This window comes from Aedes albopictus, chromosome 2, assembly GCF_035046485.1.
Source record: "Aedes albopictus strain Foshan chromosome 2, AalbF5, whole genome shotgun sequence".
NCBI lineage: Eukaryota > Metazoa > Arthropoda > Insecta > Diptera > Culicidae > Aedes > Aedes albopictus.
This window is the reverse complement of record NC_085137.1, coordinates 364,369,807-364,477,661: the sequence shown is the minus strand read 5'-3', so window position 1 is coordinate 364,477,661 and position 107,855 is coordinate 364,369,807. Positions and strand designations below refer to the sequence as shown.

The 107,855-nt window shown below is 40.3% G+C and overlaps 6 protein-coding genes across 7 annotated transcripts; 4 read left to right on the top strand and 2 right to left on the bottom strand.

Annotated features, from left to right (window-relative positions):
- The first annotated feature begins 4,256 nt into the window (after positions 1 to 4,256).
- Positions 4,257 to 9,394, top strand: LOC134286771 (uncharacterized). Its single transcript, XM_062848442.1, has 4 exons — positions 4,257 to 5,205; positions 5,667 to 6,051; positions 6,107 to 7,834; positions 9,310 to 9,394. Exons 1-4 carry the CDS (start codon positions 4,257 to 4,259, stop codon positions 9,392 to 9,394), a joined length of 3,147 nt encoding a protein of 1,048 aa, XP_062704426.1.
- On the top strand, positions 8,949 to 67,890 carry LOC134288341 (uncharacterized). The gene is made up of 3 exons (XM_062852922.1): positions 8,949 to 11,188; positions 62,882 to 64,377; positions 64,489 to 67,890. Exon 3 carries the CDS (start codon positions 65,722 to 65,724, stop codon positions 67,588 to 67,590), a length of 1,869 nt encoding a protein of 622 aa, XP_062708906.1. The 5' UTR covers positions 8,949 to 11,188; positions 62,882 to 64,377; positions 64,489 to 65,721; the 3' UTR covers positions 67,591 to 67,890.
- Positions 24,026 to 34,264, bottom strand: LOC109622801 (uncharacterized). 2 transcript variants are annotated; one of them, XM_062852902.1, is made up of 3 exons: positions 30,789 to 34,264; positions 30,649 to 30,733; positions 24,026 to 30,585 (listed from the first exon to the last, which is right to left on the bottom strand). In XM_062852902.1, the coding sequence occupies exon 3, from the start codon at positions 29,365 to 29,367 to the stop codon at positions 27,388 to 27,390; it is 1,980 nt and encodes a 659-aa protein (XP_062708886.1). In that variant the 5' UTR covers positions 29,368 to 30,585; positions 30,649 to 30,733; positions 30,789 to 34,264; the 3' UTR covers positions 24,026 to 27,387. The 2 variants fall into 2 exon arrangements, with proteins under 2 accessions (XP_062708886.1, XP_062708885.1); XM_062852901.1 differs by having other exon boundaries at positions 30,649 to 34,264.
- Positions 67,891 to 71,209: 3,319 nt separating the features above from the next.
- Positions 71,210 to 90,717, top strand: LOC109422842 (chymotrypsin-like elastase family member 2A). Its single transcript, XM_062852923.1, has 6 exons — positions 71,210 to 72,183; positions 72,295 to 87,726; positions 87,790 to 87,848; positions 87,907 to 88,118; positions 88,177 to 88,217; positions 88,279 to 90,717. Exons 2-6 carry the CDS (start codon positions 86,727 to 86,729, stop codon positions 88,503 to 88,505), a joined length of 1,539 nt encoding a protein of 512 aa, XP_062708907.1. The 5' UTR covers positions 71,210 to 72,183; positions 72,295 to 86,726; the 3' UTR covers positions 88,506 to 90,717.
- A 1,377-nt stretch (positions 90,718 to 92,094) lies between these two features.
- On the bottom strand, positions 92,095 to 101,982 carry LOC134288342 (uncharacterized). The gene is made up of 2 exons (XM_062852924.1): positions 94,136 to 101,982; positions 92,095 to 94,075 (listed from the first exon to the last, which is right to left on the bottom strand). The coding sequence occupies exons 1-2, from the start codon at positions 94,165 to 94,167 to the stop codon at positions 92,848 to 92,850; spliced, it is 1,260 nt and encodes a 419-aa protein (XP_062708908.1). The 5' UTR covers positions 94,168 to 101,982; the 3' UTR covers positions 92,095 to 92,847.
- A 610-nt stretch (positions 101,983 to 102,592) lies between these two features.
- LOC115254775 (protein artichoke) lies at positions 102,593 to 104,588 on the top strand. Its single transcript, XM_029852448.2, has 2 exons — positions 102,593 to 102,868; positions 102,932 to 104,588. The coding sequence occupies exons 1-2, from the start codon at positions 102,837 to 102,839 to the stop codon at positions 104,406 to 104,408; spliced, it is 1,509 nt and encodes a 502-aa protein (XP_029708308.2). The 5' UTR covers positions 102,593 to 102,836; the 3' UTR covers positions 104,409 to 104,588.
- The last annotated feature ends 3,267 nt before the right edge of the window (positions 104,589 to 107,855 follow it).

Sequence of the window (107,855 nt, the reverse complement as noted above, 5' to 3'; positions counted from 1 at the left end):
ATTATTTATAAATAAATAATATTGGAAAAATCTCACCAATTGTTGTGGGGTTATTGTGGTTCAATGCCGATCATCTAATTGTCTTTGTAGTTGAGTAGGCCCACTGTGCACACTACCACTATTACGGATGATGAAGTAGACCTACCTTGCATAACCTACCGTGGTCAGCATAGCTGTCACTGATAGGTATGAATGAGGACAAAACAAAACAGAAAGACAGATAGGGATCAAAAACGATCCAACGAATTAAAACGTGGTTGATATTTCTATTGCTAAACTAAAATACGTTAAAAACACTCGAAATAAACTTAGTTTCTAGTTGTTTATTGAACTCGTAAGTACACGACACAGAATTACACCTAAATTACATAAAATATATTAATGAAATGAATTGTACTACACAGAAACACATAATTTGTTAAACATAGTTGCGGACATTGAACAAACAGGTTAAACAGGAGGGGCTAAATACGTAAGTAAATTTGTTTGTTAACACGATTATATAATAATTATAAATAAAACTCCGCAGCTTAAAGCATTCTCAACCCGCAAAAACCGAGTTTGCTAAAAAGGCTTCCCGAAAAACCACTGTTGTTCACTAACCGTAACAAACTTTAAGGTATTTACCTCGAAGTGGAACGCATTAGCGTTCGGAATGTCGGTCTCTAATAATACAACGAACAAGCGCCGCGGCGTCATCCGACAGCTGACGGACGAAGAGAGCTCCGTTGCCGCCCGTTGTCCTTCATGCGATTGGCCAGATGTGGCTGATAGATGGATGGTCCAATGTGATCTATGCCAAAGATGGTTTCACTTCTCCTGTGCGAGAGTCGATGAGAGTGTGCGAGACCGCAGTTTTGCATGTGGCACCTGCGCACTTCAACAAGGGTTGGAATCCGCTAGATCGACCACATCCAGCACAAATTCGGCGAGAAGACGGCTCGAGCTCCTCCGGTTAGAAGAGGAAAAGGAACTTCAGGAGAAACTGCTAGCGGAACAAGTCGAAGAGGAGGCGGCTCTGCAAAGGAAGATAGTGGAAGAAGAACGGGAACGTCGAAAGAGGATCATGCAGGAGAAGCTGGATATTGCCAAGCGGTATATCAACAAGAAGTACGAGGTGCTGCAGGAGGAGGAACGATCAAATCATGGTGGGAGTCGGAAAAGTCATTCCAGCACTCGAAGCAAACTGAGCGACGTTGAGAAGTGGGTGAATAACCAAAATTTGGCCTTGGTAACTGGATCCGGGACGAGTCAAGCCCCCATCGGTGCCACGCCAGTTGTCGAAATTGACCCCAAAACAACAGCTAGTAGTTCGTGTGGCGGTGCAGTTCCGATCGTTTCCGCGCAGGCTGGTGTTCCCAATACATCTGTAGCAGCTACCGGTCCGTACAACCTTAACAATATCGCTTCTTGGGGAATACTGGTACCCCGGTTGGGTCAGGGCCCAGCGAATTCAGCTTCGGTTCCCCCTCCATCGCTACCGACAACGTCCAGTACTCCGGTGCAGGAAAAGCAGATTCCTCGTAGCAGCAATCACGTAGCAGCTGACATTTCTCCCCCCGCGACGACGCAGCAAGTTGGGCCAGCAGTGTACGATATGGACATTTCTCCACCTCACGTCGGCGAACGGTCTAGAGCGGATCTAGAGCGAGAACTGCAGGAACTGCAGCAACAGTTAGCCAACCTCAAACGAAGTTCGTCCAGTCAGTATCACTGTCCAGCTCCTGGTGGCATCAGCAACGTTTCAGTTCCAGTAACTAGCCTAAGTAACATGGCAGATACAGGTACGTCAAACTTGCATGTTTTGTTTCAAGCGACTCAAGATGAAGGTAGACAGGCGCAGTTTCCGCGCAGTTACCCAGTAGGGACTCAGGCAAATGTTAGATTCGCTACACAATGTACCATACAGAACACGGTTCCAAACACTAGCTTTCTTCCTCGCTGGAACCCGATGGTTTCATCAAGTCGCTTAACGTCAAACCCACCAGGGGTTCCCAATCCGAGTTTTTACAACGATCCCAATGTTCTCGCTGATAACTTGTTCCAGCAGTATGAACCAAGAATTTCCAATCCTAATACCCGATCAACTTTGACGGCAGAAGCACCTTCCTATCCTTTTATCGCGAGTGAAAGAAGTGCTCCGAATCAGATAAGTCAGCCAGTCGCTTTTCCGGTTGATATTATCTCCCGCCCTTTCGTCGCGAGTGTGCCGAGTGTCCCTAATCCAATCGTTACGCCAGTAGTGTCACAACGAGCGGTTCCTGATCCATCGGCCAGGCATTGTGGACCGAGTTCGCAGCAAATCGCCGCGAGGCACGTCGTGCCCAAGGAGCTTCCGGAGTTCGCAGGTGATCCCATAGAGTGGCCATTGTTCGTGAGCAGTTACAACAACTCGACTCGAATGTGTGGATATACCGACGACGAAAATCTTATGCGACTACAACGCAGCCTGAAGGGGAATGCGAAGGAAGCAGTTCGGGGGCATCTCTACCATCCGTCATCCGTGCCACAGATTATGACCACCTTGGAAACCCTATACGGACGCCCGGAATTAATAGTAAAGTGCTTGACGAGCAAAGTGTATTCTACTCCGGCGCCAAAAGCAGATAAACTGGAAAGTCTCATCAGTTTCGGACTCGTTGTGCAGAACCTCTGTAGCCAGCTGCAGTCTATGGGTATGGAAACCCATTTGGCCAATCCCTCACTACTCCAGGATCTGGTAGACAAGCTGCCAGCTAACATTAAACTGGACTGGGCTATGTATCAGCGCCACGTTCCAGTAGTGGACTTGCGTGCTTTCGGCACCTATATGACCACAATTGTATCTGCCGCTAGCAAGGTCACGCTGTGGAGCCTCGTAGCCGTGCGGTTAGGGTCACCAAGCTTATAATCGCACCATGCTATGGGGTGAGGGTTCGATTCCCGCTTCGGGCGTTGAAACTTTTCGTGAGAATAGTTTCTTCCCCGTTTCCACTGGTGCATGCTCCGTTGTCCGTTGTCTAATGTTAAGTTTAAAACAGTCTGTACAGCCGAAAGCTGAAGACGTTGTCCGTGTCTTTTTTTACGCAGAGCCGTCTACAAAGCCAGAGAAGCCTAAAGGGAAGGAAAAAGGTTTCGTCAACGCCCATTCAACGGAACCCAATAGACACAACGATCGCGACAAGAAGGAGGAGACAAGCGGCGTGAGTGTAGGCTATCAACCAAAGCCGTGTCTGTTGTGTAAGACGGAGGGGCATAAAGTGAAGGATTGCGAGGGATTCAAACAATTAACGTTGGCGAATCGATGGAAAACTGCTCATCAGCTGAGCCTTTGTCGTCGCTGTCTGATTCCACACGGAAAGTGGCCATGCAAGGCCACAGTTTGTGGAGTAGGTAACTGCGAAGCGCGTCATCACAAGTTGTTACATCCTGGAGATCCCCAGTCGTCGGTTATCGAAGGTACAACACCGGCATTAAACCAGCCCGCATCGTCAGCGACCGTGAATGTGCATCGACAGCATCCGTGTCCGGTACTCTTCCGAATACTGCCAGTTACACTTTACGGGAAAAGTGCATCAGTCAACACGCTAGCGTTTCTCGACGATGGATCATCGCACACGCTTATCGAGAAGGAGTTGGCCGACGAACTAGGCGTTGAAGGCGAAGTGGAACCCCTGTGCCTACAGTGGACAGGCAATATACGACGAACAGAAAGTGAATCCCAGAACGTTCGGCTTGCAGTTTCGGCGATTGGTAACGATCGGAAGCATTCTTTGGATCATGTGCGTACGGTGGAGAACTTGGATCTTCCTCCACAATCGTTGCAGTACGAAGAAATGGCGCGCAAATTCGACTATCTGAAGGGTATTCCTGTGAACAGTTATTCTAGTGCTGCACCTCGTATCCTGATCGGCGCCGACAATGCCAAGTTGTTGCTGACATTGAAGAAGCGAGAAGGAAAGTACTGCGAACCAGTTGCGGCGAAGACTAGATTAGGTTGGACCGTCTACGGGAAAGCCGAAGGCCTTAACGACTCGCCCGAACATCGTCTACTTCACATTTGTGGCCGGTCGTCTGATCAACAGCTACACGATGCAGTGAAGAGCTTTTTTTAGATCGAAAACGTAGGTGTAGCCCTTGTCCCGCAAGTCGAAGCCGACGAAGATCGCAGGGCACGCGAAATTCTGGAAAAGACAACCATTCGCACAGCAACCGGAAGATTTCAAACAGGTCTGCTATGGAAGTTTGATTGTGTCGAGTTTCCAGAAAACCGATTCATGGCAGAACGACGATTGACTTGTCTGGAACGAAGCCTCTCAAAGAAACCGGAATTATACGCGAACGTCCGTCAACAGATACTCGACTATCAAGCAAAGGGTTACGCGCACAAGCTAACCGATGAAGAAACTAACCGCAGTGAACCAAAAAAGGTGTGGTATTTGCCGCTAGGAGTCGTGCAGAACCCGAACAAACCCGGAAAAGTTCGGGTCATATGGGATGCTGCCGCCAAAACTGGTGGTGTTTCACTGAACTCAATGCTTCTGCCGGGCCCGGATCTTCTCACTTCGCTTCCATCTGTATTGTTCCGCTTTCGCCAACGAGAGGTTGCCGTCACAGGCGACATTAAGGAAATGTTCCACCAGATTATCATTCGTCCGGAAGATCGACAGGCCCAGCGTTTCCTGTGGCGGGACAGTCAGGAAGACCCGATTCAGGAATACGTCATGGACGTAGCCACGTTTGGGTCTACATGTTCGCCATGTTCTGCCCAATACGTAAAGAACAAAAACGCTGAGGAATGGAAGCAGAGATATCCCGAAGCAGCTGCTGCAATAGTAGAGAATACCTATGTAGATGATTATGCAAACAGTGCAGATACGGTTGAAGAAGCAGTTCGCGTAGCACTCGAAGTGAAGAAGATTCATGCTAGCGCGGGCTTTGTAATTCGGAATTGGCTCTCGAATTCCGGACAAGTTCTTCGACGGGTCGGGGAACAAGGTTCAGAAACCACGAAAACCTTTTCAGTGGGAAAGTCAGCCGATGCAGAACGAGTTCTGGGTATAACCTGGCTTCCAGAATATGACAGCCTCATGTTCGCCGCCAAGTTTCGCCCTGATATTCAACATCTACTAGACGAAGACATGATTCCAACCAAGCGTCAGGTGCTCAGGGTCGTGATGAATATTTTTGACCCCCTCGGACTGGTGGCGGCCAGTGAAGAGAATTGTCAGACAAAAGAGGCACAAAACAAGCAACAAAGAAGGCGCGACGATTACTCTTTATCCCTACTGGTAACAGATAATGTCATGATCTCGAAATTTTTTGTTGCAGACAAAACGGAATCTGAATTTGTTGCGTACTTTTCAACTCGTGAATAATCAATTATTACTAACCCAAAGTCGAAACTTTTTGATGATAAATCTTCAGCAGAGTTGCAGTGTTTACCGACTCGAAGTTACCGTTCGAAAATCGCAATGGAAGGCTTAAAAATCTCTAAACTCGTGGTGCATGATGCTGATCCTATTATTTTCAAGTTGGGACAAACTTATGTCGCATTGGGTGGATTGTCGCAACAAATACAGGTTGCGACATTGTCATTATTGTCGCGCGATGGTTGAATTTTGATTCACTGGTGGCGGCATTTGTTGTTCACGGCAAGTGCTTGATCCAAGACATTTGGAGAGCAGGCGTCGACTGGGACGACCAGATTCCACCGGAGATAATCGATCAATGGCGGCGATGGGTCGAGGTGCTTCGTAATCTAGACCACGTGGAGATCCCGCGCTGTTACTTCCCTGGATACGACCCACGCAGCCTTCAGAGCCTGGAACTTCATGTTTTTGTCGATGCGAGTGAGGCAGCGTATACGAGTGCCGCATATTTTCGAATCGTCGATCGTGGGCATGTCCGCTGCGCACTTGTTGCTGCCAAAACTAAAGTGGCCCCTCGGTCAGTTCCCCGGCTAGAGTTACAGGCTGCAGTCATTGGAGTAAGATTAATGAAGTCGGTTCAGGAGCATCACACCTTACCGATCAGTCGTCGTGTGATCTGGGGTGACTCGAAAACGGTGCAGTCCTGGATCCGTTCTGACCAACGCAAATACCGGCAATTCGTGGCCTGCCTTTAGGGTCAGCGAGATCCTTAGCGAAACGAGTACAGACGAATGGCGATGGGTTCCGACGCGGCTCAATGTTGCAGATGAGGCCACAAAATGGGGCAAAGGACCATGCTTCCAAACTGACAGTCGGTGGTTTGTTGGCCCTGAATTTCTGTACAAGGACGAATCTGAATGGCCTATACAAGAGTCCTCCCCGCCGGACACTTCGGAAGAAATGCGCGTGGTTCACGCTCACCATCGAGTGGCTCCGGAATCTCTGATTAAATATCACCGGTTTTCCAAATATCAACGGCTGCTGCGGACCGTAGGATTCGTTCTTCGCTTCATTGATTCCTGCCGTAAAAGAATTGATCCCGAACGGCGTCATTCCAGGACATTGTCAAAAGAAGAACTGTTGAAAGCAGAAGTTGTGCTGTGGAAGCTGGTGCAGGCCGAAGAATACTCTGAAGAGCTAACAACATTGCGCAGAAATCATCAGTTGTCACCGGAATGCGGCAAGCGGCTGGAGAAAAGCAGTCCACTGCGAAAGTTGTCAGTATTTTTGGACGAACAAGGAGTCTTGCGGATCGAAGGACGAATTGGTGCGGCCAAATGTGTTCCATACGGGTCCAAGTTTCCCGTGATTCTTCCGAAAAAGCACCGTTTCACCGAGTTACTCGTTGAATTCTTCCATCAGCGCTACGCACACGGATTTGGAGAAACAGTAACGAATGAACTACGACAGAGTTTTCACATCCCAAGTTTGAGAACAGTTGTTGGGAAAGTGGCTAGGAGTTGTCCATGGTGTACCGTATATCGCGCTGTACCGAAGGCACCTCGAATGGCACCTCTTCCAGCAGTACGAGTGACCCCTTATGTCCGGCCATTTACATTCATCGGAATCAACTACTGTGGACCGTTCATGATTCGGATCGGCAGAAGCAGCGTAAAACGTTGGGTTGTGCTCATCACCTGCTTGACGGTACGAGCCGTACACCTAGAAGTCGCCAGCAGCATGTCCAGCGAGTCGTGTAAGATGGCGATCAGGCGGTTTATAGCCAGGAGAGGTGCTCCACAGGAGATTTATAGTGATCAGGGCACGAACTTCATCGGAGCGAGCAGAGTGCTAAAAGCGGAAGTTGCAACGGTGAATCGTGTCTTGGCAGGAAGTTTTACCAACCGTGACACTCAATGGCGGTTCAATCCTCCCGCCGCCCCGCACATGGGTGGCGTGTGGGAACGCCTAGTACGAACCGTGAAGACTTCGTTGGAATCTCTGTCGATCATCAAAACACCGGACGAAGAAACTTTCAACACTCTCCTCATTGAAGTCGAAGGAATCGTCAATTCCAGGCCGTTGACGTTTGTGCCTCTAGAAACGGAAGATGATGAAGCGCTTACGCCCAACCACTTCCTTATGCTGAGCTCAAATGGCGTTTGCCAGCCACCGCAAATGCCAGCAAAGGACAGTGGTCGGTCGCTTCGGGCTAATTGGGACCAGGTGCGATGCTTACTGGATGAATTTTGGAGCAAGTGGATCAAGGGATACCTGCCTACCATCTGCCATCGCACGAAGTGGTTCGACGACACCAAGCCAGTCAACGTTGGAGACCTGGTGTTCATAGTCGATGAAGGTATACGGAACAGCTGGATACGCGGAAAGGTGGTGAAGGTGATCCCTGGCAGCGATGGAAGAGTACGAAGAGTTGATGTGCAGACGAACAACGGAGTGTTGCAGAGACCAGTTACCAGTTGGAGGTACAGCTGAGGATGACCACTAGCAATACGGGTCGGGGAATGTAGTTGAGTAGGCCCACTGTGCACACTACCACTATTACGGATGATGAAGTAGACCTACCTTGCATAACCTACTGTGGTCAGCATAGCTGTCACTGATAGGTATGAATGAGGACAAAACAAAACAGAAAGACAGATAGGGATCAAAAACGATCCAACGAATTAAAACGTGGTTGATTTTTCTATTGCTAAACTAAAATACGTTAAAAACACTCGAAATAAACTTAGTTTCTAGTTGTTTATTGAACTCGTAAGTACACGACACAGAATTACACCTAAATTACATAAAATATACACATAATTTGTTAAACATAGTTGCGGACATTGAACAAACAGGTTAAACAGGAGGGACTAAATACGTAAGTAAATTTGTTTGTTAACACGATTATATAATAATTATAAATAAAACTCCGCAGCTTAAAGCATTCTCAACCCGCAAAAACCGAGTTTGCTAAAAAGGCTTCCCGAAAAACCACTGTTGTTCACTAACCGTAACAGTCTTGATTAATGTTCTTCTCTGTAAAGAACAACACAATACTCAGCAAAGAACAACACAATACTGAACACTAAACACCCGCGCATCTATTGTTTTGATTTTCACTCGAGACAATAGCTAACGTGATCGATTATGCTGCCATACTCACTCTTTACAGGAGCGATGCATGCACAGCAAAGAACAACACAATACTCTTATTTATGTATAAGTAATTATGCTTTAAATCTGCAGATTAACTCAAGTGATTTTTTTTTAACTTTCTGATGAGATGATATTTGGTGCTATGTATGACTACAATTTGGCGTATTTGTTGATCAAGTCAGTTTCAGTTTAAAAGTAACACAGATTATCCGTTTCAAAATTGTATTTGGGAGCACGTGCACTATATTTATCAATCGTTTTCAAGAGACAGAATCTCACACAAACTGTGTCCGTGATTTTCTCTTGTTCGGCATTGTAAACTACACTCCTAGATACAACACTCCGTAAGAAGAGCAAGCACTTGCTGCTATCCACCACGTTCTCTCCGACTTTCCTTGCAATGAAATCGCGCCTCGTAGTTATCCATTCACTAGAGCGGAGAAATCCACCACACACAGAGTCACAGTCTTGGCCATCGTCGTCGTCGTCGACGTCGCGTCGGTGTAGTCAAAATCATTTCTCCAATCGTGTGGGGCCTAGCCGACGTACGGACGGTTGCTTTCGGACCCATCGCTCAGTTACGACCAAGATCTCGCATGAACCGGACGGTTGGCGCAAAAGCGCAAAAAAACGGAAGGGAAGACCAAGTGTGTGCAATGAGAATTACAACAAACCGTACTAAATCTATATCTAATAGCTGCTGCTGTTGCTACTGTTACTACATCTATTGTTACCACTATCACCGTTGTTGTTGCTGCTAGTACTACTGTTCTACTGTTCGTTGTTGTTTCAACTGTAGAGTGATCGTGGACTTGCTAGCCGTAGTTCGGGTCACCGTTGCTGTTGTCCACGTCCTCGCCGTCGTCGTCGTCGCCGTTGATTAAGTAGCACGCCGCGCTATCGTTTTGTTTTTCTGTCCGCTAAGCTGTTCACATTATTTCGGGACCTAGAGAAATTGCTGCGTTTCGTCGACTTCTTGGTGGTCGTAGCCAGAAATAAACAACAAGAAGTGTTGTTGAAAGAGTCGTGCTGTCGTCATCCAAATTGCATTGGTCGTCATCCTCAACCGGGGGTTCAAGAGAGTGTGAGGTGCAGTGATTCAAACCACAATCGTTGGTATAGTGTTCTAAGTAGCGAAGACCGACTTGCTGCGCTATCGTAGTTGTAAGTTGTAAGTAGTGCACTGGGGGTGCGTTGCGGCTGTAGTGTGCGTTCCGGGCAGACCTAGAAAAGGTGCTGACTGCAACGAAGAAAGTTCTGCTCCACGGTGCGTAGTCATGCATTCTTTTGTAGATATGTGCGCAGGTAGAGCAGTGCTTCGATAACTATGCCCGTAGATTACCAGTGTTGTAGATACGTAGACGCGTGTAGCAGAGTAAATCAATACAAAAGAGGCGCTTAGTGAAGGGGGTGTGCAGTTGTCGGAGGCCGCACCGGTGTGTCTGGCGAGGTGTTCTGCCGCATATGGCAGTGAGGCAGTAATTAATATCGAAAACAGAAAGAAGCGAGTGGTGGTGACGGGAACGCTGAAGCGTGCAAAGTGGTTAACTGTGGAGAAAGGGAAATCGCACACTTGTGTGTGCAGTGCAATTGCATTCGAATGCAATCGATTGTTCGGCCGTCGGCGAATAAAGAAGTTCAGTAGGTTTAAGTCGCTTAGTAGAGTGGTAGTGGCGTTTAGTTGTTGAACTCTGGGGCAGTATTTGTGCGGAAGATCTTCTAGATCAAAAGATTGGCGTTTCGGAAACGTCAGCGAAAAATGCGTCCGGCCTAGCAGCCTCAGTAGTATTCCGTCGGAAGATTTGCTCTTTCTGGTGCGCACAGCATTCCCTTCCGAATGATGAGCAATTTGTCTGTGTTTGAAGTTGTATAAAAATAGTGCGTTCTTCGTGTGTTTTGTGGGTCACCATGACGAGCAGCAGCTGAAAGTGGGAGGCCTAAGTGCGTCAGTTTGGATGAAGAAGAAACCAGCAGTGTCATCGCTCCGTCAACTGATTTTCGCGTTCTTTCTTGTCAGCAGCACAGCTACAGGCCGTGACCGAGGTCGACCCCCGTTGGATCGTGCTCAAAGTTAGCGAAAACGAGCTCCCAGGATGTAAATAAATACAACCTCCCTCACACTCTCACTCGACGAATATCTTACACGGTTTGCCCTCGAGTCTAGCGGAGGCGGAAAAAACAAACATCTAGAATCCGAACCCTCCTAAGTGAAGTGTTTGGATGTAAGCGAAGATTTACTACGCCACCTTTCTCCAGGTGCACACATAATAGAGTAGAGTTTACATATGAGCAGTCCATATCGATCAGCTGAAAGTGGTTATCGTTCCCGTGTCTAAGTGGGTGCTTAGTTCGAAGATCTTAATGTTTGTTTTGCCAATCCATCTCCCTTGAGAGCGGCTTTTCCTCCCAGAAATCGCGTAGTGCGTTAGATATCCTTGGCCTAGAAGTGTTAGCCGAGAGTTCGCGTAGAAGTAAAATTCATCAATAATTAGGCACAAAATTGATGGCTTCCAGTGCCACAGCTGCCGCCGCCTAGTTGCTGTGGCTGTTGCTTGCGGATTAAGCTGTGTGGAAAATCGACTTGCGGTTTGAGTCTGGTTCGGAACCCAACCCGAGGAACCGGCGCGGCACCAACAGGAGGGTCGGTGCGAGAAACGCTGCAATTAGCATACTAAAAGGTAAATGCTCGGTGATAGATAGTGGGTAATTGCCGTACGGCAGCAACCTGCACGTCGATGTCGTTGAAGTCGTCATCGTCATCTGCGGCGCTAGTCAAGTGGTTCGCTGTTTGCCTTGTTCTTACGGGCGCAAAGTATACTCAGTACACTGAAATGATATTGGTTTTAAAGCTGATCTTGCTTTTGGCACATTTTAAGCCTTGAAACGAGAGTTGTTTTTTTTTCTGCGACGACGGATTGAAGAACTTTCGGTGGACAAACCTGACATTCAAGTTAGCTGGAGCAACTTGTTGAAGTGATAATTTTGTGATTACTTCGCGGCAGGGCCCCATGCGCTACTAGGTGAAGTGCGATATTAGCGACATGCTTGTTTTCATTATGGGTACTGCTTTAGTCTTGACCTCGTTGTTTCACGGTGACGGTGATTGCAATTACTTCGGCTGATTATATGCTCATAAGATTTACGAAGCAGGACAGGCAAGAAAGGCAGTGGAGTCAGTGCTGAAAAATTCATTTCGGCATATCTAAATTCAATCACCTACAGCTCATTTAAGAAGTTGAACCTGAGAATATGGTATATGAAAAACTTGTACGGCTAAACTTGTTCTGCAAGAAAGTCACGGAAAAAATTCACCGTGAATATCATTGGCGTTTTTCGAAGGTAGTCCGTGACATTTACATTAAATATTCGAAAAATAGTGGTTTTTCAGTGACTTTCTTGCAGAACTGGTCTAGCCGCACAAGTTTTTCATATACCATACTCCCAGGAAGAACGATTCTTAATTTACTTGCTCCCATAAACCGTTCCTTCTTCAGTTTATTTTTTCTTGAGCCATAAAGAAATGAACTAGACAAAAAAAAATAAACAGTTCCTTCGAAGATTTTGGCGGTGCTCTTTCGAGATTTCTGAGAGCTCTTCCCGGGATTTCTTACAGAGGTTTTCCCAATATGATTCCAGCTGGATTCCTCTCGGAGAATTTTTCCAGGTTTATTCAAAGCTCTATCGGGATTTTTTCTTCAGAGGTTTTGTGGGATAGTTTTTCAACAATTTCTTTCGTTTTTTTTTTGCGAGATTCTTGCAGAAGTTCTATCGATTTCGTCCAGAGAGGTTTCCGATATCATGGATTATCCGCAGCATTTTGCTCGTAGTTCTTCCGGGACATCTTTGAGTTCTTTGAATTCCTCATTAAACTTCCTTAATATTTCTTCACGAGGTTACTTCCAGAACATCATTCTCAGATGTCCCAGCTTTTCCCAGAATTTCGTTTGAAGTGCCTCTCGATGCTTCTCCAATAGGGTTTTCTTTCAAAGTATTTCGTAAGCTATTCCACGAAATATTTCAATAAAAACTTACAGATAAATTATGCTAGCGGGGATTTTCGGCTTCCAGTCTCTATGTAATCATAAACGGATATTGGTTCAACACCTGTATCTGTAAGATTATGTAGAATTATGCTTAAAACCTATGTTTAAACCAGTCTTATTTGTGGATCCTTTGAAAAAGGCACAATACAGGGGATGGCCAAAATGTTTGGGATAGGCAACTTTTTTTTCTCTCACAAAAAAGTTTAACATGCTATAACTTTTCATAGAGTGCATAAAAAAATCTTAAATTTTGACTGTTTGTCAACCTATTATATGTGCATCATTGGTACAAATTTGGGCTCGATTGATTAATGTTGCGCAAAGTTAGAACCGTTCGGGTAAAACACCTTTTTTTAGACAACGCATTTTTGAGCTGTCATATCTCGGAAACCAGTGAACCGAATTGAATAAAATTTTGAACGTACACTAACAATATGCAAATGCTTCACAAACTATTTAAACATACGTACTTTTTGAAAGTTGAAAAAAGTTATCATGGATTGACAATTTTTAATTTTTCTCGAAAAAATGTAATTTTTTTACATCATTGTCAATAAATTCTATTGTTGATATACAAAGATTTTCCACTTCTGTTCTTAAGTTATCTCTAATCAGATATATTGGAGCCTATTAAGATTGAAGGAAGAACAAATTTAGAATTTTTTGTGTGGTATTGTAAATTTGACTTATTTTCCTCTATATGGGTAAAAATTCCAACCCGGTATAACTTAATTCGCCGTGAGATAATATTACATTTTATAACGTCGTATTAAGTATCAATATATTGATGATAAACGTTGAAAAATTCATTCAATTCGGTTTACTGGTCTTCGAGGAAGTAACCTTAAATGCTTCTGCAGCATCATGTAAGCGATTACGTGTTGCTGTTAATAGTTGTATACGATGGGTATTCAGTTTGCCAAGATATTCTCATGTAACACATCTACAACGACGACTTTTAGGGTGTTCTTATCAAAATTACTTTAAATAGCGATGCTGTCTTCTTCTATTCAAAATTGTTCACAAGATACAACCTTTCAGGAGCAATCGTGTACGACACTATGTAATTCCTCAGCATTTTTCTTCACACTACGGTGATTCTTTTTTTGTTCGTGCAATAAATATATGTAATCAGCTTCCAACAGACATCCAATCTATTGATTCATACTTAAGATTCCATCGTCAATGCTTGAACTGGTTTAATGAAGAAATATAAGTGAATGGAATGAGCAAACAGATATTTTTTTTTCCTTTTGTTTTGATAGAGTTATAATGATATTTTTTTGTGGAAGTGGTCCGAACAATGAAAAACCGGTTGTAGAATTTAATAAGGATTGAGCCTTACTCTACAAGTTGTAACGCTCTACTTATAACCAACGGACAGAGCGTTGCCTTACTCAGTCCCCGAAGATCATTAAACGAACTAAGTTTCTTTTCGACACCTGCAAACGACTTATGCGCCACTCCAATTGGAGGTCGGAAGCGGATTCTTATTCAGGGAGGCCCGGCCTGAAACTCCCAATCTACGGGCGAGTTTATGAAACTTAACTTCATTCAATATAACGGACGAATATCACGGAAAAATCACTCAAGCTCATTTCAGAGTTCATTTATTTAAACTATAATACTAACGCAAACTACTTTCGTTGAAGTTTGTAGTCTAAGATTAATAAAAAGGAAATCTTTATTCGAAATCGCGATTATCCTATGCATTTAATTTAATGGATCAATCTTAAACCTACGCTTGAGCTCAATTATGCTTATAACTACTTCAGTGATCACTGACCTGTTTTCTTGGACCCTTCACACTTCAGCTATTACCGTACGGCAGAGCATGCGCTGAGCACGCGGCGGCTAAGGACGCGGAGTGCCGCGGAGAGAGTGGCGTGTACACCCGTTAGTTGGTTGCTGTCTAAGCTGCGCGAAAGCTTCGCTTCGCGCGTTACGCCAATCCGACTTCTAAGCGTACTCTCTCGATTGTCGGTGAGAGGTTAGAATCGGAGACGGCCGTCGGAACTCGATTTGTCGCAATTTTCCGACGGGCGGTGGGTGGTAAACCGATGTTCAAGGAGTGAAAGCGTCTCCTTTCGCGTATGGTGCTCGAAATTCGTTTGAATTGGCAACGGTTCGGAAATCGTGTTCGGTTAAGTCGTTTTACCACTGGCGTATCGTCGTTCTTCGCTAGTCGTACCTCACTCTCAAGTCGGAGCCGAAAATCTCACTCCAAACCAAGCTCCCACGTCAATGGGAAACCTATCAACGTGTTTCAGGGTCTTATTACATACAATCAATGTATTTAACTTCACTTGAGCTTACCTAGGTCCGTTTTAATCAATTTGAAAAACTATTCAAGCTTTCCACGTGTGCTTTTTCTGTAGCTAACCGTAATATAACAACTTTCCTTGAAAAGCAATTTACATTAGCATTTTATTTGAATTCCTAATTAGCACACTTACTTTTCTTGCTTTGTTCAAAAATCACCATTAAAATCAAGGCATAGAAAATTCTATAAAAATCACTTGCGAACCGTTCACTGTTAGCACCTCAACAAAAGTGATTTGATTTTCTTTGGATGATCTATTGAAAGCCCCATGGCCTTGGATCAGCCATACAAATTTATTTGCGCCGTATTAAAATAACAATAAAATGGTATCTCTGCCGTGTCCTTGAGTGAGGCAAAAACATCTTCGGGTATCGCGGGAAATTTTAGTATAGTTTCATTTCCTTCTCTCGCATGTAAATCGGAAATTCAATTCGAGCAGTTTGGGATGGAAAGGTAATAGGTAAGTCGAGTAGCTTAAGCCGTTTCCCGTGAAGTGTAACCAAAGGCGAATTCATTTAAATTATTATACGATGTTATAAGGTAAACGTTACATTCGACTATACTATTTTAATAAAAATTTTGAAATTTATAATTTCAAAATTTTTATTAGGGCAGATCTTATAATTTTTTTTTAATTTACTTTTTTTTTCAATTTAAACAAATAATTTTAATTTCAATACCAATCTTAATCAAACAACAATTTATTTACAATATTATAGTCTTAGAGCTCTTATTTTAACTTATTAGCAATTCAATGTTTTACTCAATACTTAAATAAATGTCTATATTTCATCAGATTGCGTAGTAAGATCAGCTTATATTAGCATCCATTGATTAAACCATTCTGTTACACATTTACTCTCTAGACTCATCACTCAATTCAAAATCTAAACTTATTACTCCGTACTTCAACGGAAAAGGTAACTTGATTACTCCGTATACTTACGGAAAATATCATCTTCGAACGTATCTGATTATAACTCCAGTCACTACTGGAAAAATCTTACTATTGTCGAACGAATTCTATACACACACACACTTCATTCATACACGCATTTTTCATTCACGCCCTGTCACTGTCCGATGCCGATTAAGCTTATTCTCCTACGCCTACACTTATGCTACCTACTTCAAACTTATTCATCTTTTCTAACCCTAACGCACTCACTTTCCGACAGGTAACTTTAATCAAGAGTGCGAGATTCTCTCTCACCCTGCTCTCACCTGCTCTAACCTGCTCTTCGAATAGAACTGTCAAAGTTTGTTTATGTTGAATTGAAAATCAGACGCAAAATTTTACTGTATTACTAGTTTTTCTGAAAAATCAATGTTAATTCGAGGATGCTGGACAAATTTACTGCTGCTGTTTAAATCTGGACTAAAGGACGAATTGGATCTACTTGAGGATTAACATTTGGCAAGGAAAACTACTAGTGCAAACATCGATGTGAACCGAACTATGGCGAAGGAAAGTGATTCGTTTTCTTACTTATGTTGCTACCTGCTAATTCGTGATTCCTAAACCTATCCTAATTTACTATTTACAGTGTTATGTACATAAAGTTCGCGAAAAACTTTGGTGGTAATTGACCTACCTATGGGTGTTTTTGTTGCTAGTATCGGAATCTGAGTCTCGACTGCATTTGTTTATGTACATAGCTCTTCAAACCCATTCAAGAAATTAACCATTTTTGCTTTTCAGTTCGACCAAACAACGAGTGGAAACAACTTGTGACGTCACTACGCTGCGGTTATTAGATTTATGAGCTAATTTCCTGAATCTTTTTAGGTTCTAATCAACCTGTGCGGACGATGGGACGGGACAAGTTCGACGTCTACCAAAGTTGCTGAACCGATGCACCTCAATGTCGTACCGCCTGGAATCCATTTCGATTTATCTCAATAAAACTCAAAACTTTGTATTTTTCGATGCTACCGCGTCGAACATGAAACACTGAATGACTCAACCTTTCTTCCAAGAGCCGTGATTGCTTCAGCTCGCCTCGTTTTCCCGCGTTTTTGTCTTCCCGAATCTTTCTCCGTTCCACTCTACACACCATTTTCCTACTCTCATCCTACTCCAACAAACTACCTGCGCATCTTTTTTTTCAATCATTCTAAAAGTCTTGAAGCAGCCTCATTCTCTCTCTTTTCCTCCTTCACATTTTCCGGTGCTCTCGAGCTAGACCCAACTCTACAACCCTCCAAGATCTCGCGCTTTCTCTTTGGCCCACTTCTCGTTTGTCGGAGTCAAAGTCATCGAATATTTTTTGAGCTTCTGTTAGCGTTACACTTGGCGTTACATACATTGCCTTCGACGGGTGCGTAGAGCTTTGTACACGGTTATCTGTTTTTATTGAATAAAATGTTAAGTTTCAACCTCGCTTTACTACAAATCAAAAGAATAAGACTTTTCATTATTTAGTATTTTTCATGTATCCCACAATATTCCCCTCTCCTACTCTTCCATTAATCGATACTGCTGTTATTTATAATAATACTTTCTTTTTTTTTTTACTATTATTTTTTTGTTACTATACTGTTTGTATCGGGTATACCTGGTTTCTAATTTGAATAGTATGAATCTGCATGGGAATTGCAGCGAACTTACGACCCATTGAAATCGAACACCAGATATATTTCTGTATTTCTTTTAACACGCACATCCTGTAAATAACTGATGTGTTAACGTCTTTATTTTTCAAAGCTACATGTCCCTATCTTCATTACACTTCGATATTTTCAGCCTATATTATGCTTGTTTTATACAGCTCCTGGTCAGACATATTCATGATAATTTTTGTGCAACTTAATGTATTTATTTATTTAAAAAAAAACTAGATGTTTAAGTGTCACACATACGTAAACCAACCCCCTGAAGAAAGCGTTAGTTCTTGAAGCCGCCGCCTTTGGTGGGGCGCCACGGGTTTGTTTACGAAATTTCAGTCTGCTGCCCAATCTGCTACGTGCGGAAGCGAACTTTGTCGTGCGAAGATAAATTCGTGATCGAAAAACGATCGTTTCCACATATTGTTCAATGGGTTTAGCGTTCTTTGTTAAATTTACAAGACTCACAAGTATGAAAATACATTTAGCCCATTTAAAACAACACTAAAGTCAATTAAATTTGAATGTCGCACCTGTTCCAACAGAAAAACATCACTGTGTTTTCAGCCTTATGCAACCGCCGATTCAAATCAGCACCACGTCCAGCACCATATTTTTGGCTTCAATCCAGTTGTATGTGGATGACAGCCGTTTCATGGGGTTGACGTAAACTCGATTAATATTATTCTCAGTGTATTTTATGTGTTTTTTTTTTTTTTTGAACACTGCTGGCAACAATGTTTTTTTTTTCGCACGAGAAGGCCCTTTTATTTTACACTTCATTTGACAGTCTTCCCGTTTTGTCTGTCCGTCGATCAGAGGAAATCAGTCAAACGAAAAGAAGAGCCGCAAACTGAAAACGCTCCAACCAAATTTGATTACCGTTTTCGTTCAGAAATTTGATTTCTGCCGCGAAATCCGGTCGCTGAAGGACGCAACCGATTGGCAGTAGGGAGGCCATTATTAGAGGACAAGCGGAATGAAGAAAACAAACACCTTTATTGGACTGCAGCTAGGAAACATTTCGCCGAATTTGTGAAACTTATCCACTAGTTGCTCACATGAACACCATCCCAACAAAGTTCAATGGCATAGAAGATTCAGATTCCGGAACTCCCAGCGCATATTGACTTCCCACGTTCGTTCCCACTCACAAAGTTGGTTCAATGATTGGAAGCAAACTATTTTGCCAGGTAATTTTGTTTATTCTCTTTCTCTTGCTTATCAACAGGTTTTGTTCATTTCGGATTTTTCAAATCTTACTCTACTGGAATATTCTGTAGACAAAATCATCGTTGAATCTCGCAGGCTTTCTAACTTCTCTACGAATCAATCCTGATCGCGTCTGCCTGAAGTTGTGTTCTGGACTTCCCCTCTGTTCGATGACCTTCTCGGTCTCACAATCCTCATCAGAATCCGTTAGATTAGAAGCGTTTGATGTTTGACCACAAGGAACTTTCTTCAGATCGTTGACGCTCCTAGCATATTGCACCCCATTTCCGCTAACTATCACCATCTTAGGACCCTCTTGTGCCACCACAGTGTATCTCTCGGACGAGAACGTTGAGTCAGTTTTGGACTTTTTCTGCTGCTTGACGAAAACAACATCTCCAATACGAATTTTGGATGGTTTAGCCTGTCGTACTCGGTCAGCATGTTTTGAGCTAACGAGTTTTTGCTCCGCGTCGTCCTCTCGAACCTTCATCCGATCCAGCTCTTTCTGATTCCTGTCGCTCCACAAACTTGGGAATGTTCCTCGAAATTTCCATCCGGCAAGAAGTTCAAAAGGTGTTACATTCAAACGGGAATGGGGTATTAGCGTGTTGTGGTTATGCACAAACACATCCAGTTCCCTCCTCCAACTTTTTCCCTCAACTTTTGCAGCAGACAAGGTTTTGATAACTGCCTGGTTTTGCCGTTCTACGAGTCCATTGGACTGAGGGCTCAACGGAATTGACTTGCGCACTTTAACTCCTCTCTCTTGCCAAAAATCGCAAAACCCAGAACTCTGGAACGGTGGACCATTATCGCTTTGAATTACGAGAGGCAGGCCCCACCCTCTGAAGATCTCCTGTAACGCTGCATTCGTAGCTTCAGCGTTGGTACGATGCATCTCAACGACGAAAAGGAACCTCGAGTAGGTGTCCACCACCATGAGAAACTCTCCGGACCCAAATCCTGGGACCATGAGAAAGTCTATCTGGACAATTTCCCACGGCCCCTCAGGAAGTTCGCGAGATGTCAATGGAACTGGAGGGTTCTTTTTTGACAAGAGTGCGCAGGTCTCACAATTCTTGATAAAATTTTCGGTTTCGGTACTCATTCTGGGCCACCAAAAGAAATCTCGCATTATGCGCTTCATAGCTACCTCTCCAATGTGACCGCTATGAGCTGACTTCAAAGCTTTTTCTCTGAGATCTTTAGGTAGGATTATTTTGTCTCCCTTACAAAGCAATGCCCCCAGACTGTGAAGATTTTTCTTGTGAACTTCAAACTTACGTAACTCCTGGGACCACACATCATTCTGCAAGGCAAACCGTAGATCCCGCATCTCCTCGTCTTGTTCTGAGCTTGATTCGATTTCACTTAGGGTGATTTCCATGCAGCCCGCGTCCAAAGAGCACAACACATGGCAATCACTGTCGTCGTCGAAGGGTTCTGGTTTTTGAGAATCGCGAATCAGACGCGATAACGCATCTGCCACGTTGTCTTCTCCCTTGATTCTGTCCAATGTAAAATCATATGGTTGTAGCCTCAATGCGTATCCTTCAGCCCGAGAGAAAGCTCGCTTTCCAATGCGGTAGTTGGAATGATAAATGAATTCATTCGCTGAGGCATCGGTACGTACAACAAAAGGGCGTCCAGTTAGATAAAAAGTAAACCGTTCAATGCCCCATACCACCGCTAAAGCTTCTCTATGTGATTGTGGGTAATTCTTCTCTGTGGCCGTGAGTGCTTTCGATGCGCAAGCGATTATCCTCGGGATCTCTTCCGTATTGTATTGGACTAATACAGCTCCTAGTCCAACGGCAGAAGCGTCAACAAAAAGCTCAGTTTTGTCCGTATTACTGTAGTATCCCAACGTTTTGATTGCTTCGATCGCATCAGTCTGCATTGAGATGAATTCATCCTCCTCCCTGTCTGTCCAGTAGAACCTTGCAGCGTTTGCCAATGCCCTAAGATGTTCGGTCTTTGTTGCGCGATGAACGAGAAACTTGTCAACGAAAGTAATCAATCCGAGGAAGCTCTTTACCTCAGCACAAGTTGAAGGGCGCTTGAAATGTTTAATGGCGTTCATCTTCTCTTGGTCGATTCTCCATCCTTCTGCTGTTAACTCAAATCCAACGAATGTGACCTTTTGGCTACTGAAAACACACTTCGAATAATTGACTTTCACATTGTGGTCTTTCAGCCTTTCCTGAACTACGGCAAGATTCTTATCGTGCTCCTCTTTCGTGGCACCGAAAATTAGAACGTCGTCAAGATAATTGCATACACCTTCGCAATCTTCGAGAATCGTGCGCTCCATTACTTCCTGGAAGATATCAGGAGAGTTGCATAATCCGAAGGGTAGTCGTTTGTATCGGAACATGCCAAATTCAGTCATAAAGTTTGTCAAATGCCGTGAACTTTCGTGGACTTCTATATGAAAAAAGGCACTGGACAAATCTATCGTAGAAAACCATTTGGCACCTTCCAGCTTCGCAAGTATTTTGTCCATACTAGGCATACTATACGGACTACGGAGGATGTAACGATTTGGTCCTCGTAGGTCCACTACGAGTCGGAAGTCGTTCGGTCCTTTTGGTACGATAAGCATGGACGAGCAAAATGAGGTGTCCATACCTTCCGTTACGCGTTCGATGATATCTGCTGAGATCAATTCCTCGAGTCTTTTGTTTACCGCATGTTTCATAGCAGGTGGCACATTCATGTAAATGTTCCTACATGGTGGCTTAGACGAATCATAGCTGATTTTTACGGCCGGAATGTTAAACTTTGGGAATGGCTCTGACGTCGTTATGAACGCAATTTTCTGCCAGTTGCACTTGTCGACCTTTCCGAGATTACAATCAATAAGAGGAACCTTCAAGCCGAGGAGCAGGATGCTGTATCTGGTTGATGTGGACCTGCTCAGTAATGCACGCATTTCTCTGACGACATAAAATTTTTCCAACAATACTGGACGGTCATCCGAGATCTGTAGCAAGGCCTCGAATGTACATAACACCTGTATACCGTCTGATGTAGCGTACGCTTTCAATGGCCGATCACTGCCCGGTTGAATGTTGTGTAGTCCTTTGCAGTACTCCTCATTTGCGATCAACTTTTCGAACATCTGTTGTGTTACAGTGTTTACCTGTGCTCCTGAATCGATCAGGAATTCGCAAGGCATTCCTGCTACCATAGCCTTTATAATTCCACTGTCAACCGGCTCGTGAACTTCAGCAACAGTAGAAACGTCCCGTTCGGAATCAGATTTCTCAGCATTCTCGTCGTCGAGCTTCGTCTCTGGCTTGGTTCCAACCACCTCTACTGTCAACGCCTGTTCCTCAATCTTCCGGTCACCGAGCAGTTGCCGGTTCCTTGCTGCTATTGGCGAAGTGCAGGCTCGCAAAAGATGACCTACGCCACCGCAATTATGGCACGTCATCTTAATAGCAAAACATCTTTCTGCCGAGTGATAAATGCTGTTGCACCGCGTGCATCGCTCTGGAACAGGAGAGCTTGAACCCCGCCATGTCATGCCTCGTGGAGCCCGTTGGCCTCGATTTCCACCGCGAAGATTAGATCGCTGGTACGGAGTCCTACCGTAGGCTGGAGTTGTGTAACTGGCAACATATCGTGATGGTACACCAGTAGCCCGTACTGCATTCACAGAGGCCGCTGACGGTTCTGCTACGGCTTGCTTTTTGGCGACATACTCCTCATTCAAACGTATAGTCTCGATCTCTCGCACCTTGTCGACTAGATCGGCCATCGCTGCCTTCCGGTTCATCATTCTCAGTGCAGCGATTCTTACTTCCTTGTGCTTGGCCTGCTCGGCCACCGTGCTCAAAACTTCTTCGAATTGTTTTCCTTCTGGGTACTCACACTGCCGGGCTGCTATGCCGACTCTTCTGATGAAGGCCAGATCTGATTCATTGGATTGCTGCGTCATAAGCGCAAGCTTCCTGCGTTGGAGCATAACGTCTGAAGTGGATGCGAAGTACGTCTTGAGGCGGAACATTGCGTTGGAGAACGGGTGCATTTCCAAATCCGGGGCTTCGCTGGAAGATTCAGTTGCCCTGAACACTTCAAGAAGCTTCTGACCCGCCTTGACCTTGAATACTGTGAATTGTGTCGCCTCGTCGGTAATTCCTGCCAACGCCAACGAGTTCTTCAAGAGATCTTGCCACGCGTCGAAGTCAAGCCTGGATATGTCTTCACCCTCCATACTCGGCTTACATTCTGGTACGCTTATTGACGACACTGACATCTGGTTCATCGACGACACAAACCGAGATAGTTCGACCGTCGACTCATTCCGACGCTGCGCGATTCGTCGGGTACTGGAGGGCCCTAGCTCGTTTTCAAATTCCGCGCTGTTGACTTCTCCACATTCGCTTCTAGCAGAAGATAGGCTTGTTTGCAAGGAACGGATTGTCTCTTGTGCCTTTTCCAGTTCTTCCGCAAGAAGGGCATTGCTGGAGTTGGCTTCGGACAATTGTCTTATCGCTGCATCCAACTTCGAGCTCTTCTTCTTCCTGTAAGTTCAAATTTCTTGTTGTCAGTTCTATAACTTTCCTTTTTTTTAAATTTGATTTAAAATTAATTCGTGCAACCAATTTTGAAATTTATCAATGGCTTATCTCTCTTATTTTGCCAATTTTCCAACCTGGCTTACCTTTTTTTTTTTGCCAGTGATTTCTCGTTTCTCATGTTTTTCAAACTTTCTCAACTGGGCTCACCTTACTTTTTTGCCAGAGTACTGAAGTTGGCTTATCTTTCATTTTGTTTTGCCAAATTCGGTTATTGGAACGACTTATCATGAATTTTCTGCCGAACCATGTACACAAAATTGGTATGCACGTACCCAGTAGGTTTCATCCTCATTACGACCGTTTTAAACTTACTTGTTGGGAGCGTTAGCTACGCCAATGTCGTACCGCCTGGAATCCATTTCGATTTATCTCAATAAAACTCAAAACTTTGTATTTTTCGATGCTACCGCGTCGAACATGAAACACTGAATGACTCAACCTTTCTTCCAAGAGCCGTGATTGCTTCAGCTCGCCTCGTTTTCCCGCGTTTTTGTCTTCCCGAATCTTTCTCCGTTCCACTCTACACACCATTTTCCTACTCTCATCCTACTCCAACAAACTACCTGCGCATCTTTTTTTTCAATCATTCTAAAAGTCTTGAAGCAGCCTCATTCTCTCTCTTTTCCTCCTTCACATTTTCCGGTGCTCTCGAGCTAGACCCAACTCTACAACCCTCCAAGATCTCGCGCTTTCTCTTATTTTCATTATTTAGTATTTTTCATGTATCCCACACTCAACTGAGTATTTTCTTATTGGAATTTGTTCAATGACTTGTAAATTGCACTTCCCGGCAAGAGTGCAATCATAGCTATGGCAATAAACTTGTTTTTATCCCTTTTTCAAAAACGAACCATGGTACGTTCCCGGTATCCTTCTCCCTTCCATATCCTCGAGAACATATGTGTTTGATCCTACTTTTTTCTTGACCTTGACCTTGGTGAATTTATTTGCGAATTTTCCTACCCAATTTTTCTCCTTTGATGATAAATTAACGTTTTTCTTATATACAATTTCTCCTTCTTCGTATTCTTTTCTTGAATTCGCTTTTAGATTGTATGCTTTAGAGTACTTTTCATACGCTTTTATTATATTTTTGCGAGCTATTTCACAGAGCTCTTTTGATCGATCGCTGAGCTGGTTTGCATCCAGTGTTTCTTCATTTTCGAATTCTCTCAAATACTCGTATTCGCTTCCTAAACTTATCATGTTTTTACTGAAATTAATAAAATATGGGCTAAATCCTGTGCTTTCGTGCACTGATGTACGAATAGCTTTCGCGATAACGTGAATTTCTTTATCCCAATCGCGATGGGACGAGCTTTCATTTAGGGCGCATCGAATGGCCGTTACGATTACTCGATTAACCCTTTCGGTCGGGTTCGGCGCCGGATGATAGACTGATAGATTCCAATGGCTAACGCTGTATTTATCTAAAAGCTTTTTGAACTCGCGGGAAAGAAATACCGTCGCGTTGTCGCTTATACAAATTTAAGGTGCACCGAATAAAAGAAATACCATATTTTCTAAAAACGTGCAAACTGGGCCAGCTGTTGCACTACGCATGCACTGAATAAGAACAAATTTTGAGAAGAAGTCTGATATTACTAGTGCCCATACGTTCCCCTGTTTCGATCGTGGGTACGGACCTAGAAAATCTAGTGAAATCATTTGCCACGGTCTTGAGCATAATTTAGGCTTGCCACAAGGTGGTAAAGGATTAGAGTTATCTACTTTAGATTCTTTGCAAACCTTACATGATGAGCAAAAGTTTCTGATGTCTGTGGACATTTTTGGCCAATAGTTGCGTTCCCTAACTCTAGCTAAAGTCTTGGTGAAACCAAGATGTGCTTCGTTGTGCACTTTTTTGATAATTTCTAGCCTCTCTGGTAGTGGAACAACATATTTCCACTTACATGCAGCATCTTCTAACTGTGAGGTGTTTGATATGTATTTAAATAACCTATCATCTACCATTCGAAAATCTTTGAAATTTTCGGGATGTTTTGTAACTTGTTCTTTTAAAGCAGATGTATATTCGTCTGGTAATAGAGGATCAATGGCATTTACGATTCTCGAGAGTGCATCCGCGGTAACATTCTCCGAGCCTTTTTTATATTGCAAATCAATGTCGTATTTGGACAATTTTAGTGCCCAACGCGCTATTCGAGCGGATTTTGATTCGATCGACATAGTTTTGAGGAATGTTAAACTCATCGCATCCGTTTTCACCACGAATTTAGTACCTTCCACGAATTGTCTAAAATGCTCGATGCTCATTAAAACTCCTAAGCATTCGCGTTCCGTCGCGCTGTATTTTCGCTGCGTGCTTGATAATTTCTTCGAGTAGTACGCAATTATTCTACGTTCGCCGTTTTGATTCTGTATGAGCACTGCCCCTATGGCCTGATCAGAGCTATCGGTTTCTATTTCAAAAGGCAATGAAAAGTTTGGGTTAGAAAGAATGGGGGTCGATACTAAGGCTGATTTAAGCTGCTTGAAGGCATCGTCGGCTTCCTTAGTCCAAACGAATTTTTTCTTTCCTTTTTTCAGGAGGTCTGATATTTTTGCTGTTTTATCTGAGTAGTTGGGAATAAAACGTCTGTAGAACCCTGACAGACCTAACAACCTACGGACATCTTTTACGTTCTGTGGCTGTGGATAATCTAGCACCGGTTTAATTTTTGAACTATCAACGGAGAGACCGTATTCGGAGAGAATGTATCCTAAATATTGTATTTGTTTTTGGCAAAATTTCGATTTGAGAACATTTATTGTTAGATTTGCTTCTCTCAAACGTTGTGCCACAATTTTAATAAGTTTGAGATGTTCTTCTAAGGAATTTGATACAATTACAATATCATCAAGATATACATATACAAACGGCTCTAGGTCGTGGCCTAGCACCTTTGTCATTAATCTTGACATAGTTGCCGGGGCATTTCAAAGCCCAAAGGGCATTACTGTGAATCTGTATAATCCTCGGCTAGTTCTAAATGCCGTTTTGTTTTTGGAACTGTTTTCTAACGGAACTTGGTAGTACGATTCTGATAGATCAATTATACTGAAGTATCTCGATTTTTGTATACGTTGTAGTATTCCTACCATATCCGGAAATGGGAAATCGTCCCGTTTAGTACACGAATTCAACCTTCGGCTATCTAAACAGATTCTCCATTTATTGTTTGGCTTTTTAATAGCAAGAATAGGGTTTAGAAAATCTACAGGACCTTCGCATTCCTCGATCACTCCTAATCGCAGCATTCGTTGAATGTCCTGTTCAATTCCCTCTTCTTTTTGAAGAGACTGTCGATAAATTGGTAACTTTTTTGGTCGTGCATCGGGCAAAAGTTCTATTTTATGTTCGAGTACCTGCGTACGGCCTAGACTATTATCTTCAGTTAATGGAAATTCTTTAATTGCCTCAAACAACAGTTTTTTCTCTTCTGGGAGTAAGGAATGTTCAGTTTTTATATCTTCGGGTGTCTCAATCTTTCCCTCTGGAATTTCAATTGTTGGGATATTCAAACTTTCATCTTCAGTAATTTCTGAGTTGTCTTTCGTTTCTATCATTGACTTTGGTGAAACTGAAAGTGAAAAGACGTCTGTGTTGTTTGCGAAATATTCCTCGGCAAAACCTATCTTTAGATTATCGATTTGTGGGTTTTGATTACTTTCATTTTGATTCCTAGACAGCCTAAACCCAAACGCATGGAGGAAATCAACTCCAAGGATCAATTCTTTCGCTATTTCTGGTACAACTACCGTCGGTATAACATGAGTTATAGAATCTACAGTATAAGGGACATTTATATACCCTAAGCATTTGTAGAACGTTTTATCAGCCGTAGCAACTTTTAAATTTGATTCGTGAATTGCAAGATTCAATTTTTCGATTAATGGAATTGAACTAATGACCGATATGCCGGCACCTGTATCTACTAAGGCTTCTATTTCTGAATCGAGTATTTTTACAGTAAGGTGTGGACAACGCGAAGGAACAATATTGATTTGGAAAACTTGATTGAAGTATGAGAACGAGCCCTGTTCTGGAATCTCAGATAGAGGGGGTTCAAGAGATCGATTCCTATACCTCCGTCCCTTTACAAGTTTTTTGAACCCCGTGCAGAGGTGTTAAAAGGAGGATGTTGTTTGGGACAAGTGGATGTTGTCTTGCCCATCATACCACAAACGTGGCAAAAGATTGTCTTTTGTTGTGAGCAATCTTTCCAAAAGTGGCCATTGTTTCGGCAGTTCCAACAGAAAACTTCAGTAGGTCCCTCTAAATTTTCTAGTTTGTTTTTCGTCTCAGTACTAGACTGCATTTTTCCAAATCGTGTTTTCTGTAGGGCGTTAATTTCTTCATATTCAGAATCCGAATCGTATGCTTCTTCGATGTTGTGTACTTCAAGAGGTTTGTTTCTAGGCGTATACAATGACCCTTCTAACGCATCAAACTTGTAACACATGTTCGCAAGATCCTCGATGGACGCTATTTGGTGGAGAGCTAACCTTCTCTTGTAGGACATTTTCATGTTGTCTACGATTATGTCAAATTTTTCTGCCTCGCTCATTTTATTGATTAGTCTTTGAGCCAGAGATTCAATATCGGTCAAAAAGGCACTGAAGAGTTCATTCTGCTTTTGTTTTCGATTTCGCATTTCCTCTTTGATAAACCTATCGCGATTTGGGTTATCGTACCGTAGGGTAAGGTAATACACCAGACTATCCCAATCTAAAAACTTGTCAACATAGGTTGTGTACCATATGCTTGCATCTCCTGAAAATAACAAGTGGGCATGTTTTATGAGTTCATTTTTATCAATTCCGTATGACCTACACAGTATATCGATGTTTCTCAGAAACGACACTAATGGTACTGAGTTTGAATCCCCATAAAACTTTGGCCACTTTTCAACTATGTTGCACGTTTGATACGGTTGTCTGCGCGTATGAATTGAATCGTTGTTAAGATTGAAAGATCTATTTAGATTACGCAAAGGACTATTTGATGGCGGATTCATTGGCGAACCGGAATTCGGTTGGTAACCGTAATCTGTTGATCGAGGTAATTGCTGAAATTGATGAAAAGTCTCATCATTCAATCTGTAAGGATTTGCCATTTGCCTATTTGTCTGACGCACATTTCCAACCGGGTTGAATGTGACCTGTTGTAAAAAGTTTTTCTTCACCGACTCTGGCATTTCTAAGTTGTTAGGTATAACCGATCTAAATTGCCTCTCTGCTACGGATTCGGAAATTTCCCTGTTATTTCTATCCTGAATTCCTACGGTTTTCAATCTTCTTGTTAAATCTTCAACTCCCGGGTTTCCTAGACCATGTTGCCTCATTTGTTCATTCAGTTTTTGCTGCACACAAGCTGCAACATAACTGTCAATCTCTGAGATATGTACGTATTCACGATTCAAATTGGGATCCTGTGGGGGAAGTGACACGTTTTGGGGTCTTTTTGTTTGCTGAGTGATCATATTTTGAAATTTTGACATGATCGGGTTTCTGTTTAACTGTGGCTCAGGATTTCCAGTAAGATTCCTATTTGATTTTGGCCGTGTTCCAGTTTCACGATCAGGGTGATTAGCCCCTTGGGGTTCCACACTCCTAACCGAGTCACTAGAGCTTTGTCCTCCTACCGCTCCCAACTCGAGCGAGTCCTCAAATGATTCTTCGTTCAAGCTAATATCGCGCCTAAAATAGATTCTGAGCATCTCACATATGACCTCAAGCAGAATAACTTTGTTTCCTCTATCCACATCGTCAGTCTCTTTTGCACGGGCAACTCGTTCGAGGTAGTGATAAAGTCTTGATTCATATGCCGGTTCTGATCTGAGGTTGAGATTTATCTCCATCTGTTCTAGCATTTCTGGTACTATTTCATATTCCTCGCTAACCGTACGAAAGCTCTCAATCTTGGTATTGTTCTTGACCTCACTTCGCATTCTAGCTCGCAACTCTCTTTTCTGAGCATCTATGGATCCTGTTACAGGAATTCCTCTAAGAACTAGTTCGTATGTTAACTCTTCGAATTCAAGGTCATCTAAATTAATTCTGAGATAATTATCCATGGTTCGTATTTACAGTTATTATTTATGTACAATATTATAAAAAGTAAAAATGAAAATGATAAAAAAACACAAAATTCAAATGTAATTTCAACTCTCATTCATTCACTCAAACACAATTTAAGCATACTACCAAATTATCGAATTCAATCCAAACTAAAACTAATCGTACTAACTTAATCACTCATTCACTCACTTGCATGTACTCAATTGTTCTTAAATAATACTATTCAAACTGATCTTACGCAAACTGAACTTTATATGATTTTGAGCTCATTCCAAAAATATTCAACTAAGGACCCATTAAAGTTGGGCGCCAAAATGTAACGCTCTACTTATAACCAACGGACAGAGCGTTGCCTTACTCAGTCCCCGAAGATCATTAAACGAACTAAGTTTCTTTTCGACACCTGCAAACGACTTATGCGCCACTCCAATTGGAGGTCGGAAGCGGATTCTTATTCAGGGAGGCCCGGCCTGAAACTCCCAATCTACGGGCGAGTTTATGAAACTTAACTTCATTCAATATAACGGACGAATATCACGGAAAAATCACTCAAGCTCATTTCAGAGTTCATTTATTTAAACTATAATACTAACGCAAACTACTTTCGTTGAAGTTTGTAGTCTAAGATTAATAAAAAGGAAATCTTTATTCGAAATCGCGATTATCCTATGCATTTAATTTAATGGATCAATCTTAAACCTACGCTTGAGCTCAATTATGCTTATAACTACTTCAGTGATCACTGACCTGTTTTCTTGGACCCTTCACACTTCAGCTATTACCGTACGGCAGAGCATGCGCTGAGCACGCGGCGGCTAAGGACGCGGAGTGCCGCGGAGAGAGTGGCGTGTACACCCGTTAGTTGGTTGCTGTCTAAGCTGCGCGAAAGCTTCGCTTCGCGCGTTACGCCAATCCGACTTCTAAGCGTACTCTCTCGATTGTCGGTGAGAGGTTAGAATCGGAGACGGCCGTCGGAACTCGATTTGTCGCAATTTTCCGACGGGCGGTGGGTGGTAAACCGATGTTCAAGGAGTGAAAGCGTCTCCTTTCGCGTATGGTGCTCGAAATTCGTTTGAATTGGCAACGGTTCGGAAATCGTGTTCGGTTAAGTCGTTTTACCACTGGCGTATCGTCGTTCTTCGCTAGTCGTACCTCACTCTCAAGTCGGAGCCGAAAATCTCACTCCAAACCAAGCTCCCACGTCAATGGGAAACCTATCAACGTGTTTCAGGGTCTTATTACATACAATCAATGTATTTAACTTAACTTGAGCTTACCTAGGTCCGTTTTAATCAATTTGAAAAACTATTCAAGCTTTCCACGTGTGCTTTTTCTGTAGCTAACCGTAATATAACAACTTTCCTTGAAAAGCAATTTACATTAGCATTTTATTTGAATTCCTAATTAGCACACTTACTTTTCTTGCTTTGTTCAAAAATCACCATTAAAATCAAGGCATAGAAAATTCTATAAAAATCACTTGCGAACCGTTCACTGTTAGCACCTCAACAAAAGTGATTTGATTTTCTTTGGATGATCTATTGAAAGCCCCATGGCCTTGGATCAGCCATACAAATTTATTTGCGCCGTATTAAAATAACAATAAAATGGTATCTCTGCCGTGTCCTTGAGTGAGGCAAAAACATCTTCGGGTATCGCGGGAAATTTTAGTATAGTTTCATTTCCTTCTCTCGCATGTAAATCGGAAATTCAATTCGAGCAGTTTGGGATGGAAAGGTAATAGGTAAGTCGAGTAGCTTAAGCCGTTTCCCGTGAAGTGTAACCAAAGGCGAATTCATTTAAATTATTATACGATGTTATAAGGTAAACGTTACAAAGTATAGAAATGAAATAAATGAAATAAATGAAATGAATAAAATAAATGAGATATGACAGCTCAAAAATGAGTTGTTTAAAAAATAGTGTTTTACCCGAACGATTCTAACTTTGCGAAACATTAATCAATCGATCCCAAATTTGTGCCAATGATGCACATATAATAGGTTGATAAACAGTCAAAATTTGAGATTTTTTGATGCACTCTATGAAAAGTTACAGCATGTTGAATTTTTTGTGGGAGAAAAAAAGTTGCCTATCCCAAACATTTTGGCCATCCCCTGTATATGTGACCGAAACGTCAGGTGTTGAACCAATATCCGTTTATGTTTACATAAAGACTGGAAGCCGACAATCCCCACTAGCATAATACCAATCACAGTCGATCCCCTTACATCTTACAGATAAATCCCCGCAAGAGCTCCGGGAGCAACTATTAACCCTTATGTGGCTGACAGGGTACCCGGGTACCCAGCGCTCACGGTGTAGAAAAAGCAAAAAGTTTGTCGGACACATAACGGTTAAAGAAATCCCAGAAGAAGAATCAAAAATCTCGTAACAGTTTCCGGCAGGGATTCAGGGAAAAGTTCTCTAAATAACTACGAGAAAATCTGTGAAAAAATAATCGCATGAAGATCATTGCAGAAAATGGCAGACAATTAAACGTTCCATAATAAATACAAAATTTCCCATAAATAATTCAAAAAGTCCCAGTGAAGAAACAGGGCTGTAAGCAGTAGTAAATAACAAAAGTTCCGTAAACAAATAAAAAAATGCATAAATAATTCAAAAGTTTCAATAAATAATTGATTTTTGAGCAATTAAAAACGTCAAAAATGCAATGAATAAATCAACTGTTGCAATAAAAAAGCCATTTTTCCCACCAAATAACTTCGAATTTTCCATAAATAAATCCGATTTTTCCATAATAAATTAGAAAATTCACAATAAAAAAATATCGAATCAGCAATAAAAAATTCAAAAAATGCAATGAAAAATGACGAAATTACCCATGAAAAACAAATGCAGGAAATTATGAGACAGTGAAATGCTGAATCGCACTTATATGACTGAAACGACTGAAAAGCTTGCGTAACTATGATTGCAATTTATCGAGCAATTGCTTGCTGTCCGAACTCGCTATCGCTCGTCGGACCTAAAAAAGGGATAACATCTATGTTTGCATTACACCGGGCAAATTCTTGGATCTGTGGTTTGCCTAGAACTAAATCGATGCAGTTACGGTGCATCGGATATCGGAAACTTCGGCGGCCTTCTGCCGCCTCAGTTCCTCAATCCTCTATGCGGCTTCGCCGCATGGTCTACTTGATTTTTTGGCTCAAAATGCATTTACGTTTATTGCTCATTTTTTGACATTTATTGATTATTTATTTTTTCGTTTATTGCACTTTTTGAATTATTTATTGCTTTATCGATATTTTTTTATTGTGAATTTTCTAATTTATTATGGAAAAATCGGATTTATTTATGGAAAATTCGAAGTTATTTGGTGGGAAAAATGGCTTTTTTTATTGCAACAGTTGAATTATTCATTGCATTTTTGACGTTTTTAATTGCCCAAAAATCAATTATTTATGGAAACTTTTGATTTATTTATGCATTTTTTATTTGTGTATGGAAATTTTGTTATTTATCACTGCTTGCACCCCTGTTTCTTCACTGGGACTTTTGGAATTATTTATTAAGAATGATGACTTTCTTATGAGTCGTTTATATTTTAGCCGCAGAAAATGCTGTAAATAACTACGAGGAAAAGCCTAGAATAAGCTCTCAAAGAAACCACAGGAAGAACTCCATGAGAAATATCAACAATAGCTTGTTCAGATATCCCAAATGGGAATCCGAAGAAATTCTTTGGAGAAAGTCAGGAAAAACTTTTAGATACATCCCAGAACCAACACCAGAAGGAATCTTTTGAGTGAACCGGGAGAAGCTCCAAGGGAAACGAAGTGAAACTTCAAAAGAAATCACACGAGAACCTTCAGGAAACATCGGAGCTGAAATCCCGGGGGAAACTCTGGAAGAAAGTTCTCGAAAATTTTGAAAATTTCTGGAAAAATTAAAGGAGAGTCTTTAGGTAGAAGCAATCCCGAAAGGAACTCTTGCAGAAAATTCGTGAAAAACGTCCATATAAGTCCATAATCGTCTTATAAGTCCATGTAGGAGCTATAGAAATCGCAGGCATAAGTCTTGCAGAAAGTCTGAGATAGTTCCTCGGGAGTCCCAGAAACAACACCTTAAGGAATCGTTGAAGTCTTCACTGCCCTACAGGATAAAGCGGTCGGAATTCAGGAATTCTGGAAGGTTCTCAATCCTGGAAATAATTGTTCAAAGCTTTTAAGAATACTGATAATCTCCGGGAGCAAATTAAAAAATGGCATTTCTAAAAAAGTTTCAGAAACAAACACAAACGAAATTTCTGAAAAAATACTCATGAAGAATTGTTGGATGGATTTTAACTACCAGATTCATCCATTTTCCTGCATCTTAACAGAATCTTCGGCTTGCCGGAAATATTTGCTTGATCTAGGAATCTTCTTCTTGTAACTCTAGAACGGTTATCCTTATTTCTTTTTTGATTTAACTTGTTCTTTAAAAAAATTATCCAGAGTAATCTTCAGCATATTCACGGAACCACAAGCTTCTGTGTGGCTTCGGGGTCGTGCGGCTTACGTCACCAAGCCTCTAGTCGCATCGTGCTAAGGAGCGCGGGTTCGATTCCCGCCGCAGCTGTCAGGAAAAGTTTTCGGCTGTGCCACTGGGCGTTGCATGTTACTCCGTTGTCTAGTGTCGTGCTTCCTTCAAAGAGCAAATAGCTCACTGGAAGCATTACACGTGTCTGTGTCTTTAAAAAAAAAACAGTATACACTACATTTGTAATCTTGTTTATTCACATCATTAACGTAGTAAACTCTATCGACTTTTCTTCTAAGTAGATCTACATGAATTAAAGTTCGCCACTTAATATAATTTCAAAATATCCTTGAATGTTCTCGGTTTTCTATTTTTTTCTCAGTTAGTAGGCATCCTAAAATCTTAAAATGTAGGAAATATAACTTATTTATAAACTATATAATATATAAACTAGCTGTCTCCAGCAACTTCTTTCTGTAACTTTTGACACAGTGCACAATGGTCCACGAAACAGATTTACGAGGAAAGATGCATTCAGCGCCTTCGAATGATTTTCTAGATTAATATGGTCTTCGACAAAGTTGTTCCTAAAAATAAGGCCTTCTTTTCAATATACATGAAAATTAGGGTGGTTCATATTTTCAAAGAAATTGGGAACCAAACTTTTTTATTTGCAAGAATAACTGTATGCATTCTTCGGGAAAGTTATAGATCTATCAATTTTGAGCAAGTTTGCTGAAGACACTTTTTATGTAGCTTTAAAACTGACCGATTTAGAGGTATTTTTCTGAATAAGCTTATGGTGTTTCAAGAAAAATCGGTTTTCTGGCGTTAACTTTTTCAGTTTCGATTATTCATCAAAGTCTCCCAAGAAACACTTGTAGAGCATTTGAAGACGCGTCGTTTCGTGCGCTGAGATAGTCGTTATCCCTTTTGGTTCAAAAGTTACAGGTATTTTTCTTAAAAAATCATAGTTTTTTTAAACGGTGTTATGACGGGTTTGGGCAAACATAAATAATATCTTTTGCCCGCATTGAAGAGAAGATATGTTGTTATAAAACATATCAAAAAATAAGAGGGGTATTATTTTTGTAACTCAAGTGAAAAATGCTTAAAAAGTACCTATTTTTTTAGAAAATCATCAATATCTTTTGAACGGAATGACGTAGCAACATTCTGCTACACGTGCGTTTTTTAAAGCTCTAAAAATGGTTCTTAGACAACTTTGATGAGAAATTTGAAACAAAAAGATAAAGCATTTAAACTGTTTTGACCAAATTTGGAGCATTTTCTCCCATAGTTTTCATAGGGTGACGCTAGAACAAATCGTTTTATTGCTTTATCTTTTTTGTTTCAAATTTTTCGCCAAAGTCGCCAAAGAACCACTTTTAGAGCTTCCAAAAACGCGCATTTTTGTGCGCTGAGAATGTTGCTACGTCATTCTGTTCAAAAGATATTGATGATTTTCTAGAAAAAATAGGCACTTTTCAAGTATTTTTCACTTGAATTACAAAAATAACACCCCTCTAATTTTTTGATATGTTTTATAACAACATTTCTTCTCTTGAATGCGGGCAAAAGATATTTTGTATGTTTGCCCCAACCCGCCATAACACAGTTTAAAAAAACTATGATTTTTTTTAAGAAAAATGCCTGTAACTTTTGAACCAAAAGAGATAACGACCATCTCAGCGCACGAAACGACGCGTCTTCAAATGCTCTACAAGTGTTTCTTGGGGGACTTTGATGAATAATCGAAACTGAAAAAGTTAACGCCAGAAAACCGGTTTTTCTTGAACCACCCTAAGCTTATTCAGAAAAATTAGAGGTATTTTTAAAGAAAAATTAGAGGTCAATTTTAAAGCTACATAAAAAGTGTCTTCAGCAAACTTGGTCAAAATTATTAGATTTACAACTTTCCCGGAAAATGTATACAGTTATTCTTGCAAATTTAAAAGTTTGATTACCAATTTTTTTGAAAATATGGACCACCCTAATTTCCATGCACATTTTTATGAGGTCCGTATTATTAGGGACAGCTTTGTAGAAGACCATATTTGCCTAAAAACTCATTTGAAGGCGTTGAATGCATATTTCCTCGTAAATCTGGTTCGATGACCACTGTGCAGTGAAACTAACTCAATCAATTCCATACAAATTAAAATACACGTTATTCCATCACGACTGCCAAAATTTCAGCCAAATCGGTTAATTAGAAGCCGAGCCCCATATTGTCAAACTGGGCCATTTCGAATGAAAAAAAAACGGCAGGTGGTCTTATTGTTTTGTCCGACACTAGGGTGGGGCTTATTTTGCATAATCTTTCCGGAACATAATTTCCCAAGCGAAAAGTGAGCTTTTGGTCTAAATAAGTGAGCTGTGCAAAAATAAGTGATTTAAGTTGAAATTTAGGATTTCAAATACCATTTGTATTTGGAGCCCGTAACGTGGGTAGATCACCTTAGAATGGTGCGTTGCGGTGTAAGATCTACCAAATCAAATTTTGATCTTGATATTTACCGTATTTTTAAATATTCCAAGATCAAAGTTTGATGCTCTTTTCCTTGTGTTTAGTAGTATTTGTGTTTCAATGTACTGCTAATTAACATTTTATTTCAGCAGGATTCAGGTACATGTATCGTAAGATATAAATAATATTTTAAAAATATGTAACTGTGGCGAGCGTATCACTAATATGTAGCTTATTTGACGTACGATGTTAATATTATTTTATATTTCAGATTATCAACCGAAGAATCTAGTAATTCAACCAAATGCCAACAATATGACGAGAAAACCAGGATGAATTGGGCATACAACTGATTCGAAGCAGTCTAACAATGGCGTGCCTGAACGTTAACCAAGCGTATCCTTTGGAGTTTACCCTTCCACTAACAGCACCCTAATTCCCGTGACACCTAGGCCTGAGAGATCGTAGAGTTGTCTACATTTTTCATAGGTGTCCAAAGCTAACCATCCTTTCCCATTCCTCAGCAGTCGCAAGGACGCGGCCAGGACAGTGCTCGACCATTGGAGGATTGCGTCAGTCTTGTCTAAGAGTCAGAGATTAGTCCCAAATCTTTGTGCTTTGGTTCGGACGGGAAGGAGGCAACCCTCATAACAGCGGTCTAGGACTGTGCCACCTACGAATTTGTGTGACTCGCTTAATGCTAATGCTAATGCTAATGCTAAATACCATTTGTATTTGTAAAAAAAAAAACGCACACACACACACATATTGACTTTTCAAGCATTATTTCTCTACACTTAAACGGTGATTCTAGAATCCTTAAAAGGCCCATCATACATTAAAACGAAATTTGTTTCGACTTCCCATGAGAGCTTGCACGTTTTCGTCATCATTACCTCCTTGTCTTTCTTTCCTTCAGCGTCGGTCCATAAAGCCGTCCTTGCCCTAAAAAAAAATGAGGGCAAATCGTATGAGAATTGAGCATGCGATGTGGTTAGGTTTTGCTGTAAGCCTCTATACAATTCTAGTAATTTGAAAGCGTTATTTGTTCTACTTTTCAGCAAAGTTGAAGCTATTTTTTTTTATTGTAACTCGCTTAAATAATGTTTTTCAAATGTATGTTTAGGAATATGTTTTCATTTAGGGAGCGTCCATAAACGACGTAGCATTTTTCGGCCGATTTTTTACTCCCCCTCCCCCTCGTAGCATATTTTCCAATACCTAATACATGGTTCGTCACACAATCCCAGACTCCCCTCCGCCCCAAAAAGCTACGTTATTAATGGACGCTCCCTTATATTTTTCTCATGAAAAATCCCCATAGTTTTCGAAAATTTTGGAAAAAATAATTAGATTGTCTCATAAGCTCGCCAATACCAGCCCAGCACTTCCATCGATTAGACGTAAAAACTGTGTTTGGTTGATCGAAATATGTATTCTTTGGAAAATTTCTTGGCTTTTCAGTCCGATAGTGAGATCAAAAACACCCTACTCCTTACTCTTACTCCGACGTTTCGATCCGTATCGGATCTTTTTCAAGGAATCGAGTTTTTGGTCGTTTTTTCGTCATGTAGATTTTTCAATCTTTCAACCGTCATTCGATATTCTAGTTTCCCGTCCGTTTTCATCCGGAAAACCGTAACTTAAATCACTAGGGATCGGGATTCGGACCTCTTTTGCTACTGTATGTCTACGTTTTCAAAATCATTTTGAAAACGTAGACATACAGTAGCGAAAGAGGTCCGAAGCTCTTGGAATCTACGATGTCATTTTGAGACACTATTATTTGGATATTCCAAGTCAGCCAAACTACCTTGAAGTTCAGAACTTCAGGTCTACATTCGTAACAGCATCCATGTATGTATACTGAGTAACGTTGCATAATCAACTGTGGTTATTGGTAAGCATGCTCATATAATACTAAATCAAAACACTTATTTTTCCTTTTGATTTTATAAGTAACTACAGGAATTGTATTTACAGAACTTAAGATGGCCCTGTCCCAAAGATGCGAGATTTGTTCTACGCCACTTTTACGGGGACATCCGTTTTTTTAGAGACTTTACCGCTATGCGGCATTCGTCTCTCGGGCATAAGCTATTTCTTGAGAAAAGATGAAACAAAAACAAAGGAGTATTAGGCTGCGGCCAGAGTGGACGCGTCACGCGGCGCGACGCGGTGCGGCGCGTTTTTGACGCGGTTTCCAACGCGGCTTGATAGCCAGAGTGAACGCGGTGCAACGCGTCTGTTCGTAAAGTAAACTGAAAAGTTTTCATAATTTCCGTCACCTTTGCACATGAGTACATGTTATCTGATGAAAAATTTCCAAGAGATATGTGATTATTGTGCTCAACCTAAAATTAAAAATAAATCATTTATCTAAATTTACCCTCAAATGCTATTTACTTCAGATGATTCAGAAGAGATATACATTTGGGACAATTGTGATTCCCTAACCTCAAATCTACGCGTCCTACAGGTACAAATTTTGAAATTTTATGAACAAGTGAGCTTGTAGTCAGAGTTACTACAGGGTTGTATACGTAAAAAATGGCGCCCCTTGGTTTATTTTTAAACAGCAAGGCAATGGAACAAGTTTGTTAACTCAAAAATAGTGTATTTTTATTTTGAAACTATTTTTTAAGCTTACACCCTAGTAGAATACTTTGAGATAGTAAAATAAACGAGAGGGTATCAACCCTTTTTGTGCATGAAACATGGGTAGGGCTAATGTGAAAGCTCTGCTTGTAATGGGTGTAGAATGACAGAGATTTCGATTATTTCCGTTAAGTCTTTAGTCATAAATTTGAAGAAATTACTGATTTTGTTTCGCATAATAGGTGAAAAGTGAGGTTACGAGACGCCACCGTATAATAAACATGTGGTATTATTCATGTTAATATTTTTTATATTCACTTTTGAATACATTTGAAAAACAATTTCGTAAAATTAACGTCATGGTTTGGTAAAAACGGACGAAATCCACACAAAAATACAAAATTCTCCGCGCGAACCGCGTGACTTCCGCATCAAAAACAGTGCATGCACTGTTTTGTCGTGCGTCGCGCGGCTAAACGCTTTCCGCTTCGCATCGTTCCGCGCGCACTCTGGCATGTTATGATTGTTTTCCTTGTATTCCAATGAACGGAATTCTGCCGCGCGTCGACGCGCGACCTGTCAAATGCCTCTTTGCACCGCGCCGCGCCGCGTGACGCGTCCACTCTGGCCGGCACCTAATATAAATCGAACATCCTTTGATTGTTTAAAGCATTCAAGAGCTTCTACCTGAAAGCAAATACTGATACTAAACGTGTTACAAAGAGACAGTTATAAATAAATGCAAGAATGTAGGAACTTCCATCGCTCGGTTTATTAACGCAAAGATGCGTTTCACGAAATAGTATTATACCCATTTATTGAGTTACATGCTGTGTAATTCCTCATAGATCACTGAATCTGAAAGGTAGGCTCTTTCACAGCATGGATGAAACACCAGGACGATGAAGACAAGTGTATACGGCACATTCTCAGCCTTTTATTTTCGCAAACAAAAAAAATCGCCTGGTTTTTTGCCGGTCAGCATTCTTAACAACCACGCCGTGGTCTCATTTCGAGTGTGTGTATTATTATTTCAGATGCCGAGACGAGACGGGGTTGCACTCAAAATACGAAGCACAGAACAAAAAAACATGACGGCGACGATCCTTCCTCTACGTAACACCTCGCGTCCTCTCGCGTCTTTTCCCTGGTCACGACGATCAACCGATTAAATATGCATCACCCTATACGCGACTTGGTATGAAGACAAGAACTGGTACCGTTGTTTGTGGGTAAATAAGAATTGATCTCTTGGAAACAGAGTTTCTTCATGTGATGCCAACGCAGTTTTATGAAAATCGTTGACATTCTATATGAAGGAGTCTACACATTTTATCCGGGAAATTAAGACAATATTCAATTCTCGGTACTATCTAGGAATTGATCAATTGCTAGATAATGTTCTCAAGTAATAAACTGTGGAAGCTTTCACAGAAAACACAAAAAAAAATATCACCAGGACATTATAAGTCAGTGATCAACTTACCTCCGAACTACGGTGCAACGGAACGCGAAGGCGCGTCTCGCAAAATACCCGTGACAGTAGTGTATTAATTCTTTACGGCTGATTTTTTACGACCCATCGCGCATCGCCGGGATAAAGCACTCGGCTCGGAGTGATGTCGCATCACATCTCACGGAGTCGTGGTTTGCATATCGGATCTCTCCGTTTACCAACACCAGCCAGAGTCAGAGTCAGAGTCAGTCAGGGTGATGACGAGAGGTGATACGTTTCGGGCGGGTAATGGTGGGTGTATAAAATGTTTTACGATCAGCCAGATTGGAAAGCCATCCGAGCGAAGCGATATTATTTATGTTATCATTTGAGTGCTTTTAAATTCGTAAATTCAATAATTGGATGTAAATGTCGTCTGCGAAGTTTATTTAACGGCTTTTTAATTGATGAAAGGAATGTGTAGCATGTTGATGATGGTGATTTTTCATCAGCTCGGTGATAAACTTACATTATTCTTTAAGTTTCCCAATAAGAACTCAGCTGTCTGAAAGAGAATGCTTTAGTAAATGTAAGAGGTGAAGCTTTTCCATCTTCTCATCCTTATTATTATATGGAGAAATTCTCTGATAAAATGTATGCATATCATCTTAAAGCTTTGTGCTTCCCCAGTAATTAACTGATTTTCGTCAATTGACCATTTTCTCATTCGTTATGTATCGGTTGGTACATTCCCACTTTTAGATTTTCAACATAAAATTATCAGCTTTATAAGGCAACATGTAAGCAGGTTATAAACTAATTAGCGTGAATTTTTGATACAGCTTTAGATGCAAACGCAATACCTATATGAACAAAGTCCACAAATCAATGGCTTAGCTATTATTAGCAGTTGGTTGTAGAGTATTGGTTCCCTTATTAAGCATGTGGCTTCCATTTTCATCCACGAAAAACAAAGGATTGAAGCGCAGTTTGTTTTGTTTTTTGCTTTTGTATTTTTTATTAGAAATGAGAACGCATGAAAACAAAAAGAACGGAATCAATCAGTACAGTAATCGCTTGTTTTCGAATAGGATGCATATGGGAGGGTGAGATTACTGATGGCACACATACCCTACATTGTCTAAATCCGAAAGGATGGAGAACAGCAGAAACGTTGGACCAATTAAAGAAAAAAAAACAACAAGAAGGAAGTTAACTTCTGCTCAGGATTTTGATTTCTTGTTAACTCATTCGTTCCAAAGCTAATGGATGGAAATAGTTTCCAAATGACATTGTTCAATCCATCATCGGATGGTACCTGCACCACTCCCAGATGATATACCGCAACATGTCATCTGACCGTTAATCACTTGCTAGACATGATGATGACAACTACAAGAAGCCGCACCTTTCCGTGCAACTGATGAGCATTGAGCATTTGTTGAAGTTTCGTTGTGTTATTCATATCTACCCGGCTTCGTATATGATATTATGTCCTTCATATATGAGAGAAGACCTAATGATATATTGAGCTTTCCTTGTTCGGATGTTAGTGTAATATACATGTCTGCTTATATATGCTATGGTTTTCATTGCAATTGTTTCGTGAAAGCTAACCGAAACCTTCTCAGGAAAGTTTAGGAGAATGCATATTTTTAAAACCTTAACACTGGAGTTGAACTGTTCAACCCTTTGGAGCCGGAGGGTTCATATATGACCCCACCATAGCAACAACTGTATAAATTCACACATTCAATAAAACAGAATGCTGTGTTCGGAGAAATTGTTGCAAATTGAGTTCTCTGTCAAGGAAACATGGAAATATTTGATTGGTTGATTTGTCTTTATTTAAGAGACATGGAAATATTTGTATTTGAGGCTTCACTGACAGTTTAAACTAGAACATCCTGAACACCAAAAAGTTTGGAAAAACGAAACAATTGACATATCAGTTGTTGAAAAAGCTGAATTTTGATATGGAATACGTTCATATGTGTTAATTTTACCTTCGTCAAGAATGTAAAAAGGGGTTTTATATTCTGGGATGTTCTAGGTGTTCCAAACTGTCCTGTAGTAAAGTCCTCCAAATCTACAAGAATAACTTTATGTGTTTTCGTATTAAATATAAAAGTGAAGCTCTTGGAATCTACGATGTCATTTTGAGACACTATATAGATATTCCAAGTCAGCCAAACTACCTTGAAGTTCAGAACTTCAGGTCTACATTGGTAACATCAACTGGTAACAGGTAACAGTTACTGGACCAACCTGAAGTCTAATTTAATTTATTATTAACCATTGAGACATTCAGGGTCGTCTTAAATATCATCGAAAAAGTCCTTCAAATCTACAAAATTATTTTTATGTGTTTTAACCATAAATAATAGCATTGCATAATCTGCTGAAATCCGTGAAGCTCTTGAGATTTCAAATGTCATTTAGAGACATTATAGGAATATTTCAAGTCAGCCAAGCTATTTTGGAGTTCAGAACTTCTTGTCTGTACTCGTAAAAGCAGCCATATCTGATATACTGAGTTACGTTGCATTATCAATCGTGGTTACTGGATCAACCTGAAGTCTGCTATATATTATTATGAAACTTTGGGACACCAAGGGTCGTCTAAAGTCTAAACTGTATTGTATATTAGCTCTTGACAGTAACAGTAGTAATTCTCACAATGAACTCTAATATTACAGATCCAACTGTAATATGTTATCTCCCAGGCATTGCATGAGTCATTCCAAGGTAGTTTTGAGATATTCCCCAGTTAACCAGTGATCGTATACGATGTTGCATAAGATGATAAAGTGGAGGCGATATGCGTGTATTTTACATGCACCTAAATGGAGGCATGCACGCATATGGCCTCCACTTTATCATCTTATGCTACATCTTTATGATTACTGGTTGTCTGGGTCCACATCAACCAAACTACTTCGGAGACCATAGATTCTGGTCTACACTTGTGATAATAGCTTTTGCCAGTACGTTAAGTATTCCACTGTATTTACCAAAGTTGTTCGAGGAACAATGGTATGTATTTTTGGGATATTATTGGACATTGATATTGTTATGAAGCTTAGTTGATAAAAGCAACCACTGCAACATGAGGTAGCTTTTTATTTATTTTTATTTATTTATTTATTTGGAGCAGGGAAAAGCCGATGGGAGCGGAATTCCTTTCGAATCACTTCTCCCAAAGGCATAAAACCTACCCTTCTTTTCAAAAACATTTACAAAAAACTTTACACTTCCAGTGAGAAAAAGATCTCTTTAAAGGAAGTGCACTAATTAATCCGTTTGAGACAAAGTACAAAAAAAGTAACCCTAAAATAAAATTATAACAATATAAATACAAACAAAACAACAAAGCATAATGAAGAAATCAAAGGGCAGTAGGTGTTTGCTCAGGATCGCAGCGGTGTTACGGAAACAAGAGTATACATGGCAATCTAGGTGATGAAGAGCAGCCAGGATGGCGACGATGGCATCGCTGTTGACGTTACAGCAGCGCAGTTCTGGAAGCAGTTGGCAACTTTTAAGGCGAGTAATATCACTGGCTTCGGCCAGACATATACCAGGTCTTACCTAACAAAACCAGCTATCCAGCAGGGCCGAAAAGACAAGCAGTTACCCCAGGATCGACGAAGTCTACAGAGCAGTACAGATGGAGAGCAGCAACTAGGATGGCTACGATGCCATCACTGTTGACGGTGGCGTTACAGCAACGGAGTTTGCAGACTTAGTTAACGGTAGGCACGTTCTGACAAAACCAGTTTTCCCGCAGGGCCGAAAAGCCAAGCAATTACTCCTGGATCGAAGAAGTCTACGGAGCAGTACAGATGGAGAGCAGCAACTAGGATGGCTACGATGCTTTGTAGCCGCACTATGCCACACAATGTACAAATTCATGCAATGGTAGGCAAAAAAACCCTTCAACTAATAAATGTAGAGAAATGCTCAGAGAATACTAAGTTGAAGCGACGCAGGCCAAGTCCCAGTGGGGACGTAGAGCCATAAAGAAAGAAGAAGAAGAGCTTGGGCTCTCTGCTCTTCTTCTTCTTTTTCCTTTATTGCTTGGAAAGGGGTTTCAAAAGGGCTTCAGGGGCGTTTCAGGGGATTTGAGGCGCCTTTTAAGGCTGTTCTGTCAGGATTTGTTGCCGTTTTATTGGGAATACGGGGAATTTAATAGTATTAAGGGGGTTTCAGGGACAGATCAAGGGGCTTTGAGGGCAATTCACGGGATCTCCGGAGCCTTTAACCTTCTGCGGGCATTAAAAAAATTTCGAATAATGCATTGGGGTCAATATGACCCAGAAATTCAAACTCTTTTAGAATGACGATTTCTGTACCAATTCAAATGACCAATGTCTTATTTGAATGATAATTTTGTCAAGAATGTGTTGATATGTTAAAACAGTGGTTCCGGGAACATTGGCCACCGGGAATCTGCTCCACAGGGCACCCTGTTGGACATGTGGGATAGTATTAAATTCTGCCAATAGTTGTGGAATATCTCGCGTTCTGGACCATTTAGAAGGATAATGTATTCGGCAAAGTTACTCAGAAGACTGAGAACTTTCACATAGAAAACAATTTAGTACGAGAATCACTCACTACATGACGCTAGTGTTCTTCCCAAGCAGCACCTGCAACATCATGCAGATTGTGGCTCTCTATGCTTTGGTCTAAATGAGTTGCACTAGAAGCACACGAAACTTCCATCTAGTCAGTTGAGTTGCATTTTAACTTCGAAATCCGTAAAGTTGCGGCTTTGTTTCAAAGAAATCACAAATTACCACGTGTTTGACATCGATCTGTGGAGGCGGAGCTTACATATTGCTCGCAAGTGATAATACAGTCAGCTTACATTAAATGTGTTATGTAACATGCATGAAACATCTAACTCTGGTTTGTTTGTTCAGATTAGGTTCCATATGCGTTACAGAAAACTTGAGCATTTTTTCATTTTGACAGTTCTCTAACTTGTGACGAAGAAGGTGCAATGAAGTAACAAGTAACTTCAGTAGCTTTTATGGTGTGTTGAGCATCGATTCTCTCACAGAGCGTATGGTGTAGTATGTAAGGTGAGTAGATAATACTCCTGGTGTCCATGGTTCGAGTCTGGACAAAATATTTTCCCAACTTTTTTTTATCATTCCTCCGCGTTTATGTTGCATAATTCAGAATCTGCGCTTTTTGGGTTTCAAAGAAGAAGCAATTGTGTTCTGTTGTCCGTAATACGGACAGTGAATAAATTGCACTAAGGTTGCTGTTACTGGATTAGCAACAAGTCGTGTTGCTTGGGTTAGGCAAATTTTTTGTGGTGCCATTTTGGTTTCACCTTAAGAAAAGAGAAAAATTTTAAGTGCTTCGTTTCAACAAAATATTAAAAGTCAAGAAGTTTCATTGCGATAAGTTTTTAAATAAAAGAGATAATAATGTTTGAAATCCCGTTTTGGGTCATAATGACCCTAATGCACGACGAAGGTTAAAGGGCAAGGGGTTGGATGGGCATTTCAAGGTATTTCAGAGTCATTTCAGAGAGTTTTTCCGGGTACTTCAAGAACATTTTTGGGGCTTTCCTAGAGGTCTTAGGGGCGTTTAATAGCATTTCAGGGGCGTTTCAAGGAGTTTTCAGGTGTGCTTCAGGGGGTTTATCGAGCCTGTCCAGAGGTTTCAGAGGAATTTCTAATTGATTATGATGATTTCAGGGGCGTTTCTATGGGATTACAGAGGTTTCAGGTCCGTTTTGAGGCATTTCAGGTAAGGATCGTATCAGGGGGTTTCAAGAAAACATTTAAATCAAAAGAAATTTAACGAACGTTTCAAAAGATATGTTGGTGGGGTCTACAAAAATCCTCTCAAACTTTCTGAAATGCCTCCTATATCCCCGTGAAATCCCCTCGGACCCCATATAACGCACCTGAGACGCTGCGAAACTGCCGAAAATTCCTACATAACCTCAAATCCCCTTAAAATCCCCTCGGACCCAATGTAACGCACGTAAGAACCTCGTAAACCACCGAAAACGTACCTGTAACGTCTCCAAAACCCGTCGAAAATCCTTTGAAACTGATTTTGAATTTTGAAATTGAAAGACACTATCGAAGTGGTACGACAGGGGATTTTTTTTTTATTATTGTACAAATTGGTACGGAGGCTCTCAGAATATATGGTATGGTTTACATATATATGAACAAAAACTAAATTGAACAGAAAAACAGGGTAGCCTAATTTTCCGGAAAACTCCACTACTTGAAAAAATCATAACTCAAAAACGAAGCATCGTAGATAAAATGTTGTTTTTGTGAAATCGTAAGCAAATTTTCTAACCAATTAAAAAAAACAAAATTGTTTTCTACAAAATTTTTCACTGTTGAGGAAAATTGGTTGGAAAAGTCAGAAAATCATTTGAAAAGTCTGGAAAAATTCTCAAAAAAATTGTTGGAAGGGAATTACATGAGCTAAATTCTGTGAAATTTTCAAGATGATTTTTATTTCGTTTCTGAGTAATGACCAATTTTGTAAAAATAGTCCAGATATTGGTTGATTTTCGACCGTCTTGATTGTTAATTTGCACAAAAATGATCAATACTCAGGAACAAATAAAAATTACATTTCGAAAATTTCACAGAATATAGCTTATAAAATTTATTTTCAAAAATATTTTTTTTGGGAATTTTTACGGACTTCGTCAATAGTTTTTCCGAATTTTCCAACAAAATTTCCTCAACAGTAGAAAATTTTGTTGAAAACAATTTTCATTTTGTATTTTTTTTTATTGCTGAGAAAATTTGCTTACGATTTCACACAAAAAAAAACATTGTGTCAACGATGCTTCGTTCTTACGTTATGAGTTTCCAAAGAAAATGGCTCATATAGCACATCTGGACAATTTGCACAAAATTGGTCATAATTCAAAAACGGAAAAACACCACATCTTGAAAATTTCACAGGGAAGTGCTTATGTAATTTCCTTCCAAAAACATTTTTTTGAGATTTTTTCCGGATTTCCTAAATAGTTTTTTCGACTTTTCCAACCGATTTTCCTGAACTGTGGTTGTGGAAAACTATTTTCATTTTTGTTGCGATACGTGAACGTGATATGCTTATGGGCACGACTTGCATTAACGGGCTAAAACATAACTTTATTAAACAAAACAATTTACTATGTAAAACGTGTATGCACGCGAGCCGGCGATCGCAATTATAATGATGACGGTCAACGTAGAACGATGCACACCGAAACTCGATGACATCTGTCACAAGCTGACGGCTGTCAGTGGAAGAGCCCCGAAGGATGTTTCAGCTGCGTTCGTAGTGGGATAGGGTGGTCCTCCCAACAATTTTGTATTTTTTTCCAATTGCTGAGAAAATTTTCTTCTGATTTCACAAAAAAAAAATATGTTTACGATGCTTCGTTCTTGAGTTATGAGTTTTCAAAGTAGGTTGTGTTGTGTCTGTGGAAAATGATTGTTTTCCACTGGAGTGTTCCAGACAATTAAGCGACTCTGATTTTTTCAATTTAGTTTTTGTTCATATATATGTGGACCCTACATGTGAAAAAAAAATCATTTAATTCTGAGAACCTTCGTATCAATTTGTACGATAATGGAAAAAAATCCCCACCAGTATCGCGCATGAAAAGCATATTCGAATGAATGTTTCTATTTCTAGCGGCCATGTACTTCGCATAGCACTATACTTTTCGAAAGAAACCACATAATTGGTATGAAAATTGCATACTCTCAGGCGTTTTCTTAAGAATTAGTAAACTTTAAACTTGAATAATAAACATTTAGAAAAAGTTGCAAAAGTTTTGCGTAGCTTTTGGCATTTTGTGGAAGTTAATTTAGATAAGAAAAGTACAGATCTTACTTAAACACTTCACTGACTGACCAAGATTTACCCGAAAACAGAATTATTGATGTTTTTTTTAAAATGATATATTACAACAATATGTTTTGGTTACATCACTTTCTAGACGAATCCTTTCGTTTTCGGTTTCGCCTATTAGCATTAGCTCTGAGGCCATGACTGTGGGTGAATTATTGCAAACAAGTCTTCAACCCCTCGGGGCTTTGAGGAAGTATGCAAATAAATCAATAATGAGTACCCGAGTTAGAAAGTGTACATAATTGATTTCCGAAAGTAATGGTCACGTTTCGTAAGAAATGCGATAAAAACCCATCAAATCCCCGCCGAAGCCCTACTGAATATTTGAGCAGCAAGATAAAATTGTTGAACTCACGCGGCAGCCGCACGTTCGCAGGTCTCTCTATTGAATATTAACGACAAGCACTTTGAATGTTTTGTGCGAAACCAACCCCGTTCTAATAGATAAAAGTCGAGAAAGCAGCCGCGAAGAAGCAGACTGTGTCACTACTGACTGCCGCGGTCGTCGTCGCCGTCGCCGTCACCGTCGTTGGTTCTGTGAAGCATACATTAGCATACATTTCGTACAATGTCACATTCTATACCACCGTCTGTGTTTGTCCCCGCACGTTGCCCACCAACAACCCTATCAGTGCCATTAGCATCGGGATCCAGCATTCCACGGCGCACACGCCAATCGAATGGCAATATTTCACACCTCTCGCCGACTTCACGATTGAGTAAGGTTGTTACACGTGTATGAACGTGCTAATAGTTATCGGTTAGTGGGCCTCCAGTTCTTTGCTCTTTCCAACCTTATCCACCCAGCACGCAGTGTAACTTTTAAGAATCTTTAATCTGAATGACACACACAGTTTCACGAAAATGAAGCTATGAGCGTTATTTGCCGAATTGTCTATCCACTAAATTTAAATGTTGAATTGATATTCCTCATTGGAAGGCGAAGGTTCTTCACTCGATTTCGATAAAAGTCCAGCCCTCGGAAATTATGTATACATTGAACACTGCCACTGCAAATGATGATTATCACCATGGTTTATGAGTCGGTCTCCTCAGTTCAGGATGTTTGTATTCGGCGGAATGAGATTTTACCTAAATAACAATGATAGCTGAACAACATCTTGTTCAGCCGAAATATTAAACATCACGCTACAGAGCGGTTTATTCAGTCGTTGTACAGCAATAATGTTTGTTGGGCAGTGCTTTCAGGAGGCTTTCAGTGGCGCTTCGGAGGATTTCAGAGGATTTTTGGAGGAATTCTGGGAGGTTTCAGCGACGTTTAAGGTGATGTAAAGGGAGTTTCAGTGGATTTAGTGGCTGCTTGAATGGGTTTCTGGGGTGAATTTTAAAGGGATCCCAGAAGGATCTTCAGGTACGTATCAGAAAGTTTCCGTAAAATTTTAAAGGCATTTCAGGAATGCTTCAGAGGTTTCATGAAGGGGCTTTAGTTTCAGGGTTTTAGGGGAATTACAGGGAGTTCAGAGGGTTTCGCGTACGTTTCAGTGTGCTTTACTACGGAGTTCCGATGGTTTTTAAAAGGCGTTCAAAGGGTTTTCAGGAGAACTACTGGGTTTCAGGGTTTATGGGGTTTATGGGGTATAAAGGTTCAGGGGCTTTTCAGGAGGGTTCACATCTGCTTCAGTACCAGAGACGAACCAGCCAAGGGCTGAAAGTCTCTTAAATAAAGAGAAATCAATCAATGTTTTAGTAGTGTGTTTCAGGTAGTTTTAGGGGGTTTCACGGAAAACCCAGTGGAGCTTCAGTGGTTTTTAGAGTTTTTTAGAAATCCAGACAAGTCTCAGGGGTTTAGAGGTGTTCCTAGGAATATCAAGACAATTTCAGGGATTTTAAGATGCTTTAGGAACGTTTGAGTGGGTTTCAGAGGATTTCAAATAGGTTTAAAGTGGATCAATGGTCTGGAACTTAATACCTTCTCAAACGCACACGGAACCTTCTGAAATACTCCTGGACACTTCGCAAAATCCTTCTTCTGAAATCCCTCTGGAATACTCTGTCCCCTGAAACACCCATACACCTTTTGGAATAAGATTTTATTTTTTCTCGGCGGATGTCTGGGGGCCATTTTTGGCATCACGCCGGTGTCAAGTTTCGGCGGTGCGGTAGCGTGAAGCGGCATGACCGAAATTCGACCATGAAGTCAACATTAGCAATGCCAAGAAGTTATCAGTACGCTCTAAAATTTGAGGTCCAAGAGTTTTCATGAACATTGATTACATAAATAATAACGTTTGTGTAGCCATTTTTATTCTTGTTTAGGCCCGTCACTGCGAAAAGTGTGACATTAACCGTATTTTAAGAGTAGTGTACTCCATTACTCCATTTCCATTGAAGGGCAATAAAGTATCGATTTTTTCACAGCTTTTATTTGATATATTAGAAGATTCAGACTAACGTATCCCCGAAGGTTTTCCAGAAGGAACCTTGCAGGAACTGCAGGAGGAATCTCTGAAAAAAACTCCTGAAGGATTCACTGACAGAACTCGTGAAGGAGTGCCTGAAGGAACTCCTGGACTAATCCTTGCAGGGACTACTGTGCGAAACTACGAAGGAACTTCTACAGAAATACCTGGTGGTTCAAGAATTTCTCTCAAAGAGATCCCTGCTCAAACTTCTAAAAAAACCCTGACTGGAACTTTAGAGAAATTTCAGAGGAAATTTCAGGAAGAATCCCCTAGTGAATTTCAGGAAGAATCATCAAAAGAGTTCCAGGAAGAATTCGCGAAAAAATTATCGAAGGAATCCCCAAAGAATTCTTGCATGAATCTCAAAAAGAGCTCTCCAAAATACTCCAGCCGAAATTTCCAAAAGAATTCGCGGACAAATCTTTGAAAGATTTCCGGAAGGAGTTATTGAAGGATATCCTGGAGGAATCCTCGAAGGAATTCCAAGAGGAATCCCCCAAGGAGTTCGAGGTAGGATCTGAAGAAACTCCTGTGAAGATTTCTGAAGGATGTTCTGGACTGTTTCCTTAAACTTCTGTAGGAATTCTGAAAGGAACTTCTGGATTAATTTCTAATGAATCTTAAGGAAGCATCCCTGAATTCTCCTGAAATAATACTGCAAGAACCCTCGAAGGAGTTTCTGAATTAACCTCGGAGGAACTTCTGTGGGAATACCTGAAGGAACTCCTAGAGAAATCCCCAAAAGAACTCTTTAAAGTATCTCTGCAAAATCTTCATGGGGCAGGCATTCTTGAAGAAATTCCAGGAGGGGTCGTTGAAAAAAATCTAGGAGGGATCCCAGAAGGAACTCTTGTAGGAAGCCTTGATGGAACTCCTGAAAAGATCGCTGAGGGAACTCCTGGAGGGATCTCTGGAGGAACTCCTAGTAAGATCCCTCAAGGAACGCCACTAAAATTCCCGATTAGAATTCTAGAGGAATTCCTGAGTGGACTATGCAGGAATCTCTGAAGTAACCCTTGGACTAATTCCTTAAGGAACATTTGTGAGAGTTCCTAAAGGAACTTCAGAAGGAATCCCTGAAGGAACTCCAAGACTGATCTCTGAAGGAACTTCTATGGGGATCCTTGAAGGACCTTTAAGACGATCCACTGATGGATCTCCTGGGGGCATCCCTAAATCCTTTTGAAAGAATCACTGTAGGAACTCCTAGTGTAAACCCTGAAGAAACTCCTGTCGTCATTCCTGAAATATCTACACAATGAAACCACGATGAAACTCCTAAACTCTAGAGGTATCTCTGAATCCTCCTGGATGAATTTATGCAGGAACTCCTAATAAGATCTTTATATGAACTTCTCGAGAAATCCTTGTTTGGAATTGCAGAAGAATTTTTGAACGAATCCTGTAGGAATTTCCGAACAAGCAACTGGACTAATCCCTTTCGAATTTCATGTTGGAATCCCTGAAGAATTCTCTGGAGCAATAAGTGAGTTCTCCTGGGAGAATCTTCTGAAGAGATGTGAATGATGCATACAATCTAATAAAAATGTACAGTGTATCAAACAATTGTCCGTACAGCAAATTTTTTGTCAAAATAATTTTTCATTCAAATGTTTATAACTTTTTTATGCGTCAATCAAAAACGCTGAAATTTTGACCAATCATGAATCATATATTAAAGCTTCATTAGTAAATTTTTGAGCGAAATCGAATGAGTTTTCTGAAAGTTATACAATTTTTAGTAAAACTTATGAGATTTTTAAACACATTTTTAAATCATTATATCCCAAATTGTACTCAATGAAATTTTTTCAATTTTTTTTTTGTGTTACATCTTATACCTAAGGCTTTCATATGCTGCCATGTTTGGGGTTTTATATTCACTAAAAAAAAATATGAAAAATGTGCGTACGTAGTTGACGATGTTTTAAAATTTACCATATTTTGCACAATCTGCCAAACGTTTTCCACCAATAAAAGTGCATTAACTAAACGAAAAATCCATAGGACCTACTCTTCATATGTAGTTCAGTAGGTCCTGTATAAAAATATATCATTAAGAGAGTTTAAAAAAGTTGAAAACACTTGGCACTTTTATTGATCAAAATATGATAAATTTCCAAATGACACTCTCAACATATACAGATTTTTCATATTTTTTGTAGTGAATATAAAACCTTAAACGAAACTGCATATGAAAGCCTTAGGTATAAGCTGTAACACGAAAAATATTGAAAAAGTTTCATCAAGTACAAATTGAGATATAATGTTTTAAAAATGAATTCAAAAGTTTTATAAGTTTTACTAAAATTTCTATAACTTTCAGAAAACTCATTCGATCTCTCTCAAAATTTTACAAATGGAGCTTTAGTATATGGATTATAATTGGTCAAAATTTCAACGTTTTTGATTGACGTATAAAAAAGTTATAATCGTTTAAATGAAAAATAATTTTGACCAAAAAATTGCTGTACGGACAATTGTTTGATACACTGTAGTTCCAAGAGTTTCATATTTGAGTAGACACTCTAGAATTCAATTTCTTTTTTTACGAAGTTCCTAGTTAGAGTTTTCTGCAATTAATGCATAGTTCGCTTGCATAGATCTTTCTAAGGTTTTATTCAAATCTACTATAATCCTATTTAGATCAGTACGTGTTAAGGCGTACAACCAGTCAAAAGTCAAACAATTCTGAATAACATTGAGATGTGTTTTCATGCTGCGATATAAAATCACCATTTGTTTCGGTGGGATTCGTACCTGTGACTTCGTATCGTTGGGTCCGGCGTATTATTCAACTATGCCACAGAACAAGTAACGATTCACAACTTTATCTCTCCTTCGGCTCTTGTCAATCTTCCGCATTTCCGCGGCCTTCGGACATGCTTAATTATTTTACTTCTACTTTGCCCACTATGGGGAAATCACCTTCTTTTTCTTATGTGTTCGAAGAACCACGAATTAAAGAAAAATAACCCCTCGGAAGTTGCTGCTAGTAGAAAAGTTTTCTTTTTTAATATTTTTGAGCCTACCTGGGAAAAAAACTATTTTTCAAATTTGAAACACTAGTTAAAGTTCAAAACGTTTCACTATTACTTCACTTTTGCAAATAAAAATAAAAATAAATAGTTTAAAAATTAGAAAGGACGAGAAAATCCTTGTTTTCGAAACAGTGTTCTAATATTTAGTTTTTTTTTGTTTGCGCTTTCAATCGTGTGAGAAAAATATCCCTTTTGCGATATTGCGATTTCGGAATTATTCAAAAACTTTGTGCCACAAAAGTTTAGCTTATTGGACGCAGTGTCTCACAAACACAGAAGAAATATTGAAGCGAATGTCTTTTTTTTTTTGTGAGGTGTGAAGAATTAGAACTAGGTTAAAATAAAAAAAAATCCATGAATACGTTTGAAAATATCCCCTTTATGATGTTGAAAATTTCTCTTTCTAAATATAGAAAAACACTTTTGTGATTATAACATTTGCGCCTTTCTTTATGTTACCGGAAAAATTTTCTTTGTTAGTTTTCCCATATTTTTGCGTCTTCATACTTGCTGAAAAATCTCTGCAATATTATGGTTTCTACCAGTAACTCATTTAGAAATTTGTCCGTATAAAAGTGTTTTTTTTTTAATTCTTCTAGATGTTTCATCAAAATTTCTGCCGTGGATTCCTCTGAAAATTTGTTTAAAGTTTTCCCAATAAATTTCCCTGGAACAAATTTACGGATGCCCTTCTAAAAATCCCTCTAGAAATTCCTTCAAAATTTCTCAGATGATTATTTTGAAAAATTCACCATAGATTGCTTCAAAATTTATTCGAAAAATGCTCCAGTGGTTTCTCGTATCAATCATTCAGGAAAACATCCATGGATTTATTCAGAAATTCTTCTAGCAAATCTTTCTACAAATATTTCATGGAATCTTTTACGAATTCTCCTACAGTGTAGAAACATCAGATTGAACACGCTGATCGGGCGATGGTTGAAAATTTCTTCCTACGTTGTTGGTTTAATAATTTACACAGCTCTGTAGACGACCGTCTGGTCATGACGGAGGTATGAAGACTAATGAAACTTCATTGATATACACAGACATAGTATAAATGGGTACAAGAACATGTATATTGAAGGGTCAAAATATTTACACAAACATGTATATCTATATGTTTTGTTCAATTTAGAATTTCATGGTTAAGCTTAGTTTCTTGTTGCCAAGTAGAGCGCTCAAGTAAAATTCCACCTTTTTCCGCAAGTAATTTTGACAACTGATCCAGTATGGGGAGAAACGTTACTTTTCCTTACGGAATAATAGCGCGGACTATTTTTCCGCAAGGAAAAGTGACAGCTCCATTTGATTCGCACGGGAGGCGTTACGAGTGTTACACTTTTTTCCTTACTTGCCATCTGCGAACTGCACAAGTAATTTTGAAGCGGAATCATTACTTGACCAGTACTTGTCCTATCTTTTTGCACAGTACATACGAGGTGGAAACTAGCCATTAGAGTTAATGACATCCCTGAAAAACGGAATTCACAAATGTCTGGTAAATAGCAGATTTTATTGATGATGATTAACCTGGGCTTTTATTGTACAAAATAGATTACTCTTCATTTGAGTGTAAAATTTGCAGTACCGGGCGCCTAGTGTACATAACATCGGCAACGGGAGGGGTTTAACCCCCAAAACGCCACCCTTGTGCACGGGCTTGCCTCACAGATTTTTCAGAAGTTTTTTCCCAGAACTTCCATCAAGAAGGAATTTTTGGTTCCAACGAAATTTTGTTGGAGAAATTCATAAAAAATCTCAGGATGAATTTGTGTAGGTATTCTATGGAAGTTTGAGTAAAACTTTAAAGGGATTTCCAAAGAACATCCTGGAGAAATTTCTGAAGGTATCTGTGAACAAATTGCAGCCAATGATACTAGAGGAATTTTTACCGGAGAATTTTCCGAAGGAATACTTAGAAGTCCTGGAAATACCTCTGGATGAATTCTTAGAACACTTTCTTGTACAAATTCTAAAATGATATGTGGACAAAAAATCCTGAAGCAATTTCTGAAGTTATTTTGGAGGAATTTCAGGAGAAAATCCAGCATAAAACAAATCCAGGATAAATTTTTGAAGGAATCAATGAAGAAATGCTCGAAAAATTGTAACTTTTTGAAGGAATCTCTGATAATATACATAAAACCTCTTTTTATGCATGTTCTTTTTATGCACTTTTGATTCATGCACCTTTTTTTATTTCCTGCATAAAAATAGAGAAAGCTACTCAGTGCCAGGGCTTTCGGAGCCTCAGGTGCATTACATGGGGTTCTATGGCGTTTCAGGGGGGACTTGGAGGCAATTTAGGAAGTTTCAGAGGATTTTTACAGACCCCATCACAATATTTTTTGAAACGCCCCTGAAATACCCTTTGATTTTAAGGTGTTCTTGAAACACCTTATACGACCCTGACCTAAAATGCTTCGAAACGCCCTGAAATCTCCGTAATTGCATTGAAATGCATTAAAATTACCATATTCAATTTGAAATGCCTCTGAAACCCCTTTGGACGTCTTTAATAGGGTCCAGAAACCCCTTGAAATGCCCCTGAAATGGTATCAAACGCCCCGAAAACCTCTAGGAACGCTCTTAAGATGCTCCTGAAACACCCTGAAAATCTCTTAAATTACTATGAAATACCTTGAAACGCCTCTCAAACCCCATGAAAAGCCCTTTCAAGGCTCCTGAGATCCCTAGAATTTACCTTAAAGCCCCTTGAAACGTCCCTGAAACCCCCTCAATACTACTGAAATGCCGCTGAATTCCCCGTAATGCCAGTAAAACGCCAAAAAATCATTACAAAACTCCCATAAAAAGCTCCTCAAACTCCTGAAGCAACCCCTTGGAACCCCCTTTTTTGGGCTCCCTGGGAGCTTTCTGGAAACCCCCTTAGCCCCACCTCAAATCAGTGTTGCGAATACTCACTTGCGAAAAGTTATACTCACTTGCTTCTATCTCAGTCCAGAAGCATGCTATCAAAAAATGATATTTGAAGGACTTTTAGATTGTAGTTTAATCTAAAAGTTTGCCGAATAAAGTAAAGGTCGCAGACGCATACCAAAACCGTGAGAGAGCTGTGAGCGCAAGGTGAGTATAAATTACACGAATTTTACTCACCTCGTACTCACAGCTCTCTCACAACTTTGGTATGCGTTTGCGACCTTTACTTTATTCGGCAAACTTTTAGATTAAACTACAATTTAAAAGCCCTTCAAACATCATTTTTTGATAGCGTGCTTCTGAACTGAGATAGAAGCAAGTGAGTATCGCTCTTGCAAGTGAGTATTCGCAACACTGCCTCAAATGCCCAGAAGCAAGGCCTCATCTGGCGAACAAGATTCCCTCCTCCCTCCCGAACTTAATGTATGCATAAATTTTACGCTTGTTATGCCTTTTTTAATTTATGCATGCATAAATTGAGGTTCCAGTATACCTGGATGAACTTGAGAACTCTCTGCAGGTATTCCTGAAAAAAAAAAGTCTTGAAAAAGTCGTTTAGTGATGCTAAGGAATCAATCCCCGTTTTTTTTTTTTTTTGAAGAAGTTCCTGAGAAAATCTTTGCAGAAATTCCTGTCAACGTCCCAAAAATGACCTAAGTGAATCCCTGAAAGAAGGACTGAATAAATCCTAGACATAATTTTTGAAATAATCCCTGGGGGAAAATCTCAAGAAAATTCCAAAAAGAACTGGGGAAACTTTAAAAGAGTATATTTAATTTTTCCTGAAAGAATAACTCAAGAAAGTTTAACAACTGGTTCCTGAAGGAATTTGTGAAGGTATCCCAGGAGGAATCTGTGGAGTATCTGGAGAAACTTTTGAAGAAATTTCAACAAGATTTTCTGGAAATTCTGTATTAAAAAAACCCAGATTAATCCACCTAGTGGTGATAGTGCCTTTCTCGTCGAACATGTACTCATGATCTTTCCTTGGTTGGGATACAACTGGGATGATTTTGCTTCAGAATGTTGGCTTCAGCCTTTTGGGGGAATCGAAAACACTAGTTTATGATTTTTTCCGACGTTTCGATCTGTATGGCGCCTTTTCAAGGGTTCAATCGGTCAAGGTTTCCTAGTCAAGATGGCCTAGCCTAACTTAAAAATGTCATACGGAAGTTTTGGTATTTATTGAGTCCGTTCGGTTTGAAACCGTCGTGATGTGGACAATCTCCTACCTATCGGGCGGTTTAGAATTCGGTCCTGTTTGTGGAATCTTCTACTATTGTTTGTTAAGCTAGTTTCTGTGCTAAGGCCATCATTCCGAAGCATGATCTTTCCGTCGACGTAATGCGAACTGTTCCTGAATCCTGAGAATACCTTATTTAGAAAAGCAATAATTTTAATAAAATTGGGAAATTTATTAATTGAACATATTCCGACGTTACGTTAAACGTATAGACTGGGCTGAAAAATATCAGAATTTTCAGTTCACTGCTTGAGCACCTTCACTATCACTGAAGACCGATCAACATCAAGACGATAATTACAAGCTAGGATATAACGTCTTTCACAATCACAGATGATTTTACGGCAGGCCTGCCCAACCTTTCGTGGCCGCGGGCCACAAGTGATACTCCATACCAGTCGACGGGCCAGACATTAAATTTCGACATCAGATTTCGAAAGCACGAATGCAACAGAGAAATTTTGTACATCCGATTACTTGTTCTGACGGCAAATCACACCACTGACGTCATTTGGGTCATGAAATGTGAGCAAGAATTCTTGATTGTTTTGCAAAAATCATCCTGAATACTTTTTTTTCTGAATTTTGCCGAACTGCAGGTTGCAGCAAACAATGAAATTCAGTAAATTTTTATGAAATTCTGCTTCAAATTTGGCTGTACCTTTCAAGTTTAAAATTTTTAAATTTATGTATTTAATTTTTTTAATCTTTGAAAATTTTTAACAAAACACTCCTCCAAAACACCTATTTCGAGTTTATTTTTAATATTAAATTTTATTTAAATATGAAATATCTTCAAATATTTCAATCCTTGCGCCAAGTTTAATTCATCGATTCTGCGGGCCGTATGTTGGACAGCCCTGCTTTACGGTCTTCGACATAGTTTTTTCTTCACACTTTAGGCTATATTTTATTATCATAGGTTACAAAATTCATGTAAAATTTGACAAAAAATGCAAGCAAGTGAAATTGCCCATACTAAATCCCATAAAAAAAATTCCCAGTAGTTTTAGACGGAAAAGAGGATTGAAAAAACTTTCTCCGGGGTTAATGCGATAATTTTCTCATATAACGTTGACCTATCCTACTGTATATTTTTACACCTCAGTGATTTGATGAGATTGCTTTAGTACAGACAAACAGACATATCATTCGTAACATATTGCTATTATATTCATCGTTACGAAAAAAATAATCGCCAAATGCTAATCAGGTTGCGTTTCACTGCGGTTTGATGTTGGTAGTGAGTAGACGTCAAACAAGCAACAACGATTAATACATATTTGTTTCAACCGTTGAAAACAAGGACGATGGAGAGTGAGTAGAGTAAGACGTCTGTATGTATGTGGCCTTAGTTCAGTCAAGATTTTGTTTTCTTACACATATTTATCGCTTGCATTGACTTTGTTCATTTTTGAAGTTCCTGCGAAGCACCCTAGGAAGCACCCAATGCTGGTTTTGCATCACTATCGGTAGCCTCTATTGTGGTCTGCGCCTATTTTCTTGCTAATCGTTCCTCATGGTTTAAAAAAAGATCGCGGTTCGATGTGTCGCATGCATAGGTTTGGTTCTTTTTGGCATTTGGCTACTTCCGGCTGGACACCCTAGATCGGTCCTGGAACACTATCGGTAGCCTTTATAAAGATCTTCGTTGTGGTCTGAGCCTATTTTCTGACTAATCGTTCATCACGTTATTTAAAAAGCCGCTGTTTAATGTGCCGCAGGCATGGGTTTTGATATCTACTACATTTTACCACTTCCAGTGGGACACCGGAACCGGTTCCAGAACTCTATCGGTTGATCCAAATATGATCTGAAACTATTCTCTTTTATTAACCGTTTATCAGGTTGCCTGAAGAGCTTGCGATTTGATGCGTCGCATGTAAGGGGTTGGTTCACTTTTATACTTGGCTACTTCCGTCGTGACATCTGGAACCGGTTCAGTAACACTAACGGTTCCGATATGGTCTGAGAATGTTTCCCTGCCCACTGTTCATCAGGCTATCGAAAAAGCCGCTGTTTGTTGTATCGCATGTATGGCTTTGGTTCACATTCATCTTTGGCCACATCCGGCGGATCACCCGGAACCGGTTCCGGAACACTACTGGTTCAGATATGATCCGAGAATATTTTCCTGCCTACTGTTCATCAGGCTATCGAAAAAGCCGCTGTTTGATGTATCGCATGCATGGGTTTGGTTCACTTTCATATTTAGCCAGTTCCGGCGGAACACCCAGAACCGGTTCCGGAATACTACCGGTTCAGATATGGTCTGAGAATGTTTTCCTGCCTACTGTTTATCAGGTTATCGAAAAATCCGCTGTTTGATGTGTCGCATGTATGGCTTTGGTTCACATTCATATTTGGCCACATCCGGCGGATCACCCGGAACCGGTTCCGGAACACTACCGGTTCAGATATGATCCGAGAATATTTTCCTGCCTACTGTTCATCAGGCTATCGAAAAAGCCGCTGTTTGATGTATCGCATGCATGGATATGGTTCACTTTCATATTTAGCCACTTCCGGCGGAACACCCAGAACCGGTTCCGGAATACTACCGGTGCAGATATGGTCTGAGAATGTTTTCCTGCCTACTGTTTATTAGGTTATCGAAAAATCCGCTGTTTGATGTGTCGCATGAAGGGTTTGGTTCACTTTCATATTTGGCCACTTCCGGCGGGTCACCCGGAACCGGGTCCGGAACACTACCGGTTCAGATATGGCCCGAGACTATTTTCCTGTTTACCGTTCATCATGTTTTCGAAAGTGCCGTGGTTTGATGTGTCGCATGAATGGGTTTGTAGCGTTTTCATATCTGGCCCCTTCCTGGGGTACCGATCCGGAACACCTAAATGGCCATAACTCCGGAACGGCTGGACCGATCCGAACCATTTTCAATAGGAAACAATGGGACCAGATTCCGCGTCGAATGAACCGTTGGTCATTAAAATCGGTTGAGGTTTACTGCCAAAAAGTGATGTGAGTTTTTTTGTACACACACATACACACACACATACATACACACACACACACACATACATACACACACACAGACATCACCTTAATTCGTCGAGCTGATTTGATTGGTATATGTGACTCGACCCTCCGGGCCTTCTATCAAAAAGTCATTTTTGGACTGAACATATAGCCTTTCCAGTACAGTTAGTGTACGAGAAAGGCAAAAAGATTCACAACTCCGAAAAAATGCCGCAAAAATCGCAAGAGAAATCTCTGCCTGAGTCTCTGGATAAATTGCAGATTGGACTCGATTATCCGGAGTCGAATACTAAAACTTCTCAAACATATACAGTCAGGTCTTTTTTTGCGCGGTTTTCATTTACGCGGCCGCTGGGACTGCATAAATTAAAATAAGGGAAATTTATGCATAAATTCAGTTTGGGCTTTAATAAGAGAATCTAGTTCGCGAGAACAGGTCTTGCTCCTGGGCAGTTGAGGTGGGGCTAAGTCCAGAAAGTTCCTTGAGAGCCCAAAAAGGGGGTTCCAAGGGGCTTCAGGGGCGTTTCAAGGGATTTTTTCGGGGGATTCGAGGAGCCTTTTAAGGGTGTCCTGTCAAGATTTTTTGGTGTTTTTATGGAACTACGGGGAATTACGGGTATTTTAATAGCATTAAGTGGGTTTCAGGGGTGTTCCAACGGACTTTAGGGGCAATTCAAGGGATCTCAGGAGTCTTTAAAGGGCGTTGCAAGAAGTTTGAGGGGCGTTTTACGGAATTTCAGAGTCTGCTCAGAAACTTTCTTAAATGCCTTAAAAATCCCCCTTATACTCCCCGGGGACCCCATGTTTCGCACCTGAGAGGCTTCGAAACTCCTGAGAACCCCTTCGTAACGCTTCCGTAACGCCTCTGAATCCCCCGAAAATGCTCTGAAACGTCATGAAATGCCTCCAAAATCCCCCTCGGATCCCATGTAACGCACCTGAGAGGCTCCAAGCCCCCTAAAACTCCTCCTTAACGCTTTCGTAATGTCTCTTCATCCCGCAGAAAATGCTCTGAAACGTTCTGAAATGCCTTCAAAATCTCCCTTAACCTTTTGGAGCCGATTTTTTTTTCGCCGCTGTCGACGCAACCTCGCTGGTGTCGAACACGTTTGTTATGCTCGGTTTTATCGCCGGGGTCATATATGACCCCTCCGGCTCCAAAGGGTTAAACCCCCTCGGACCCCATGTAACGCACCTGAGAGGCTCTGAACATCGCGAAAACTCCTACGTAACGCTTCCGTAACGCCTCTGAATCATGCCGAATATGGTCTGAAACTTCCTGAAATTCCTTAAAATATCCTCTTAAACCAAAACCCCTGAAACGTCTCCATAACGCCTCTGAAACCAGCCTAAAATGCTCTGAAATGACTCCGAAACTCCCTTAAGACCCACTCGGACCCTTTGTAACGCACATGAGACCTTCGGAAACACACACTGTAACCTTCCTTTGCTCTTCTCTGTAAACACCCCTCGGCCGCCGTTGCAATAGTTCCCGTCATTATTAAATCTTATGCACAATATTAGTTCTGAGTAGCTTTCCCTCTTTTTATGCAGGGCATAAAAAAAAGTTGTAAATTAAAAGTGCATAAAAATAACATGCATAAAAAGAGGTTTTAGTGTATCTGGAAATCGAAATATTGTATATATCAGCCAAAATTTAAGCTTTGTACAGTATAACGTTTGCCAGATATATGTTTGGAAAGCTTCATAATCTAGTCCGACCCATAATGATTTTTTTAGGAATTTGGTGAGAAATAAATCAATAAAATTTCCATGCAGTATGAAGAACCTATATTGGGACCGCCCAAAGGTGCCTAAGTAACCATCTCTTATTTACCATGACAGCACTGCACTGCTTTGTCATTGACCATTTGATCGGTGCATGCACAGTATTACTAGTATTAATTGTGACATTGCTCATTACATTATATTTATATATATATTTTTTTTTCTTTTATTCACAGGTTCGTATCCGTATTGAAAAGAAAAGGGGACAAGTGATTGGGTGAGTATGTTTCAGTTGGAAACATTTTATGGAATATGTCCGTGAATGTTACATCCAGAGATGCCTAGAGATAGATCTTTCTGTATTACACAGATTGTCGCTTTGTATTAAATAAAGATTTTTGGACTAGCGGAGTTATTAAGTTTAGCATGGAATACAGATTTTTATTGGGATAGATTTTCCAAAAGGGTCGTACATATTTTTTCAAAAAATCACCTTGCATTCTTGTTCATAACCAGACACAAACACAATTCATTGCACTAGATCACATTATCATTGAACTTGAAGAAATATCAATTATGTCTAGTGTAAAATTTGGAAAACAGATCTTAACTTAAAAATAACTTTTCGAAATAGAAGCTAATTGTTATTTTTTTTTGCAATATGGACAGAGACACAGTTTATAGGCACTCAAACTAAAAAAATCAAACCAGATATCGTACCTAGGTATTGTATGCACAGTAGGGCAGTTCAGATTTCAGTCATGTTGGAAATTCAAAGCTCCCATATGTTCATTACAATCCTTGGTGCAAAGCTAGACTCCTGTCAAATTTTCAGCCATTTTGGTGGTGATTTAATGGTGGCCCAAGAGCAAAATAGGTTTGTATGAGAATTGCTATGGAGAATTTAAAAAAAAGTTCTTTACGTTGTAGAGCATTCACACATGGGTCAAGTCATAGAGTCAAAGCCAAATTGAATTCTTCAGATCTCAATGATGAATGTTGCCGAAGACCGGAACTTATTTCGACAATCGGCAAAAAAGATATTAAACAAATTCTCACTCGCATGCGAATCTTCTTACACGATGTCCTGCAAGGTGTGCAAGAAGCTAACACGCATACTATGATTGCGTGTCAAGCGTGGCGGTCGAGCTGTGGTCTGCTGGTCACGCATGAATGGATACATATTGATTAATAACTTTTGACTCGTGAGTCGAAATGAGTTGCAGTCTTCGGTAACATTCATCATTGAGATCTAAAGAATTCAATTTGACTTTGTAACCGTGTGTTACATAATTAGAAGATTTTTAATATGTGCTATTTTATTTGGATACTGTCACGTCTCTTAGGTTAGTAGGTGTTGGGTTAGTAGGGTTAATTAAATTAAATAGAAATAAAATTGTATGTTTGTTAGTAGGGTTAGTTATTTTCAATTTCAAATGATGTAAAACATTACAACGGTACAGAGTGGGTACAAGGAGCAGACATGTTGGGATAATAGTGGGTACAACATGATAAGGCGGGCGAAGATCCTATACAAAAGGGGTGGTGGAACAATAGTTGTCTCCATATAGAAGGGATTGTAAGGATTAAGGCGCAAAACCAATCCGCCATCCCTCAATGTAATTCTGGCGTTCGTGTGCTTCGGATCATTTAGAAGAAAATTAAAAAGTGTCCCAGTAGTTATTGTAGTGAGTGGCAAAACCAGTTGGGAGTACACTAAAAGTTAATTCAGGTATGCTTCCCTAATACAGTGGCCTTAAAACTAACTAAAATCTACCATAAAGCTAGTGACTAGTTGTGTGTAGTACGGTTTTTTAAAACTATCTCCCAATTGCCCTCACAGGACCTTTTGTGGTACCTTAAGGTACACCACCGCCATTTTGTACGCCAACCTTTGGGGTTGGTGAAGCACACGACTCGGCCTAGTGGTCCCTTGCTGGCCACTACGCCTAACCGCAAACGAGTAAACCCGCTCTGGTCTTGCGAGGCCATAATAGTTAAGGAGTGATTCCTCGGGACCCATAAGGGTGCCCTAACCGTAAAAGAGGACCCCTCTCGGCAGAGTCTATCCGGCCTTGTCCTGGGCTCTGTCGATGTCCGTCAAGGAGGGAAGACGCCAGCGAGACACGTAGATCGCACCATTCCGTCAAGCCGATCTACTACAGATCCAACAGCCATTTTCCGACCATCATTCCACCACCCCAAGCCGTAAATCCGCCGGCGGACAAGGCCGTCCAGCCCGCAGCAGCATCGGCGAGCGCTCGTCCACCGTCCAAGACACCAGGCAGAGCATCACCAACAGTAGCAGTACCGGTACGTCCCCAATATTCAATAAATAGCCCACTCTATACCCACAAATATCATAGATCTCTTAATAAATTACACCCACACCATACAATCAATAGTCATCAATAAATATCTTTAGTTTTCATTCAAATTTTACATAGTTTTCCCCTAACCCAAGAAAGGTGACAGTACTCTGCACGCTGGTCGCGAAGCCCCTCCGATTGCCCAGTAGTAAGCCGACCTTGAGACACAGCTCTAAGGGTCACTTGCTGCTGTAGTATTACCGCGAGTTTTGTCCGGGTAACACTTGGCGCCCAACTACAACACACGAAAGGTAATCGGAGGATCGTGTAGAATTTAAAAATCTGAAGATTTTTTAACAGGCGGCAGGAGAGTACGCAAACTGTCGGTTAGCGTAGGATCCGTGCACTTTGCAACACCGCTCGAAACATATTAGGAACTTTTTTTTAAATTGAAAGACAGTGGCCAGTTTGGTGAGTCGGAAAAGAGCGCTAAAGCTTTTGCGCCAAAGAAAAATTAGTTAAAATTTCTAAAAATTGAACTTCGACAAATAACACGATTAGAATAAGTAACTGAATTGATAAAGGTCCTGAATTGAACATCAAAATACACAAAACACAAAATCTACTACATTTATTTTCGTTTGATTTTCTAGTTTAAGTTGTTAGTGAATTTTTCTGTAAATATTTTATTGCGTTTTTATTTTTGAACTTTGAACTTTTTCCTTGTGTTAGTGTAACTGAATTTGAATTTTATTTGCTTTTTTAAAATGGATTTCCAATCGTTGCTTTTACAATATCGTTCGATGAACACTGACCATCTGCTCGATGACGAGTTGGAGTATGAACTGGTCATTCGCGGAGTTGAATACTCAAGCGGGGAATCGCGTGACCTGAAGAAACGGAAATTGCGGCACAAGCTGAAAGAGCAACGTGAAATTAGTGATTTTTCAATGGAAGTGATAGATTCTGAGGAAGGATGCAAGAAAGAGCTGATGCAGGTAAAGGAGAAGTTGACCAAGATCCGCGATAAGCTTGAGAACAGTAGGACGAAGAAAACCGATATGTCGGCAGTGCAAACCAGGTTGATTCACCTGTACTACCGATTGGATAGGCTGAAGGATATGGTAGATGTGAAAGGGTTAGAAGGCGAGGTTTTGAGGCTGTTGAGTTCCTCACGGAACGAAAGTCGTGATGCAGGTCAAACTGTAGACGACAGAATCAGTAGGAATCTGATGGGTCTTAGTATCCAAGAAAATGACGACCCCGGTGATGTAGATTGGCAGGAGGAAGACTATTCAAGTGGAAGTACTCGCGAAGATAAACGGAAAAAGAAAGTAGGCAGAAAGAAGAAGATTGGCAAGAAGGCGAAAGCGAAAGCTATAAGCCCAAAGAAAAAGATTAGTAAAGCGAAAAGTGTAGGGAAGTCTGAAGAAATGCTTAAGAAGTTGATAGATCATGTGGACAGCTACATTGAGGAACGACTAAGCAGAATGAGCGAGGAAAGGGATAGAAAATCGTCCGGGTCTGTCGAATCACACGAAGATGTACATCACGTTGTCCAGTTAGGCAAGAAAATGGGAAGTAGGGAAGAGAAAAAGCAGCTTCGAAAGGAAAGGTTTGTCGACAGCGAGTTTGAAGAGGAAAGTGTTTCGGAAGCGGAGTCAGGAAGCTCGCGAGGACTCAGGCGTAGACCTCGGTCAGTAGCAGACTGGAAACTGCGATACGACGGGAAGGACGATGGGAAGAAGCTGAACAAGTTCATCGAAGAGGTGGAATTCATGGCGGAAGCGGAGGGCCTGAGTAAACGGATGTTGTTCAGCGAGGCCATTCACCTGTTTGCGGGAGATGCCAGGACGTGGTACATGGACGGCAAAAGGAACAGGGATTTCTGCAACTGGGGCGAGCTTGTTGCGGAATTGAAGTTGGAGTTTCAGCCTCCGGATATGGACTTCCACTACGAGCAACAGGCTGCGCAGCGGAGACAAAGGCGTGCTGAGAAGTTCCAGGACTACTACAATGCGGTAGTCGAAATCTTCCGCTACATGGCTGTTCCGCCGTCGGAGGAAAGGCAGTTCGACATCGTCTTCCGCAACCTTCGGTCCGACTACAAAAACGTGTTGGTTGTGAAAGGAGTCCGGACCTTGAAAGCCCTTCGACAGTGGGGAAGGAAGCTGGACGCGGTCAACATGTGGATGTACAGGGGCAGAGACCAGGAATCTACGCAGAAACCGGCTCAGGTGCATGAAGTTTCAGCGAAACCGTTCCAGAGTAGGAACCAGTCCGGTGGAAAAACCTGGAAGGCACCAGATCCACCTCAAAGTAGTAGAGAGCAGAATCGTCCGAGCTGGAAACGAACTCCGGATAAACCAGGATCATTCCCATCGAGGAAGCAGAGTGCTCCAGCCGACGGAGAATGTAAGGAAAGTCAACCGGAATCAAGCAGGCAGGCGTTGGAAAAACGAGTCGCGGAGTACAAGGTTCCGGATAGGACAACGTGCTTTAACTGCAGAGGAAAGTTCCACTACCATTCAGCGTGTTTAGCTCCGAAGGAAGTCTTTTGTACCATTTGTGGCTTCCACAATTATAGGAGGGACAATTGCCCATATTGTGCAAAAAACCCGAAAGGATCGGCGTAGGAGGTCGTCGAGTCCCATTGAAAAAGCCTCCGACAGTATTCGTTCCATATTGCTCGGATGTTAGCGAGTTGCTCGTGGAGGTAGAAGGAGATAATCGGCCATTTGCAGGTGTAGATGTGTTGGGTTTGCGATTAGTGGGATTATTGGACAGCGGAGCGCAGGTATCCATCCTAGGAACCGGTAGTGAGAGTTTGATTCGAAAGCTGAAGTTGAAGGTTTTCAGCACCGAAACGAAGGTTACAACAGCGGGAGGAAATCAGTTGGCAGTTAAAGGCTACGTGAACCTGCCAGTAACTTTTGAAGGTCCCTTGGAAACTACATCGTTAATCAGCCACAAAATCGAATTCGAGGAGAGTTTTCAGAACGCGCCTCCTGTACGTCTGAACCCATACCCTTGGTCCCCGGAAGTACAACGGAATGTGAACGAGGAGCTGGACAAGTGGATAGCATCAGGAGTGGTAGAGCGATCGAGCAGCGATTGGGCCTTATTGATCGTCCCCGTAATGAAGAAAACCGAGGAAGACGGACAGCAGAAAATCAAGGTTCGGATGTGCCTGGATGCGAGAAAGTTGAACGAGAGGACTCGACGGGATGCGTATCCACTGCCGCATCAGGATAGGATCTTGGGCAGATTCGGTTCGTCGAAATACCTGACAACCATCGATTTGTCCAAAGCTTTTTGGCAAATCCCTTTGGATGAGGACTCGAGGAAATACACGGCGTTCAGGGTTTTCGGGCGAGGACTGTTCCAGTTTACCCGGCTACCGTTCGGACTGGTCAACAGCCCAGCAACGTTATCGAGGCTGATGGACCAGGTCCTGGGTTACGGGGAACTGGAACCCAACGTTTTCGTATACCTGGACGATATTGTTGTTGCCAGTAACTCGTTTGACGAACATGTACGGACTTTGGAGGAGGTAGCGAGGCGACTGAACGCGGCAAATTTGTCGATTAACTTGGAGAAATCCAAATTTTGCGTCTCAGAGTTGCCCTACCTCGGATTCATTCTTTCGGAAAGCGGAGTTCGTCCGAACCCCGATAAGGTTGAAGCGATCGTCAACTTCGAGAGACCATCCTCAATTCGCTCACTCAGAAGGTTTCTGGGGATGGTTAATTACTATCGTCGCTTCATTGACTGTTTTAGCGAAGTGACCACTCCCCTGACGGATCTTCTGAAGGGAAAACCGAAGGTCGTACGTTGGAATCCCGAAGCGGAAAAGGCGTTCAACATTTTGAAGGAAAAGCTGATAACTGCACCGGTTTTGGCAAACCCGCGATTTGACTTGCCATTCAAGATTCAAACCGACGCCAGCGACCTGGCGATTGCCGGTATTTTGACGCAGGAAGTCGAAGGCGCAGAACACGTCGTTGCATATTATTCGCGGAAGCTTACCACGCCGCAACGGGCTTGGAAAGCGGCTGAAAAAGAAGGTCTGGCGGCGTTGGAATCGATTGAACGGTTTCGGCCTTATGTAGAGGGAACCCGATTCACGCTCATCACAGACTCTTCGGCGCTTTCGTTCATTATGAACACAAAATGGAAGCCCTCGTCAAAGCTGAGCCGCTGGAGTATTCTATTGCAACAATACGACATGGTGGTCCAGCACAGAAAGGGGTCAGAAAACATAGTTGCAGACGCGCTTTCCAGGTCGGTAGAGGTGCTAGACGTCAGTAAGGATAATGACTGGTATGCAAAGCAGTTTCGCAAGGTCGAGCAGGATCCGGAATGCTATGTAGACTTTAAAATTGAAGAACGGAAGCTGTTTAAATTTGTGTCGGTAGCATCGGACGTATTGGACTATCGGTTCGAATGGAAGCTATGCGTGCCGGAAGACCTGAGAGAGTCTGTGCTACGACAGGAACACGATGACGTCCTGCACCCAGGATACGAGAAGACCTTGCAGCGAATCAAAATCAGGTACTACTGGCCAAAAATGGCAGTAGATACCAAGCGTCACGTGCAGGCTTGTACCACGTGCAAGCAATGCAAGCCAACAAATGCAGCTTCAGCTCCGGAAATGGGTAAGCAAAAGCTTACGGACCGGCCATTCCAGATACTAGCTCTAGATTACATACAGAGTCTCCCCAGAAGCAAGAACGGGAACTGCCATTTGCTAGTCCTGATGGATATTTTTTCTAAATGGGTCATCCTAGTTCCTGTGAAAAGGATCGAGGCCAAAGGGGTGTGTAAGATAGTCGAGGATGTCTGGATTAGGCGATACGGAACTCCAGAAGTGGTCATTAGCGATAATGCCACGACCTTCACCGGAAAAGAGTTCCAATCTCTGCTGAAGGTGAGAGGCATCCGCCATTGGCCCAATTCGAGGCACCACAGCCAAGCAAATCTTGTGGAGCGGACCAACAGGACCATCAACGCGTGTTTGCGCACTTACATGCAAACAGATCAGCGGGTCTGGGACACCAGGGTCGCAGACATCGAAGAGTTGATCAACACTACCGTTCATGCTTCTACCGGGTTCACTCCATACCGAATTCTCTACGGACATGAGAAGGTAGTGAAAGGAGATGAGCATAGACGTGAGAGAGACGAAGGAGAGCTGTCGATAGAGGCAAGAGAAGAGTACAGGAAAGAGGTAGGAAGAAAACTGTTTGAAAAGGTGAAAGAAAACTTAGAAAAGAGCAATGAAAAATGCAGAAAAGTTTACAATTTGCGGCATAAGAGGTTTGCTCCAGCTTACCGGATTGGCCAGAAGGTGTTGAAACGGAACTTCAGGCAGTCCTCCGCGGTGGAGCATTACAATGCTAAATATGGACCTCTGTACATGCCATGCACCGTAATCGCGAAACGGGGAAGCAGCTCGTACGAGGTAGCAGACGAAACCGGTCGGAGTCTCGGGGTATTTTCTGCCAGTGATCTGCGCCCGGGCAATGAGCAGCATAAAAGTGCCTAAAAGTAAAACTATCAGTCGTCTAAAGCAATAGTATAGCTGGGAAGGACACTAGTTACGAAGAAGCTGAAGAATAGCTGTGATCATCGTTGTGTGTAGGTCTTCGTCGTCATCCTAGGTCATCGTCGAACCACGCAGTCATTAATCGTCGTCGTTACTCTTTGTGTTCGTTAGTCCGTGTCATCGTAGAACCAAAGAGAGCGGTCATTGATCATCGTTGTAGCATCGTATGGTAGAATGTTGTTGTTCAAGTTGTCGTCATTCACGGTTCGTTGTCTACATCATTGTCGTTCACATCGTCGTCGTCGTTGTTCATGTAGTTTCATCGTAGTCGTCAGGACCAATATCTGGTCATCATAACATCGTACAATCACTGTAATCAGTTGTGGAGGTTCGCAGTTAGATTCGTCCATTGCGTAGTTCACGTCAGCGTTGTAATAGACGTAATCGTCGTCGTCGTCGGTCATAGTTTTATGGCAAAGTCAATCGTCGTTGTCGTCCTCAGCAAACACGGTTTGTGTCGTTGCTGTATAGTCGTTTGCCTGTAAAGAGAAAGAGAGAAATTAATTTAGCTGTGTCGTATATCAATCCGGATTGAATCATAATTGTAATCTTTTGTTAGTGCGCAATAACAAAAGATAATGCCACAAATAGAGTTGAATAGGAGATAGAGTTCTAGGGTCAAGAATAAGAAACATTAGTTCAATCAGCCTACAGAGTAGAAATATGAAACAAGTTCACTTATCGCATCAAAATTAGATCCCACGTAGTCCATCAGCATCTGGCTTGCACCTTTCCGAAGATACACCATCCAACGATACGCGCGCGAGCACACACGGTAGTAGACTAAATTGTATTCGTCATTCGTAGACCCTCATACCCGAACGTGATGAGGTAGTAACGGATTGAGTGTAGTAGAAACTCACCAAAGAGGTTCATCTCGGTGCTCATAGGCACACATAGGCACAGTTAGGGACCACAACGTGCTTAATTATAGCAAATTTTATTTGAAATTTCGCTTTTAGTTACACAAGGTTTTAACGTGTTATGTCGTCGTCGTAAACTTATAGATATTTTAACTACTACGTAACGTTTTTAATTTTAATTTATTGTGAATATATTTGGTAATTGTCTTGATGTTTTTAATTGATTTTAATTTGTTTTGTGTAGGAAAATAAATGTTTTAACGTGTTGCAACATTTATTTTTCCGAGGTGGGGGGATAGTGTAACCGTGTGTTACATAATTAGAAGATTTTTAATATGTGCTATTTTATTTGGATACTGTCACGTCTCTTAGGTTAGTAGGTGTTGGGTTAGTAGGGTTAATTAAATTAAATAGAAATAAAATTGTATGTTTGTTAGTAGGGTTAGTTATTTTCAATTTCAAATGATGTAAAACATTACAACGGTACAGAGTGGGTACAAGGAGCAGACATGTTGGGATAATAGTGGGTACAACATGATAAGGCGGGCGAAGATCCTATACAAAAGGGGTGGTGGAACAATAGTTGTCTCCATATAGAAGGGATTGTAAGGATTAAGGCGCAAAACCAATCCGCCATCCCTCAATGTAATTCTGGCGTTCGTGTGCTTCGGATCATTTAGAAGAAAATTAAAAAGTGTCCCAGTAGTTATTGTAGTGAGTGGCAAAACCAGTTGGGAGTACACTAAAAGTTAATTCAGGTATGCTTCCCTAATACAGTGGCCTTAAAACTAACTAAAATCTACCATAAAGCTAGTGACTAGTTGTGTGTAGTACGGTTTTTTAAAACTATCTCCCAATTGCCCTCACAGGACCTTTTGTGGTACCTTAAGGTACACCACCGCCATTTTGTACGCCAACCTTTGGGGTTGGTGAAGCACACGACTCGGCCTAGTGGTCCCTTGCTGGCCACTACGCCTAACCGCAAACGAGTAAACCCGCTCTGGTCTTGCGAGGCCATAATAGTTAAGGAGTGATTCCTCGGGACCCATAAGGGTGCCCTAACCGTAAAAGAGGACCCCTCTCGGCAGAGTCTATCCGGCCTTGTCCTGGGCTCTGTCGATGTCCGTCAAGGAGGGAAGACGCCAGCGAGACACGTAGATCGCACCATTCCGTCAAGCCGATCTACTACAGATCCAACAGCCATTTTCCGACCATCATTCCACCACCCCAAGCCGTAAATCCGCCGGCGGACAAGGCCGTCCAGCCCGCAGCAGCATCGGCGAGCGCTCGTCCACCGTCCAAGACACCAGGCAGAGCATCACCAACAGTAGCAGTACCGGTACGTCCCCAATATTCAATAAATAGCCCACTCTATACCCACAAATATCATAGATCTCTTAATAAATTACACCCACACCATACAATCAATAGTCATCAATAAATATCTTTAGTTTTCATTCAAATTTTACATAGTTTTCCCCTAACCCAAGAAAGGTGACAGTACTCTGCACGCTGGTCGCGAAGCCCCTCCGATTGCCCAGTAGTAAGCCGACCTTGAGACACAGCTCTAAGGGTCACTTGCTGCTGTAGTATTACCGCGAGTTTTGTCCGGGTAACAACTTTGACCCTATAACTTTATTCATGTTTGGATGCTCTACAACAAGAAGAACTTTTTTTGAAAATTCTCTATAGTTATTCCCATACAAACCTAATTTGCTCTTGGGCCACCATTAAATCACCACCGAAATGGCTGAAAATTTGACAGGACTCAAGTTTTGCACCAAGGATTGTAATGAACATATGGGAGCTTTGAGTTTTAAACATTTTTGAAGTCTGAACTGCCCTAATGCACAGCTTACATGATCATTGTCACAAAGCCGACGACACCAGCAGCGAGAGAGCGAGTGTGAACGAACTCCCCGCGACTGCGACTGGGTGTATTTCGGGAAACTCGTGACTTTTTTCCCAAACTCATTCATGCGTTACAGTTTCGATGCTATTTCTGTTTTGTTTTCACTCCCGACTTTGTGTAATTATCAACCGCCAACCCAACCAACCAACGCAATGCAACGGTAGAAAAGAAAGGATGCAAAAATAAACCCATTACCTACGGGTTTTCTTTTTCACTTGGGAGATAATGAATCACCGCTGTCGAGGTTCTTTTCTTGCGCTGCTTACATGAGACCGATTTTTGTAAAAAAAAGTCAGTAGCTATGTGTAATAAGCACTGAAATACACATTTTTTTGCTGGTATTCAGAAAACTTGCATTACCAAATGTTTTGCAGAAACTCAGCAAAATCTTACTTGAAATTCAGCAATTGCCAGTGCCGGATTTAGGAGGGGGCCAGGGGGGCCAGGGCCCCGGGTCCCCACATTTCAGGGGCCCCCACAAAATTTAACTTCACAAAAAAAAACTGAAGCAAGAAAAAAATTAGTGCAAGACACTTCTTTTGATTTAATTTTTGTCATAAGAACTTCAAATCACTGTCTACTGATATGTTGTGATTCTTTTGAGAAAGACAACAACTATTTTTCTAGCTCATTATGAAATTAAAAACATTGCCTCCAAAACTTATTTCCCTTATTTTTTTTGCTAATGAAAAATTACCCGAAATCCTGAAGAAAAAAAATCTATTGAACTCTAGAGGAACTCGAAAAGTCTATAAATTGTAGAGTCAAAAAGTTCTTGCTAAATATGTTTGTTTTTTTTTCTGTTTAAAGTTTTTGAAAATATTTTGTAGAATTTTCTATATCTTGGAATAAATGATTTTTTTTTCGAAACTTAGAGGTGCTTTTGAAGCTCTTGATTTTGATTTCTCTAAGACAGCTAACGACTTACTCAAATCAGAAAACACCAAAACTGTTACAACATATTTTTAGAGGAAATCTAACTTGAAATTAAGGCAGACTATTTAGAAGAGTTTCAGTCCGTTTTTTTTAGTTAGGAGATTTGCTTGGTAAAGTAAGGATGGAATCCATGGCGAACTGATAAAAGCCATAGATTTCTAGAGAAGAATAAATTTGTGGAGAAATTAGTAAAAATGTATCCGGGTTTTTAGCTAATTATTTTCAAAAAACTTTACAGAAAATTCAATTAGAAATTAATTCTAAAATTTCTTCAGCATTTTCTATTATACTTTCCTCTTTGATTTCACAGGTTTGATGAAAAATCTTTTGGGAGGCTTCCAGAACCTTCCCTAGCAGTCACGTTAGAACAAGTTTTTGTAATATGTTCTTTCTTCATAGTGATCGACCTGCAACTTCTCCAGAGATTGCAGCACGGACCACTAGAAATTATCTTTGGATTCCGCAAAAACGACAACGATTGTGTTAATATCAGCTTCTCGCAGTCTCTCCATGAGCTCTGGCATGAATTTCCACAAAATCTGGAATCTAATGCCGCCAATACATTTGTGAAAAGCATTTTTAACTTTATATGCATTTCTACGCTAGAATTTCAAATTCGTTATGAATAAATTGATTGGATATCAACATCATTCCTAGCTCTGTATTTTGTTTTAGATTCAAATTCTTCCCTAACGACGTTAATATCTTTCTTCATTAACATAATTAAAAAATATCGATATTTTTTTACTTTTTTTTTCTATGTTTATGGGTAAAAATATATCCTATATAAAAGGGGCCCCCACAACACTGCGGCCCCGGGCCCCCACATTTGTAAATCCGGCCCTGGCAATTGCTATTGATAATTTTTTGATTGCTAAACGCATGATGTGCGGTGTGCCAGACCAGACGGGTGCAGATATTCTGGTCATAACTGACGTATATTAGCACACGGCATGAACATTCACATCGTTTTGTTTATCAATAATATTGACGAATGGATGAGCAGTGGGACACGCGAAAAAGTTTGCTTAGCAAGCAAACGTACATAGATAGAGCCTTGCAGCGAACGCAATGAAACCGGTTGATAACGCTGGCTGACTTTGTTGGAAGCATTAGGAAGTAGCGATAAGCGCTGTCCGGCTTCTGCTGGTTTTTGATAAGGAAAAGTATGCATAGATGTTAATACGGTGCAAAATGGTTGTTTGAATGCGGAACAGTAGCAAAATGCAGAATTTACAGTTTCTCTGTGCCGTCAGTATGGAATTTGGGATATTTCAACGTGTTTCGGAATTTGACTGCTACTAAGACCGTAGGATATCACGCCATATCAAACTAACAGTGACAATAAAAACTACGTGCTTGAATTCCTAAACTCGACAATTCTGAACTGCGGCCCCAAGGGAAACAAAAAATAGAGGGCGTTCAATTCATAAAAGCTTCAGCAGAATTCCTTCAGAAATTTATTCAGGGATTCCCTCAGAAGTTCAATCAGGAAGTTTATTCAATCATTTCTCTGGTAGTTCCTTCAGAAATTTCTCCATGTTTTTCTTCTAGGAATCCTCCAAGAATTTCTTCTGAGATTTATTTAAAAGCTCCGCCAAGGCTTCTCCTCGAGTTCAATCAGAAATCCTGATTCCTTCGGGAATTCAATCAATGATTGATTCAAGAATTCTTCAGTTATTAGTCCAGTAATTTATTCAGGGATTTCTTTAGGAGTTCCTTCAAACATTCTTCTAGAAGTTCTGATAGATGTTTCTCCTGACGTTAATTCAAGGATTCCGCTAGAAATTCCTTCAGAGATCCTCCAGGAATTTATTCTTCAATTCCTCCAGGAATTGCGTAAATGATTCTTCCAGGAATTTCTTCGTGAATTCCTCTAAGACTTTTTCGAAGGATTCTCCAGCAAGGATTCGTCTAAAAATTCAATAAGAGATTTCTTTTGGAATTCTTTGAGGAATTTCTCCTGCAATTTCCTAAGGCATTTCTCCAGGAATTCCTTAAGGGATACTTCCAGGAAGCCCTTCTGGGATTCCTCCAGGGTTTTCTTCAAGGATTTTTCTTGAACTCCTTGATGGATTTCTTCTGGGATTCATTGAGGGATTTCTGCAGGAACTCTTCACTGATTCCTGCAGGGAATTTATTCTAGAATTCTTCGTGGGACTTTTTCCCGGAATTCATCAAGAAATTTAATCATAAACTGCTTTATAGATACTTCTAGAAACTTGTTCAGAAATTTCTTCGAAGATTCCTCTAAAAATTTCTTCTTCAATTCCTCCAGCAATTGCTTCAATGATTTTACTTGAAATCTTTGAGGATTTCTTCTTATTGAGGATTTCTTCTTATTCTTCTTCTTAAATTGCTAGAGAAATTTCTCCAGGAACTTCTTAAAGAAGGATCTACTTTTTCAGAATTCTAAGATGTATTTGGCTTGGAGTCCTTATTGGATTGTTTGTGGAATTTCTTGAGCGATATTTCCAAGAACTTCTTCAATGATTTCTCCAGGAGTTTCTTCAAGGATTGAAATAGAAAAGCTACACGAATTTCTTCTTGAAGTCCGTGGAGCTTGGAATTGTTGTGGACAAGCGGGTACCCCCAGGAAGTAATTTGTGTTTACACTTTGACGCTCGCGAAGTAGTGAAGCGACGACAATTTGCGCGCCTACTGGGATTGCTTGATGTGCATTTTGCAGACCATGTGCTACAGGCGTGCATTGGAAGCCTAGTCGAATAACAGTGTAGATTCAGTACCACACATCCTCCTTCTCAGAGATGAATACAGTAACAGAAGCGTGCAAGCTCAGATACTATATGATTTTCAATTTCTTTTCGTTCATTTTAATCACCAGCCTTCGATGTCGTTCCTGTTTTATTTAATTTGTATTAAAAGAATCGATAACCAATAAGCAGTGAGCGATAATAGTTCTTTTCCATGTTGGAAGTTGTGCGCAGCCTTCGCATTTTAATCAGCACCACGGATCATTCATCACAATAAACTTGCAAAACTTAGGTACTAAACAAATACTAAATTTGGCTAGTTTTGTTATGTTTTTACTATGACTGCTTACCAAACCAAAATATGTAATCCAAGTTTCACAGTTCTTCCCTTATGCGTATCTTCTGCATGAATTATTTCTAAATTGCAGCATCTTCTAGGAATATCATTTCATCTATTTGCTGAATAGTCCAAAATGTCTCATCACCTCTTCGGTCAGATTCTGATGGAACAGCAATTATACATCAAACAAAAGTTTAGAAGTTTGTGCGTCAGACCATATGATAGATCAATTGAGACCCAGGACAGAATTTCTTACAAAAGTAAGGGTGCGGTCATCCGGACACGCTGTGGACTGTTGTTACTGTCGCCATGAGACAGAGTTTCTTACAAAAGTAAGGGTGCGGTCATCCGGACACGCTGTGGACTGTTACTACTGTTGCCATGAGACTGAGTTTCTTACAAAAGTAAGGATACGGTCATCCGGACACGCTGTGGACTGTTTTTATTGTTTTCAAAGATTGATTGGAAGATGCTAAATTATCTGAAAATTTTGGATGAAATCAAATAACATTCAATACGTGCAGTTACACAATCTCTGTTACAGTATGAAGCTCATTCCCGAACAGTGAAATTGCTTCTACATTTCTTTTTTGGTAAATTATATTAGAAATTCGACAATTTGATTACAGAATTGGTTTAACAATACTGATTCACAGTAAACTGTTCAAAAATATTATTGTCACATAGCAGACACCAGGGAGAGACAGAACGTGATCAAACATTCTCATGTGTCGTCCAATCCCAGTCAACCAGTCATCGTATAAGATGTTGTATAAGATGTTAAAGTGGAGGCGATATGCGTATATTTTACATGCGCCTAAATTGAGGCATGCATGCATATGGCCTCCACTTTATCATCTTATGCAACATCTTATACGATTACTGGTTATCTGAGATTCCTCTAACATATTTTTTACTGAAATTGTATTGAAAATACAATAATTGTTTTCAGTATTACTGAGACAATTTCTTTGGAAATCAATAACACTAATATTAAATATGAAACGAAAGTCATGAACTTATAGCCTTTACACGTTAAATTTCGGACACCAAATTTTCACATTTCAATAAATGTTCAACTCGCTGTAATTTTTCGAAAAGGGCATCAAATATTTTCAAATTTTTAGTGTAAGTTCATCAATTAGTTGAGTATCAGTGGTTCCAATTTGGAAAAGATCGGGCCATTCTACACGAAGTTATAAAGGTTCTAGAAAAAGGTATAATTTTCCGATAGCCAAATTTGAGCTGTTATATCTCCGGATTCAATGAACCGAATGCAATGAAATTTTGGTAATTTATGACTTATATAATGAACTTTGAAAAACAGTTGACCTAATTTGAAATTTTTAATAAGAAAAAAAGTTATAGCGATTTCATTAATTCTTTGTTTTTTTAGTAATTTTATCTATTTTTCATATGCATCTTATTACTTTTTCAATTTAATGCCGGCTATTTGGTTGCTTTCCTTTGAAACATAAATATATTCAAGTCTATTAGACGGAAGTTAAATGAACTATAATTACTATCTCGAATTTTGAAACGATGATAAAGTTTTGGATAAATTGGTGTTATATTGGAAAAATTATCTAATCGTTATATTTTTCTTCCGTGTAAAGAATTTAAAGAATTTTAAGTTTAGTCAAATGTTTTCAATAGTTTATTATATAAGTCATAAATTATCAAAATTTCTTTGCATTCGGCTCATTGAATCCGGAGACATAACAGCTCAAAGTTGGCTATCAAATAATTATACCTTTTCCTAGAATATTTCTTACTTTATATAGAAAAGCCCGATCTTTCCTAAATTTTGACCACTGATACACAACTAGTTGATGAACTTACAATAAAAAATGAATATTTGATGCCCTTTTCGATGCCGCCTCGATTTTGCGTATGCCTCGTTAACCAGAGATGGAATTTATTTATTTATTTATTGTCTTTATTAACGAGACTTTCAGCCCTTGGCTGGTTCGTCTCGTATTAAGAATATGAATCTCTAGGACCGAAAATTGCCACTTTGAAGAAACTCTTCCTGAAATGAAACAAATTCATGGTTTGAAGTATCGCTGTGAATTATCAGAAATCTATCGATTCACGTTAATCTACTCTATAATGAGTAAAACATTCCAAATTTCGTGCACGGTTAAACTAAAGAAGATTATTGTGAAAATATGTTCAATTAGAATCAGAAGTATATTTTATTAGAAAAATCAAGAACGAAAAACATGACCACAGCTGTGAGAATAAGCTAGCAAATATGGAAAATAGGCCCCTGAAATTTGAGATTTCGAGCAGCTCACTAAAATGTGTTCACTGAAACTAACTGTACATGTAATGTATATTTTTCTATGTTTCTACGACCTTTAATTCATGTTTGAGTGGTATTTTATTTGATGTTTATATCATTGTTTTCGGGCTGCAAAACGGTGAGTCGATAAGTAGAGCGTGCAACATAGCTCTGGTCCTCACAAGTTCCTACCTCATTCTTCCACGGGTCAAGCGATGACATAAACCGCCAGCTAAGAGTTGTGTGCTTAGCTGGTAGTGCAGCCTGGGCACTGTTGTCCTCCTGACTTCAGCTAGATTGAGGCGGTATGTCTCGAGCGTCTGTTCGCCAAGGAGGTGTGGCTCAAACAGCGTCTGTTCTGGCATCCAGCGGCTGAATAAGAAACGCTGCACCACGTCCAGCTAGATCCAAGGTGGTAGCCCCATCAGCGTGGTCGTCCTAGTGTTGTTTGGGACGTTAAACAGAACTGGCACGATGGCCCTCCGGCAAGATAGGAGTGTTGGCGTAGGCCCAATAAGCCACCCGTTAAAATCCCCATTGCGAATAACGTAGGAGAAAATACGACTCGATATAATCGGCAAACACCCACTCGACGAAATATGGACTACGATTGGAAATTCGGAACATGGAATTGCAAGTCACTAGGTTTCGCAGGATGTGACAGGATAATTTACGACGAACTACATCCCCGCAACTTCGACATCGTGGCGTTGCAGGAACTTTGTTGGACTGGACAGAAAGTGTGGAAAAGCGGGCATCGAGCGGCTACCTTCTACCAAACCTGTGGCACCACCAATGAACTGGGAACAGGATTTATAGTGTTGGGCAAGATGCGACAACGTGTGATTGGGTGGCAGCCGATCAACGCAAGGATGTGCATGTTAAAAGTTAAGGACCGTTTCGTCAACTACAATATCATCAACGTCTACTGCCCACACGAAGGGAGACCTGATGACGAGAAAGAAGCGTTCTACGCGCAGTAGAGCAAATATACGCCGCTTGCTCGCCGCGTGACGTGAAAATCGTTGTCGGCGACATGAACGCGCAGTTAGGAAGGGAGGAAATGTACAGACCGGTAATCGGGCGAAACAGCCTGCACGCCGAATCGAATGACAACGGCCAGCGATGCGTAAACTTTGCAGCCTCCCGTGTTATGGTAGTCCGAAGCACCTTCTTTCCCCGCAAAGATATCCACAAAGCGGAGATCACCCGACCACCAAACAGAAAACCAAATCGACCACGTTCTAATCGACGGTAAATTCTTCTCGGATATAACCAATGTCCGCACATACCGCAGTGCGAATTTAGATTCGGATCACTACTTATTCGCTGTATGCATGCGCTCAAAACTATCGACAGTTATCACCACGCGTCGAAGTCGAACGCCGCGACTCAACATCGCGTAGCTGCGTAACGTAGACGTGGCTCAAGATTACGCGAAGCAGTTAGCAGTGCCCCTACCAACGGAAGACCAGCTTGGCGCAGCTACACTTGAAGATGGCTGGAGGGACATCCGATCCGCCATAGGTAGTACCTCGGCTACAGCACTAGGCTTCGCGACTCCGAATCACAGAAACGACTGGTACGACGGCGAATGTGAACAGTTGAAAAACGAGAAGAATGCAGCATGGGCGAGAATGCTGCAACACCGTACGAGAGCGATTGAGGCACGTTACAGACAGGTGCGGAACAGACATAACTCAGTCTTCCGGATGAAGAAGCGCCACCAGGAAGGACGAAATCACGAAGCGATGGAAGAGCTGTACCGCGCTAAGGACACACGAAAGTTCTACGAGAAGCTGAACCGCTTGCGCAGAGGCTTTGTGCCGCAAGCCGACATGTGCTGAGATAATCACGGGAATATTCTCACGAGCGAGCGTGAGGTGGTCGAGAGGTGGCGGCAGCATTACGATGAGCACCTCAATGGCGACGTTGCAAGTACCGAAGGTGGCGTGGTAACAGATCTAGGAGTACGTGCACAGGACGAAAGACTTCCGGCTCCTGACCTCCAAGAGATTGAGGAGGAGGTTTGCCGGTTGAAAAACAACAAAGCCGCTGGAGCAGATCAACTACCAAGCGAGCTTCTAAAATACGGTGGAGAAGCACTGGTGAGAGCACTACACTGGGTCATTACCAAGATTTGGAAGGAGGAAGTATTACCGGAGGAATGGATCGAAGGTATCGTGTGTCCCATCTACAAAAAGGGCGACAAGTTGGATTGCGGAAACTACCACGCGATAACACTTCTGAGCGCTGCTTACAAGATACTCTCTCAAATTTTATGCCGCCGTCTATCACCGATTGCAAGAGAGTTCGTGGGGCAATATCAGGTTTTATTTATGGGTGAACGCGCTACTACGGACCAGATGTTCGCCATCCGCTAGGTGTTGCAGAAATGCCGCGAATACAACGTGCCCACACATAACTTGTTCATCGATTTCAAATCGGCGTATGATACAATCGATCGAGACCAGCTATAGCAGATTATGCACGAATACGGATTCCCGGATAAACTGATACGATTGATCAAGGCGACGATGGATCGAGTGATGTGCGTAGTTCGAGTATCAGGGACACTCTCGAGTCCTTTCGAATCTCGCAGAGGGCTACGGCAAGGTGATGGTCTTTCGTGCTTGCTGTTCAACATTGCTTTAGAGGGTGTAATTAGGAGAGCGGGGATAAACAAGAGTGGAACGATTTTCACGAAGCCCATTCAGCTGCTTGATTTCACTGATGATATTGATATTATTGCTCGCAAATTTGAGACGATGGCGGAAACGTACATCTGACTAAAGAGTGAAACCAGGCGAATTGAATTTGTCATTAATGTGTCGAAGACAAAGTACATGATGGCAAAGGGCTCCAGGGAGAAATCACCACGTCCGCCACCCCGAATTTATATCGACGGTGATGAAATCGAGGCGGTTGAAGAATTCGTGTACTTGGGCTCACTGGTGACCGACGACAACGACACCAGCAGAGAAATTCAGAGGCGCATTGTGGCAGGAAATCGTGCCTATTTTGGACTCCGCAGAACTCGACGATCGAATAAAGTTCGCCGTAACACGAAGTTAAATATCTACAAAACGCTGATTAGTCCGGTCGTCCTCTATTGGCACGAAACATGGACCCTACATGCAGAGTACCAACGGGCCCTTGGAGTTTTTGAACGGAAGGTGTTGCGTACCATCTACGACGGAGAGCAGATGGAAGACGGGACTTGGAGAAGGCGAATGAACTACGAGCTGCATCAGGTGCTGAGAGAACCAACCATCGTCCATACCGCGAAAATCGGAAGGCTACGGTGGACGTCATCAGGATGTCGGAGAGCAACCAGACTGAAATGGTTCTCGAGGGTCATCTGACCGGTACAGGAAGACGTGGAGCGCAGCGAGCTAGGTGGGTCGACCAAGTGGTGGACGATCTACGGACCCTACGCAGAGTGCGGAACTGGAGCACGCTATGTCTGAATCAGCAGATTATATAAATCGAATGTACCACAGGTTTCTTTCCACCAAACATCAGTATTCAAGCTATATTTTCATGTGCAGAAGGTTTCAAAATATTCTATCGGTGAAAACACTTCCATACATTTTGTATGGAAGAGAAATTGGCCGATAACGAGAATTTCATACAAATTTGTATGAAAAAAAGCTAAAAATACGAGAAAATCAAAATTTCCCCGATGAAATATCTTAAAAGTTTCCGCATATTATATTATAGCATGGTATTCGATGTTCTGTGGAAAGAAACTTGATGTACATTCAATTTTTGTAATCTGCTGGTTCAGACATAGCGTGTAGAGACAAACAGCCATGGACCGAGTGGAATGGAGACGGTAAAAGGTTATTGCGGCCATAATAATTACAAAATGCACCATAGGAAAATCAAAATGCACCATAAATAATTAAGCAATGTACCGACAAAATGCACAGCTTTCTCCATAAATAAATAGAAATGTTCCATAATAAATTAAAAATGTAGCGGTAAACCAAAGAAAATTCTAGTTAAAAATGAAACATTGTATCAATAAAAAATTAAATAAAACACCATAAACAAATAAGTTTGCTCCATAAAAAATAATAAAAATATCCATAAATAATGAACATTTGCTCCATAACTATACCATATTTGCTCCATAAAAAATTAAAATTGCACCATAAATATCATCAAATTGCACCATTAACAAACTATAAGTTTTACCTCAAAGAATGCAAAATCTACAAAAATAATCAAATTCTGCATCATTAGCAGTATTTCAATGGCTAGTAGCACTGGAAATATGTAAGTTTATAGTAATATGTGGAATTTAAAAGGCTATATTCTGCACCTTCTGCCTAAATTTAAAAAAAAATCAAATCTGACTATACATGTCAATGGTTGCTCCTCCGTGATTGATCTGAGCTGGTACCAATTGTACTGGGATCCAAATGAATGAGGGCTGGGACACTCCACTTATTCTAAAAGTGCAATTTAAGCAGCTCATACATTCTTGATCAATAACGGCGCCGGCCACGTCCTTATAGTCAGTTAGGAAGGGAAAGGAATGTTCTAACATTCTAGTGTGCTGGTTGTTGCTACTAAAGACCGAGATCACCTCTGCATCCCCACAACCAGCACGGATGCGATCCATGGATAGGGGTTATTTTTATAGTGTTCGTGATAGATTGTGTGGTGAATAAGGTGAATAAGGTCAAGCGGTACAGCACGCTTTGGTTGCATAACTTGTAGGCGTTATATATACTGTGCTGTGAGAAGAAGTTGGAAATGAGGGAAACGACTTTTTTCCAATTCGTTTCTGGTTCTAGTGAAGACTATGAACATATGAATATACATTAGTTGTATATGTAGAGAAGAGAGAGCGAGAGAAAGTGGATAGAAAGATATAAAGTAGGATGAAAGGAACGGGCCAGGGATTGAACCCATGACCTTCTGCATACGAATCAGAAGCGGTAGCCACTAGACCACCAAACCCGTTTTCTGCTCCTCCTGATAATCTAAAAAGAATCTAATAAAAAGAACGTCAGTTGTTATCAGGATACTTAGTTTATTTTATAATTATATAAAACATGGATTAATTTTTTGATAATTTTTCCGATCAAATTGAAATCATTAACAAATATAATATATTTACATTACATATTATGTAAACTCCAAGGGTTAACCCTTCTTTCAAAATGCGGATTCTTTTAATACATGCGGCGTAGCCTGTGGATGCGTTGTAACTGTGTCGATTCGGTTATAGGTAATCCACAAATCCATGAATTTGCCCGGTATAATGCAAACAGAGATGTTATCCCGTGAGCGTTAGCGAGTTCGAACAGCAAGCGATTATCCGGTAAATTGCATTCATAGTGTTTCCATCTTTTAAGTCGTTCTATCATAGATGCGTGCTTCGGTACATGGTTTCTGTTTATTTTCTTCTTACTTTTCATATTAACATTATCCCATCCACATCCTAAAACTATATGTCGTTGGACACTGCAGCAATGGTACAATAAGATTAAATTTATGTAGCTTTTACATTCTTTGTGGTGAAATTTACAATTTGTTTATGGTGCAATTTGATTATATTTATGGTGCAATTTCAATTTTTTATGGAGCAAATATGGTATAATTATGGAGCAAATGTTCATTATTTATGGATATTTTTATTATTTTTTATGGAGCAAACTTATTTGTTTATGGTGTTTTATTTATTTTTTTATTGATACAATGTTTCATTTTTAACTAGATTTTTTTTTGGTTTACCGCTATATTTTTATGTTTTGAGGTTATGGCTTTCAGTCTTGGAAGAAAAACTCAAAAACGGATTGTTAAGTCTCCATCCATAGTTAGTAAGTAACATACACATAAAATCATAAACACAACATAAGAAAATCATTGTCCACAGAATCCTTGAGAAAGGCACAATATAGTGACCGAAACGTCGGATTAAGACTTAACAATCCGTTTTTGAGTTTTTCTTCCAAGACTGAAAGCCATAACCTCAAAACATAAGATCAACAGTCGATTCCTTAAGAAAGTGCTACATTTTTAATTTATTATGGAACATTTATATTTATTTATGGAGAATGCCGTGCATTTTATCGGTACATTACTTAATTATTTATGGTGCATTTTTGTTTTTCTATGGTGCACTTTCGTTATCTATGGGTGCATTAAATAGGCTGCCAATGGAGACGGCTACTATGTACAGCAGAGGCCACCCCGGCCTTAGCCTGATCGGTAAAGGTAAGTAACATTGTTTTCGAGTTTCTGTAGTTTTTAGGTGTCCGAAATTCAGCGTGGTTCAATCAACGACCATGATTTTAGATGCATAATGATGTGCAGATTTCAAAATCATGCTATATTTCTTAAGTAGAATAGTTACAGCTGCAAATCGAATTTTTTTATGTTCAAAAATAAGGAAATTACTAAAATTTTAAGATCTTGAGTGCACTAATTTCAAATCTTTCAGCATGAATAAAAAGCTGAATACAATCTCTATCGATCATTAGAACAATAATTTAGTGGAAGATTGAAAAAAAAACGCGATGTAACCAACGCACACCAGGACTAGCTTCATCAGAACTTCTATTTAACTGTTTATAAAATCCAAAACAAGCCTGTTGGACTTCATAAGATGAGTCGGCTGAATACTCAAGAAACCAATCCACTACCGTGTTGTATTTTTTCTCTTTCGACTAAGAGTTTTGATGAATGGAATTTGACCCTTTTATCGTATGCATCTGCTCAATCGATAAGATTTATACTTTATCTACCAGCTGGAACTGGCCATTGATTGGAAATGAAACGTGGCGATAAGCAGTGATAAGCACGAGGGATCTTGTTTCTTCAGTTTACGCAATAAATAGGAATTAGGTTTGCGTCGAGATACGTAAGAATTTTATCATATTTATATTTATATTTTTTTTTCTGGGCGACATTTAACATGCGGTATTCCAAAGTTTACTAATGAGTTGACGTAATACCTACGACGACACAGTTCAAGCGGAATAATAGAACCGGTTTGACTTCCATCCATTCATCACGCAGACGTAGCGTCTACGTAGTATGAAGATACCGTCGTCGTCACTTTTGTAGTCAGTTCTGGTCACAATCTCGCAGAGATGAGATCCAACATTATTCTGACCCTGGTTCTAAATTTCACCGTTGCGGCGGAGAATCCGAATCCGAATGTCTCCAGTTGCGGTACAACGATACACAACATCCAGAAGCCACTGATCGTGAAAGGTGTGGCAACCGGAGAGCCGGGTCGTTGGCCGTGGCATGCGGCGATATGGCATCGAGTATCCCGCAAAGCCCATGCCTACGTCTGCGGTGGAACTTTGTTGAGTGATCTGTACATCCTGACGGCAGGCCATTGTGTGTCGAAAGATGGCAACGCTCTAAACGAGCGACTGTTCACCGTTCAGTTGGGCTCGGTTAAGCAGAATCTTCTGCTGAGCGGTTTTCCGGTTCAGAATAAAGCGGTTGCTGAAGTGTTCCTGCACGAGGAATTTTCCTCGCGTGACTTTCGAGCCGATATTGGACTACTGGCACTGAAAACCAGAGTTGATTTAAACGAATATGTGCGGCCTATTTGTCTGCCGATGCGGGACCTGCGAAGTGATTTCAGTAGTGCTGTTGGGCGGATGGCGGTAACCGTGGGGTTCGGAATGACCGAAAGTGGGGACAATTCGGATGATCTACGGCAACTGAATGTGTCGATAGTGGACTATGTAACGTGTTTGCAAAGCAATCGGGAAGTTTTTGGGAGATCATTATCGGAGGGCATTATCTGTGCCGGAGCTGTTCAAGGAGGCACCGTGTGCAACGGAGACAGTGGAGGGGGATTATACACCGAAGAAGCTGATGGACGATGGGTGATCCGTGGAGTGACCAGTTTCACTGCGCAACGTGGATGGGATGATAGCAGCTGCAGCTTGAAGGATTACTCTGCTTTCGTCAATGTATCGTTCTATGAACCGTGGATTCGTTATGTGATGGAGAATGACCAACAAGAAGGATTTTTCCATAGGAACTTGAAAGATGAAAAGATCGTCAAAATGAAAGTTGTTCATGACGATACACCAGAAGTCTCTCAAGAGCTGAGATTAAGCGACAAAAGTACAAGAAGTCTCCAGGTTGCACAGCGCATACACGAATAATCATCCATTTTATTGCTTGCAGAATGTCGGGAATACAAGAGAAAGGGTCTCGTTGTAACCGGTTTACGAGGACCAGGACACGTATGATGCAGATTATATATGGAAAATGGATTTGACATCTTCTAATCATACTTTCTAGATTTACTTACAAATTAACGACAAACCGATGGGGTTGGCATACTACTTGAATGACCGTTATGCTCTGACTACAGCGAACCTGGCCAGAAATTGCATGAACGCTGTTTGTCAAACAATATTGGGTAAAAAAGTTCAACAAGTAATACTGCATCCGAAGTTTACCGGGTCAAGGGACTTCAACGTCGCCCTGATTGTGATACCTCCGGCAACAGAGTATGTTCCACAAATAACTCACATCACCTATTTAATTGTACCACTTTTGATATTTTAGGCCGTTCTGGTGTTTGTCTCCGGAAACGTCACCTAAAATCTGTAAGTTCTTATCAGACGGAAAATTCGGCACCTAATAATCGATCCCGGCATCTTTTTACAGACTTTGAAAACCGGCAGCTGCGGTTGAACACGATCACCGCGGTTTCACCCAGCTGGATGGAATTCGAGCTGGACTCCTTCCTGCCGACGAAGATGGGTTCCGTGGTGTACAACGAGCGCCGCGAAATTGTCGGGCTAATGCAGAATCCGGCTGGCGAACCAATTGTGATGACCAACACCAGTGCTGTGCTGGACTGGATCGAGTCAGTGGTGTGGAACGAGCAATGAGATTCAAATTTGGTCCTGTACAATGTACATAGAATTATCTTCGAGTTGCTGCTGAAACTATATTGAAAGGACTTCAAAAGTTTTACTTGAACATTCTTCAAATTATTTTATCCGATTCTTCCGTAATTCCAGAGAGCATGAGACTAAACATAAATGACCTTAAAATTCATATAGAACATGCACATGATATCATAGAATATGAAATCTCTGTGAAATTCACATGAGAGTGTTTGAAGCTCCGAAACCTCCTGAAACGCATTGAAACTCCTCTGAAACCTCCTGAAATGCTCTGAACGCTCTGACACGCCTTGAAATTCACCTGAGAGCCTTTGAAGCCCCCTAAAACCACTCTAAAACTTGCCAACTCGCCCTGAAACGTATTCAAACGCTTTGCAATGCTTCTGGAAGCCCAATGAAACCTCCGTGAATGTAGTCTCCTCAAACACCTTTCAAATGTCCTGTCTGTTCGTTTATTGACTGTGCGATCGGAGTTGGTAATATGTCACATTTCAAGGAATGGGAGTGTGTATTAGTTATGACTGTGATCTATAATCTGTGTCTATTGTTATGGTCTACGTAATTGCGTATCCACACTCCCATTTACTCATGACCAAAAACGTTATTTATACAAGTAATCAAAAAGTTTTGTCAAGACACATTTGTTAAAAACCCACTACCAATAATAATTTCCCCCTGAGGAAGACACAATCCCTGTGTCGAAACGTCGGGTGAATAATAAAACTCGTTTTTGCAATGACGTGGTGAAAGATTTCACTTTTCAATGGCCTGAAGTTGCATGAAACGGCCTACTTTTCACTACCGATGCAAGTGTGCAGAAAAGTACTACTTTTCGGCACTCTTATGAGTACTACTTAAACTTTTTATATACTGCTCTGTCTTCCGTACATTCAGCTGCTGCTTCTACATCCACTGGCAATCTCGAATACGAATCTGGGCGGTTCTTATTTCGATTCGGACTGCAGGTCTTGGGAAAAAGCAGCAACTGAAGCAACTTTAGTGATTTGCTCATAAAGAACAGTTTCACAAAGCAAGATCGATCGTTTATGAGCGCTTGCACGTTGACGTCATCATTAGCTCCTTCTCTTTCTTTGGGGGCAATGTTTACAAATCGTATGAGATTTCGATGAGGTTAGGTTTTTGCTGCAAGCCTCCATAGCCATAGCCTATCTGATTGAATAAAAACTCAGATTTATTAGATAGTGCCTTTCTCGTCGAATATGTACTCATGATCTTTCCGTCGACGCAATCAATCTTACCTTAGAGTCAGTGATCATCCCCAATTCTCTGTGCTTTGGTAACGGATGAGAAGGAGGAAATACTCATAACAGCGATCTGGGTCTGTAGCACCTAAGAATTTCTGAATTATGAGAATACTTTATTTAGAATATCAAGAATTTTTATCAAGGTCATCATCGAATTGTAGCACTTATTCCGACGTTATGGGCAGAGCTGAAAGTAGCAGTCCTTTCAGATGACTGCTTGACCATTTTCACTGAAGGCTGATTCATACCAATATGACAATTACTAGCCAGGATCAAACTTTTTTCACAGATCACTTTGACAAAGGTTCATCTGCACACTTTATGCTATATTTTATTATCATTGGTTACAAAATTAATGTAGAATTTGTAATGTAGTAATTTGAATTGCCAATGCTATATCACATTCAAATATCAACCACATTACAGAGCTCGCCCTCCAGTCGCATCAAAATTTTGCGCAGTAATTTTGGACGCAAATAAAGATTTAAAAGAATGTTCTGGGCTGATGCGCTTAATTGTCTATTATTCCATACAACGTTGATTAATTCTACTGTAAATTTACGTCTCAGGAATCTAAAATGGTGTAATTTGATGAGATCGATTTAGTTTTTTTTTAGGTTTTTGGTTCTCTAACACATATCTATCGCTTGCATTCATTTAGTTCACTTTCGTAACCCAACGCTGCTTCTGCCATACCACCGGTAGCTTCTTATGTAGTCTGAGTATATTTTGTATTGCTAACGAGACCCCTGGAAATGATTCCGGAACACTACCTGTATACTTAAATGTGATATGAGTTAATGAAAACTGTTAATCAGGTTACCCGGAACTAAAAACACTACCGGTAGTAACTTCTGCGAACTGTGCCTATTTTCTTATTATCCATGCATCAGGTTAATGAGAAAAAAGCATTTTGATGTACCGCAAGCACGGGTTTGATTCACTTTTATGTATGTCCACTTCCAGTGGGACACCCTTAACCGGTTCCGGATAGTTTACACGGTTCATTTTTACATTTGACCAATTCCGGCGGGACACCTGAAACCGGCTGTGGAATACTATCGGTGGTCTCTAACGTAATCTGAGCTGATTTTCTTGAAAACCTTTCATCAGCTTATCGAAAAAAACCGCGATTTGTTGAAGCGCATGCATGGAGTTCGGTTCCTTTCTACATTTGACCACATCCAGAGGGACACCGGGAACCGATTTCGGGACACTACTAGTTTCCCAAGCATGATCTGAGATATTTTTTCTTGGTAACCGTTCATCAGGATATCTTAAAAGCCATTTGATGTGTCGCGAATATCTTTTTGGTTCTCTTTTACATTCGGCCACTTTCAGCGAGATACCTCGAACCGATTCCGGAACACTATCAGTAGTTTCTAATGTGGGCTTAGCTTATTTTCTTGCTGATCGTACAAGTTATGGAAAAGGCCACGATTTGATGTGTCGCATGTATGAATTAGGCTACTTCCGGCGGGACACCAGGAACTGGTTCCGAAACTCTACCGGATCAGCTATAGTCTGAGACTATTTTCCTGTTTACCATTCATCAGGTTACAGAAAAAACGGTAATTTGATGTGTCGCATGCATGGGTTTGTTTCACTTTTATATTTGGCCACTTCCGGTGAGACACCCGGAACAGGTTCTGCAACACTACCAGTTCAGATATAGTCTGCGACTATTTTCCTATTTACCGTTCATCAGGATATAGAAAAAGCTGCGATTTGATGGTATCAGAAGGCCGGCTCCAGAGGCACGTTATCCTCCATTTGGGACATTTGTGCCATTAATCCGGGACACCCGGAACCGGTTCCGGAACACTACCGGTTCAGATATAGTCTGCGACTATTTTCCCACTTACCGTTCATCAGATAATCGAAAATGCCTTGGTTTGATAGGTCGCATGCATGGGTTTGTTGCAATTTCATATCTGGCCTTTTCCTGCGGTACCGGTCCGGAACACCTAAACCCATAACTCCGGAACGGCTGGACCGATTCAAACCATTTTCAATAGGAAACAATGGGACAATATTCCGCGTCGGTTGAAACCAAAAGCGTTGAAATCGGATGATATTTACTATCCTAAAGTGAGGTGACATTTTTGTACACATACACACATACACACGCACACACATACATACACACACATACACACACAGACATCATCTCAACTCAGCGTCGGTACACCTTGGTGTACGAGAAAGGCAAAAACTACACCGACGAGCTTGGATGCGCGCACGTGGTTCCTCCTCCTTATTCATTGAAAATTTAAGCTTTTTTGGTCGAAACAATATAGCTATTTATTCGTGGAAACTCCGACATATTTATTGCTCGAAACCCAATTATTTATGAGAAATTTTGATTCATTTATGCACTTTTTTATTTGTTTATGGAACTTTTGTAGTTTATTATTTCTCCCATTCCTACTTCTTCATTGGCAATTTCTGATTTTGTATGTACAAAATATGATGTCAATTGGTACATTGTTAGCTGAGTTGGAGCGCAAAGTGCCCAAAATTGGTCCCCCTGCCTAAATAGTCCAAGACCCTAACTTTGTTAAATATTTTCGAACGAAATGTTTCTCTAGTATAACATCATTGAACATATTTTTATATATTTTTTATTCGTCCTAATCACGCCACTAATTGTGCCACTGCTAAAAGTGATCAGTTTCACGCAAAACGGCGGTATTCATTTGTGGCTCAACACTAAACATATTATCTAAGCATGGACATTTTGTTGTTCTTCATGGTACAGATAGTTGGTTACGCCAGATGGGTGTTTTCTATTGTAAGGCAGAACAGATTCCTTTCGTTTTCCATTATGTCCAGCCGTACCTACTCAGTGTTCATTTCTCGAATAGCTTGGAGAACAATCAAAGTTCTGTTGCATTCATTCAACTCCTCGAGCAATTGGTTTTTCTGGTTTTCCAAGTCATCTATGTCATTTTCGACTGTGGTTATTTCTTTTAACTTGTCCTCATTTCTACGTTCCTCAGCTCTGATTTCATTCTTCCATCTTGCGTTATCTCGCTCATAATGTTCGAATATATCATTCAACTTGGATCGCTCTTACCGCTGAGTCCTGCGCCAAGATACTCATCATTAATGTAGTTTACCAAATCGGAGTTTCCACGATTGAGTTTGTCGTATTTCTGCTGTGCTGCTGCAATTTGCTGTTGGAGTAAACCTATATAATTCTGCTCGCGTTTTAATTCACTCTGAAGTTGCATCATGATACGCTTAGAATAATTGTCAATAATATTCATTTCCGGTCTGGCCACTTCATAGACCCGATTGTCATCCCCATCGCATGGATTGGGCTTGTACGATTTACACGAAATACTGCCGTTTCGCTGGGCTGCTTCTGACTTAAGCTGATAAAACTCTTGCTTTCTGTACTTGATCACTCGATCGACATAAGGAGAATCTGCGTTTGTACAGGTGACATTTTCTGATCTTCGAACCATTATATACGCGATTTTTTGTTTAAGGGCGTTCACATTGGCACAGTCCCAATCATTGTTATGTATGTTAATTCTCTGTAGACTTCTCGGTACGGTTATATTTTTAATCCACATGACAATTTTGTTGTTCTGAAGGTACAGGTGTTTGATTGATGGAAAACTCGCGAATGGCTCATCGACAATTGTCAGTAAATTACTGGACAAGTCTAGATATTGCAGTGATGCAAATTGACAGCTACCTTCAACAATGTGGATTTGATTGTTCGCCATGTTCAGAATGGCGAGGCTCGACATTGACGAAAGCTCATCCAAATTAAGTTTTTCCAGTTGATTACATGATAAGCCTAGCTCTTTCAACTGCTGCAGGTTTTTAAATTGTTCTAACGAGTTGAATTTGTTCTTCGGTAGAATTAACCTTTCCAGTATTCTTGAATTGATGGTGATACTGGTTAAATTATTTCTTTCGGCTATGAACTCCTTTACTGAAGGGAGTACTGTAACAGTTTTTAACAAATTGTACGTAATATCGACAGATTTGAGTTGAGGGCTTTTCAGTTTTACAAAAAAATCATCCTCGAGCAAATTGTAGGAAAGGTTTAGCTTTTCCCATTGAACCCAAGGACTTTGAGCGTAACTATCGATAAACTGCGATAGTAGGATTCCATGAAAGTCCACTTTCCTTGAGTTTGCATAGTTCCGCATAACAGCAGCGACATCCCGCGGTCCTTGAACATGCAGCTGCACATCAGCACATCTATTACCATCCAAACAGTTGACCTCCTCTCTTGTAGATGCCAATCCTATGATGGACCAAATCCTGTGAAATATCGTAAACTTTCAAAACTCCACTCTCCTATCTACTTTACCAGAAAAATACCACAAAACACGCAGCAAACCGTTTCTCCTCATTTGTTTTCGACTGATACAAGACGACTGTCTAGCAAAATCCAAAGAAAATCACGAACTGGTAATGCTCTAGCAATTACTCGCAAATATTGCCGCATGTACTGGGCCATGCCCATAAGGGAATCCCCTTGTCCAGAGCTTATCGCGTTTCAAAATTCATCTAAATTCTGCCATTCGACAAACGGAATAGACACAAAATGTGAAGCATTTTGCTTGACGATTTCACTTCAATGCCACTACTGAAGTTCGTTGACGGGGTTTTCCTACTAAATAGCATAGCACGAACATTTGCGTATATCGTGGATAATATAAAAGCATTCAGCCATTCCATAGAAAAACGATATAGTGCATCTCCGATTGTCGTGAAACTTGGTGGGCTTGTAGTTCTTCTGAAATAATTAGACCCGTATTTTTTTATTTCGTCATTAGGGTGACCAATTTTCATTTCTGATTTTTTGATATGTTACGCCAAATTTCCTGAATTTTTTGATAAAAATATAAAATCAGGGTACCTCTATGGTCCCGAGACCATGAAAACGTGAAAAATCTAATATATTTGCATATTTTATAGTACTCTTTACATTTTAGCCCCTTTAACGTATTTTTCCTAAAAACTACTATTCAATAGCTTTCAAACAAAAAAAGAAGTTTAAAATCGGTCAAATGGTTCAAAAGTTACGATTTTTTGAAAATTTTTAGTTTTGAAAAACCTTGATTTTTTGGACCACCCTATATGAAAATTGGTCACCCTAATGACGAAATAAAAAAATACGGGTCTAATTATTTCCGAAGAACTACAAGCCCACCAAGTTTCACGACAATCGGAGATGCACTATATCGTTTTTCTATGGAATGGCTGCATTTATCCCCACACACCTGGCTAAGGCCTTACACGATTTTTTTGTTGACGGTTTTCGTGCCAACTCGAACAAATGTTGGCAGCATCCTCTCAGATTCCAATGAAACTATGACTAGATAAGCCACTTTGCATACTCAGTTTCTTTAAAATTTATCTAGAAGGGCTAAACTTTTTTTATCGATTTTTTTTCAAATGTGCTGATTAAAAAAACGACTGCTCCTACAAGAAAGTGTTGTATGGGTGATTGTCAGATCATGCGTCAAGTTTCATGAAAAAAATATTGAAAAAAAACCAAATTAAGTTCTACACTAAAAAACATCGTTTAAAAAAATCAAAGCCGATTTACATAAAAACACCAAAACAAGATTTCGACGAAATTTTGTCTCAAGATAGGTAGTTATGTTCCCTACCAACCGTCCATACACCACAAGATGGTGTCTTTTAAGGAAACAAAGTTTTTCAAACAAAAACTTTTTCATGTCCAAATGTTTTTTTTTTCAGTGTCTTTTGTTATCAAAAACTAAACCAGTGAAACCATAATCATCCCTAACTCCAATGAAACACAATTTGTAAGGAAATTTCGTCTGTCAAGGAGATTCTGTATTGTTCATTCAGTCTTATGAAACGACGATTTTCGTACACAGAGTTGGCAGCACCCTCTTCGATTACAATGACATTTTCTGAATGTATAGACCTTGACTAGATAATTCACAAATTTATCTGGACTGTCTTTGGAAAAGGGAAAAATTCTTATTACCGATTTTTTTTTCAAATGCGTTTAGTAAAAAAAAAATGACTACTACAAAAAATGTTGTATGGGTGATTTTCACAAAATAAGTCAAATTAAAATAAAATATTGAAAGAAATCTAAATTGATACCTACATTGAAAAAATCGTAAAAAATAAAAGTCGATTTTCAAAAAAACACCATTTTCGATTTTGATGAAATTTTGTCTCAAGATAAGTTATTATGTTCCCTACCAGCCATACACGACCAGATGGTTAAGTAGAAACAGTTTTTCGAACAAACACTTTTCGTGTTCAAGCGATTTTTTTTCAGTGTCTTTTGTTAAAAATTAAACCAGTGAAGGTCATAATCATCTCAGAATCCAATGAAACACACTTTGTTAGGAGATTTTGTCTCATAAATTCAATCATTTGTAAAGGATATTTTAATTTAGCCTTCCGTAACTCGCGCGGTGGACTACCTGCGTCAGCACCACACTAATGCTGAGTACAAAAAGCGAGATTTTTTCAACGTGTTGTACAAAATACAACAGCGCGATCGCTCGAGGGTTAAATAAATACTTTATTACAAACACATTCTCGTAAGACTTTATTATCGACTTGTTTCAAATGCATTTAATGAAAAAATGACAACTTCTACGAACAAATTTTGTACGGGTGATTATCACAAAATAGTTCTAAGAAAAAGTATTGAAAACAATCCCTACTCTGAAAAAGTCAAATAAAAATAATTCAAAGTGGAATTGAAAACACATTTTTGATATCGATGAAATTTTTAAAGAAATGGAAAATGCTCACTTTTTTAAGTCGTTTATATTTTAGCCTAACAAAAATATTTTTCGTGACACAATTGATCACATCGTTAAACTAGTATCTATGTTTTGTTGAATATTCTAGACCAGTGATTCCCAAAGTGGGCGAAATCACCCCCCCCCCCCCCCCGGGGGCGAAAATATAAAAAATCCGATGTGTGGACACATTCTTTAAAAAATGAAAAGAGACGAATCTTCAAGTTTTCTCAAAATTTTGAAGTGCCCGTAAGCACAGGCTTAATGTTATTTTTCAAAAAACGTCAATCAAGTATCTCAGGAAACATGTTTTCAAAGTGATCCAGTGAAAAAAAAAAATTGGAAAAAATATTTTTTGTAATTACGTTGTGAAAAGTTGAACATTTCAGTTGGCTGAAGTATGCTGAAATGGCCTACTTTCCACCCCTAATGCAAGTGTGCCGAAAAGTACTACTCAGATATGGCACTGCATCCGCAGTCCAACAGCACCCTTCTTTGTTTTCACATATAAAATCGCATTATGTCAACATAAACGATTGTAGCCAAGATTCTAGCATATGCGAGTTTATAAGAACCCTTTAACGAGTTTATAATTGCACTTAGGCGATTTAATTCGTATATCAATGTGAGTTAAAATGGCATTATATGAAAAGTATCAAGCGAAGTCCTATAATCATCGTACTACGCAATTTTGCGAATTCATTTGACTCTGCGAGTTCGCTTGCACACTTTTGCGACTAAGCTCAATTTATCGCAATAAAAAAAAACATTTGAATGTCGTTTACTACGATGTATTCATACCACATAAAAGTTGATTTGTATTCTTATCCGACACATCGCAATAAGTCCCAAACAATAACATCATATGTCAGCGATTTTCAAACTATGGGTCACGACCCACTTGTGAGTGGCAAATAATATTGTTGGTCATTTTTAAAAATACACATATATCTTTTGAAAAATTGTAGATTTATTTCTAGAAATTAACTTTTTTTTCTTTTATTTTATTCAAATGGTGTGTATTGGTATAAGTTTTAGTCGATTTTAAAATTCTTAGTTTCAATAAGTAGTTTCTGCATTTTTGTAAATTTTCTTTATGTTCTGGAAAAAATAAGTTAAAGCATTTGTCTGCAGTTATCGTTTTCAGTTATATTTACGCGCTAAATTCAGCAGTTAGAATTAATAAAAAATAGCAGATTATTGTTCAACCTCTCGCCGTAAATGTAAAAAATAAATGTCTACCCGATTTGTTTGAAGGATTCATTTTTTCTGCACGAGAAAACACAATTAAAATGCATCATTTTATTTCCTTTCAAGGGAATTTTGAAAGTTCTGTAGAAGCATCAATTTACCGCTATATTTTTGAAGATGATGAATAAATTTCATTTATTTAAATTTTTGCCTTTCTCGTACACCAAGGTGTACCGAAAGGCTATATGTTCACTCCAAAAATGAAATTTTGATAGAACCCCCGGAGGGCCAAGTATTATATACCAATCGACTCAGCTCGACGAGTTGAGATGATGTCTGTGTGTATGTATGCGTGTGTGTATGTATGTGTGTGCGTGTGTATGTGTGTATGTGTACAAAATGTCACCTCACTTTTGGATAGTAAATATCATCCGATTTCAACGCTTTTGTTTTCAATCGACGCGGAATATTGTCCCATTGTTTCCTATAGAAAATGGTTTGAATCGGTCCAGTCGTTCCAGAGTTATAGCCATTTAGGTGTTCCGGACCGGTACCCCAGGAAGGGGCCAGATATGAAATTGCAACAAACCCATGCATGCGACCCATCTAACCACGGCATTTTCGATTATCTGACGAACGGTAAGCAGGAAAATAGTCGCAGACTATATCTGAACCGGTAGTGTTCCGGAACCGGTTCTGGGTGTCCCGCCGGAAGTGGCCAAATATATAAGTGAACCAAACCCATGCATGCGACACATAAAATTGCAGCTTTTTGTATAACCTGATGAACGGTAGACAGGAAAATAGTCTCGGACCATTTCTAAACCGGTAGCATACCGGAACCGGTCCCGGGTGTCCCACTGTAAGTGGCCAAACCCATGCATGCGGCACATAAAATCGCAGCCTTTTCTATAACCTGATGAACGATAAATAGGAAAATAGTCGCAGACTATATCTGTACCGGTAGTGTTGCAGAATCGGTTCCGGGTGTCTCACCGAAAGTGGCCAAATATAAAAGTGAAACAAACCCATGCATGCGACACATCAAATCACCGCTTTTTCTGTAACCTGATGAATGGTAAACAGGAAAATAGTCGCTGACCATATCTGATCCGGTAGAGTTCCGGAACTGGTTCCGGGTATCCCACCGGAAGTGGCTAAATGTAAAAGTGAACCAAACCCATGCATGCGACACATCAAATCGCCGCTTTTTCTATAACCTGAGGAACGGTAAGCAGGAAAATAGTTACTACCGGTAGTGTTTTTAGTTCCGGGTAACCTGATTAACAGTTTTCATAAACTCAGATCACATTTGAATATACCGGTAGTGTTACGGAATCATTTCCGGGGGTCTCGTAAGCAATACAAAATATACTCAGATTACATAAGAGGCTACCGGTGGTGTTGCAGAAGCAGCGTTGGGTGCCTTAGCGAAATTACGAAAGTGAACTTAATGAATGCAAGCGATAGATATGTGTAAGAGATCCAAAAACCTAAAAAAACTATAGCGATCTCATCAATTCACACCATTTTAGATTCCTGAGACGTAAATTTACAGTAGGATGGATCAACGTTGTATGGAAAAATTAAAATTTAAGCGCATCAGCCCGGAACATTATTTTAAATCTTTATTTGCGTCTAAAATTACTACGCAAAATTTTGATGCGGCTGGAGGGCAAGCTCTGTAATGTGGTTGATATTTGAATGTGATATAGCATTGGCAATTCAAATTACTACATTACAAATTCTACATGAATTTTGCAACCAATGATAATAAAATATAGCATAAAATGTGCAGATAAAACTTTGTCAAAGTGTTCTGTGGAAAAAGTTTAATCCTGGCTAGTAATTGTCATCTTGGTATGAATCAGCCTCCAGTGATGACCACCTCAATGAAAGGACTGATACTTTCAGCTCTGCCCATACGTTGAATATAACGTCGGAATAAGTGCCCCTATTCGATGATGACCTTGATAAAATTCTTGATTTTCTAAATAAAGTATTCTCATGATTCAGAAATTCGTAGGTGGTACAATCCCAGATCGCTGTTATGAGCATTTCCCCCTTCTCGTCCATTACCAAAGCACAGAGATTTGGGGCTGATCACTGACTCTAAGGCAAGATTGATTGCGTCGACAAAAAGATCATGATTACATATTTGACGAGAAAGGCACTATCACCACTAGGTGGATTAATCTGTTTTATTTTTATTATGATATATATTATGTTACGTTGCAAGGAACCCGACTGATTAAATTTGTATTAGAAACTTATCTTAAACTCTCAAAACAAAGACTTTATTGAAATTGATCACTTAAACACTTTAACTAACGTTTTTTTTGCCTTTTTTACACTAAGTGTACTGGACAGGCTCACTCCAAAAATAACTTCTTGTTAAATTGCACGGATAGTTGAGTCACATATACCAATCAACTCAGCTCGTCGAATTGAGGTGATGTCTGTATGTGTGTGTATGTATGTGTGTATGTGTACAAACAAACTCACGTCACTTTTCGGCAGTAAATCTCAGCCGATTTTAATGACCGATGGTTCATTCGACGGGGAATTTGGTCCCGTTGTTTCCTATTGAAAATGGTTCGGATCGGTCCTGCCATTCCGGAGTTATGGCCATTTAGGTGTTCCGGACCGGTACCCCAGGAAGGGGTCAGACATGAAAATGCAAAAAACCCATGCATGCGACACACCAAACCATGGCATTTCCGATAACCTTATGAACAATAAGCAGGAAAATATTCGCTGACCATATCTGAACCAATAGTATTCCGGAACCGGCTCCGGGGGTCCCGCCGGAATTGGCCGAATATAAAAGTGAACCAAATCCATGTATGCAACTCATCAAATCGCGACTTTTCGGTAACCTGATGAACGGTCAGATGGAAAATAGTTTCACACCATATCTGTACCAGTAGTGTTCCGGAAACGGTTCAGGGTGTTCCGCCGGAAGTGACCAAATGTAAAAGTGAACTAAACCCATGCATGTGACATATCAAATAGCAGCTTTTTGGGAAAGCTAATTAATGGTTAGTAAGAAAATAGTGTCAGACCATATTTTGGACAACCGATAGTGTTTGGGAACCTGCTCTGCGTGTTCCACCGGAATTGGTTAAATGTAATCCCACCCGCTCCCCGTTTCAATTTCCCTCGGTGTATCTTATTTTCGGTGTTGCTAAATAAGATAGCTCAAGTCAGTAAATGTCAAAAAAGATATGCTCTGCTTTTTAGAATGTCTTGAATTGGAACTTATTATCTAAAAACTGGTATTCTTATGAAAGGTGTTTGTAACCACGATTCGAATATGGGATGGAACAACGGGTTCGCCTTTTGTCAATTTGCCACTGTTTCCTGGGCTGTTTGACTGGTCCAGGACTTATACGTCTTCGTTCGGCGAAATAATTGTGAAAATCGACAGGAAAGTAAGATAAACGCGAAAATATGGCTCAACATTTTGTGGCGAATAACTTCAAAAAAATCAATATACAAAGCTTGTCGAGAGAGCTAGTTTTTTTAGAATTCTTTGCTAGTTATCTTCTGTATGAAGGGATTGAATAACAAAATCAATTAATGATATCACCATAATTCCTTAACAGCATGAAGACAAAAACTTGTTGAGCATACGTCATTTTTCACTTCATTTTGTTTGTTTTTTGGAAGTTCTTATGTGATATTTTTAGAAAAATTCCTAAAAATTCTAATTTTACCAAATCGGCACCAACATTTCAAAAGGGCGTAACTGCATTTTGAAACAAACCCCTCTTTCACATCTGTGGATCGTATTTCAATGCCGCCATGCAAATCACCGCCAGTATAGGAAAGAAGAGCAATTTCTCTGTCTAGTAATGTTTGTGAATTTCGTGGGAAACTTAAAATATGACCCACAGATGTGAAAGAGTGGTTTGTTTCAAAATGCAGTTACGCCCTTTTGAAATGTAGGTGCCGAAATAGTAAATCGTGAATAACTCTAAAACGGAAAGAAAAAACGCCATGCTGTCTTCGGCAAAAATTTTCCTCACAAAATGTCCTATCTTTTTATGGAAATTGTTTAAAATTAGCATTGGGATGACATACTTTCTATGATGGGTAAAATTCAAAGTATATAAAAAATGGCAAATTTCAGTAAATTCATCGAATTATCAAGCTTTAAAAAATATAAAAAGGGTGGATATTGTCCAGACGCGCCAACTTGATCAAATTATTGGGGAAGCAAAGCCAGGTTTTACTGATTTTTTGTATGGGAAAATCGAAAAATCGTCAAATATTGGGGGGGGGGGGGGGGGGGGCAAAACCATGCTTGCCCCCCCCCCTAAGTGTTGTCAATTTTTGTACGGTAAAAAATATTTGTATGAAATCTATTACGAAAAATAGCCATTTTTCAAAAACCTCGCGGGGCGACCTCTAAACGTCATTTCTGAAAGTTGCCGTCATACAAAAGTATGTTTCTAACATCCCTTGCTATCATTTGCAGGGTGAGTTCCAAGTTTTTTTACCACGTGCAATTTTGGGACACCCTGTTGTATAACCTTTCAGGACGCGCGCCAATTGGATCCAAAAACTGCACCGCGCTTGCACTGTATACAATGAGCGAGGTTTTTGGCACGTACTGAAGGGTTAAATGTATGGAAGCCTTTTTTACCAAACGCATAACGCTACTTTGCGGAAATACCATACAGAACAAGCAACCAACAAATATAGAAATCCATCGTATACGCGATGCGACTTGTGTAGATTCATCTGAATCAGGGAATCCCCCAGGGAGAATGATCGCAGAGCACTCCTATCACTTGTAGGTTTCGAGCTCCTTCGCAATGCTATTGCAAGCGGTCGTACTTCAGTCGAAGTAGAATGCTCCCTGAGCGCTGTGCACCTAGCGCGGAATAGTCAGCGATGACCCCTGAATCTCGCTTATCGCTCTCTCTCTCTCGCAACAGGGGGAATTCCCTTGTGGACGTGGCCCAGCCCATACGGCTGAGGTTTGCGTTTGGAGCCGTTTGCGAGATCATTTCAAGTTTGCGGTTCGGTACGGAAGAGTGGATTTTGCTTGCAACTCGTCTCGGTTTGATCTAAAAGAAATGGGAAGAGTCGGTTTGCTGTGTGTTTTGTGGTAAATTTTTAGTGGTAGATAAGATGTGAGAGTGGAGTTTTGAAAGTTTGCGATACTTCACAGGATTTGGTCCATCATCGGAGTGGCATCTGCAAGAGAGGTGATCAACTGCTTGGATGGCAATAAATGTACTGATGTACATGTAGTTGTTCAAGGACCGCAGGATGTCGCTGCTGTTATGCGTAGTCATGCAAACTCAAGGAAAGTGGACTTTCATGGAAATCTATTATCACAGTTTATCGATAGTTACGCTCAAAGTCCCTTGGTTCGATGGGAAAAGTTAAACATTTCCTATAATTTGCTCGAGGATGATTTTTTTGTAAAATTGCAAAGCCCTCAACTCAAATCTGTCGATATAACGTACAATTTGTTAACAACTGTTACAGTACCCCCTTCAGTAGTAGAGTTCATAGCCGAAAGAAATAATTTAACCAGTATCACAATCAGTTCGAGAATATTGGAGAGGTTAATTCTACCGAAGAACAAACTGGACTCATTAAGACAATTCAAAAATCTACCGCGGTTGACAGAGCTAGACTTATCATGTAATCAACTGGAAAAACTTAACTTGGATGAGCTTTCGTCAATGCCGAGCCTTACCTCTCTAAACATGGCGAACAACCGAATCCACATTGTCGAAGGTAACCGGCAATTTGCATCACTGCAGTATCTAGACTTGTCCAGTAATTTACTGACAATGGTCGATGAGCCATTTGCGAGTTTTCCAATTATCAAACACCTGTACCTTCAGAACAACAAAATTGTCATGTGGGTCAAAGAATTTCCCGTACCGAGAAGTCTACAGATAATTAACATACATAACAATGATTGGGAATGTGGCAATGTGAATACTCTTAAACAAAAAATCGCGAATAAAATAGTCCAAGGATCAGAAAATGTTGCCTGCACACCCGCAGATTCTCCTTATGCCGATCGAGTGATCAAGTACCGGAAGCAGGAGTTCTATGCCCTTAAGACAGGAGCAGCGCAGCGAGATGGCAATATTTCGTGTGAATCGTACAAGCCCAATCCATGCGACGGGGATGACAACCGAGTCTATGAGGTGGCCAGATCGGCAATGAATAGCGTTGAAAATTTTGCTAAGCAAAGCATGCAACAACTTCAGGGTGAATTAGTGCGTCAGCACAATTATATAACTTCAATCCAACAGCAAATTGTAACAGAACAACAGAAATACGACCAGCTCAACCGTGAAAACTCTGATTTGGTAAACTACATCGATAATGAGTATAAGGACGCACGACTCAGCGGCAAGAGTGATGCAGCTACTCAGTTGAATGAAATATTCGAACATTATGAGCGAGAGAACGCAAAACTGAAGAGCGAAATTAAAGCCGAGGAACTTAGAAATGCGGACAAGTTGAATGAATTAACGACAGTCGAGAATGACATAGAGGATTTGGAATACCAGAAGAACAACTTGCTTAAGGAGCTAGACCTGCGAAACAGTACTGTGATGGGCTACCAAGCTAAAATCGACGAATTAAAGTTGAAACTCCAGAAAGTACCATCTTCATGAGTAATGACTCATCGATATAATTTGTAATGATCATGCTGGAACAATAAACATTCATCGCAGATCGACGGTGGAATTGTATATGTAGCACTGACTTTGTTTTATTTGATGCGATTATTCATTCGTTGATATATTTGCTAGCAAAATAAATACTCACAGTGATTGAAGACCACTTCCATTGAACGCAAAATGTCATCTAGGGGCAAATGTGTTGTTTTTTTATTTACTTGGTTTAATCACTGTATGACTTTATCACAATTAACTATAATTTGTTTTTTTTTTCTCGGTGATATGAATACTACTTGAAGGCAGTGGAAGTAAGCAAAGCAATGAAAGATCATGGTGAATAGATACAGAGCCGTAGCGTGGTCCCATGTCAAGTATTCAGGTTAGCACCCCTCAACAATTCTTTAGTTCGATTTCAATAGATCGAATCTACATAGGAATCACAGCAAACTTAGAACCTATTCAAATCGAACGCCTGAAATAATTTACTGAAGCTAATCAATTTAGTTTACTACTTTTCGGCCATTAGTTCAAATGGTTCCACCAGAGTTTTCCAATAACTTTGCCAAAAGTTTCGTCCGAAATTAAACCAAAATATTTCTCAGGAGATCTGTAGACAATTTCCAGTAATCATTAGACGTACCATGGACATGGAGGAATACCAAGAGGAACTCCTGAAGGAATCTTTTTATGAGTTTTTGTTGGAATATTTTGAAGGATTTGCTGAAATCACTGAATAAAATTATGGAAGAATCTCTGGAAGAATGCTTGCAGGTATCTCCAGAGGAGCACCTGATGAAAATCCAGGAGATATTTAAGCAAGAACTTCAAATAGAATTCATGGAGTAATTTTTGCAGGAATTGCTGGAGCGGTTTGCAATGAAATGCCATCATTGTTGATTTGATTGATTTATCTTTATTTGAGAGACTTTCAGCCCTTGGCTAATTCGTCTCTATGTCATCATTGTTTGAAGAAGACCACTGGGAGAATTTCTGAAAAAATGCTTTTTGGAAAAATTTGTGAAGGAATTCCTTAAAAAGTTTCTTAAGGAATTACTGTAGAATTTTCCAAAATCCTCTGAAGGTTTTATGGAAAATTCCCTGGATGGATTTCGGAGGATATCTATAAAAGAGTGTTTCCACCCCAAATCACCGATCGACCGGGCTTGATGATTCATGATTCGAATGAAACTTTGCATTTTTTTTGTACGCGTGTCAAAACACACATTTTAATGTAAGGGTGGCGATGGAGAAAAAATGTATAAAAAAGTTTCTGAATATTCAAAAACTGGTGCATATTCAAAACATTGGCTATATAAAGAAACCGTATCAGTTGGAATAGAAATGATGATTCTTGGGTTTATTTTGAATGAAAATGTTCTACTCATAAGGGACCATTCATAAACTACGTAGACTTTATGGGGGAGTGAGGAGGGTCTGGCCAAAATCTACGCTCTATACAAATTTCAAAATTGTATGGACGAAAGTCTATGAGGGGGAGGGGTCTGAGATGACCAAAACTAAATCTACGTGGTTTATGAACAGCCCTTACGTTAAAACGTGTGTTACGACTTCCAATTTTTGCAGAAGAAAAATTACGAAAATAAATAAAATGGGTTTTTGAGATATTTGAAATTTAAGGTTTATTTTGGATTTCTCCTCAAAAAAAATGGTTGACCAGTGTAATATTTTTTCTATATAGCCGTTTCAATGCCCTAAAACTTATTCTTAGACAGTTGTTTTTTTTTCATGTCACCATCGGATATCAAGAAACAATGTTTCAAAATATATATGCGAAAACACTAAGGACCTTTTCAAAAATTACTCGAGGATCAAAAAAACATTTTTTTTAGTGGTATATTTTCTACTTGCTGTTCCGGAAATATAGGCAAATATAATCTAAATCGCAGATGGTGATGTTTATTATTCGACTATTTCCCGTCATTCTACGTGGAACTCGTCAAAAGGCTTTCACAAAATGTTTTGGAGAAATTTTGGATGAAGTCAATGGTAGGTTTTCTAACGGAATAAATGAAGAAATTTCGGATTAAGTTCAAAGTTTCTAAAGAAATACGTGGAGAATTTACTTTATGAAATCCTTGGAAGAATGTCTTGAAGAATTCTCAGTGGCATTTCTGAAGGAATCCCTGCTTTGAACTCTCTCTCTCTCTCTCTCTCTGAAGAATTTTCCAGGAATCCTTGAAGGAATTATTAAGGAAATCTTTTGACGGATTCCCAAATAATTATTTAAAAAAAATAATTATAAAAGACCTTCCTGCAGGAATCTCCATTCAAGAAAATTATTGAATGAAATGCTTGGAGAAATATCGGGAGAAATCATTTGACTGATTTCTGAATTCCTGGATAACTTCTAGAGGAAGTTCTAATGGAATCCTTTGAGATATGTGAGGAAAACCTCCAGATTTTTTTTTATTTTTTTATGAGTCCCTTAAGGAGTTTCTGGGAGAATTTCTGTAGAAATTATTTGAAAACTTTAAAAGAAACCTCTTAAGGAATTTCTGATTTTTTTTGAAAGATTTGGAAGAAACCCAGCAAAACTTTCGATAAATACTTGGTAAAATTTATGAAGGAGCTGGATTGTTTAATTTGTTTTGATTGAATAAAAAAAACTTACTGAAAGTCTTTTGGGTGAATACGACTTCAATGATCTCAGCTAGATTTACAAGTGTTTGAGCTCAAAGGAACATTAACTGGACATTACAATTTCGAAAACTGATTGATTATGTTTTGCTCAAAAAGGTAAAGTTGCTTCTCAAAATAAAAATATATAAATAAATTCCCAGATGAAATAAAAACAATTATTCAAAATAATCTACAAAAAATTTAATTTCTGAGAATACGGAGCAAAGTAATAAATCATAAATCATCACAATAGATAAAAAAAAAACCTGAATTAATCCACCTACGGTGAACAAAACCCTTCTTACACTTATTAAAATTATTGTTGTATTATTCGTATGTATGATTGTGATTTTTGGCCATTCTAGAAAAAACTGTAGATTTGCCATCAAGTTGATTGCTTTCCATAATAGAATCATCGACCATGGGCTGAACTACCAGAAATGCCAGCCAGAATCTCCTAGAATCTTGTATGGAATGTTTAAACAATAGCTTACATATTCTGGAATATTGTATCTCTTGTTAACTGCCAATCTATTAATACATGGGTAAGAAAATCATCGAGATACACTTTGTCAAATATTCTTTATCAGTTGAATAAATTAGATCCAAAGTACTTGGGACCCTTGGTTATGACACAGAGAAACAGACGTCATACTCCTCTCGCTTCCCATCGATCACCTTTTTAACGGTTGATTCAAATTTTCGGTAATAGGTCGACTGAAGACGAAACCAAGCGTCATTTATACAATCTCGGTAACTAAATGTTCAATCATAATAAAATTCAATGCACAATAATAAAAT

Excerpts from the sequence above, each read along its gene's own strand:
- LOC134286771 (XM_062848442.1), top strand. The coding sequence starts at position 4,257 with ATGGCAGAACGACGATTGACTTGTCTGGAACGAAGCCTCTCAAAGAAA. Across the intron at positions 5,206-5,666 it reads GGCGGCCAGTGAAGAGAATT|GCGTCGACTGGGACGACCAG; the intron begins GTCAGACAAAAG and ends TTTGGAGAGCAG. Across the intron at positions 7,835-9,309 it reads AGACCAGTTACCAGTTGGAG|AGTGATCGTGGACTTGCTAG; the intron begins GTACAGCTGAGG and ends TTTCAACTGTAG.
- LOC109622801 (XM_062852901.1), bottom strand. The coding sequence starts at position 29,367 with ATGGATAATTATCTCAGAATTAATTTAGATGACCTTGAATTCGAAGAG.
- LOC134288341 (XM_062852922.1), top strand. The coding sequence starts at position 65,722 with ATGGATTTCCAATCGTTGCTTTTACAATATCGTTCGATGAACACTGAC.
- LOC109422842 (XM_062852923.1), top strand. The coding sequence starts at position 86,727 with ATGAGATCCAACATTATTCTGACCCTGGTTCTAAATTTCACCGTTGCG. Across the intron at positions 88,119-88,176 it reads GTGATACCTCCGGCAACAGA|GCCGTTCTGGTGTTTGTCTC; the intron begins GTATGTTCCACA and ends TTGATATTTTAG. Across the intron at positions 88,218-88,278 it reads GGAAACGTCACCTAAAATCT|ACTTTGAAAACCGGCAGCTG; the intron begins GTAAGTTCTTAT and ends ATCTTTTTACAG.
- LOC134288342 (XM_062852924.1), bottom strand. The coding sequence starts at position 94,167 with ATGAGGAGAAACGGTTTGCTGCGTGTTTTGTG. Across the intron at positions 94,076-94,135 it reads GGTTTGCTGCGTGTTTTGTG|GATTTGGTCCATCATAGGAT; the intron begins GTATTTTTCTGG and ends GATATTTCACAG.
- LOC115254775 (XM_029852448.2), top strand. The coding sequence starts at position 102,837 with ATGGGAAGAGTCGGTTTGCTGTGTGTTTTGTG. Across the intron at positions 102,869-102,931 it reads GGTTTGCTGTGTGTTTTGTG|GATTTGGTCCATCATCGGAG; the intron begins GTAAATTTTTAG and ends GATACTTCACAG.